This window comes from Nerophis ophidion, linkage group LG12 (assembly GCF_033978795.1).
Source record: "Nerophis ophidion isolate RoL-2023_Sa linkage group LG12, RoL_Noph_v1.0, whole genome shotgun sequence".
Lineage (NCBI taxonomy): Eukaryota > Metazoa > Chordata > Actinopteri > Syngnathiformes > Syngnathidae > Nerophis > Nerophis ophidion.
In genome coordinates this window covers 33,603,401-33,747,579 of record NC_084622.1, presented here as the reverse complement: position 1 = coordinate 33,747,579, position 144,179 = coordinate 33,603,401, and the positions used below count along the sequence as shown (strand labels likewise).

At 41.0% G+C, this 144,179-nt stretch overlaps 2 protein-coding genes across 9 annotated transcripts in view; both read left to right on the top strand.

Annotated features, from left to right (window-relative positions):
* Positions 1-34,891, top strand: part of LOC133563339 (guanine nucleotide-binding protein G(o) subunit alpha) — a 247,095-nt gene extending 212,204 nt beyond the window's left edge. The window contains exons 7-9 of the mRNA XM_061917421.1: positions 4,002-4,131; positions 27,792-27,945; positions 32,262-34,891. Of these exons, the coding sequence (XP_061773405.1) occupies positions 4,002-4,131; positions 27,792-27,945; positions 32,262-32,449 (472 nt within the window). The 3' untranslated portion in view covers positions 32,450-34,891. The remainder of the gene's footprint in view (positions 1-4,001; positions 4,132-27,791; positions 27,946-32,261) is intronic.
* Positions 34,892-95,702: 60,811 nt separating this feature from the next.
* Positions 95,703-143,607, top strand: cbfb (core-binding factor subunit beta). 8 transcript variants are annotated; one of them, XM_061917429.1, is made up of 7 exons: positions 95,709-96,097; positions 97,134-97,220; positions 101,830-101,946; positions 127,059-127,175; positions 132,280-132,375; positions 132,859-132,906; positions 134,879-134,928. In XM_061917429.1, the coding sequence occupies exons 1-6, from the start codon at positions 96,020-96,022 to the stop codon at positions 132,865-132,867; spliced, it is 504 nt and encodes a 167-aa protein (XP_061773413.1). In that variant the 5' UTR covers positions 95,709-96,019; the 3' UTR covers positions 132,868-132,906; positions 134,879-134,928. The 8 variants fall into 8 exon arrangements, with proteins under 8 accessions (XP_061773411.1, XP_061773416.1, XP_061773414.1 ...); XM_061917428.1 differs by lacking the exon at positions 132,859-132,906 and adding an exon at positions 141,325-143,607 and having other exon boundaries at positions 95,712-96,097; positions 134,879-134,936; XM_061917432.1 differs by lacking the exon at positions 127,059-127,175 and having other exon boundaries at positions 95,704-96,097; positions 134,879-134,936.
* Positions 143,608-144,179: the final 572 nt, after the last annotated feature.

Below are 144,179 nucleotides of genomic sequence, written 5' to 3'. Positions count from 1 at the left end.
AGCTACTTAGCTTGATTATAAATAAAGATTTACCTCTTCTCAATATTGGAATAAAAATGTTAATATAGCTTACAAATTTAAAGCGGTAACAAACCTGTTTTGTATTTGATGGTTGGTACCCCAGTGGCTGGATCCTTCACAATTTCCTCAAAAACATCATCATCTATCTCAGTCCCTGAACTGTCAACAACTTTGGCACCTTAATTTACAGCTGGGACACCGAATTTGGCAAATGCTAGGAAACAGAAAAAAAGCAGAAATTGACAGGTCATTTGATATATTTTTTAAATGAGTTTCAAATCAGTTATTTTGAAGCGAAACATACAACCAAAGTTGAAAGGCCCAGTCAAAACAAATACTGTATACACAAATATAAGAAAAATTATCATTAGAAAAACCTAATGACTTGATACTCCTATATATAATTTCAAATAGGGCTACCAAAAAAAAGGGCCAACAAATGTGAAATTGCACACTCAATTCAAAAAACACATAAAATTAATGATTTATGATACCTTTAATCATATCTGCATATCTTCACGCTGGTAAGATAACAGGGGATTGTTTAGTAACCTCGCCATTAACAATGTAGAAGCAAAAATATTTACACACACACCTCATGATTTTGTGCTCTGGCCACCCACGCTCAATAGTGCCTAGACCAGCGTTACTCACTATTTTTTTCGCCACATCTCCAGAGCATAACTATGTACAATTTACATATTAAATATTCTATTTCATATAATGTTTGAAATTGTCCCACATCCCTCACAGAAACGAAGTCTGAGGTGGCTAACATTTAAGCTAGCATTCACTGGGTGACATTAGCCCTCTTAGAATACCATATTTTTTAGATACCAAACCGTACACAAATAGCTTCATTGAGCAACAGTATAAAGTAAATTCTGACATGATGCTACAAATTATAAATAATTGATTTAGTAAGAGAGGAGAAGCAACTTACCACAGTCCTTAAACATTCAGAAAATGGCTTCCAGAACATTCTTCAGGGTGTGGACACGAGGGCGGGGCTAATCAGTGTACCTCTAACACTGTCTCGTTCAACGATGGAAATCAACACCAACACTGGGGGGCGTTTTACTCCAGCTGTTGTTGTAATAACTCTGATAGATGTAATGCATGTTATCACTGCATGTTCAACACTGGGGATTTTACTGTGTAATAGTTGAGTTATCAATATCTGTGTTTCGATCATTTTAATTTAAAAAGGTAATACTAACCATCGGGAGTTTTGCCGCTGTCATATTATACAATATAATATAAAAAGGTATACAATACTACCGTTTTATCGTTATGTCCCTACAATACAGTCATGTTTTCCCAGTAGAAAAAACTAACACCTTGCCTTACAAAGACCGTAGTTCCAGTTAGACCCCTCTGTGATTTACCCCACGCCCCTCTCCCACTTGCTAATGCGATTGGAAAGCTTCCTTACTTGTCCCACCTCCCTAAAGACTAAATCAAATATGATTGGATTTTGTCTCTGTCAACATTTTTGTCTTGATTCTATTTGTCGGCTAAGTTGTCAATTAATTTCATCATTGTTTTCGTTAAAGTTAAAGTTAAAGTACCACTGATAGTCACACTCACACTAGGTATGGTGAAATTACCCTCTGCATTTGACCCATCCCCTTGTTCCACCCCTTGGGAGGTGAGGGGGGAATAAGCGTCAGCGTTTGATAGGAGATTTAGTCCATAGGTAGGCGAGCGTTTATTTCTTCTTTGTCTTTTTATAACAAATCAGCTTTCCTTTTTAACTCCCCCAAACCCTAACCAACTTCTTACTTGGACTAAGGTTTTTTTAGATGACCAAATATCTTATTCTGAAATTCTGGGTGGATGTTAAGAAGGAGGCATTCCAGTCTGTGAAAAGGGGAATCCCGAGCGGCATGAGAATGCCTATATTTGGCTCCAGTTGGTAATCGATTGATTACTCAATTACTAAATAGCTGCAGCCTAACATTTAAGCAAAACATTAATCATTCACCATTAAAGCAATTGTAGACGCTGAATTGTAGACACCAGCAAAACATTTGGCTGACGATAGGTTTTTGCAGTTGCTATCCTAACTTTTATATTTTATATAATATATGCAAATTGCTTTACAAAAATTGATAAACAAAGATCGCTCAGCATCCATTACCATCTATCAAATACCTTACTTACTGCTCACTAGTGTTACCATATCTGAGTTACTGTGTAGAAATATGGGGAAATAATTACAAAAGTACACTTCATTCACTAAAAGTATTACAAAAAAGATCAGTTAGAATAATACATAATGTTGGATATAAAGAACATACAAACCCTTTATTTATTGAACCAAAGATACTGAAATTCCACGACATAGTGGATTTGCAAACAGCTAAAATTATACACAAAGCAAACTACAACCTGCTTCCCAAGAATATACAACAATTCTTCTCAACAAAAGAGGAGAAATATAATCTTAGAGAAAAATGTAACTTAAAACATTTGTATGCACGTACAACACTTAAGACATTCAGTACATCTGTATGTGGAATTAAACTATGGAATGGATTAAGCAAAGCAATCAAACATTGTACTAATATGATCCACTTTAAGAAACTCATCAAACTTAAAGTCTTTACAAAGTGCAAAAAAGAAGAATCATGATAAACTTTCTGAATTTATTCACCCATTCATTCTTTCATTCTCAAAATCATCTTACTTATTTCATTGTATGAAATAAAACTTTAACAATTATTTATTTATTAGTTTATTTTTATTTAATTACTTTTGGAGTACATTGTGAAAACATTGAGAACAGGAAGTGAACAAAAGTTTTATCAACTGTTATGTAAAAGAAAAGGGGTAGGATTAAATAAACTCTGCTTCTTCCTACTTCTTTTCGAACATGTTGAAAAGAGAAACTGGAAATTGTGATGTATTATGTTGTATGCTAGCATGTTCGAAATAAACTCATACTCATACTCATGCACTAACGAGTCCAATATTGTCTTTCATGGATTAACGCCAAATTGGTGGACACAGCCAGATCTAAATAAAAATAATGAGCCTCCTACTCATTGCCAGTGTAAAAAAAGTGTGGACTTTAAAAGTCCACTTTAGTGTTGTTGGATATTTTCAATCTTGTGAAAAGTCTCTGATCTGGTAAACAACTAAATCACATTCTGCTATTTTCTGATGGTACCTGGCTTGTATATCCACCTGTAAACCTTTATAAATAGACCCTGACATCTAAGCAGCTGTTGCTAAATGAACTTGGAGCTATTGAATGTTTGCCCCCCAAGCAAAAATTGGAAGTGCCTCAAGGTCACATGATTGCAACCCAGCTATTTGACCCCATAAAACAAGAACCATCATAAAATATTGTACTGACTAGCACATATCTGTCGGTTTATTTGCCGGGGCACATGCAGGGCTTAGCAAATAATTACCAATGAAATAGTGGTCATCTAATCAGACAAGCCTTGAGTTAAAACGAACAACCACAAATCCTCAGCAAAACAGAGTTGGGTGCAGCAGTGCAATACTTCAATGTGCATATCCCATTTATTTCACCTTAGAAAAGCACCTCAATCATACATCATTAAACGCCGCAGTACTTAAAACAGCTGATGGAAGTTGTTTACTTCTTGTCGTACTGTCTAGACAACATGCGTGTTCATGTAAAACTAACAGTAAGCGGAACAAATAGTTCTGCATCAAACCACAGTGCGTTATTGAGAAAAAACTTCAAATGAAATGACACACAAAAATAGAAACTGCTCATGTGAGACACTTCCACCATTCTTTTCCTATGTGTGATACAATCAATAAAAAAGTGCAAATGCTCTCAAATAAAGTTTGAAAAAGACACTGGGTAAATGGATTAATAAAACACCAACATCCTTTTTTGATTAAATAACAACTGGTAGTTATATTCAAGTTAAATAACCTGTATATATATCTGCAATGCATTATGTTAAAGCTGCATTTTACTCTCCGTCTATCAGGCTGTTTGATGTCGGAGGTCAGAGGTCAGAGAGGAAGAAGTGGATCCACTGTTTTGAGGACGTCACTGCCATCATTTTCTGTGTTGCACTCAGCGGATATGACCAGGTGTTGCATGAGGATGAGACCACGGTAAGGACACGTGTTGACTTGCATCAGTATAATACAGGAAATAGCTTGCCACCTGGCTTTGAGTACAGTATCTCAAAAGGGTCAAAAAATGTATTTGCTTCAACTCTTAGAATTTGCATTAAGTGTTCAACTCAGACATGATGCCTCTATCTCATGACAAATGACCACAAAATAGCAAAAAGATGAAGATTTTTCATGTAAATGTTGCCAGTCATATAAACAAAACCCAAATAGACCATTCTTTTCTTTTTCTCAAAGTACTAATAGAGACAAAAGTTGGAGACGCCTGGTACAATCTATTTGACGTTCACAATATGCAATAATACAATTTTACATCTGGTTCGCGCAATGCTGGCTTGAGAAGAAAAATAAAACTTAGCATTATTTACTTTCACGGAGGTAGTATTCTACAAATATGTTAGTTATTGAAAGCAACAATATTACATGGCAATGCAGCTGGACAGAAAAGTTATTTATAACATTTAGAATTATATATTTTTTTAAAGTTTATGTTTAAAAAAAGGAAAATGATTGTGGGTGTTGATTGCTGTGGAAATGAACTGCACTATCGCATCAGTGCGGGGTAGAATATTGCTTAGATACTTAATGTTGTTAGCTGTAAGTGTCAGTGCAGTGTTTCTCACAGAACGGCAATCAATCTGTCGTGGAATGGGCCGCCAGATGATATTATCTGATTTGCTTGGAATTTTAACAGATGCTTGTTCATATCAGTCAGCATTTGCATGTCAAAATAAAAGATCGGAAAGTAAGCGAAAATGCAGTTTAAAAAAATAGATGAATAAAAAAGCTAAAATGACACTTTTATATTAAATGTTTTTAAAATAGGAGTACATGCATGAACATGGAGGATTCTTAATATCACATCTATTTATGGTGGTCTAAATTTTATAGCCGCCACAGATATAATGTTAAGTTGAAAGTACCACTGATAGTCACACACACTAGGTGTGGTGAAATTACCCTCTGCATTTGACCCGTCCCCTTGTTCCACCCCCTGGGAGGTGAGGGGAGCAGTGAGCAGCAGTGGTGGCCACGCTTGGGAATCATTTTGGTTATTTGGAGATATGGAAAACAATGCAGTGCTGCGGTGTTCTGTACTAAAAAAAAATTTAATTAAAAACAGACATTCACATACTGGAAAGATAGATATTTGCATACTCACCTATTGTCAAAATATTTGCTCTGGTTGTACAGCGTATGCCATGTGACCCAAAAAAAACAAGCTCATTTGAATTGATTGAGACTTTTATTAGTAGATTGCACAGTACAGTACATATTCCGTACAATTGACCACTAAATGTTAACACCCGAATAAGTTTCTCAACTTGTTTTTTGTCGGGGTCCACGCTAATCAATTCATGGTATGCTGTCTGCTGGCTGATATGTATAAGCCTGACATGTGTCCTCAGAGAAATAATGCTTAGTAGTTGCTCTATTTACATAGATGTCTTCCTGCCTCTTTCGGACTCGGGCTCACCACATAGTATCCTCTGATGTGAGCCTGTCATGGGTTTGATAAAGACAGGAGATATCAGTACGAGGGACAAACTGTAGCAAATGGATGGATAAACAACTGCAACATTTTTGTTACACGCATGCCCGCAATTAGTAAACAGTAAACCCTGTGACTTCCCACCAAAGTGGATAATATTCCATCCATCCATCCCTCCATTTCCTACCGCTTATTCCCTTTTGGGTCGCGGGGGGCGCTGGTCATTCATTAAATTAAAAAAATTAATAATTAAAAACACGACAATGTAGTCAACTTGTTGGAGCAGTTTGAGTGTATCCCTGCCAGTCTACACCATACTGAAACAGAATTGACTCTGACACCACCCAAGGAAGTTAAAATAATAACTAATTTGCCAGTGGTGGGCCATCAGGGTCATCAAGACCTTCTCTGCTGGCCTAACAAAAATTGTGGTCGTGGGGGGTGCTGGAGCCTATCCCAGATGCACACGAGTTAAAAGCGGGGTACACCCTAGACAAGTCGCCACCTCATCGCAGGGCCAACACAGATAGACAGAAAACATTCACACTCACATTCACACACTAGGGCCAATTTAGTGTTGCCAATCAACCTATCCCCAGGTGCATGTCTTCGGAGGTGGGAGGAAGACGGAGTTCCTGGAGGGAACCCACGCAGTCACAGGGAGAAAATGGAAACTCCACACAGAAATATACCGAGCTCAGGATCAAACCCTGGAGCTTCGTATTGTGATGCGCATACTAATCCCTGTACCACCGTGCTGCCGTCTAACAAAAATCATGATCACAAAATAACAAAAGTTCATCTTATTTTTAATTTAATTTCCCAAAATTTATAAAAGTATTCATCATATTTTCTTCATGCCATACAAGGCTCCAATGTTGCTGTTTTTACGTTGGAGCTTTTATCCAACCAGAATTCCGCTAGCTGTTTGCTAGCGCTGTATGAAATCTGCCGAGGTCTTCTGAATCCGCAATGCGCCAGACTGTGCAGTATAGGCTAACGGGGCACATAAAGTTGATAGACAGTTGCAATACCAATCGGGGAGGGGCAAGCACCAACCCTAATTGATTCGATCCATTCATCCATCCGTCATCTTCCATTTATCAGAAGTCGGGTCGCGGGGGCAGCAGCCTAAACAGGGAAGCCCAGACTTCCCTCTCCCCAGCCACTTCGTCCAGCTCTTCCCAGGGGATCCCGAGGCGTTCCCAGGCCAGCCGGGAGACATAGTCTTCCCAACGTGTCCTGGGTCTTCCCCGTGACCTCCTACCAGTTGGATGTGCCCTGAATCTGAGGTTCGACTATCCGGTGTAGCCTCCTCTCCAGTACACCTGAATAAACCTTACCGGGAAGGCTGAGTAGTGTGATCCCACGATAGTTGGAACACACCCTCCGGTCCCCCTTCTTAAAGAGAGGGACCACCACCCTGGTCTGCCAATCCAGAGGTACTGCCCCTGATGTCCACGCGATGCTGCAGAGTCTTGTCAACCAAGACAGCTCCACAGCATCCAGAGACTTAAGGAACTCCGGGCGGGTCTCATTTACCCCCGGGGCCTTGCCGCCGAGGAGGTTTTTAACTACCTCAGCAACCTCAGCCCCAGAAATAGGAGAGCCCACCACAGATTCCCCAGGCACCGCTTCCTCAAAGGAAGACGTGTTGGTGGGATTGAGGAGGTCTTCAAAGTATTCCCTCCACCGATCCACAACATTCGCAGTCGAAGTCAGCAGAACACCATCCGCACCATACACGGTCTTGATAGTGCACTGTTTCCCCTTCCTGAGGCGGCGTCGGCCGGAAGTCGTTTTCCATGGCTTCCCCGAACTCTTCCCATGTCCGAGTTTTTGCCTCCCCGACCGTTTAAGCTGCACACCGCTCGGCCCGTCGGTACCCGTCCACTGCCTCCGGAGTCCTATGATTCAAAAGAACCCGATAGGACTCCTTCTTCAGCTTGACGGCATCCCTCACTGCCGGTGTCCACCAACGGGTTCTGGGATTCCCGCCAAGACAGGCACCAACAACCTTGCGGCCACAGCTCCAATCAGCCGCCTCGACAATAGAGGTTCGGAATATGGTCCACTCGGAGTCAATGTCCCGCACCTCACTCGTGACATGTTCAAAGTTCTTCCGGAGGTGGGAATTGAAACTCTCTCTGACAGGAGACTCTACCAGACGTTCCCAGCAGACCCTCACAATGTGTTTGGGCCTGCCAGGTCTGTCCGGCATCCTGCCCCACCATCGCAGCCAACTCACCACCAGGTGGTGATCGGTAGAAAGCTCCGCCCCTCTCTTCACCCGAGTGTCCAAAACATGAGGCCGCAAATCCGATAATACAACTACAAAGTCGATCATGGAACTGTGGCCTAGGGTGTCCTGGTGCCAAGTGCACATATGGACACCCTTATGTTTGAACATAGTGTGTGTTATGGACAATCCGTGACGAGCACAAAAGTCCAATAACAAAACACCACTCGGGTTTAGATCCGGGCGGCCATTCTTCCCAATCACGCCTCTCCAGGTTTCACTGTCGTTGCCAACATGACCGTTGAAGTCCCCCAGTAGGACAAGGGAATTACCCGAGGGAGCCCTTTCCAGTACTCCCTCGAGTGTACCCAAAAAGGGTGGGTACTCTGAACTGCTGTTTGGTGCGTAAGCACAAACAACAGTCAGGACCCATCCCTCCACCCGAAGGCGGAGGGAAGCTACCCTTTCGTCCACTTGGTTGAACCCCAACGTGCAGGCTTTGAGCCGGGGGGCAACGAGAATTGCCACCCCAGCCTGTCGCCTCTCACTGCCGGTAACGCCAGAGTGGAAGAGTCCAGTCCCTCTCGAGAGAACTGGTTCCAGAGCCCTTGCCGTGCGTCGAGGTGAGTTCGACTATATCCAGCCGGAACTTCTCTACCTCGCGCACTAGCTCAGGTTCCTTCCCCCCCAGTGAGGTGACGTTCCACGTCCCAAGAGCTAGCTTCTGTAGCCGAGGATCGGACCGCCAAGTGCCCTGCCTTCGGCTGCCGCCCAGCTCACATTGCACCCGACCTCTATGGCCCCTCCTATGAGTGGTGAGCCCATTGGAGGGATGACCCACATTGCCTCTTCGGGCAGTGCCCGGCCGGGCCCCATGGGGACAGGCCCGGCCACCAGGCGCTCACCGTCGTGCCCCAACTCCGGGCCTGGCTCCAGAGCGGGGCCCCGGTGACCCGTGTCCGGGCAAGGGAAATCTGAGTCCATTTTGTTGTCATTCCATAGAAGGCTTTTAAAATTGATTCCAATTTTGTTTAATGAAAGATGTTGATTGAAGAGTTTTCAATCAATCATTCAAAGTTCATTTATATAGTGTCATTGGAGCTGACGTGTACAAGGATGTCCGAGTAGCTAGTGGTACGATTAGCCTGTTGCAAGTCAGCTTTCTAAGATTTGCTTCGATTGCTGTTGCTCGGGTACCCGGAATACAACATATTGTGGTTGGTTTGCTGAGCTGTATGTTCCTGGTGATGGACTGCCCTATAACTAGAGTGTGGAGGCCGGTAGTGTAAGACTAGCTAATGGCCTGGATCTGTTAAGCCTCTTAACGGGCTCATCGTAGCTTGTAGGCCACTCAGAGCAGCTTCAAACTGGGCGAGTTAGCTCAATACGGCTATAATGCTAGGAAGCTTGTCCACGGCATCTAATCTTATGAATTTACTCTGCTCTAACTGGCGGACACGTCCCTGGAACAACCTCTCCAAGAGAACAGTGCAAGAAGAAGACAAAGCCATACTCAGGTTTTTACCTTTACCGAGTCGAGTATTTGCTGTCTTCGGAGTGTGGGGCTTCCGGTCGGGGCTAGCTGAACATGAAGCAGTGAAACAAAAAGAGCAAGTGCTTTGTAAATTTGAAAAATACTGGAGAAAGTGTTGGAAGCTATAAAACATTTAGAAGCAAAAAAATAAAAAGATAGCTATTAGCTTTGACGTTGAAGTGCACAGACAAACGAATGGCAGTGGACAAGTCGGCAGCAAGCCTTTCATTAGCTCCATTATAGAACCAGTTAAGCTCGTAGATTGAAGTGCTACTGTATTATTATTTTCATACCATCGTTCTTGTGGTACTCATTGGTCATCTGGGAACTTGGGTACTAAATTTTAGGGATGTTAATCATATAACAACTCACAATTCAATTCGATTCTGATTCAACACAATTCTCGATTCAAAACGATTTTTGCAATATATTATATTTGGTACATAAATAAGAATAAAAAACCCTTTTTAAAATAAATTAAATGTTAAAAATACTACTTTTAGCCACTGATAGTGAGTAATCGCGAAGATGGCCTAAAAATCTTATTTTTAAAATCTAATTCATGGAAATTTTGAATGGGATTTGAAGCGTAATGATAGGTTGATTGGCAACACTAAATTGGCCCTAGTGTGTGAATGTGAGTGTGAATGTTGTCTGTCTATCTGTGTTGGCCCTGCGATGAGGTGGTGACTTGTCCAGGGTGTACCCTGCCTTCCGCCCGATTGTAGCTGAGATAGGCGCCAGCGCCCCCCGCCACCCTAAAAGGGAATAAGCGGTAGAAAATGGATGGATGGATATTAAGGAATCGCGATTCAAAGAGTTTGACAATATATATTGATATGGTAAACTATTGTGATATATCCTATCGTGACATGCTCTTGCCAGGGTTTTTGGGGTTTTTGTCTGTTAACTAATGTTATCATTCCTTTTTAGTTAATCAAGTCACTGTGTTGGGAGACAAGATCCAAAATAATTATTTAGCTTACTGGTGTGCTTTCCTGAGGTAGTAAAACTTTAAAGGCTTACTGAAATTAGATGTTCTTATTGAAACGGGGATAGCAGGTCCATTCTATGTGTCATACTTGATCATTTCGCGATATTGCCATATTTTTGCTGAAAGGATTTAGTAGAGAACATCGACGATAAAGTTCGCAACTTTTGGTCGCTAATAAAAAAGCCTTGCCTGTACCAGAAGTAGCAGACGATATGCGCGTGACGTCACGGGTTGTGGAGCTCCTCACATCTGAACATTGTTTACAATCATGGCCACCAGCAGCGAGATCGATTCGGACCGAGAAAGCGACGATTTCCCCATTAATTTGAGCGAGGATGAAAGATTTGTGGATGAGGAAAGTGAGAGTGAAGGACTAGAGAAAAAAAGACTGGGGCAGTGGGAGCAATTCAGATGTTATTAGACAAATTTACTAGGATATTTCTGGAAAAACCCTTATCTGCTTATTGTGTTACTATTGTTTTAGTGAGATTATATGGTCGTACCTGTACAACCTGAAGGTCGGCCCCGCACCTTTCTTCAGCACCAGTCGACGGGGGGTGGCGATGCCCATCTCTGCCTTTCGCAAGGGACCCTCTTCGAAACACGATCTTTCGAAATGATCGCTGCATAATACACTGTACTTTGTGTGTGTGGTTCAATCCAACCGTGTTCGCTTGACATCTCTGTTCCATAGTAAAGCTTGACTGTCATCTTTCAGGAATGTAAACAATGAAACACCCGCTGTGTTTGTGTTGCTAAAGCCGCTTCCCACCTACATCTTTTTTCTTTGATGGCTCCAATGTTCATTGAACAAATTGCAAAAGATTCAGCAACAAAGACGTCCAGAATACTGAGGAATTTTGCAATGAAAACAGACGACTTAATAGCTGTCCTCTACCATCCGTGACGTCACACGCACGCGTCATCATACCGCGACGTTTTCAGCAGGATACTTTGGCGCAAAATTTAAAATTACAATTTAGTAAACTAAACCGGCCGTATTGGCATGTGTAGCAATGTTAATATTTCATCATTGATATATAAATTATCAGACTGCGTGGTCGGTAGTAGTGGGTTTCAGTAGCCCTTTGATAGGACTCTGATGTAAAGAGGAACATAAGTAGTTTTATTCAATATTTTCCTCATGGGAGTATTCTAATGTACATGTTTCAACTTGGTTAAGAAACCACGGTGGCTCAATTTTTCATTAGCTTTCATCTTTGTCAATGTGCCCAGGAGACACATTCTCTTAAAGAGATAATACCGTGCATGTGTCCGAACAGTCATTGCTTTTAGCAAATCCATTTACCACTTTAAATTTCTAGATGTTTATGAGGGACATAACATGTTGTCTTTTCTGAATAAATTTAAAATAGTGTCACTGTCAGATAATAAAGGAATAAAAATCATATTGATATTGTAATTATTCTACACTAAAACATTCTTTTGGGGCGGTATAGCTCGGTTATTAGAGCGGCCGTGCCAGCAACTTGAGGGTTGCAGGTTCAATCTCCGCTTCCGCCATCCTAGTCACTGCCGTTGTGTCCTTGGGCAAGACACTTTACCCACCTGCTCCCAGTGCCACCCACACTGGTTTAAATGTAAAAATTAGATATTGAGTTTCACTATGTAAAGCGCTTTGAGTCACTAGAGAAAAAGCGCTATATGAATATAATTCACTTCACTTTGGTCATTTGCTGTTTGTACTCTTGTTGAATTATAATGCAATATATAAGTCATAATTTTCTTATTTGTTTGGTTCACCGCTGTCACAGCATCCCCATATCTAAATAGTATTCTTGTATATTATATGTATTGTATCATTTCAGGAGGTAGTACTCTCAGATCCGCAGCCCAACTAATTGTTTGGGCTTTCCTTTCCTCCCTGGTTCTTTTTATTCTAAAAAAAAAACTGTCTGAATAAAACATGGAGACCATGATTGAAGGTTAACAATTTATACTGTAAATGGAGTAGGTACAAACATCACCAATACCAGCGTGGGAGAGAAGACCAAGCTCTACAAGGTCTGGCGCGTGCTCTCTCAATGGCCCCATTGTTCACATGCTTTTTTCATGCATTCTGCTACCCCTCCAAAGCAGAGTTTATATGGCTTCAGTTCAACAAAACCAAAAGTTAACTTTAGTGTGGGTCTTCAGTGTGTGTGTTTTTGACACATAGACATCTGCTTTCGTTTCATCTAGTCTCATCATCAAAACTTGTGTATGCAATGTATATGTTTGTGCAAAGATACAAACACAGGATGGAATCATTGTGTTTGGTTCCACGAGTAAAACGGAGTGCACAAAGACTGACTCCTTAAGCATTCCATTCTGCTAAAGTGGAGGATATTTATCTAACAGTTAAGTAATTAATTACCAGGAAAAGTAACTGTTGCCTATTTATTTTCTTTTTTTTTTTTCAAAATGTTCAATTAATTCATTAAATGGCTCCCCAAAAAATGTTTTATGTCAAATGAATGAAATGGACTCAAGAAATACTTACAGCATGGACATGGAGAGACATGATATACTTTGCGTTTTACACACAGTTTTCACTTTCACCACAATGATGTAATCTTTGTACAGTGACTTACTGTACAGTACTTTGTAAAGATGTTGTGCTTTTTTAAGTTAACTATTATTTTCTAAAGTAAGTTAATTATGTCAATATTAAATGTTGCTTAATTATGAAGCGATATATATACTTTACTTACAAATTCGGCATTTAATTATACCTTAAAACAGTGGTTCTCAAATGGGGGTAGGCGTACCCCTGTGGGTACTTGAAGGTATGCCAAGGGGTAAGTGAGATTTTTTTTTTTAAAATATTCTAAAAATAGCAACAATTCAAAAATCCTTTATAAATAAATTTAAATTTCAACAAAACATGAATGTAAGTTCATAAACTGTGAAAAAAAATGCAACAATGCAATATTCGGTGTTGACAGCTAGATTTTTTGTGTACATGTTCCATAAATATTGATGTTAAAGATTTCTTTTTTTTGTGAAGAAATGTTTAGAATGAAGTTCATGAATCCAGATGGAGCTCTATTACAATCCCCAAAGAGGGCACTTTAAGTTGATGATTACTTCTATGTGTAGAAATCTTTATTTATAATTGAATCACTTTATTTTTCAACAAGTTATTAGTTATTTTTATATCTTTTTTTCCAAATAGTTCATGAAAGACCAAAACAAGTGAGCAATATTTTTCACTGTTATACAATTTAATGAATCAGAAACTGATGACATAGTGCTGTATTTTACTTCTTTATCTCTTTTTTTTCAACCAAAAATGCTTTGCTCTGATTGCTCGGGACGGCGTGGCGCAGTGGGAGAGTGACCGTGCGCAACCCGAGGGGCCCTGGTTCAAATCCCACCTAGTACCAACCTCGTCACGTCCGTTGTGTCCTGAGCAAGACACTTCACCCTTGCTCCTGATGGGTGCTGGTTGGCGCCTTGCATGGCAGCTCCCTCCATCAGAGTGTGAATGTGTGTGTGAATGGGTAAATGTGGAAGTAGTGTCAAAGCGCTTTGAGTACCTTGAAGGTAGAAAAGCGCTATACAAGTACAACCCATTTATTTATTTATTTATTAGGGGGTACTTGAAATAAAAAAATGTTCACAGGGGGTACATCACTGAAAAAAGGTTGAGAACCACTGCCTTAAAACATGACAGACTGTAGATTATTGTGTCTCGTGGTGGGTTGATTTCATCAAGATACTTCACTTCGCCACATTGCTTCCATTTTCTTTCTACTTATATTTTTACCTGATGCTACTAAGAAAAATGTTTGCTTTTCAGGTAGAGTTTTTTTATTCCAAGTATAAACTTTTTTGAATGATCCACGATTACTGTTTTCAGACGGCATGTAAATGAAATGTAAATGTTTTGTAACAAAAGCACAAAAGGAACCACAAAACAGAACTCCATTGTAACTATTCACGCAACATGGAACAAAGTAGTGTGTGTGCATGCATGCCAGCGTGTGCGTGCGTGTGTGAGTGTGTGTGTGTGCATGCGTGCGTGTGCAGTTTACTGTATTTGGGTGATGTTTGAAAATATGAGGAATATGAACATGACCACAATCTAATTCAACCAATGCCAAGATGACCGTTAACTTTGATTCGCTTGTTGGTTTGCAATGGAAGGATAGGGGAATCCTCCTTTTTCTTTTGAAAATGATCCTGCTTTCACACCTTGACAATCATCAACTTCGACATGACAGACGCTTTGGGAGGAAAACTGTTGGCAGTGTGTGTATGTATTGTATATTTGTGTGTGTGTGTGTGCGTGTGCATATGTATGGTGGAAACAGGTGTTCCCATGACAAGGGGGAAGTGTGTGCATTTTCACTTCCTGCTCCAAACTCCGCTTTGCAGCTCCTTTTAGTACCTTCTTTTGTGCCTGTTATTCTCGCCATCTAATGCCCTCTCTAAGCAATCAGTAGTCAGATCTTCTACAGAGGCTCCACCCAGGTACAAACCCTTTTGACAAGCTTATGAACTCACCATGATTTAAAAGAAACATTGACTACTGTACAGTGCCATTGCAGTAGCATGTAGTTACTTCATTATTTAACAAACAACTGTGAGTTGTCTTTGATCTCATGTTGTCGTTAAAAATGGCCACAGGGTTCCTTCAAGAAGTGATCACCCTTTAATTACAGGCATGTAAAATGTCCGCAGAAAAGCAAAAATTCACATTTTTTTAACCTTCTTTTTTGCGTTAAAATATCACTTCCGCGATTTTTAATGAATTATTGTAGCGTGTAGAGGCGCGAGTCAAAGGAGGATTGTCAAAAGATGGAGCTAATTGTTTTAATGACATTCAGACTTTGTTTTCTTTTCAGCAATCGAGCAGTATGGCTTTTCAGCGCAACAACTTACAACACCAGAAATGTGTCCTGTGAAAACCCATCAGACAGGAACTTTCTAACAATAACAAAAGTTCCGTGGGTGAATTGTGTGGACCCACTACAATATGAAAAAAATAGGATCCAACGCTCGCCTCAGTCGTAGGGATTTGCTGTTCCTCTTGCCTAAACTCTGCACTGAATTTCAGGACAGGGAAACAATCAGGGGCGTTGAAACAATTTTGCTAGATTGCATAGTTAGCATCAACGAGCTAGCTAACTTTCGCATGAGAAATGCTGCCAAAAATGTATGCCGAAGTGAGGAAAATCATTGCTGCACAATTAAGTCAAGTCACTTACTTGGCGCTGACCAGAACCGTACATGTGTGACAGTCCATTACATCATCGACTCGGAATTAAAAAGTGCCTGCCTGCAAATTTATTTCTTATCTGGGTTTGATACATTTTGTATTATTTGCACAGCTATGTTGTTTATTTTATGGAGAAAGAATATATTTCCATTGTATTTATTTTAAATAATTCTTTACTACTTATACAGTTTATTTTCTGTTCTCATAATACCCATCTTGACTAACTGGCTTAATAAATGTGCCACTGACTGTTTACAGTACAGTTTTCATTCACTTCAATTTCAGTGAATTTTGCTCAAAAATTAGTATCTCTATAAGTATACTTTCACCGGAAAATGTATCGAGATGTATATCGAATATCAAATTTAAGTAAAAATATATACATACCTTTTTGTCAATATCGCACAGCCCTATTTCTGAACCAGTTGTAGTACTAGAGCATGTATTAGTAGCCAGAGAGAAGGTATAGTTTTGACGGATTTAAAGAGAGGCCACAACACCGGAAGTATATTACCTGAAGGGGTCTGGCTTCAAGATAGAGTTGCCAAATATGAAACGTTTTCTGAGTTCTTTGCATGAATGTTATATCATTTTACATTACATTTTCAATGATATTATTGTTAGTAAATCATCTATTAAAAACAGAAAAATTATGTGGTACATTAATGTGACATGAAAGTCTCCAAAAGACAACCAAAAGAGGTTGGTAAATAAAAATACATCCAAAGGTAAAATATAAATGCACCCAATTACAGGAAATGTAGTCTTGATTTTAAAACATTTATTTCAGGGCTTGCGTGGCAATGTTCCTCGTTTTTTTGTCAGTTTTTCTCAAAGGATGCTTACATGCCTGCAATTAGACTGCAGTTGCCCACAGCAAAACTACAACCCTTTATGGCTTTGGTTAACACATTAGTGTTAACCAAATGCTTCTCTTTATTATTTGATTGATTTGTATTTACTGTATTTTTGGACCATATTCAGGTCTATATTCATACAAAAGGCACACAGGATTATAAGGCGCATTAAAAGGGTTACATTATGATTTGTTTTCTACATTTAAAACACTTCCTTGTGGTCTACATAACATGTAATGGTGGTTCTTTGGCCAAAATTGACTATGATTATTGATTATGTTTTCCAGACCAGAGGTGAGTGTTTGTCGAGTGCACGGTTAACTTGATTCCCCCTTTTCCTTTCAGTGACTCATCCCAGTCACAATGTAACAATTTCCACGACGTTACACTTTTAGATTCCGTTTTTAGAGTAAATTGATTACATCCGCGATTCAGATGTCACCTAAATCTATAATTCTGTTTACTTCTGCGTACCGCGTAACCGGAAGTGGGGTGTTAAGAGTTCCACCGTCTCTTTGTTATGCTTTGCAGTGGCATCTGAATGAATATTACAGCATGCGAGTGTCATAATTACGACGGTCAGATGGATAAAAGTAGTATCATTAGTCCAAAATTGAATTGTACTGGACCGACCAAATTAGAAACCTAAAAATACTAGTGCTGGATATACATCCCTTCTCTTAAAATGTGCTATATTGGGGTCTTAATACACACACACCATGATAATACCTGTATGTTGAAACTCAGCACGTCTGACTACAGTATCCCTAATTTTTCCTCGTACCATCAAGTGGTGCAGCTTCGTAGCTTACCAAAGTTGTACTAAAACATTTTAACAGATTTTTGAGGTGCCATGTGTAATGTTCTACATTCTCAACGAAACATCAACGTTTTAGTGTTGCTTACTATCCTGTACTGTACTTGCTAGCATCATTCTGCAAACAGGCGTCAACCTGGAGTCCACACGTATCTCTTATGTTTGACTGCCATCTGCGGGTCACACGTATAATTACACCTTGTGCCAAATATCATTGCTTTAAGGTTGGAAGGCAAAACCAGAAATAACACGTACATTTGGCGCACCAGGTCAATTTTTGAGAAAATTAAAGGATTATAATTGTACGAAAACTACTGTTTACTGCTAAATCTGACTTTTACGCTGAATTAAGCTTAAAAGTCAGATTTTAAGTTGCAGAACCGCATACAAGAGTCTCTGCAGAACCGCACGCAAGAGTCTCTGAAGACAGTTGATTCCATCTGTAACAACAAGGGGTTTACGAAGACCTCCCTCATCCTCTTCCTAAACAAAAATGACTTTTTCAAACACGGGATCGGAAAGTCGCCCCTGTCCAGCTGCTCCCCTGAATGCATGAACCAACATGTCAGAAGAAATGCCCCCTGCAATGTTTTAGTGGATACAACATGAGATTGTAACACAAGCTCGTGTGAAGAGAGTGGGTAAGAAAACAGAACGTGAGAAAGCCAGAGAGCTTGTGTGCAAATATGACAACATCAGAAGCAAACAGATAAAGCAAGACTGTGGGAAAAGCAGATCAAAAACAGTATGGCTGTGAGAAAGCAATAATTAAAATTCCATTCCGTATACTCCTCCTTTCTTCATCCTTAGGACTTAGCAATGCACGATGTAATGGAGCTACAGCTGAAGCATAGTGCTGTTTTTGACTGACAGCCAAACATGCTAGTGAAAGATGACTTTTCTCACCGCCATCTGACAGCAAGTGAGAAGATCCACTGCTTGCCAAATGAAGTCACGTCCGAGTGCGGAGCATGGATGTGAATTATGGATGATACCCTGCAGCCCTCAAAGTCTACGGCAGCAAAAAACGACACTACATGCAACAAAACAGTCTTTGACCACTCCCCCATACAGTATATGTCAGCACTTGTAAGGCATTGCCTACATTACATCTTAGTACAAGAGGATGTTTACTCCCATGTGATCTGTGCAACAGACAGCAGCAACTTGTCTTTATCGCCGCCACTGATGTCATCATTACCGGAATGAGAAAAGCGCCTGAAGCTCGTCCCCCCCAAAATAGCAGACTTTAGATAGATAGATAGATAGATAGATAGATAGATAGATAGATAGATAGATAGATAGTACTTTATTGATTCATTCAGGAGAGTACCCTTAGAGAAATTAAAATTCCAGCAGCAGTGTACAGAATTGAGATCGTATTTAAAATGTAAACAACGGGGTTATATATTAAAATAAAATTTTAAAAATATTAAATAAATGATAAATGGGTTGTACTTGTATAGCGCTTTTCTACCTTCAAGGTACTCAAAGCGCTTTGACACTACTTCCACATTTACCCATTCACACACAGATTCACACACTGATGGAGGGAGCTGCCATGCAAGGCGCTAACCAGCACCCATCAGGAGCAAGGGTGAAGTGTCTTGCTCAGGACACAACGGACGTGACGATGTTGGTACTAGGTGGGGATTGAACCAGGGACCCTCGGGTTGCGCACGGCCACTCTTCCACTGCGCCACGCCGTCCCATTACAACAACAATAAAAATAAAAAGCAACAATAAGAATAAAAATTATAATATAACACAAGAAACTAGGTAGTAGTGATCATGTTATGAAAAAGTATTGCACTGTTATTGTTTTGCATCCCCTGTCATCCTAGTGCCCCTCTCCTCTCCAGAGAGGAGTTATACAGTCTGATGGTGTGTGGGACAAAGGAGCTTGATAGTCTATTAGTCCTGCACTTGGGATGAAGCAGTCTAGCACTGAACAGGTAACTGATAACGGTATGCAGAGGGTGACTGGCATCATCCATGATGCTCAGTAGTTTTTCCAAAGTCCTCTTCTCTGCCACCGTCACCAGTGAGTCCAGTTTTATTCCGATCGTAGAGCCGGCCCACCTATTCAGTTTCTCCAGTCTGGAGCTGTCCTTCTTAGATGTACTGCACCCCAGCACACTACAATGTAGTACAGAATATTGGCAACCACAGACTGGTAGTACAACCACAAGAGTTTCTTACAGATGTTGAAGGAACGCAGCCTCCTTAAGGAAGTACATTCTGCTCTGTCTTTTCCTGTACAAGTGGTCTGTGTTAACAGTCCAGTCCAACTTATTGTCCACCCACACCTCGAGTTCTATACAATACAACTATGGCATCACAGAAAACATTTAATATTTGTTTTTGTCCAGCCATGACACTTAAACTTGCTGTCTGCCACGAATAGGCTGCCGTCTATTTGTAAATGGTAAATGGGTTATACCTGTAAAGCGCTTTTCTACCTTCAAGGTACTCAAAGCGCTTTGACACTACTTCCACATTTACCCATTCACACACACATTCACACACTGATGGTGGGAGCTTCCATGCGAGACCCTAACCACGACCCATCAGGAGCAAGGGTGAAGTGTCTTGCTCCAGGACACAACGAATGTGACGAAGTTGGTAGAAGGTGGGGATTGAACCCGGAACCCTCAGGTTGTTGGCACAGCCACTCTCCCAAGTGTTCCACGTTGTCCCCATTTGTCCTTTTTTCTTCCTGGTCGAACCATGTAAGTTAGAACCCACGTAACACACACACACACACACACACACACACACCGACTGACACACAACAAAAAGACAATAATGTTATGTCGCGAAAGCAGTGTTTGGAGTTCGCTCACCTATTCAGTCAGCATCAATATGGTAACCAAAACAATTGCTTTTAAAACGTTTTGTTCTCGAAGATCTCTTTTGTGTATGTGCACAGGTTCGTCGTAACCGGGTAGGCAAACTAGGCAATTGATTTGGGTCCCCCTGTATTTACTTTTAATAGCAACAAGTTCTGATTCAATTACCAGAAAATACAATGACAATATCAGCATTATGTCAAAGACACCAGCCACACGTACATGGGCAAAATGTATTTAATCTGATCATCATTCGGGGTTAGCACAGTGGAAAAGGGGTTAGTGCGTCTGCCTCACAATACGAAGGTCCTGAGTAGTCCTGGGTTCAATCGGGACCTTTCTGTGTGGAGTTTGCACATCCACCTGTGACTGCGTGGCTTCCCTCCGGGTACTCCGGCTTCCTCCCACTTCCAAAGACATGCACCTGGGGATAGGTTGATTGGCAACACTAAATTGGCCCTAGTGTGTAAATGAGTGTGAATGTTGTCTGTCTATCTGTGTTGGCGACTTGTCCAGGGTGTACTCCGCCTTCCGCCTGATTTGTAGCTGAGATAGGCACCAGCGCCCCTCGCGATCCCAAAAGGGAATAAGCGGTAGAAAATGGATGGCTGGATCATTCGGGTTAGAATGTTCCTGTGTACATGGACCATGATCTGATTGTGACATGCCTTTTCATGCATCGCACCTTCAATCGGAATACTTTACTTTGACATGCGCAGCACCATACCATGAAGGGAAAGTTGTGTTATTGCTTGTGCTATGGTGCCATCTTTTGGACAAGTTTGCTCACTGCATCCGCTAATAAAGCAGTGACTTTTGTTGTAAACAAACTTGGATTTGTGCATTTCTGCTTGTCCCACGCTGTCAGGGTAATTATTCCTTCTGTTCACTACTTTTGTTTTTGCTAGTCTTGTTTTTAAAGCAACAAACTCAACAGCATATAACACTACTCCTAAACATGCTGAATGGGGGGATACAGTAGCAAGACAATCGCTTCATTCCAAGACTATTTAATTTAATCCTCGCTCCACGTCTAAAGTATATCTGACATAAAGAACATGCGCAGTAAGGATAATTCTAACCCAAATTTCGGAAGATGAGTTTTCATGTGCTGCAATCCAAATGTCTATGTGCATAAACCACCTGTTTTGATCCGAATTCAATTTTGGTCCAAGCGTGTGTGATTGGGTCAGAATATTCCGAATGGCGTGTTTACATGAAGCATTTTGAATCCAGTTAAGTTTTTAATCTGATTAAATGTGTCCACGTGCACATAGCTAGTATCGGAATCCCCCTTAAGGAGCCCCCTCCCTGCAGCCATAGGGCTCATATGCCAAATGCCACTGACAAAGAGGAATAAATTAATAGCAATGACACTATAGCACTACTGTTAATTACACTGTTGGAATCCCCTTCAAGGGGGCCCCATACAGCAGCCAAAATATCAACCAAATTTACCCTTTGGGAAGCCAGAAGTGGAAGAGGAACAAGAACAAGAAAGAGAAGAAACACCAAAAAGACTGCTACTTTGTGGCTCAATGGCCACTTTGACACTGAAACTACTGCAAGCACGCCAACCAGGCTTAATGTTAATTTTCATGTAAATATCCACCATGCAGGCCATTACAGATTAATTAGCTTTATTAGCCCCGTAGTCATTGTACAAAACATAGGAATAAGTTAATACTTATTTTAAAGCAGTTAAAATAAATGCTCAAATGTTAATGTCCCACCTGAAAAGCTTCAAAAATTGGTCTCCTCAGTTCCCAAATGTTACTGAGTGTTGTTAAAAGAAAAGGCTATGTAACACAGTGGTTAAAATACCCCTGTGCCAACTTTTTTGCAATGTTTTCCTGCCATTAAATTCTAAGTTAATGTATATGTCACGATCCGCTGCCCGGATCGTTTGTTATTTGGACTTTTGAGTTTGTGTGTGCACTTCCTTGTTTGTGTTTGTCACCATGGTTACTTGATTTTCACCTGTCTTGTACGCACACCTGTTTTTCATCAGAGACTCTATTTAAGCCTACCCTTTTTGTCACTCGTTCTGCCTTCATTGCGTTTGCTGCATGCAAGCTGTCGACGTGAGTTTTCTGCCTAGTCTCGAGTTTTTTGCTAAGTGTTTCGACTACGTAAGTCCTGTTTGTTTTTTGTGCTAAGTGTTTAGCCTTAGCTTCTACGTGCGACCGGCACGCATCCGCTTTTGTTTGTCGTATGAGTTTTATGATTTATTGTAAGCAAATAATTGCCTACCTCACGCCTTGGTCCGTAGCCGTCCGTTCTGCATTCTGGGAAAACAATCCCGCATAAAGATACGACCCCCTTGTGACAGATTATTTGCACAAAAAAAATTGGTTTCTCAATTTGAACATGACATAGCTTGTCTTTGCCGTCTATTCAGTTGAATATAAGTTGAAAAGGATTTGCAAATCATTGTATTCTGTTTTGATTTACGATGTACACAACGTGCCAACTTCACTGGGTTTGGTTTTGTAGGTGGCTGCTTCATGATCACTTCGGTATTTGGCTTTTGAAAATCGAGTAATCCTTTGCATGTAAAATACTTTCCAAATAAGTAATCAGCAGTACAGTGCAGTAACCAACAATGTTTTCTAACTTGGAGGAAAATGTGAAATAACATGCACTGCCTCATCTCACTCTGTGATTGTGAAATGTCATCTTCCTGCACAGGCCTACGTAAAAGCAGTTAAGACTAATCATCAGAGGTAGTGTGCTGACGCAAACATAAAGCTTCAGGGGAACAATTGGCTTTATACGGCCCGTGTGTGCTGCTTTCATTGTGTGCTGCTGCATACAGTAGTGCATTATTCTTATTGCCCACAGATGCACACTCATAAGACTGACTTCAGCTGTGAAAAATGTTTGTGTTGTGAATTTTCAATATTGTCCACTGAGATTCCAATGTTCATCATTAAGTAGCTTTGGCCTTTGGTTACAGTTTTCTTTTTTGTCCTTTAGAGTTCTGGTACTGCTTCTCAATTACAGTAATGAGACCAGTTTTGGATTTGCAAATGATGCACATTACACCTGGATGATATGTTGTCATCATCGTTAGCACAAAGAGTGTCACATTGCAACCAGATTTTCTTGTGGACCTCCAGGCCTTATTTTTAAAGAACCAGGCAGCTTTTCTCTTCAGCTACCATATATGGAGCGTCCTAATTGGAGACAGGGAGCTGCCTTAGGCAGTTAGCAGCCTGCCTGTGCGTTTTGTGTGGTTCTCTTTTGTGTCCCTTGTGTGTTGATAGTTGTGAAAATGTCTGCTGATTCTATAGGAAAGGTGTGTGTGTGTGTGTGTGCGTGTGTGTGTGTGTATGTGTGTGTGCGTGCTTGTTTTTAGTGCAGTGGTGGGGATAGTGTCATGAACGGACAATTAATTTGCTTTAATGAAATGTGTCTTAAACAATCTGCTTTTTCAAACAGTTCATCACAAAAAGGACATGAACACACTTTTAATGAGAATAATAATTAAAAAAAAGTTTGCCTGCTGTGTGTCGAGTGTCTTGCCAAATTTTGTTTATATACCTGCTTTAGGAGCACTTGCATTCAGAGGAGGAGCTTCACTGCCATGATACCCAAATATGAATTGTGATAATAATGCTTTAATTGTCAAAGATTTTTGGTTATATCCATAAATCCATTTTCTACCGTTTGTCCCTTTTGAGAACTTCCTCACAGTAACACAACATAAACGCAACACAACAAATACCCAGAATTCTTTGCATCCGTGACAATTCCTGAATATATTTTACACCCTCGCACCCCCAACCCCGCCCACCTTACCGACGCACGGGGGGGTGGCAGGGTTTGCTGCTAGCGGGGTGTATAAAATAGTCAGGTTTTGTCATGGATGCAAAGGATTCTGGGTAATTGTCGTATTAGATAGATAGATAGATAGATAGTACTTTATTGATTCCTTCAGGAGAGTTCCTTCAGGAAAATTAAAATTCCAGCAGCAGTGTACAGAGTTGAGATCAATTTAAAGAAAAAAGTAAAAAGTAAATAATGGGGGTTTAAATGGAAACAAAATAGAGAAATATTACAAAAAGAATAAAAACAATGGGAATAACAATATAACAGTATTGCGATTATGTTGTGTTACTGGGAGGATGTTCTCCCAAAATGTGTTTGTCATTCTAGTTTGGTGTGGCTTCACAGCGTGGCGCTTATTAGTAAGAGTGTTAAAATTGTTTATATCACAACCATTAGTGTACTCTGTGTCACCCAGTACTGCTTGCAGTCGTGTGCGTGTGTCTGCAGAGCCATCACACAACATGTTGCTGGACTGACAAGCAGATCGTAAATGCTGTAGAAGGCGACAAAGACAATGGCTTTATAGCACGCCCTAATACTTATTAATTGGGTGATCGCCGGCAGTCATTCTAGAGAATGTTAGCGTCTCCTATTGTCTTCTTCGCTCTGTGACACAGGGCCTAAATGGTTCTTTGAATGGTAAAGGATACCAATCCCTGAACCATGTATATCAAATATTACCGAATGGTTCAACTGCCACCCGCCCGAATCTAATTAAAATCTATTTTTTCGTCATGTCACCCGCCCAACCCGCGGTTTATCCGCCGACTCCGCAGATGAGACCGCAAACCGCGCATCTCTACTTCCGATATTCTGTACATGACATGTTTTGCAAGTTAATGATTTTCATATTCCTGCATGACAATGTTTACCTTCTGTAATAATTATTAACATGTATTATTCGGCCTGCTATCATTCTGTAAAAGAGGACTCGACCAGAACATTTTACAATATTTCAGTATGCCAAAAAAGCCTTGTGAATTTAGCTTATGTAATCACAACATCGGTTTTGGGAACACGCTTGCGGTGATCAAAGTACGTCTTTTTCTGGCCAATTTTTCAGTGCATCATTAGTCAATAGTCTGCAAATAATAGCCATATATAGCCATTGATAATATAACTACCTGCTGTTGTTAACGTGAATGTCTCCTTTCAACTTCCTGCCGACCGTCTTTCATTTCTGTTGAGCTTTTATGGCATCTTACTTACTGAAACAGTCACAGTAACAATCTAAATCAGTAGTTCTTTACCTTGTTGGAGGTACCGAACCCCACCAGTTTTAAATGCGCATTCACCGAACCATTCTTAAGTGAAAACTAAAAAAAATTTTTTTTTCAAATTCAAGAAAAACTTATGTTTTTTTTATTGGTGCACAAAATGAAGCGTGCATGAACATCACCTTGTTCACAGAACAAAACCAACACAGTGCATGATTTCACAACAAATTACACACCTTACACACATTACCATGAATTGATTAACGTGGACCCCGACTTAAACAAGCTGAAAAACCTATTTGGGTGTTACCATTTAGTGGTCAATTGTACAGAATATGTACTGTACTGTGTAAACTGTACTGTTTCATATAATGTATTCTCTTCCTTTGCAATCTGCTAGTAAAAGTTTCAATCAATCAATAAAAAACCTGCAAATCAGATGGAAAATTAGAGGGAACGTTGTTTGGGGGTATCCATAATACGCCGACACGGAGAAGTTTTTATTTACACGATCATTCGAATGTGTCTATACTTCCGTGGCGGAGGCTCCGCCGAACCCCTGAGGCCGACTCACCGAACCCCTAGGGTTCGATCGAACCCAGGTTAAGAACCACTGATCTAAATGTTATGTTATCACTGCACCTTAACTGCTATCTGAACACAGAAGTAAGTCATCACCGACTTCTGAACATATTGCTGTAAAAATTGGCTGTACAGTATGTGCGCTTGGGTCTCTTTTTCAGGAACACACAATAATGTCTGATTGAATGCTAAAAGTGTTATGACAGACCATCTCAAAATACGGAATGCAATTTTAAATGTTTTACTGAACGACACACCCAGAATGTACATAAAAACAAAGAATGTGGGATTTCCATTATTAACTATGAACAATAAAACACTGAATATGAAGAACATATGAACGCCGCTCCTCTTACTTCTCAGACTGCCTCCTCGATCAGTGTTTTTACAATCAAGCAAAACAAAACAAACACGGCAAAATATGAATGCAAAGGGTAAAAGAAAAAACCTACAATCTGAAAAAATATCAATTTTCTGCAGAACTTTGTTGTAAAATTGGCTTCTGTGTCTGTCCCTGACACCCACGTTTCAGGCCTGCCTGGAGCTGCTGTGACGTAGATTACCATAGTACCCTATACATCCCTCAAAAACGCAGATTCCAACCATTGAAATACTTTCTAATATTCAAGACTTATGATAATTTGAAAGCATCACTAAACATCATAATGGCAGCTACATTTTTGATGTCAAAGGTCTAAAAAAAAAATGTGGGGAAACATCCAGCAGGCCTGGTTAAATATCTTAACGGGGCGTATTTTCCTCAGGTCTGATCTAGGTGATGATACTAAACAATTACAATTGACTTAATGAGTCTTTTGATTGAGAAAACCTTTCTGTTACTTCACATGTACCAACAGCAAGCAAACATGGGAAATGTAATGTACCTACTGCTATTTACTGACACCTGCTATTGATCATTGCAGTGTATTAAAACTTAAACTGTATTAACATGACAAAAAGCACCACACAAATAACTATCTGTATGAATATTATTTCTGTCTGTAAGATGTTTTCTGTCTCTGTGTGATTGTGGTTGGATTTGCATTTGTATTCAGAAGGGGAAATGTACAATCCAGTTGTTCTATTTATTTTGTTATTTTGTCTACTGTTCGTTACAACTTTTTTTCTGTTATATTTAACATGCTTTATTGAAATTGTTACAATTTCCTCTGCTAAAGTAACATTGGCAGTAATGTTTTGGGAAGTGTTTGAAGATGTACAGCAGCACACAGACACTGTCCCCGAATGTGATTGTAGTCATATTATTATTATATATTGTACATATATACATATAAACATACACATACCGTATTTTTCAGAGTATTTGTCCTACCTGCCTAAAATCCATAATAAAGAAGGAAAAAAACATTAATAAGTCGCGCACTGGAGTATAAGTCGAATTTTTTGTGGAAATGTATTTGATGAAACCCAACACCAAGAATAGACATTTGTAAGGCAATTTAAAATAAATAAAGAATATTGAACAACAGGCTGAATAAGTGTACGTTATATGACGCATAAATAACCAACTGAGAAGGTGCCTGGTATGTTAACGTAACATATTATGGTAAGAGTCATACAAATAACTATAACATATAGCACATGCTATACGTTTACCAAACAATCTGTCACTCCTAATTGCTAAATCCCATGAAATCTTATACGTCTAGTCTCTTACGTGAATGAGCTAAATAATATTATTTGATATTTTACGGTAATGTGTTAATAATTTCACACATAAGTCGCTCCTGAGTATAAGTCACACCCACGGCCAAACTATGAAAAAAAAATGCGACTTATCGTACGAAAAGTACGGTATATCATTAATGTATTATATGTTTACAATATAATCACTTACTTAAAATTATGATCAATATTTTAATAACTGGCATTATTTATTGTGTTTCATAATTTAGTTGTTTTTATTGTAAATTGCTGTGTTTTTTATTTGTGTTTTTGATTGGAAAATGAGCATTCTTTTTCTTTCCCCACAGAATCGGATGCACGAGTCGCTGATGTTGTTCGATTCAATTTGCAACAACAAATTCTTTATCGACACCTCCATCATCCTCTTCCTCAACAAGAAGGATCTGTTCGCAGAGAAGATCAAGAAGTCAGCGCTTAGCATCTGTTTCCCCGAGTACACAGGTAAGTTAGCGTAACCGTGGAAGAACAACAAGGAGGATCTCAATGCACTGCCACCTTTATGTGGATGCCACGTTGTGTTGGGCAGAAAGTTATCGTTTTGTGTCTTTTATCATGTCTTCGAGGTAAGAACAATTATTCTACATAAAAAAATTTGGTATGGATCCCCCTGGGTCTGAAATAAGATGACTATTATTTGACGAGGGCTAAGTATTGAAAACTGAATGATGTGCTGTCAAATTAGCTTTCATTTTGTTTGGTATTACAGCCCTCAAAACTATACATATATATATATACATATATATATATATATATATATATATATATATATATATATATATATATATATATATATATATATATATATATATATATATATATATATATATATGTATTTGGCAATATAAACAAGCATCAAATGCCATCCATCCATCCATTTCCTACCGCTTGTCCCTTTTGGGGTTGTGGGGGGTGCTGGAGCCTTTCTGAGCTGCATTCGGGCGGAAGTCGGGGTTCACCCTGGACAAGTCGCCACCTCATCGCAGGGCCAACACAGATAGACAGACAACATTCACACTCACATTCACACACTAAGGCCAATTTAGTGTTGCCAATCAACCTATCCCTAGGTGCATGTCTTTGGAAGCGGGAGGAAGCCGGAGTACCCGGAGGGAACCCACGCAGTCACGGGGAGAACATGCAAACTCCACACAGAAAGATTGAACTCAGGACTTCTCAGGACCTTCGTATTGTGAGGCACATGCACTAACCCCTGTCCCACCGTGCAGCCCGTATCAAATAGTCGCATATTACTTACACATACAAGGTCTCCAAGGCACAAGCATATTGGAAAGGGTCGTAATAAACGTGTTCGCATCATTTAACTTACTGTGTCATGAGTGTGACTTAATGTATTATTGTGACCACTAGGTGTCGCCAAAACTAAATTATCACTCAACGCCAACTTAAAAGCAGCATAGATCTGTCATGAGGTTAGTGGTTTTCAGACCTACTACTTTTTCTGAGTAATTTCAACTGATCAAGCCTTTTCTAACATTCTGAACTACAAAAAAATAAAAGTATGTACTATGATTTGTGATGATATTGTGTCGGATTAGTACCATAATTTCCAGACTATAAAACACACCTGACTATTAGCCGCACCAGCTAAATTTAGGGGAAAATATAGATTGCTCCATATATAAGCCGCACCCGACTATAAGCCGCAGGCGTTTTGATGTGTAATTACCGTAGTATATAGGGGTTCCTGCTACCACGGAGGGGATTGTCGGGACAGAGATTACTGTTTGGGAACGCAAAGCGTCCCATTTATTAACAATAAATCTTTCAATCATTCAATCAAACTTTCACATCTTTGACATGGCGAACAGCATTCGTGCAGAGTACAAATAATACAACGGTGCAAAGTAATACAAAGTGCTCGCCTGTAACACGGCAGTAAAAGTGCAGTCTTCATGCTGCCGTCTCCAACGTCTCACCATTGATTCATTGATGTCAAGGGTACGTGCAGCAGCTCTATTTCCTTCTTTGACAGCCAGATCGATTGCCTTTAACTTAAAAGCAGCATCATATGCACTTCTCCGTTTGTTTTCCATATTGAGGGTGTTTGCATGAACACTTCCTTCGCGCAAACTGCCGCTGACGCTCTCCTACTCTTTGTTTTGCTCTCGTTACTGTTGCGATCCGTGACTCGGATCTTCACATGTTTATTTTTTTGCCATCTTTGTTCTCATTCTCCGTCTGACCCGTTTATTTCCTGTTTTGTCCATCACTATGGTTACTCATTAGTTCACCTGCTACACTCGGTCCGCACACCTGGTTCAGCTAATCACCCTCCTTTATAAGCCAGCCTCTTCTGTTTATTCTTTCTGGGACTCTAATTTGCTCACATGCAACAAGTAACGTCAGGTATGTTTTTCTCGCTAGCTCATTAGCTAAGCCACCTTATTTTCATCTTTAGCTCACATGCTAATCATCTTTGTTTTTACTTTTTGTGCCATCGTGCCAAGTCTTAGTTCTTTATATTTCCTAGCTTTCACGCTAGCGTCTTTTGTTTCCCTTTTTATTAGCTCCAGTGTTTTTGTTCAGAGCTCACTTTTTGTTAATAAATTTGTTAGATCCTACCTTTATTGTGTTCTTCGTTTGACGCATCCTCGAGGGAATCGAACCCGGTACCACGATGCCGAACCGGCGTTACAGTTACCTGGCGTCAGATGTCTGCCTCGGTCTCGCGCATACTCGGTAGTGCGCACCCTTGGTTACCGTAAGCCGCACCGTTGTGTAAGCCGCAGGGACCAGAACGAGGGAAAAAAGTAGCGGTTTATAGTCCGGAAATTACGGTAATGGAACCTGTCAATACTTAGGCTCCAATATCCGTGTCATATTAAAAGTGGAAAAGTTGTATTGGGACATCCATAATTTATTTGTAATCCCCTTTTCAGGCACAGGCTCATGTGAGTTTAGAATTTGCAACTCTCCATGCTGTAGTAGTGATATACACGTGTTATTAGCTAGCTATTGTTGGTTTGTTTCAAACTACTACCTTTTTAAGGTCTCAATTATGGACTGGACTCTCACTATTATGTTAGATCCACGATGGACTGGACTTTCACAATATTATGTTAGACCCACTCGATATCCATGTCATCCGGTCTCTCCTGGGGGGGGGGGGGGGGGGGGGGTCACTCGCATCTGCGGTCCTCTCCAAGGTTTCTCATAGTCATTCACATTGACATCCCACTGGGTTGTGAGTTTTTCATCGCCCTTATGAGGGCTCTGAACCGAAGATGTTGTTGCAGCTTTTTAGGGCTACATACTGTAAATAAACATTGATTGATGATGGAATTTGTACATATTACTATATTCTACGGGCTATATAGGGCACAGGTATTTAAGCTGCACCCACCAAATTTTAGAAGATAAAAATATTTTTATATTAATTTGCCGCATCGGACTAAGCTGCACATATATACCGCTGAAAAATATTTTGTCAAAGTTTATTTGCATATCTTGTTTCAAAATGCTGCATGTCACATGGCAGTGAAATGGCCGATCAAATAAAATCATCAGATTAAAGGGTCATTGTCGTGGACGGTGGGAGAGGGGTTAGTGCGTCTGCCTCACAATACGAAGGTCCTGCAGTCTTGGGTTCAAATCCAGGCTCGGGATCTTTCTGTGTGGAGTTTGCATGTCCTTCCCGTGAATGCGTGGGTTCCCTCCGGGTACTCCGGCTTCCTCCCACTTCCAAAGACATGCACCTGGGGATAGGTTGATTGGCAACACTAAATTGGCCCTAGTGTGTGAATGTGAGTGTGAATGTTGTTTGTCTATCTGTGTTGGCCCTGCGATGAGGTGGCGACTTGTCCAGGGTGTACCCCGCCTTCCACCCGATTGTAGCTGAGATAGGCGCCAGCGCCCCCCGCGACCCCAAAAGGGAATAAGCGGTAGAAAATGGATGGATGGATGTCATGGACCCACGAGCTGCAGAAGTTAGCTCTCCAATCAGCTAAACAGACTCATTAAGTCCACAGTGACATTTTGGTGAATTTACATAACTGAAACACTACAAAAAGAATGCCGTTGTTAGTTAATAATACTAATACGGACACTTGTAAACGTGTTAGCATAATATCTAAAGCTGTCAACGCTAGCTTGATTACAGCACGATAGTACGTACAAATATGCATAAGAACACTCCTACAGCCATCACACATGGGACGGTTTATTCATCCATCCATCCATTTTCTACTGCGAGTCCCTAGTGGGGTCGGTTTTCTGAGTTTGAATTGTTTTAGTTATACTGTAAAACTTACAAACCTTGTTTGGAGTAATGATTGAAGAATCCTTCCGCGCAGAAACACTTTAGACAAACGTACTTCCGGCACGAAACAGGAAGTACTTTGTCAACTTGCAGCTCCTGCAGTGAGCAAACTCGTCCAAAAGATGGCGCCATTGCACAAACAATAACACACCTTTTCAGTGTCTCTGTCAGTATAACATGAGAACTATTTGTTTTATGAGGTGGTGACTTGATAGCCTCCAACCCCCTGCGACCCCGAGAGAGACAAACAATAGAAAATAGATGAATGGACAAAATATTAGGGCTGTTAACAAAAAATCCATAAATTAGTCGCCTCGTTTTATAGGCCGCAGGGTTTAAAGCGTGGGGAAAAAGTAGCGGCTTATAGTATGGAAAATAAGGTATGTTTTACATTTTGAGAAAGGCTCTCATTTTTTTTTTTTTTTCAACAACTCCTGTGTCATCTGTGCGACTTCTTGTCTCTCTGGCCTCCCTGTAGGACCAAACACATACGAGGACGCGGCAGCTTACATCCAAGCACAGTTCGAGAGCAAAAACCGCTCCCCAAATAAGGAAATCTACTGTCACTTGACCTGCGCCACAGATACAGGGAACATCCAGGTGGTGTTTGACGCCGTGACCGACATCATCATCGCCAACAACCTCAGAGGATGTGGCTTGTACTGAGCTCGCCATGTAACAATTCGCCTCTCATCCCGTCCTTTCTCCTTTCTTTCCTGCTCCTTTCCTCCTCTCCTCCTCCTATTCTTCTTCTTCCTCCTCATTCCTCTTCCTCTGACACTGCTGTGGAAATAATGACGGTGACAATGCTGATTATTTAGAAAAGAAAGAATAATGCAACTCGGTACTTATTAATATTGAGGATAATTTAGAAAATACTAGGCCTATATATATATATATATGTATATATACATATATATATATATATATATACATATATATATATATATACATATATATATATATATATATATATATACACATATAAAATGTTTAAGTTTTTGTCTCTTCCTCGGTCTTCTTCCCGAAAGTTCTTTGGCCTGCTGCCAAACAAACAAATGTGTTTCCAACGCAACACAAAACTCTACCGCCCTAAAACCATGTCGAACAAACATGATCAAGTCTAATCTCCTTTTTTCCTTTCCAGTGTTGTCTTTTGTTGCTAATGAAACATCTTTCTTTGTTTTTTATTATTATATACCTTGAATATGGATTGTGTTTTATATGTCTATATTTATTACATCAGCCTGTACACATTTTTATTCATATTTTGTCTCACCTGACACCTTTGTTGTGTATTATTTGTTTTTTGCAATAGTAGTGTTTCATGTAGTAACAATTTTGAATAAATATGTGAAAATGTCTATAGTTTAAAAAAAAAAGATTAAAAAAAAAAAAAAACAGACAGGTCGGCCAATCAAAACCTTGAAAAAACACTTTGAGACCTGCTGAACCAGATTAAAATGAATCTTTTGTTTACATTAGCAGAGACACTTTGACAATTTTACCTTTTTTAGTTCGCTGTTCCACAAAGAGTCCCAACACGGACAGGAAGTGTTTTCCAAACCTGGCTTTAGGAAGTAGAGTATCAGTGCCAGGTGACACATGCAGGTACTATACTGTAGATAGCAACGCCTGTATGTGCAAGTCATATCTACCTTTTCTCACTATTATAACCTCTACTAATATTCTTGGTGTAAGGAAGCTCGGTCCTGGTTAATTAATATGTTCGTTTATTTATTGATGTTCACCTACATCCATTTCTCTTTAGTGAAATTTATTTGCTGCCATGCCTTTTAAGGCCCTCACCTCCGTCCATGCATGGCATATTGCTCAGAGAGGAAGTCCGAAGATATCGTGTAAGATTTTTTTCAAAAGCCTTTTCTCCCTCCTTCGTTTCCTCCTGTTTCTCTGAAAAGCCCTGACATGGATAGCATGAAGTCTTTCTAAAAAGTCACCAGTTACTTTAAAACTGGAGAGGGAAAAAAAGATTCACATGGATATAGTTCAGATAATAATGATTAAAATGATTTTTAAAAAATGGAAAAAAAATAAATAAAACTTTAAAAAAAATGTAACAGGGAGGTGTTTTGGAAAGTTATAGAAAGGCTGTTGAAAAGTGTAGATTTGCTGATTAGAAAAGAAAATGATGTTTGAATTAATAATATCACACCAGTGGAATCACTGGAATGAGCGTGGGTATTATGTAACAACGATCACAATGATCCGGTAATATTCTTACAACATCTCTTGTGCTTTGTAGCTACAGAGTTCTTTTTTTTGTTTTGTTTTCCTCTATATCTCCTTTTTTTAAATAAAAACAAATATAATCTAGGTTTTGCAATAGGTTCCAGATAGACAGCAAGTTGATTTGGAACCGCAGTGTTTCTCAGATGCTTTGTCATGCTTTGAACTGTGCACAACCTCCTCTTGTTACCATTCTGCCTGTTTCTCCCTGCATTGGAACTCGTGTCCTCTCTGCGCCTGACTCAGAACAATTAAACTATACTATTCTAACAATATCTATTTTTGATTATTTCAGGAAAAAAAGTGTTTTGTTTTTTTTCCCCAAGGGGGAGGACATTTCTTGCTGCATTGGCTCATTGCTGTATAAAAAATATGTTTTCCTTATCCTCAGTTCCTAATTAGTTTGACACACACCTTCCAGGTCTACAATGAAAAGCACAGTCTCTCTCTCTCTCTCTCTCTGTCTCTCTCTCTCTCTCTCAAACACACACACACACACACACACGTTATTACAGTTAACAGTAAGTAGAATTTGAAAATATCTTATTTAGTCATAACTGATCTAAATTAGCCCACAATGCTCTATCTGTCAAACTATCTATGTAGACCTCTTCTTTGTCTTCTTATAGTTTTTATGTACAACATCATGATACGCTTGTTTTGTTGTTTTGAGATCTTCATTCATGGTTTGTTAGCCAACATGTTCTTTTTATTTTCCCCCTGTGTAGCTTTTTCTCTCACGCTCTCTCTTTAGTGAATGGTTGTTATTTCATGTGGGATGTCCGTGCTGGAAAAAAAACAAACAATCGAATGTAGTGTTTACATTAAAAAGCCACTGTTTTCGTGACTACAAAAACAAAATCTTTGTCTTTTCTGTCCAAGTCCCCGAACACAACTGAGAAATAGATATGGCACAAAAGTCACGGGACACTGTTAGACAACCCGAAATTCAACTGGAAGTAAGGATGCTTTCAGTTTCCACTCTTTGAGTACATTTTTCCACAAAATGCTGTAGTGTGATTTTTTTTTTCAACCAGAAGATCCTTTGTGAGGTCAAAGGTAACTTACGTTGAACTGAAGAGAAAGCTGGCCTACAATCTCAGATGTGTTTGGCAAGGGTGAGTGAAAACTTTATATCACATTCAAACTGTTCCCACAAAAAGGAAAGCTTACAATGCAGTTATCTTATTCACTAAGCAATTGGGGGTTTAGTATTTTTCTCAAGGACACTTGGACATGGTCACACGGGAACCGAGGTTTGAACTCACAACCATCAGGTTGGGAAATGATCACCTGGGCCTTGTCAGCCCACTTGCACATTTCTTGGAAAAGTAAGGAATTAGGATTCAGGGAGAAAATTAAAAAATAATTGCTCAACTTCTTAAAGGGGAACATTATCACAATTTCAAAAGGGTTGAAAACAATACAAATCAGTTCCCAGTGGCTTGTTTTATTTTTCGAAGTTTTTTTCAAAATTTTACACCTCCCGGAATATCCCGAAAAACTGCTTCAAAGTGCCTGATTTTCACTATCACTATATCCACCCGTCCATTTCCCTGTGACGTCATACAGTGCTGCCAATACAAACAACATGGCGGTTACCACAGCAAGAAATAGCGACATTAGCTCGGATTCAGACTCGGATTTCAGCGGCTTAAGTGATTCAACAGATTACGCATGTATTGAAACAGATGGTCGGAGTATGGAGGCAGATAGCGAAAACGAAATTGAAAAAGAAATTGAAGCTATTGAGCGAATAGCTATTGACGCTATTCGGCCATAGCATGGGTGTACCAAAAAGTGGCCCATAGCATGGCTGCCTTATTAGCATCGCCGGTAAAATGTGCAGACCAAACGATCAGGACTTTCGCATCTTGAGACACTGGAGCAACTTAAATCAGTCGATTGGTAAGTGTTTGTTTCGCATTAAATGTGGGTATCTAGTTTCAAATGTACATACAGCTAGCGTAAATAGCATGTTAGCATCGATTAGCGTAGCATGTTAACATCGATTAGCTGGCAGTCATGCCGTGACCAAATATGTCTGATTGGCACATAAGTCAACAACATCAACAAAACTCACCTTTGTAATTTCGTTGACTTAATCGTTGCAAATGCATCTGCAGGTTATCCATACATCTCTGTGCCATGTCTGTCTTAGCATCGCCGGTAAAATGTGCAGACACTCTGGTACATTCAATTGGGGTCTGGCGGCAGATTTCTTGCCAGTGGTGCAACTTGAATCCCTCCCTATTAGTGTTGTTACACCCTCCGACAACACACCGACGAGGCATTATGTCTCCAAGGTTCCAAAAAATAGTCAAAAAAACGGATAATAACAGAGCTGAGACCCGCTGTTTGTAATGTGTTGAAAATGAAAATGGTGGGTGTATTACCTCGGTGACGTCTTGTTCTGACGTCATCGCTAAAAGACCGATAAACAGAAAGGCGTTTAATTTGCCAAAATTCACCCATTTAGAGTTCGGAAATCGGTTAAAAAAATACATGGTCTTTTTTCTGCAACATCAAGGTATATATTGACGCTTGCATAGGTTTGGTGATAATGTTCCCCTTTAAGTAATTTCATATTAGGGCTGCACGATTTTGAGAAAAAATTATAATTGTAATGCATCCCTCCAAAATTGCAATTCGATTTGCGATTCATATATTTTATACATAAAACTGCAAAAATAACGAATGAAGGGAAGACATCATGCTTTTAGACCAGGGGTCTCAAACTCAATTCACCTGGGGGCCACCGGATGCAGAGTCTGGGTGAGACTGGGCCGCAAGAAAAGATTTGTTAAAACATGCATACTCCTCAGCATGTGTAGTTGTATGATGACGTTTTAAATTGTATCCTTGTGCACCGCAACTTTCTCTGTGCAAATAAGACATGTCGGGGTGCTCTTGTGCTCAACAATGAAAATATTGCATCTCCCACTTTTCCTGGAATTCTCTTTGCTCATCACGAGCGTTTCTCTTCACTGCAGGCTTTGAAAAAGACATGTTTGGGGTTGTGGAATATACTGTATTTGTATTTAGCCGACGCACGTAGAATAATGTTATTTCCGCAATGTGTGTCGTTCCGCTTTTCCTCCCTACAGCAACACGGCTGGAATGGCCGGGAAAGTACCAGGATAGCGAGTGCGAAAAAGTGACTTCTCCCGGAGTGTTATCCAGCGTCATATAAAAATATATGTAGTGTTCATTGTGTGAGGCAATGCAAATTGAACAATGTTAAAAAACAAATAACGGTTTAATCGGTCCAGGTTATCGGGGACTGTTATTACTGACGGACAGGTATCGCGGTGTGACTGCAGCCAGACATGTAAGAAAACCCTCGTCTCCATGGCAACGTCTCTGTCGCTTTCACTCATTTGCCGCTTTTCCACTAATGCAGGGGTAGGCAACCCAGAACGTTGAAAGAGCCATTTTGGACCCAAATAACACAACGCTGTCAAGCGCCATTCATATAAAACTCGCGGGCTGCACTAACATTAAACTTTCATATTAAGGTTGGGGCCGCAAAATAACGTCTCGCGGGCCACAATTGGCCCACAGGCGTGTCTGAGACCCCTGCTTTAGGCTGTCAATCAACATGTTCTTGTCTCAAAGTGCCACAAATTAGAATGATACTATAACGATAGTAATTTACTTTTAAAATATTTGGCTTTGTGCAGACAGACTCAGAGCTTTTTGGCTAAAGCAGGGGTGTCTAAATTACGGCCCATGGGCCAAGTGCGTCCCATGAAACATCACAGGTTTTAACAAGAAGATTGCCTCTGCGGCTGTTTTTGCCTGAAATGTAATCATGGATTGAATTGGAGTGACATTTTGCTGCCCTGTTGTGGGTTAAGATAGAAGCGATGGTCAATTTTATTTGAAAGTGAATTGAGCACAGCTCTCAAGGTGTACATTAACTATAACCAACAAATAAAGTCAACATATGGTCGCACACACACCTTTCCTGCTCATTAAACTTATAAAACATGTATATGTAATTGAAAATCACATATATATGAATCCATTACAGTGCATGATGGGTGATATGTAAAACACTCTCGCCACACTTCCTCATATTTGGCTCATTTTAGCAGCGTAATATATCTGATTGATGAAAAAACTTTAAGGCGGTCAAAGAAAGTAACAAGGTAGGAGTCAAACTTTCACGTAACCTTTTATATTCAATGGTTTTAAATCGTTTATAGGGATTTATATACTTAGTGGCCTAGTGTTCGCCCTGAGATCGGTAGGTCGTGAGTTTCAACCCCCGGCCGAGTCACACCAAAGACTATAAAAACCGGACTCATTACCTCCCTGCTTGGCATTCAACATCAGGGGTTGAAATCAGGGTTAAATCACATTAAAATGATTCCCGAGCGCGGCCACTGCTGCTGCTCACTGCTCCTCTCACCTCCCAGGGGGTGAACAAGGGGATGGGTCAAATGCAAAGGACAAATTTCACCACACCTAGTGTGTGTGACAATCATTGGTACTTTAACTTTAACTTATATATATTGATAAAGTTGAAATATTTGAAGTTATGTTTTGTTGATCAGCCTGTTATAGCTTGCTTTAAAGGCCTACTAAAATGAGATTTTCTTATTTAAACGGAGATAGCAGGTCCATTCTATGTGTCATACTTAATCATTTCGCGCTGTTGCCATATTTTTGCTGAAAGGATTTAGTAGAGAACATCGACGATAAAGTTTGCAACTTTTGGTGCTGATAAAAAAGCCTTGCCTTTACCGGAAGTCGCAGACGATGACGTCACAAGGGTGAGGGCTTTTCATGTCCTCACATTGTTTTTAACGGGAGCCTCCAGCAGCAAGAGCTATTCGGACCGAGAAAACGACAATTTCCCCATTAATTTGAGCGAGGATGAAATATTTGTGGATGATGATATTGATAACGAAGGATTAGAAAAACTATTTTTTTAAATAAAGTTAAAAAAAGGCGATTGCATTGGGACGGATACAGATGTTTTTAGACACATTTACTTGGATAAATCTGGTAAATCCCTTATCTTTCTATTGTGTTGCTAGTGTTTTAGTGAGATTAAATAGTACCTGATAGTCGGAGGGGTGTGTCCACGGGTGTCTTGAGGCCAGTGTCTGAGGGAAGTCACAGTAGATACAAGGACGGCGCAAACTCCACAGATCTCAGGTAAGATGCGACTTTTTAACACAATTTTTTCACCGATACTTGCCGGTTGACATTTGGTCGGGAACCATGTTCGCTTGACCGCTCTGATCCATAGTAAAACTTCACCTCCGGGAATTTTAAACAAGGAATCACCGTGTGTTTGTGTGGCTAAAGGCTAAAGCTTCCCAACTCCATCTTTCTACTTCGACTTCTCCATTATTAATTGAACAAATTGCAAAAGATTCAGCAACACAGATGTCCAGAATACTGTTTAATTGCGCGATGAAAAGAGACGACTTTTAGCCGCAAATAGTGCTGCGCTAATATTTCCTGACAGTCCGTGACGTCACTCGCACGTGTCATCATTCCGCGACTTTTTCAACAACAAACTTTGCGAGAAATTTAAAATTGTAATTTAGTAAACTAAAAAGGCCGTATTGGCATGTGTTGCAATGTTAATATTTCATCATTGATATATAAACTATCAGACTGCGTGGTGGGTAGTAGTGGCTTTCAGTAGGCCTTTGATCTATGCAAACTGAAGTGTTATTTTTGTTGCATCACAATCAACACTACGTTGTTGGCAAAAAAAGGTGTCCTATAAAGTGTATCACAGCGCAATTTGAGACGGCACACATAGTTGTAATAGATAAGAATACAAAACACCTGAAGTTAGTGTAGTGATTTAGACATCAAATTTATTCAGATGCCTATTTAATTACATTACACATATATTTAATATCTATATAAGTACACGTACTTCAGGACTGTATAAATGTATATATTGTATATACAGTGTGTGCGTGTCTGTGCGTGCGTGAGTGTGTGTGTGTATCCATCCATCCATTTCCTACCGTTTGTCCATTTTTTGGGGTCGCGGGGGGTGCTGGAGCCTATCTCAGCTGCATATATAAGTATCATATTTACATATAATATATTAATATAACATATATATATATATATTTGTGTGTGTGTATGTATGTATAAATATATATACATGTATAATATATCATGCATAAAATGTATCATATATGCATATAATATATTAATATAACATATATATATATATATATACATATATATATATATATATGTGTGTGTGTGTGTGTGTGTATGTGCACATATATATGTATAGGCTTAATGTATGTGTGTGTTTATATATTTACTTTACATGCAGTCTGCTCTTGGCCAAATTTTTCTTTGCCAAATGTGGCCCCTGAGTTGAAAAGTTTGGACACCCCTGGTCAACAGCCTGCTCTTAAACTGAAGAGATAACCCTCCATCCATCCATTTACTACCGTTTATTCCCTTTGGAGTCGCGGGGGGCGCTGGTGCCTATCTCAGCTACAATTGGGCGGAAGGCGGCGTACACCCTGGACAAGTCATCACCTCATCGCAGCGAAGAGATAACCAATAATTATAATAAGCACAGATTACATTTATTTTTTAATGTAATCCATCCATCCATCCATCATCTTCCGCTTATCCGAGGTCGGGTCGCGGGGGCAGCAGCCTAAGCAGGGAAGCCCAGACTTCCCTATCTCCAGCCACTTCGTCTAGCTCTTCCCGGGGGATCCCGAGGCGTTCCCAGGCCAGCCGGGAGACATAGTCTTTCCAACGTGTCCTGGGTCTTCCCCGTGGCCTCCTACCAGCTGGACGTGCCCTAAACACATCCCTAGGGAGGCGTTCGGGTGGCATCCTGACCAGATGCCCGAACCACCTCATCTGGCTCCTCTCGATGTGGAGGAGCAGCGGCTTTACGTTGAGCTCCTCCCGGATGGCAGAGCTTCTCACCCTATCTCTAAGGGAGAGCCCCGCCACCCGGCGGAGGAAACTCATTTCGGCCGCTTGTACCCGTGATCTTATCCTTTCGGTCATGACCCAAAGCTCATGACCATAGGTGAGGATGGGAACGTAGATCGACCGGTAAATTGAGAGCTTTGCCTTCCGGCTCAGCTCCTTCTTCACCACAACGGATCGATACAACGTCCGCATTACTGAAGACGCCGCACCGATCCGCCTGTCGATCTCACGATCCACTCTTCCCCCACTCGTGAACAAGACTCCTAGGTACTTGAACTCCTCCACTTGGGGCAGGGTCTCCTCCCCAACCCGGAGATGGCACTCCACCCTTTTCCGGGCGAGAACCATGGACTCGGACTTATAACATATAATAATTAGGCAAGTAACCATTTAAAAATATAATCTTTTAATTCTCATTTATATAGAATTGTTAACCATTGTGCTGTAATTGGAAGGTATATCATTGTATCATAAAAAAATAAACAAACCAAAGAATAAAATTGACTCTCATTTCTGTAAGCAAAAATTAAACTTAAATAAATATTGAACATCTTAAAGTGCATTTTTGTTTTCCAATTGAAAAAGTTAGGTCGGACGTTAACTTTTTGTTTGTTGCGATCACATGACCTTGTTGGTGGGCTTTGAATAATTCAAATATTTTTAATATTAACTACATAAATTGTTTGCATACACATACACCTATTAAAATGAGTACTTGATATTCCAATCATATTCCTGCATGCTAACTTATCATATTTCATTGAGCATAAATTTAAACGGTTAGTTTTAAAGGACTACACATGTTAAAGGTTACACAATATAGCTCTGACAGGAAGGTGTGAGGTATTTGCAAGCAATACTCATCAAGATAAGCCAGCAGAGGAGTCGTTACCATTTAAGAATCCATAGTCAGATGGGACATCATATCAGATTTTGTGAAGACAGACATTTTGCGGGGAGCCAGAAGTAGCAAGATGTCTCCCTTTCCCTACTTGTGGCCATTAGAGAATTGTATTTATTTGCTTCAAACAATCACACTATTGAATAAATCTATGATGGGGAATTTGAAAATTGACAATAACTTTGTGAACTTTATTAGAGATTAAAGGAACACGCGTGAGAAAAAAAGCTCTCCTCCCTTCAATTTAGTGACCCTGTACGTGATCTATATAGGCCGCAGCTGGACAACTTCACACCGCTTATAGTTAAGGTAAAATGTATTATTTTGTTGCGTGTTTGTTTTTTTGTATAGATTCAAGGATGTTGATAACATTATTGCAACGTGATTGCTTGAAACGTTCTTTCTGTTTAAATCTTGTCTATTCTACTGTAGTTGTATTCTGTATTTGGCAATGCTGAAAGAACTGAGGGCCAGTGAATACATGTATAATATCTGTATATGAATACAAATATAAAGCATTTAAAAAGGCCTTAATATGGCCATGTTTCTGGGAAGCTGTTTAAATTTGGTTCTGGTTGACATTATTAAATCTTTTGCAAGTTAGTTTTTCTCTTAAGGGGGCTTGGAAGTTGTTGAGGACATACATTTTAAACTAATTTGATAGAAATACAAAACTTATTTTTACCAAAGTGAATAACTAAGCACCCGCCCCACTGCCTCTGGCCACGTTCTCAACCAGGCGCAAGACTGCGCCCATACACAGAGCACGCCTCACCCTCACACCCTCAGCGAGGTACCGGCACGGGATTGGCCGGCCACCGTGACTTATCATTAAAAAGTTCCACAAAGTAACAAAAATTAAGAGGAAAAAATGATTACAATGCAAAAAGTCCATCCATCCATTCATCTTCTTCCGCTTATCCGAGGTCGGGTCGTGGGGGCAGCAGCCTAAGCAGGGAAGCCAAGCCTTTCCTCTCCCCAGCCACTTCGTCCAGCTCTTCCCGGGGAATCCCGAGGCGTTCCCAGGCCAGCCGGGAGACATAGTCTTCCCAACGCGTCCTGGGTCTTCCCCGTGGCCTCCTACCGATCAGACGTGCTCGAAACACCTCCTTAGGGAGGCGTTCGGGTGGCATCCTGACCAGATGCCCGAACCACCTCATCTTGCTCCTTTCAATGTGGAGGAGCAGCGGCTTTACTTTGAGCTCCTCCCAGATGACAGAGCTTCTCACCCTATCTCTAAGGGAGAGCTCCGCCACCCGGCGGAGGAAACTCATTTCGGCCGCTTGTACCTGTGATCTTGACCTTTCGGTCATAACCCAAAGTTCATGACCATAGGTGAGGATGGGAACGTAGATCGACCGGTAAATAGAGAGCTTTGAATTCCGGCTCAGCTCCTTCTTCACCACAACGGATCGATACAGCGTCCGCATTACTGAAGACGCCGCACCGATCCGCCTGTCGATCTCACAATCCACTCTTCCCTCTCTCGTGAACAAGACTCCAAGGTACTTGAACTCCTCCACTTGGGGCAGTGTCTCCCCCCCAAACCGGAGATGGCGCTCCACCCTTTTCCGGGTGAGAACCATGGACCCGGACTTTGAGGTGCTGATTCTCATTCCAGTCGCTTCACACTCGGCTGCGAACCGATCCAGTGAGAGCTGAAGATCCTGACCAGATCAAGCCATCAGAACCACATCATCTGCAAAAAGCAGAGACTTAATTCTGCAGCCACCAAACCGGATCCCCTCAACGCCTTGACTGCGCCTACAAATTCTGTCCATAAAAGTTATGAACAGAATCGGTGACAAAGGACAGCCTGGGCGGAGTCCAACTCTCACTGGAAACGGGTCCGACTTACTGCCAGCAAAGCGGACCAAGCTCAGACACTGATCGTACAGGGAGTGGACCGCCACAATCGGACAGTCCGATACCCCATACTCTCTGAGCACTCCCCACAGGACTTCCCGAGGGACACGGTCGAATGCCTTCTCCAAGTCCACAAAGCACATGTAGACTGGTTGGGCAAACTCCAATGCACCCTCAAGGACCCTGCCGACAGTATAGAGCTGCTACACAGTTCCACGACCAGGACGAAAACCACACTGTTCCTCCTGAATCCGAGGTTCGACTATCCGGCGCAGCCTCCTCTCCAGTACACCTGAATAGACCTTACCGGCAAGGCTGAGGAGTGTGATCCCACAATTATTGGAACACACCCTCTGGTTCCCCTTCTTAAAGAGAGGAACCACCACCCCGGTCTGCCAATCCAGAGGCACCGCCCTCGATGTCCACGCGATGCTGCAGAGTCTTGTCAACCAAGACAGCCCCACAGCATCCAGAGCCTTAAGGAATTCCGGGCGGATCTCATCTACCCCCGGGCCTTGCCCCCGAGGAGCTTTTTAACTACCTCAGCAACCTCAGCCCCAGAAATATGAGAGCCCATCACAGATTCCCCAGGCACCGCTTCCTCATAGGAAGACGTGTTGGTGGGATTGAGGAGATCTTCGAAGTATTCCCTCCACAGATTCACAACGTCTGCAGTTGAAGTCAGCAGAACACCATCACGGTGTTGACAGTGCACTGCTTCTTCTTCCTGAGGCTGCGGATGGTGGCCCAGAATCGCTTCGAAAACAACCGGAAGTCGTTTTCCATGGATTCCCCGAACTCCTCCCATGTCCGAGTTTTTGCCTCTGCAACCGCTGAAGCCGCACACCGTTTGGCCTGTCGGTACCTGTCCGCTGCCTCCGGAGTCCTATGAGCCAAAAGAACCCGATAGGACTCTTTCTTCAGCTTGACGGCATCCCTCACCGCCGGTGTCAACCAACGGGTTCTCGGATTACCGCCACGACAGACAGCAACTACCTTGCGGCCACAGCTCCAATCAGCTGCCTCGACAATAATAGTGCGGAAAATGGTCCACTCGGACTCAATGTCCCGCACCTCCCTCGTGACATGTTCAAAGTTCTTCCGGAGGTGGGAATTGAAACTCTCTCTGACAGGAGACTCTGCCAGACGTTCCCAGCAGACCTGCACAATGCGCTTGGGCCTGCCAGGTCAGTCCGGCATCCTCCGCCACCATCGCAGCCAACTCACCACCAGGTGGTGATCGGTAGAAAGCTCCGCCCCTCTCTTCACTCGAGTGTCCAAAACATGAGGCCGCAAATCCGATGACACAACTACAAAGTCGATCATGGAACTGCGGCCCAGGGTGTCCTGGTGCCAAGTGCACATATGGACACTCTTATGTTTGAACATGGTGTTTGTTATGGACAATCTGTGACGGGCACAAAAGTCCAATAACAAAACACCACATGGGTTCAGATCCGGGCGGCCATTCTTTCCAATCACGCCTCTCCAGGTTTCACTGTCGCTGCCAACATGAGCGTTGAAGTCCCCCAGTAGAACAAGGGAATCACCCGGGGGAGCACTTTCCAGTACTCCCTCGAGTGAACCCAAAAAGGGTGGCTACTCTGAACGGCTGTTTGGTGCGTAAGCACCTGTTGTGGAATTATTTCAGCTTCAGATTGGATATTGAATAGTCGTTTCAAAAGGTTATGAATCGATAGTTAATCAATTAGGAAATCAGCCATAATACCAATCCATAGTTTGAACACTAATTAAACCGCACTTAAGTAAAACTAAAAAAATGCTATTTGGTAGCAGTAACAGTAGAAGGAAAAGTCAAACACATATACAAATAGATGGAGTAACATTAAAAGGGTAGAAGAAAACACATTTTGGGTGGAAAATAGATGATAAAATGAACTGGAAACTTCATATATAAAATATACAAGAAGCAGGAAACATCAATAGTGAATAAAGCAAATCATGTTTTCGACCAAATATTACTTCATATTCTCTACTGCTCACTAGTGTTACTATATCTGAGTTATTGTGTAGAAATATGGGGAAACAACTACAAATGTGCGCTTCATTCACTAACGGTCTCACAAAAAGATCAATTAGAGTAATTCATAATGTTGGATATAAAGAACATACAAACCCTTTATTTATGTATTGAATCACAATTATTGAAATTCAACGATTTGGTGCATTTGCAGACAGCTAAAATGATGCACAAAGCAAACTATAATGTCAATATCCGTTGCCCGGATCATGTTTTGTTTATTTAATGACTACTTTGGTTCTGTTTCAGCACCCCTGGGTTTGTGTGTCCTTGGTTACCATGGATGATAATTAGTTTCACCTGCCTCTGGTTAGTGTTCGGGACGCTCACCTGCTCCCGGGCACTAATCAGAGAGCTACTTAGTCCTGCTTTCCGCCACACTCAGTCTGGCTGTCTTTGCTTCACGCAACAGGCACGTAGGATTAAATAAGCTCAGCTTCTTTCTACTCCTTTTTCGAACGTGCTGTAATGAAACAACTGGAAAGAAATGATGCATTCCATTGTATTGTATGCATGTTCGAAAGAAATGTGCATCTTTTTTTTCATTTTTGTACAGACAGAAGTACCAGACTACAATATTAGATGTGGTTTCCCACAACACGGTAGGTTTACAACCATGCAACTTATCTTAACTAATTCAATTGATGAATTTGATCTAAGGCTGCAAACAGAAAGTGGACTTTGAATTGAAGGAATTAGAATTAAAATTCCATGAAAGTCAAATTGATAGTGTAGATGTATTTCAGAATCATGCCGTATTTAGTAACTTTACATTCTTTTCTATACATCACTGTTTTACATTTTGCATAGAAATATAACTATGAACCTCATTGGTATTTTATATTGTAATTACAGCAAATGTTTTCAATTGAAAATGATCAAACAGATAGAGGGGGCGGTTAACAATGTTAATATATGTTTAATGAGTGTATTTATGTATATGTGCATGTGTATGTACAGTATGAATGTGGGTATGAACCCATGTATGTAACAAAGTACGTAAGAATGTCTATATGATTAATCGCAGGGGTCTCAAACTCCATTTACCTGGGGGCCACTGGATGCAGAGTCTGGGTGAGGCTGGGCCGCAAGAAAAGATTTCTTAAAAAATATATATTTTTAAATGTCTTTATTTTTATTTTCAACACAAAATAAATTCAAAGGACGGACAGGTGTCGTGGTGTGACTGCAGCCAGACACGTAAGAAAACCCTCATCTCCATGGCAATGTTTCTGTCGCTTTCACTCATTTGCCGCTTTTCCACTTACGCAGGGGTAGGCACCCCAGAACGTTGAAAAAGCCATTTTGGTCTAGTGGAAAAGCGGCAAAACGTTTCTCTGCTTGAATCATGCAAGTGACAAATGTTCGGCCCTCGAGAGCCATGTACCACACCTTGATTGGTAGATTCATTCAGCTCTGCACACAACGCTGTCAAGCGCCATTCATATAAAACTTGCGGGCCGCACTAACATTAAACTTTCATAAAACTTTCATAAATAACGTCTTGCGGGCTGCAATTGGCCCGCAGGCTGCGTGTCTGAGGCCCCTGATTATACGTCTATGTGCGTACGTTCGTATGTATGTATATATGTGCCTAAGTATCCATGTATGAGCGTGTGTGTGTATGTTTGTATGTACAGTATATTTGGGATGTATGTGTGGGAGCCAAAGTACGGCCAGAGTCACCCAGAAAGCCCCACTCAAAGCAGTAGGTGTGGCGCCTGTGGACCAAGGGCCTACCTACAACAGGACCCCCAAGACCGGGCCCACCACGTTGCCGCGCAGGCCAGCGTCAAGCCGTTAACAGACGTACTCGGCCGAGGACAAGGCACAGGAGAAACAGGAGGGACCCAGAAACTCCCCGCAGCCGGATCGGAAGAATACCTGACCCCAGGCCGCCCCACCCAAGACGGCAGCAGCAGGACAGCACGGGGTCACGGGAACCACCAGCTTCACTGCCGGAGGGACCCTAAAGATTGAGGTGAGAAAGCCAGCAACCACCGCAGTGAAGCATCCCACTGAAAAAAACAAAGAGATGACAGACAAAGCTCTTTTGATGTTGGCAAATGTGCCATCCCATAATGTAAATCCAATCCATATGGATCGTATATTAAGATCGTAGCAATCATGCAGTCAATTAGCTGACAGGATACAACATGGTTGATATGACAGGATAACCTTCCCTAATCAACGATTGGGTATCATTACTCTCACGGCCTTGGTCATCTTTTTTGAAAGTTTTCCAGCAACGAGATTACATCTTGATCAATTTCTCATACTAAATAGCTTTTCTTTTCCAGATAAATGAGTCTGATATCCTTCATTTCTGTTCTGTTCATTTTATAATATGATTTCAGAGACACAATTTCAACATAATTGTATCAATACCGTCTAAGTTTGCTTTGGGAAGTATACCGAATTGGTTCTGTGTATTTGATGAACATTACCGATACACATCCATGCAGTATTGTTACATGTATTCAATCCACTACCCGTATCGGCATCAAAATGTCATGGTTTCTTGCACCAATGCACCGATTGCCAACGTTGTGCATGACTAACCAGGGAAGAAGAATAGGACATAAGTGGGAGGAAGTGAGAAGAGAATAAAGAGATGAGGAGAGGTCAGCTGTCAGTGCCTTGCTGAGAAGGAGTCTGACATCAAGGAACATGAGCAATTATCTACATCACATGGAGATGCTTATCCGGGCTGTCAAGGGAACAGACCCCCTACCAAATGCACTAATGAAGCAACAATTAAATTACCTTAAAGCAACAGCTGTGCTGCTACCCCGACTCATCATAATGACAAGTGTATTATTGGCCTGATAACTGATCTCAGTATTCTGTAGGGTGGAAAGCCATGTAGTGAGCCTTTTTTTTTTTTTTTTTTAAATGTTTCTGTTCCAATCCACAGGAATCCAACTCAAGGCCCGCGGGCCAGAAAGACTGTAAAAGTACTAAATATCTGCTTGTCACACAATTTATCTTGACTTCTCCTTTACCTTAACCATTAATAGTTTCCTACGTCGTTGCAGAGATGAGTGAGGAGACTCCGACTGATGTACTCACTGGTAAATTTCCCTTCAAAACACACTTAAGATGGAACTTTAAATCAAACAGTTAACATGTGTTGAGCAAATTAGTGACGTGCATTCAGGTAAAACAATTTTACAATTGATGACTGTGACGGGTTTCCTGCCGTCATCGTGTGGGGTGCAGTGCGGATCGTTACAGAATGCATCATAGCAGGTTTATTCTTTCAACAAACGCCGTTTCTTGCCAGTCTGTCGTGCCAATTTCTGACTCGCTGGCTCTTCCTGCTCATCGCGGCGCACCTTTCGGTGTCCGGGGGCTGCGTCTGCTGCGGGGGCTCATCTCGATCTGTGTCTCGCTCGTTGTGCTCGTGGTTGTAGTTTGCCGTCGTCTTCCCGCCAACTTCTGCATCTAGTGTTCCTCCTTCATCCCCTTTATGCTGCAGCAGAAGATGCAGAGATTGAGCACAGGTGTGTCGCTTACGCACCTGACTTGGCTGGCTGCAGCGTCGCTCTGAGTGCATCCCGCCTCTACTCTCCGCCGCAAGCCCCGCCTCCTGGCCGCCATCTTCCGCCGTCTGTCCTAACCTGCTGTCGGCTCGTCGGCTCCGCCTCTCCACAATGAGATTCTAACTAGGGCACCACAGTGCATCAGGGGTTAGTGCATGTGCCTCACAATACAAAGGTCCTGAGTAGTCCTGGGTTCAATCCCGGGCTCGGGATCTTTTTGTGTGGAGTTTGCATGTTCTCCCCGTGACTGTGTGGGTTCCCTCCAGGTACTCCGCCTTCCTCCCACCTCCAAATAAATGCACCTGGGGATAGGTTGATTGGCAACACTAAATTGGCCCTAGTGTGTGAATGTTGTCTGTTTATCTGTGTTGGCCCTGTGATGTGGTGGCGACCATTCCAGGGTGTACAACGCCTTCCGCCCGAATGCCGCTGAGATAGGCTCCAGCACCCTTCACGACACGAAAAGGGACAAGCGGTAGAAAATGGATGGATGGAAATTCTAACTATCAAATTGCAGTTGTATCCAAATTTGAGCTTTTTACTTAAGTTAATCTAAAATATGAGCAAAAAGAGAAGATTTTTCTTTGTGCAAACACTGATTTTGTGACGATCTGTCTGGTTGTGTTTCCTTGTTTGATGTGTATTTCCTCTTCTTTTTGTTGCATTTCCTGCATGTCTCCCTGAGCGCTCGTTTCCCTCACCTGTCCCTGATTGGCAGCCTGGCACACCTGGTTGTAGTTGCCAATCAGGCTGCTATTTATGCCTGCATCCTCCTTTTCCTCAGTGTTCGAGGATTGATTATGTTTGAGGACCTTCGTATGCATGACTGCTTCTCCTCTGTTTAAGTATATTAAAATCCTCTTGCCTGCGCATCGATCTCCTGTTTCCTGCATCCAGGGTTCACAACCGCCGCAGCCATGTGAGTTCCTGACTATTGTATTGTAAACTACCTACAAATCAACTAATTTGTCTGCTAATAGTGCCATTTTGCATTTGTTTGCATAGTTTTTACCACTGAAGTTAATATTCAAACCACTTTCAAGGCTTATTCTGTACATGCTCATATAAGTCTTGCTTTATGTATAATACAAGGGTTGGCAAACTTCAGCATACTAAGAGCCATTTGAGCCCATTTCCCCCCCAAATAAAACCCAACTAGAGCCGCAAACTATGTTCGATTCCTAAAATGACGATAACACCACTTATAGTTTCGTTACACGTATGCTATAGAATTTATGAAATCAAACACTTGACAACGATCCACATTTTCTGGGTGTAAGGAAATCACCAAATTATTTTGAACATTTGAAAACAAAATACACTTGTGCTTCCCTTAATTAATGAATTTGGAAAAAATAAAGTCGCACCAATATTCTGAAGGCATACAACTGCAGCATATTTCATTTGACTTAAAAAGGGAAAATAACTACTTGGTCATCAATGAAAGCAAATTAATCTGTCCATGAAGCATTAAATGTTCTATTTTCATCAGAAATGTTTCTCTTTTTTGAGATTGCAAGTCTCGAGATGTCTGTTGAAATATGTATATGTGCTTTGCTATGCAGGTTTTTTCCCAATCTAGACTGGGCCCTCTTTGAGCCCAGTTTAGATTGTATTTTTTTACTCATCCTCCCCCAGCATTTACATTTTTTTCCATCTTTTACGGGGCACCTTGCGGCGACCCATCAGCGTTCCCTGTACACTTTTTGTTTGTCTAATCTTGAACGGGTTTGTGCTGAAAACAAAGTTTCATTGTACTTGTGCAATGACAATAAAGACCTACCTGCCTACCTAACTTCAATCGACAATATATCAAAATGTTTTGTTATAATATGATAAGATACCAGAAATCTCCAAAATAACAACTGTTACATTAAAAATAACTACATTTAAGTAACCATTATTTGTTGACATTTTTGTTTCAAAGCCAAAGGGAGTCATGGCGGTGGCATGAAAGAGCCGCATGTGGCTCCAGAGACGCGGGTTGCAGACCCCTGGTATAATAGTATGGAATATAACAGGAAAAACACAAAGCAAAATTGAAACATTTCCCATGTACTGTAATTTGGACATTTTCACCTGAACAAACAAATGAGAGACACATTTAGGACGTTGGTGTTATGGACATGTAAGGCGGTGACCGAGCGAGCAGAGGTATGGAGTTGGATTGAAGTTGGCATGCAGCTGCTAGAGCCAGCAGGCATAAGGTGGCGTACAAATAGAAACTTTAAGTTGAACCAATGTAAAGTGTCAGTCACACCTGTCACACAGGCAGAGCTGGAGCTTAGTGGTCAGGCAAATGCTAGAGGCACTATCATGCACAGGGGGCGCCACAGAAGCAACATCAAGTACCATTATGATAAGAAATGTAATTGCATGTGATGTCAGTTATGTTGTGTAACTGTATGTGTAGCTTAGTACATGTATACGGAATGACAAAGTATGCCTTGTGGGACATCGAGGTTCTCTGTGTTTAATTGAGTGTTGCGTTTGGCCTCATGATGGCACTGTGTTTATATGTATGAGTGCATGTGTGTGTTACCGTGGACGTTGTTTGAGTGGTAATAATACAATTGTTATTGAAGACACTTCATTGTTATGATCTGCTGCCCGGATCACATTATGTTCAGGTTTTGAGTCTTTTTGTATTATATTCTGTTAGTGTTTGACTTCCTCAGTTCCTGGTTTGTTCTGTCACCATAGTTATTTATTAGTTTCACCTGCCACTTGTTTCTGGACGCACACCTGTTTTTGTAATTACTGTCCTGATTTAACCCTGCCTCCTTTGTTCATTCGACCTTGCTTCCCAGTTTGTGTTTCACAGCAGTGACGACTCGGATTCCGATCCTGTATTCCTGTTCGCAACCAGCTAGCTTCCACGCTAAGTCTTTTGTTTTTTTTTTCTAGCTCCCATTCTAGTTCTGTTCGTTTTGCCTTTTGTGCCTTGTGCAAGTTTTTCTGTTTCATACCCTGTTTTATTTGTTAAATAAATCAGTATTTTTTACCTTCACGCTTTGTCCGCAGCCCGACTGCATCTCTGAGAGAACGAACCCGCATCACGATGGCACGCAATCATCACATTCATGTTGCTTCTCATATGATCTGTGCTTCTGAATATTTTCTTTCAAAGGCACCTGTGCTCATGCTTGCCAACCTTGAGACCTCTGAATTCGGGAGATGGGGGGGGGCGTTTGGTGGTAACGGGGATGTATATTGTAGATTCCCGGAAGAGTTAGTGCCGCAAGGGGTTCTGGGTTATTTGTTCTGTTTATGTTGTGTTGCGGTGAGGATGTTCTCCCGAAATGTGTTTGTCATTCTTGTTTGGTGTGGGTTTACAGTGTGGCGCATATTTGTAACAGTGTTAAAGTTGTTTATACAGCCACCCTCAGTGTGACCTGTATGGCTGTTGACCAATTCTTGAATTCACGTGTGTGTGTCTGTTAAAGCCGCATACATTGTGTGACTGGGCCGAAACAATTTTTGTATGGAGTAAAAGCGGACGTGACGACAGCTTTTAGAGGCCTTTAAGGCACGTCCCCAATATTGTAGTCCGGGTGGAAATTGGGAGAATAGTTGCCCAGGGAGATTTTCGAGAGGGGCACTGAAATTCGGGAGTCTCTCAGAAAAATCGGGAGGGTTGGCAAGTATGCCTATGCTACTAGAAAAAAAAGCTAAGTGTACAGCCCGGCATTGTGTTGAATAAATGTTAATGAGTATTTAAAGACATTTGAATTTGTGAAAATTAGGGCTGTCAATGATAACAAGTTCATCACAAAATAATACCAAGTTAATCATGTATATGTAATTATTCAGCTAAATCATGCAATTGATTTTGACCGCACATGCTCCTTTTAATTTACCTGCGGACGGTTACCAAAAAAGGGTTTAGCTCAGACATCAAAGGCCTAATAATATAGATTTTTCTAGAAACCACTATTCTACCTTAGCTGTTACTACACTTGAAGTAAACACATTTCACTTAAAGCAGTCTTTCCCAAATAGTGAAGTGGGCACCCCTGGGGTGGCGCGGTGTGATGCCGGGGAACATGCTTTTTTTGCCCTACCAGAATACTCTGACGTGTAAATAGCACTTGGCTTCATTGTAAACTTAGTGGGAGGCGAGGAAAGGTGTGTGTTGTTTACTTTAATGTTAATTAGCTTACAATGTTATGCCATACTTGCCAACCTGGAGACCTCCGAAATTGGGGGTGGTTGGGCTCAGGGGGTGGGGTTTGGTGGTAGCGGGGGTGTATATTGTAGAGTCCCGGTAGAGTTAGTGCTGCAAGGGTTTCTAGTTATTTGTTTGAGGATTGTGGGGGGATTGTATTTTCAAGTATTTCTTATATATAAATATATATAATTCGTTCATGAATGAGTATATCCGTTCGGTCACTGTGTTCAATGGAGAAGTCTGATCTACAAAATTTGCAGGCAGCATACCCCTTCCCATTTGAGCTGTCCTTGATGAACTGAAATTCTTTTTTCCAATCATTTTGGAACTTGCAAGCGTACTTATTCTTCTCACTCGTCAACGCCATGTCTCTTATTCGATCTTCTGCTTCGTCTCCGTTACGTTTTTGGACATTACTACTTGCCGTAGTTTTGAAGCAATGCATGATGGGAATCCGGATGTTGTGTGTCAGTGTGTTAACGTGCCAATCCAATCCAATCTAATCCACTTTATTTACATAGCACATTTAAACAACAATAATGTTTCCAAAGTGCTGCACGGCCATGTTAAAAACAATATTATACTCCACCAATGACTGAATAAAAACAAAAATTAAATAAATATAAATCCAATATAAAAACAATATAAAAAATATATTTTTAAAAACATTTTAAAGGGTAAAAGCAAGTAAAACAGTAAAATAGAAATCAAAATGTATTAAAAAAAAAACACAGAGGACAACAAAGGACAGAGGACCACACAACTCACGTAGTGTTAAAAGCCAAAGAAAAGAAGTGAGTCTTAAGACGAGACTTAAAACATTCCACTGTGCCGGCTGAAATAAACACACGCTGATAAATAGCTCCGTGCCTGCCTACTTTATGGGTTATAGATAAACCTATGGATAACGGAGACATATATAATAGTCTCCTTTTCAGGTGAGAGAGGACGTTAAAGGCAGTGCCTTTAAGGAACACCCCCAATATTGTGGTCCGGGTGGAAATTGGGAGAATAGTTGCCTCGGGAGATTTTCAGGAGGGGCACTGAAATTCGGGAGTCTCCCGGGGAAAACGGGAGGGTTGGCAAGTATGTGTTTTGCAGAGGTATAGTTATAACACTTTTGTACACAAATTATATTATTTGTAGTGACGGTGGAAGGTGGGAAGCTCAATCAGTCAATCTTTGTTTATATAGCCCTAAATCACAAGTGTGTCAAAGGGCAGCACAATATTTTTATGTCCCTAGGAGGGCGTAACAGAAATAATTTGAGAAGCACTGACTTAAAGGCTGCACAATTAATCAAACTAAAATCATGATGTTGACAACTACAATGTTAACATTTAAAAGGCAGGCACTGCTGCATATCAAATCAAGCACTTTCACAACCCACAGTCAGCCAACCACCAGAGGGCGATCGAAAGACAGTGGAGTCATGTGAGAATGAATTGTCAGAGGGTGGTAGATAAGCTGGTCACCAGTGGCTCTCTAAAATATTAGGAAATATTAGTACATTAATAGTGGTCCAGAGGGTGCCAACAGGCACGCATTTTAATCCCAAAACACACACGCCTCGCCGTTGTCTAGGCAGCCACTTGCTCATTCCCCAAAACTTGGAAATGCTCCCGCGCCGATAAACCGACGTACACCACGTCGAGTTGCACAGCCATGCTCCGTTGGTGAGCTCATCCAAACAAATCATGAAATTGCGGCCACTCGTTAGGCATTAACATCACTTCCCTTCTTTCCTTAAAGCCCCACTGTTAAGTTTCACATAGTGGTGGTTTGTTTGTTCTGTGTTTTTTCTTCTATTGTTTGTACAGGTCACACTCAATCACTGCTTCTGCTCCCAATACACTGGTTCAAGTTCCCAGCTGCTCCTTATTTCACCTGTTGATCAGCCAGCCAATCCCGGTCCAAAATGTATCCTTCCGTCCTGCTTAAAACCACCTGCTCACCACTGGATGAGGTGGATTCTTTTTCTGACATGCTGTGTGGAGCTTTGAGACACTACTTTGTTTTGTAATCATTTTTAAGCTCTTTGTTAAACTTGTCCCACCTGTTTTTTTTTGTCCTATTTTTTTTTTTTACCTTTCAACTTTTGTATGTGCAGAATAGTCTTGGGAAAGGTTAGACAGAGGCCTCTATACACTACACACGTAGGATTTGTTTGTTTACAGAGACACCAGGCTTAGTGGTGGCTGTCACCCTTGTAGGTTTTGGACCCCCTCTTTGGCTAGAGTAGGTAGGTTTTGGTTTATGCTAAATAAATAGCTTTAGTTGGTCAGCTTACTTTTCTTTTCTAGATGTGTATTTTGGTATGTTTTGTTCATTTCTTTGACACTACCTGTTTTCCCAGTCTAGGCTAGTGTTGTCAATCAATCAATCAATCAATGTCCGTTTATATAGCCCTAAATCACAAGTGTTTCAAAGGGCTGCACAAACCACAAAGACATCCTTGGTACAGAGCCCACATAAGGGCAAGGAAAAACTCACACCCAGTGTCAATGATGACTATGAAAAACCTTGGAGAGGACTGCATATGAGAGGACCTATTCCCAGGTGCATGTCTTTGGAGGTGGGGGAAGCCGGGGTACCCAAAGGGAACCCACACATTCACGGGGAGAACATGCAAACTCCACACAGAAAGATTCCAAGCCCGGGATTGAACTCAGGACTACTCAGGACCTTCATATTGTGAGGCGGACGCTCTAACCCAGGGGTCGGGAAGCTTTTTGGCCGAAAGAGCCAAGAAGCCAAATATTTTAAAATGTATTTCCGTAGGAGCCATATAATATTTTTTTTTTTAACACTGAACACAACTGTGTGCATTTTTAAGTAAGACCAACATTTCTAGAGTACAATAGGTCTCTTATTCTTTGTAATAACATAGTTATTCTGAAGCTAACTGTGGAGGGGCGTGGCCTGTGGGCCTGCAGCGAAGCGGGGTGCTGCCAGGACCAGCCTCGAAATCAGCGACAGGTGCGTAGACGGCCCACCTGGGCCTTGTTATCTAATCACCTGTCGCTCTGTTATAAGCAGCAGCCAGGAGGAGGGACAGGGTTGGAGCTGGAGCCAGAGCGCGAGCGAGAACGAAATAGAAAAAGACAATGCTGGAAAGCAACTGACGGACTTATTGAAAAATAAAACAATATTGTAACCCTGAAACAGGCTCTCATGACAGTGCTTGGTGGTCTGAAGAACCCCCAGGAGAGCAAGCCCCACACTAACCAATAATAAATAAATACCTTTTTACCATTAACGCAACTTATTGAACATAAAAAAAGCATGAGAATGTTTTATATTTTGAATGTTATTTTTAACACTGTGATTACAAGTGGTATCATTCATTACTTGTCGTATTAAGCAATGATTTATCCGAGAGCCAGATGCAGTCATCAAAAGAGCCACATCTGGCTCGCGAGCCATAGTTTCCCTACCCCTGCACTAACCCCTCTGCCACCATGAACATATGTTACAATAATCTATTTTTTTTTGTGCTCAGATCTACTTTTTGCAGTAATATCTCGGCCTCTTTTGTACGCAATTTGCGTGCTGCTTGCTGTACAACAGCCAACTTAGCTTAGCTGACTACCACTTTTTTCCACTTCCGGGAAGAAGTCACGTGTCGGAATACAAGTAATACTATGCTAAACAATGCTTAGCTAACAGCTGCTGGACTCTCGTGGTTCAACACGCATTCCTCTCATTAAAATTAATCGTTCAAATATCACCTTATGAATGCATTTATGCCCTGATGTGGGATCTGAGCCGAGGATGTCATTGTGGCTTGTGCAGCCCTTTGAGACACTTGTGATTAAGGGCTTTATAAATAAACTTGGATTGATTTATTAATTGATATTGTATTTTTCAATTTACCCCACTTTCCACTAAACTAAAATGAATGCAATCTTGAACTGAAACTTTGTCTGAAAATAATATTAATTTCATATTAGAGAAGTGCCCCACCTGGTGGTGAAACATGCACACTGCAGCACCACGCCTAAAAGTTAAATGGCCAAATGCAGGAAAAACTGCCTGATATTGCATGATGCAAAGCCACCGATTTCCTGGTCTCCTTCTGCATCCATCTTGTCATCCAGCCTTCCAACAGCCTTGTTACATTTTTCCACTCCTATTACTCCCTCCTTGTTCAAAGGAACACTTTATTAACTGGACAGATGGTTCATTAGCTGAAGAACTAACCTGATACTGCAACCACTTACACACACATATTGTGCACCTACAAAGGGTATTTATAGCACTCCAGCACCAGCCCTTCTGTTGCTAGGTTACCAGCCAGCTCAGGATTCTCTGACGCTGCAATTTAGGTTTGTTTGCAACAAAAACGTCATGTATGTGTTGCAGGCATGTAACTTGCATGTATAGCAAATATTAGTGTGTTTAAGTACCTTGGTATCACTGCTGAGTGTAAACCCAAAAGTGTTGACATCATTTTACAGTGGTCTTTGGTTGCTACAGCAACGGCTGTCAGCTGCAGAGCAACTTCCCCTTCAAAAAGCAAGTGGGTAATTGTTTTGTTTGCAGGAATAACTTCATATAATAGTCTAGTCATTCATTAATGCATTGAGTCATAGGGCCTTGCTTTGATTAAATGATAGCAATGTGTGTTAGAATACTGCTTATCTTTGTTAAATAATTGCAACCGATGTTAATGTTCTAAAGACTGAAATTGGGGAGTAGAACATGCATACAAGACCTTTGCGTGTGCATTAATGATATGGTGACCACGGATCAACTCTTTATTTCCAGCTGGTAATTAGCAGCCTGTCATTAGGGAGCCACCCCACTCAAATACCCAAAACACTACAGTACTTGCACAACAGCATCGTATTCAAGGCCAATGTCAGGAGGTCTACATTTGCAAAAATTGGCATGAATAAATAGATAAATAGAAAATAAAATGTAACTAAGTTGTGGCGGTATTTGCAATCGGCAGTGTGCACTCTGACAACAATGAGGCAATGAGTGTCCTGTATTGGGAAGTCACAGCCAAACAATGTATGTGCTAACAGACCAATCTTATCAATAAAACACAACTTCAGTCAAACAACATACCTAAGCCAATATCAGAAAAAAACTAAAACAAAACAAGTATCTAAGAGAATCAGCTTGAAATCTCTGATATAAGCAGCGCTCCTGCAGTGTTTACTTGTACAAAAGTGGACAGCCAGTAAACATCTCAATGTTCTCCAACTATCACACGTTTGATACTTTCTTGTATTTTAGTTAAGTCATTGGAAAAAAATGTAAACAACTTGCTAGGCTATAGGCTAATAGGAGCTACACAACAGTTAAGCACACAATAGCACAGTAAAGCAAATAGAACTAGATGTTTCAATCCCTTTGGTAAGTAGGAACTGTCTTGACGGTAGCAGTCGGTGTGGAGTGGTGAAAGGGAGGGTAAGTATGTCATTGGGGTCTTTGGGTGGGCACCCTGCTTCATCGACGTTTCGTTGATTTGAAGCCCACGACGTCTCCAGAGGGCTCAACGGTGTACCTAGCGTCCCAGGTACACCTCCCTCCATGCCATACTCTCCATATCCTGTCGGACTATGCATGACAGGGTCGTCCTTTTCCCTGAGTCAGGCCTAAGACTGACCGCATACCATTGTCTCTTATTTCACCGCCCAGTTGGGGTCCTTGCGCTTAATCCAGAGCCAGTTGCTGGCTTTTTTGGCAGCATTTGACATGGACTTGATAGCCTGTTGGAGGGACCCTTCACCCCCATTTTTCTCAACAGACTGACGGTAGATGTGGCAATAAATCCCCTGCATCCCACCTCTACTGGGAAAATGTTGGTCTTCCAGCCGTTCTGGGATGCTTCAGCTGCCAGGTCAGAATATTTGTTTCTTTTCCTCTCGTAAGCCTCTTCAACCCCTTTTCCCCATGGTACTGTGAGCTCCACGACATAAGCCAGCTTTGCTGATGGAGACCACAGGACCATGGCTGGCCGGAGTGTTGTAGCCATTATTTCTGGGGGAAACACAAGCTTTTTATCAAGGTCTACTTCCAATTTCCAATTTCGAGCCGACTGCAGGATGCTTGCATTATTTGGTGTCGTTTGACACTCTTGATGTTGGCCAGCTGGTACAAAATGTGTGAAATGGACCTTTCCTGCTGGTGTTTATGGGAGATTGTTTGTGGTGGTTCGCCTCTGTTCCAGTGTTAATGCAAGCCCTCTGAGTACTTGGTTATGCCGCCAAGTATAGCGTCCTTGGGTGAGACTTATAGTACACCTTGATAGGATGTGTCTTAGAGATGCAGGTACTTGACACAGGGAACAGGCGGGATCTTCTCCGTACCAGGTTTTCAGATTTAGGGGGGACGGTAACAGGTTGTACGTGGCTCTGATGATAAAACTCAGCCGTGCTCTCTCCATCTGCCAGATGTCACACCAGTTGAGCTTTTTCTTCTCCACGCTTTCCCAGTTGGTCCATCTCCCCTGCTTGGCCATTGAGACGGCTTTAGCATGTCGCTCTCCCTCCTCCTGTCTCCTGACTTCCTCTACTACTAACCGTCTCTTCTGCTCTGATGTTGCTTTGTGCCATCGGGGAGTTTTTGGGATGAGTCCGAGTCCTGCTCTCCCATGCTGTACTTGCCCAACCACATCTCTGAATTGAAGAGCAGATTTTGCACTTTGAACAGCTTCTGATGGAATCCACTTTCTTCCCGCTGTTACTCTGGGGGCCGCTGTTTGAATGACTGTATCCTCAGTTTCGTTTAGCATCACGACCAGCCTTGCTTTGGTGCATTTGAATTCTTCCACCAGTCCTGAGATTGGTAATTCCAATTTGCCATGCCCATGTAGTCCGATGGAACTGAAGCATCTTGGAATTCCAAGCCATTGTTTCAGCTGCGTGCTTATCACATGTTCCAATTTTTCAACCTTAGTGATGGGGATTTCGTACACAGTTAAAGGCCACAAAAGTCTTGGGAATATGCCAAATTGAAAACACCACAACTTGAGTTTTCCTGGCAACAAGGTTTTATTGATGCGATCCATGTAAGTAATGGTATGTTATTGACATACATAAAGTGTGTCCTTAATTGAACACTATTTCGGTTAAAAAAAAAAAAAACAGCACATTTTACGAAATAAACAAGTTGCATATTATATTATAATATTATAAAATTATAATGTTTTAAATATTATATATTTTTTACAACATTATTATATTTTTATTATTATAGTATTTGGAATATAGTAAAACTAGTTCATCATTACTGACTTTGGTGCTTTCATGTGCACTATAGTATACAAAGACACTGTACATGTCCAATTGAACTAAAGCCCTCAGAATATTGTATTAATAATTATAAAAACAAAAAATATACATATTGACTTATGTGTGTTTTATTATTGTAGTATTTATGTTTAATAATTAGTAGTAATTGTATATTACTATAATAGTTATAGTTAAAATATATTGTTAGAGTTGCATATTACTTACTATAGGCCTACTGAAATGAGATTTTCTTATTTAAACGGGAATAGCAGGTCCATTCTATGTGTCATACTTGATCATTTCGCGATATTGCCATATTTTTGCTGAAAGGATTTAGTAGAGAACATCCACGATAAAGTTCGCAACTTTTGGTCGCTAATAGAAAAGCCCTGCCTTTACCGGAAGTATGTGCGCGTGACGTCACGAAATGCAGGGCTCCACACATATTCCCGTTGTTTTTAATGGGAGCCACCAGCAGTAAGAGCAATTCGGACCGATAAAGCGACAATTTCCCCGATAATTTGAGCGAGGATGAAAGATTCGTGAATTAGGATATTGATATTGAAGTAATAGAAAAAAAAAAAAGCGACGGCTTCGGGTGACGGCAGTATGAGCGTTTCAGATGTAATTAGACACATTTACTAGGATAATTCCGGAAGATCCCTTATCTGCTTATTGTGTTAATAGTGTTTTAGTGAGATTTTAAAGATTGTAAAGTAAAGCTTGTAAAGACATACCTCGAGGTCGGATGGCTGCGGTGAACACGAAGTGTCTCAGAGAGAAGCCGAGGAGCCAAGCTCACAGCTGCTGCGGGACGACGAATAATCCACTGATGTCTTCGGTAAGATATATATCACAATTTCCCCATCCAAAAACATGCTGGTTGACGTAGAGAAACATGTTCACTGCTTCACAACAAACAGAGAAACACCGGCTGTATCTCGGTGCTAAAGACAGCTGCAATCCACCGCTTTCCACCAACAGCATTCTTCTTTATAGTCTCCATTATTAATTGAAAAAATTGCAAAAGATTCAGCAACACAGATGTTCAAATTACTGTGTAATTATGCCATGAACAGAGACGTCTTTTAGCTGTGTGTCGTGCAGTGCTAATATTTCCTAACAGTTCGTGACGTCACGCGTATGCATCATCCTTCCGCGACGTTTTCAACAAGAAACTCGCAGGAAATTAAAAATTGCAATTTAGTAAACTAAAAAGGCTGTATTGGCATGTGTTGCAATGTTAATATTTCATCATTGATATCTAAACCATCAGACTGCGTGGTCGGTAGTGGTGGGTTTCAGTAGGCCTTTACTATGCCGTTAGGTGTGCATGTCAGATGTAAGGGCCTTTCTTACGTCTCTGGAGACCGATGAGCATTGTCAGCAGGTTTATTTACATTCAAAATGTTGAAACGGCGATGCAGCCTTAAACAAAAGATACATGCAGTATTTTTCCGAACATAACCACCATAAAGTACGTGCTGGCACGGTAGATTTCTCTGCTTGGATTATGCAACTTCCAGTTAATAAATTTTGATTCAAAGTACACACTTCTTAAAGCTGTAGTAACTGCTCTGACCACATGATGGCGACAAATACACATGTAATAATATTACTTAAAAAACAAGCAATACCGGTAAGCACAACACACTTCAACATGAGTTTACAAGTTTTAGTTGTAACAGAACACTTACAGAGATGAAGTCTCCGAGGCAAAAGCATTTTGGAAAGTATCCAGTAAAAAACGTGTCGGCATCATTCAATTTACTGCGTCATGCCTTTAATTTATCTTTGTTATTTATTTCTTTTATGTACAGGCAGACATAGTTTTGTATGTCATTATTGTTTCTTTTGTTAATATCCCAGTCCGTTCTGCAAAAATGTCATCCATAGAAGCACACAGCTTATGGACAGGGACCCACAGTTAAAATATACAACATCATATAATATACAATACAATACATTTCAGAATTTACCCACCAAATACACATTTACAATTTCATTCGTATACATCAGGGGTCGGCAACCCGCAGCTCTGGAGCCGCATGCGGCTCTCTAGCGCCGCCATAGTGGCTCTCTGGAGCTTTTTCAAAAATATATGAAAAATGGAAATGATGAGGGGAAAAGACATATTTTTTGTTTTAATATGGTTCTGTAGGAGGACAAACGCGACACAAACCTCCCTAATTGTTATAAAGCACATTGTTTGTATTTAACATGCTTCACTGATTTGAGTATTTGGCGAGCGCTGTTTTGTCCTACTAATGTTGGCGGTCCTTGAACTCACCGTAGTAGTTTGTTTACATGTATAACTTCCTCCGACTTTCTCAGACGTGATTTATGCCACTTCTTTTTCTGTCTCTTTTTGTCCACCAAACTTTTAACGTTGTGCATGAATGCACAAAGGTGAGTTTTGTTGATGTTATTGAGTTGTGTGGAGTGCTAATCAGACATATTTGGTCACTGCATGACTGCAAGCTAATCGATGCTAACATGCTATTTAGGCTAGTTATATGTACATATTGCATCATTATGCCTCATTTGTAGCTATATTTGAGCTCATTTAGTTTCTTTTAAGTCCTCTTAATTCAATGTATATCTCATGACACACTATCTGTCTGTAATATGGCTTTTAATATTTTGCGGCTCCAGACAGATTTGTTTTTGTATTTTTGGTCCAATATGGCTCTTTCAACATTTTGGGTTGCCGACCCCTGGTATAAATAAATGATTGTTACCACAAGGTGTCCCCAAAACACAAATTACCACTGAACTTAAGAAGCATAAATCTGTTATAAGGTGAGTATTTTTTCATTTTAATTCTACCACTGTTCTCTGAATAATTTCACTTGATCAAACCTTTTCTTACATGCCACACTGCAGAATGATAAAAGCATGTACTGTGATTCCTGCTGATATTGTATCGGATTGATATCGGTATCAGCAAACACTCAAATATGTGTATCGTAACGGAAATGGAAAAAATTGCAGCTAAATTCCTCTCTCACTTTGGGGGGGTGTAGTGATATGTGCTTGGAACGGAAGTGACGTCGGGGTGGTGACGACGGACTGTTTTGCGTGTAACACCATTGTTCGGATGTTGGCTCTCATAACAAGCGCAGCTGGAAATAAAGTGTGCTTCCCAGTCATCACTATCCTGCGTATTATTTATCTAATAATACTTCATGGTGGCAGCGGTGAAAAAGGAGACCACCCACGGAGCAGAACAACAGAGGGAATTGTCCGAGGATAATCTACCATTGCCTGCATTACACGGGAAGAGCCGAACTAACCAACAGCGGCGGTCTGCATGGTGGGAGAAACTCTAGCGGGAGCGCGCCATGGCTACACACCTACCGACCATGAACTGGAATGACTCGGACCTTAGTGAGGCCATATCAATGTTTAAACAGAAAATGATTCTTTACCTAGAGGATGAAGAAATAACAGACGCTGCTAAACAAGCAAGGAAAATATGTCGTGGCATTGGAGATGAAGGACTAAAACGGCTGAACGCCAGTGGTCTCAGTGAGGATGACAAGAAGAAGCCTGCTAAACTGTGGGACTTCTATGAAGGTCAGTTGAAACTGAATGTGAATTTTAGAATCCATAGACTCCACCTGATGCAGTACAGGCAAAAGCCAAATGAGAACATTGATGATTTTGTAACCAGAGCCAGAACGTTAGCGCAAAAATGCCAGTTTACTGATGAAGAGCTAAACGAACGTCTAATTGAACTCATCATTGCTAGTACAACTCATGATGCTATGAGAAATGACCTGTATAGCAAACCCAAAGGCAACTCTCTGGCAGATGTACTAGCAGAAGGGCGGAAATACGAAGCCCTATCAGCAGGTAACGAACAGTTACAGCAACTAGGTATGTCACACAGTGAGAAAATCCACACCGTGGACAGAGGGCGGACGTGTCCAAATTGTGGTAGGAGCCATAAACCCCGTCAGTGTCCCGCGTATAATGACGAATGCTCTGCCTGTGGTACAAGAGGCCATTGGGCGAAGTGCTGTAGGAAAAGCAAGCAGCAGAGACAGCAACGCTCCGGACGGGGTGGGGGCCAAAGGAGTAAGTCCCCCCCACCACCAAGGAGACGTGACAGACAACAAACCTACAGGGGCCACTACAGGCAACGTGGTGAGTCTCATATCAACACCATAGACGGCTCAGAGGCCGACGAAGAATGTGAGTACCAATCACAATTCCATTCAATCACCATCAGCGAGAAATGTATGCACACCATAGAGAGCAAGCAACCCAGAGAGGAGGCATACACAACATTGAAAGTGAGACCACCTGACTTACGGGGTTACGGATACACACTCCGCCTAAAAATAGACACAGGAGCATCTGGCAACACACTCCCACTACACACCTTCAAGCAGATGTATGGTAAGGACGCATGTGCACAGAAAAAGCTGAATAAAAACTACAGGAGGCTATCAGCATACAGTGGTCATCAGATCCCCTGCCTTGGTACCATTGAAATTCCGTGTCAATACAAAGAGTCCAAATGGGTCAACACCAAGTTCTATGTAGTGGATGTACCAGGTCCGGCTGTAGTTGGACTGCCGACGAGCGAAATATTGAACCTGGTAACTGTCAATGTCGACACAGTGAGGGAGAGGGACAGTGCCAGAGACAGAGGGACAAGACCACTGAAGAGGATAACGACCATCACAGACTTAAAGTCAGCTTATCCAGACCAGTTTGACAAAATAGGCAGTTTCAAGGGAACAGTCAGAGTTTATTTAAAAAAGGATGCTGAACCATTCATCGACCCCCCACGGAAATGCAGTATCCATATAAAGGACAAGTTGCTAGCAGAGCTGAATAAAATGGTAGAGCAAGATGTGATACGGAAGGTGGAAGAGCATACAGACTGGTGCTCCAGTCTGACATACAGCACCAAAAAAGACGGGTCACTTAGGATATGCCTGGACCCTAAAAAACTGAATGCCGGCCTTCGGCGGTGCCCACACAAAATCCCAACTGTGGAGGAACTGAACCCAGAGTTTGCGAGGGCGAAGATATTCAGCAAACTTGATGCAAAAGCAGGGTATTGGTCTATACGCCTTGATGAAGAATCACAACCCCTGACAACATTCCGAACCCCATTCGGCAGGTACTGCTGGAAGCGCTTGCCATTCGGTCTGAGTGTCTCTCAAGACCTCTTCCAGGCCAAGATGGACCAGATCCTGGAGGGGCTGCAGGGTGTTGTCAGCATAGCCGACGACATAGCGGTCTGTGGTGAAAACGAGGAAGAGCATGACAGGAACCTAATCAACCTGATGGAACGAGCCGTTGAGGCAGGTGTTGTGTTCAACAGTGAAAAATGCACAATGAAACAAGACAGCATTACATTCTTTGGCAACATGTACACAGCAAAAGGCATCAGGCCAGACCCAGCCAAGATTAAGGACATACAGAAAATGCCAACACCCCAAAACAAGGAGGATCTGCACAGATTTGTAGGGATGCTGACTTACCTGTCCCCATATATACCAAAGTTTGCGGACAAAGCTCACACCTTGAGGGGGCTGCTGAAAAACGAAGCACCATGGACATGGGACACTGACCACCAGGAGTGCTTCGAAGACCTAAAGTCAACAGGGGGCAGTATAGCTCGGTTGGTAGAGCGGCCGTGTCAGCAACTTGAGGGTTGCGGGTTCGATCCCCGCTTCTGCCATCCTAGTCACTGCCCTTGTGTCCTTGGGCAAGACACTTTACCCACCTGCTCCCAGTGCCACCCACACTGGTTTAAATGTAAAAATTAGATATTGGGTTTCACTATGTAAAGCGCTTTGAGTCAATAGAGAAAAAGCGCTATATAAATATATTTCACTTCACTTCAGTCACTGAGCATGCCTGTCTGAAATACTATGACCCAAACACTCCTTTAATCCTCGAGGTTGACGCGTCACAGAAGGGATTGGGCATAGCCCTGGTGCAGAACGACAGACCCATCGCTTTTGGCTCCTAGACACTGACTGACTGCCAGTCGAGGTACAGCAACATAGAACGAGAGATGCTAGCTATAGTGTATGGGATGCAGCGATACCACACATACCTTTATGGAAAATCGTTTATCGTGGTAACGGACCACAAACCACTAGTCACCATATGTGCGAAGCCACTGTATGCTGCACCACCACGACTCCAGCGCATGCTGATAAAGACACAGGGGTACAACTATGATGTCATATAACGACCAGGACCCCAAATGATCCTGGCGGACACCATGAGCCGTCTGCCAAACCCTGAGAACTACGGTGACATAGAGCTGGATGAACGCATTGATGGTGTCGATGCAGAGATAGAGGACCCACAGCAGTACACCATTGCAATAATAAACTTTTCCCCCGAAAAGCAGGATGCTCTTCGCACTGAGACTGCCAAGGATCACCGACTCAACGCACTCAAAGACGTGATCCACCAAGGCTGGCCGGAGAACATCAAGGACATGCCAAAAGATCTGCGTGCCTATTGGTCCTTCAGAGATGAGCTTGCAATAGAATCAGGAGTCATATTCAAAGGCAGACAGATACTCATTCCAAACTCTATGACTGATGACATACTGACACAACTACATCGAGGGCATCGAGAAAACACGTCGCCTTGCAAGAGAGAGTGTATTCTGGATTAAAATGAATGATGACATTGAGAGTGTGTGCAGGTCATGCAGGGTGTGTGTGGAACACCAGGATGCAAACCCAAAACAACCCCTTCACCCACACCACTTACCGTCAAAACCATGGCAGTCCCTGGCCTCTGACCTATTTGAGGTCAAAGGTCGCCAGTTCCTTTTAACTGTAGACAGGTACTCCAAATACCCATTAGTGGATGAGATACCTGTGCCGGTGTCTAGCCATGCGGTCGCACAAAAGCTGCGATTGTACATGTCATTGTTCGGACGGGTGGACGAAATCCTAACGGACAACGGGACTCAATACACGGGACAGGCCTTCAAGACATGTATAACAGACTGGGGGATCAAGCACGTTACAAGCTCGCCACACTACCCAAAGAGCAATGGGTTCATTGAAAGGCATGTGAGACACATCAAATTGATTGTAACAAAAACCCTGGAACATGGAGGTGACCTTCAGATGGCATTACTGCAAGTCAGGGCAACACCCATCGATAGCAAACTACCATCACCTGCGGAGCTGATGTTTGGAAGACCTATTGCTACCCTACTGCCAAGCAGAGCAGATCCAGGGAAGGAGGAACATAGGCTACACCTGGAACAAAGAGCAGAGGACATGAAGGAGCACCACGATCGTGGATGCCGCAGAGAACTGCCCCCACTCTGCCCTGGACAGCATGTGACGGTGGTAAACAAGGACAGAGGAACATGGCATCCAGCTATTGTTTTGCAAAAGTGCAATGAGCCGAGAAGCTATGTTGTACAAACACCAAATGGCAACCGGATCAGACGGTGCAGGAGCCACCTGCGTGAGCTATACAACCCACAAATGCAGAGAAGCGTACACCAGACCCACAGTACTGAGCAACAGCACCAAGAGGAGGACACTCACGAGGGTCACCATGAGCCACCGGACACGGCCACAACGCCACCCTGTGACACACTGTGTCCCAACAGCCCAGTACCCAGACACACCAGACCACAGGCCACCAATAGCCCAGGACAGAGGCACACAAGAGGTGGTAGGGCTATACGAAGGCCCTCCCACTTCAAGGACTATGTATAGTCCAAGTTATGTTGGTTCTTATTGAAACATTGACGTTATTGTTTTTGCAAACTAGACCAGTCAAAAAAAAAAAAAAAAAATGTGTAATTATAATTGTGACGGACATTGTACAATTTACTGATGTTTGCACAAATACTTAAAAGTGATATCGCTCATTTTGGGTTCTCTTTGGAATGTTAAGTTTTTTGTGTTTATTGCAGAGAATTTATTATAACTAAGTTTACAGGGGAGGTGTTAAAACTAAACAGGGGGGATGTAGTGATATGTGCTTGGAACGGAAGTGACGTCGGGGTGGGGGGGGGTGACGACTGACTGTTTTGAGTGTAACACCATTGTTCGGATGTTGGCTGTCATAACAAGCGGAGCTGGAAATAAAGCATGCTTCCCAGTCATCACTATCCTGCGTATTATTTATCTAATAATACTTCAGGGGGTAAAAACATTGTGTGTACTTTTCTGTTGGTCAGCCTGCAACTCTATTGAGGACAATGGGATAGGAAATGGTTGAACGGTGAAGGTTAATTACTTTCTCAGGTGCAAATTTAGTGACCCCAGACCTTTAAAAAAATGTTCAGACACACACAAATGTTGTGGAAAGTTTCCACAGCAGTACAGTATTAAAGTTACGCTGGGGTCAAATACTTATACTGCATCAGAAAGAGGGTGACCACTTTAAGTTAAAATAATAGGTGGTGGTGGAATAGTCCCCCCTTTAGCATTTGGAAAACATTTTATGTTCCTTGGTACATATAAATATGTTTATTGCAGACACGTGGATCCATATCTATTTTTGTTCATTTAACCGAACATCGTTTTCATAATATTAGTACAGTGCTTTACGTCAGTTTACCATGAGCAGAGTGTATTTTTGTTTGCCACCACACGAGGGCGCCAAAGCTAGACATTTACACATGGAACAGCAGGGTCTGACTGCCTGAATGAGACATTCCAGTACAGCTGTGGTTTTCAAACTTTTTTCAGTGATGTACCTCCTGTGAACATTTTTTTTTTAAATTCAAGTACCCCCTAATCAGAGCAAAGCATTTTTGGTTGAAAAAAGGAGATAAAGAAGTAAAATACAGCACTATGTCATCAGTTTCTGATTTATTAAATTGTATAACAGGTGCAAAATATTGCTCATTTGTAGTGGTCTTTCTCTAACTAGTTGGAAAAATAGATATAAAAATAACTAAAAAAATGTTGAAAAATACAAATAATTCAATTATAAATAAATATTTCTACACATCAACTTAAAAGTGCCCTCTTTGGGGATTGTAATAGAGATCCATCTGGATTCATGAACTTAATTCTAAATCTTTCTTCACAAAAAAAGAAATCTTTAACATCAATATTTATGGAACCTGTCCACAAAAAATCTAGCTGTCAACACTGAATATTGCATTGTTGCATTTCTTTTCACAGTTTATGAAATTACATTCATATTTTGTTGAATTATTATTCAATAAATATATTCATAAAGGATTTTTGAATTATTGCTATTTTTAGAATATTTTAAAAAAAAATCTCACATACCCCTTGGCATACCTTCAAGTACCCCCAGGGGTACGCGTACCCCCATTTGAGTACCACTGCAGTACAGCACCGTACAACAATCATTTTTAAAAGCACACTGCAGTGATTATAGGATGTATTGGACTTGTCTTACCAATTTAAAGCGTAATGTCTAGTTTCAGAGTGTTCAATTCCAAGTTATCTCCCCTCTGCAAATTGAATGTAATGGTATTGGATCAGGAAAAAGTACATTTATGCTCGTATTGGTTTATTTATATTAGACTTACGATGACAAATGTGTATCTTTTTTTGTCTTTGTTTTGCAATTAATGTGCATGGTGCACATGTACAAAACAAATTATCTTTATTTTCAGGCAGGAATAATACAAAAAAAAAAATAGAAAGGCAGACAGACTGACTGGACAAACATTGTAACTGATACATGAAATGACTCGACCATGTGCTGTTCCAAATGTGTCTGCCAGCCACACAATCCTAACACCAAGAATAAACACACACACAAGTGTCTCCCATGTTAACACAACAATTTGTGCTGGTTGGAAACGGTCACTCTATTAATGATCTCTGTTTATGTATTTGTTCTTTTGAAGAGAACTTTATCTAGAGTTACATCAAGAATACAAGGAACTTAATATGTGCTGGTATGTCGATAAAGTTCCTTGAAATAATCTTTTGTTGAGTTGTCATGCAGACGAAGGAGAACATGGTTGATTGCCACACTTTTGACTCTAATGTGAACAGCTTTCAATAATATTAATTATTCCTACATCAAAGGTGTTGGCTTGAAATATGAATCCCTCCCATTTACAAACCACGACTCTTATGGTAACAAACTGGTTAGAGTGTCTGCCCTCAGCATCAAGGGTTGGAATTGGGGGTTAAATCACCAAAATGATTCCCGAGCGCGGCCACCACTGCTGCTCACTGCTCCTCTCACCTCCTAGGGGATGGAACAAGGAGATGGGTCGAATGCAGAGGATAATTTCACCACACCTAGTGTGTGTGTGTGTGTGTGTGTGTGTGTGTGTGTGTGTGAGAGACAATCAGTAGTACTTTAACTTAACCTACCCAAACACAGGGATGATTGTCACAATGTTTAGAAAAATCTATAAACGCAAAAAGGCATAACTAAAATTTTAGGTGTTATTGCATTGACAGGTTGACAAATACATAACGTGATTATTAATTGAACATTAACACGACATGAACAAGAAAAACATCTGTGGAGTGGCGTGGTTCGGTTGGTAAATCGACGGTACCGGGAACTTGCAATTTCCAGTTTCGATCCCCGCTTCCGCCATCCTCGTCACTGCTATAGGCACTGACAATGCTCAGCACCCACGTGGGATTGATGGTAAATTCTTTCTCACCACCAAGCAAAAACCGCGCATGCTCAGAAAAGTAGCGTTAGATTTACCGCCCATCCTAACACCCACTGGCAGAAATTTAGATTGGCGCCTATGGTCACTGCCGTTGTGTCCTTGGGCAAGCTACTTCACCCACCTGCTCCCAGTGCCACCCACACTGGTTTAAATGTAACTTTGTTAATGGGTTTACCTCTGTAAAGCGCTTTGAGTCACTAGAGAAAAGCACTATATAAATATAATATACTTCACTTTCGGTCAGGTAAGAGAATGTGACGAGCAACCCTAACTGAAATGTCCTTGCTACAGCAGCATCAAGGCCAACCACTGTGTCACACGAGCTAGATAACAACAACAAACTACAGCGTTCCTGTCACACTTTTGAAGGGTAACAATTGTTTTGGCAAAAAAAGCATTGCGTCAAAGCTGACAAGACAAAGAAGGAGCTGAATAGTTACAATTGACTGAAAAACCTAAAAAGTCATTAAGTAAAGTTCAACTATATTATTTTATTTTTTGTTTTAAATGGGTTTTTTTCTTGTCCAGCGGTTTTATTTTTATTTTCATTTTCTGTTTGCCTTCTTTTGCCTCTACTTAAATGGTAAATGGGTTATACCTAGCTTGGGATGGTTTCCTGTGGACGGGACTCTCGCTCCTGTCTTGGATCCGCTTTGAACTGAACTCTTGCGGCTGTGTTGGAGCCACTATGGATTGAACTTTCACAGTATCATGTTAGACCCGCTCGACATCCATTGCTTTCGGTCCCCTAGAGGGGGGGGGGGGGGTTGCCCACATCTGAGGTCCTCTCCAAAGTTTCTCATAGTCATCATTGTCACTGGCGTCCCACTGGGTGTGAATTCTGCGCACTGGGTGTGAGTTTTCCTTGCCCTTATGTGGGTTCTTCCGAGGATGTTGTAGTCGTAATGGTTTGTACAATCCTTTGAGACATTTGTGATTTAGGGCTATATAGATAAACATTGATTGATTGATTAATTGATTGATACCTGTATAGCACTTTTCTACATTCAAGGCAGTGACGTCCAGTCAGGGGCAGCAGGCGAGGCATGGAAAGAAAAAAATTTAAAAAGAAAAAATAATTATTATATTGTTATATGTATCCAGTGATTATACTATAAAGTTATTTTCCATTTAACTTCACCAGTTCTAAATTATTTTTTTATTCAAAATCGCTTAATTTTCACATTTGCCGTTCAAATACTGAGAATTACTTGCGGTGAGTCAGCAGCCAGTTGAGCCTCCCCGTGGATTGCGCAATGACTCGGCTAACTGCTGGCTGCTGTGCAGTGAGACTGTATTGCTATATGAATCATATTATACATTTCCATAGTTTAGTTTGCTGAGGTATATAATGTACAGTGTATTTTGTCAACAACTGTATGTGTGTAACATATTTCTTGCGCTTGGCAATCATAAACTGCTGCGAAGACTCACTGTGTGAGGCACCTGTTCTCCGGCCTGCTGGTAAAGGGCGCTAGTGATCCTAGAGATCATTCTTGCTCTACTCGGCTAGGCCTGTGGACATCTGAACCGGTATGTTTTAAAGTTGCCGTTTGCCTGCATATCATAAAAACAACCGTCCAACATTTTACAACTAATTGTAAACTTATAGGTGCCGACGAAAAGAGTGTGTTGATGTTGAGATATTAAGCCGAGTTGGTAAGTGAATTTGTTTGCTGATAGTAGCTACTAGCCGTACCCATGTATTTTCTATCTGAGGTTAGCATCAGGTTTTAATCCTGTTTCCTCCAATGTTTCTAATCCGATTGAATTAATTTTTATGTCGAGTCTTTATTTTGGGTACTTAAATATGGTGACTAAGTATTGTGGCGTTTTAAGGCCATCTGCATTTTTTTATGCTACAGTAAAGACAATGAATGAACACTGCCGCTGGAGCGCGGTTACACCTGTCATAGTGACAACACTGTGTACTGCCGTGTTTGTTATTTTCTGCATACATGTGAATATTTAATATTGTTAATGTTAGCAGTATTATCGCTAATAATGATAATAATAAGTGTAATTTATTTCTACGATACTATACTAGTTAAAGTACCTGCTACTTTAAGTTAAAGTACCAATGATTGTCACACACACACTAGGTGTGGTGAAATTTGTCCTCTGCATTTGACCCATCCCCTTGTTCACCCCCTGGGAGGTGAGGGGAGCAGTGACTAGCAGCTGCCGGGAATCATTTTTGGTGATTCAACCCCCAATTCCAACCCTTGATGCTGAGTGCCAAGCAGGGAAAGAATGCTGGTATGAGCTTTTAAACATAACCCGTTAACTGCTTCCAATCAAATGGTGAATAAGATACTCTATAGGGTTCATATGTTTATAAATCTGACTGTGATGAAGTGAGTGCCTCACCAGCCATGAAACTCACCGCACGTCACTGCTTCAAGGTACTCAAAGCGCTTTGACACTACTTCCACATTCACCCATTCACACACACATTCACACACTGATGGAGGGAGCTGCCATGCAAGGCGCTAACCAGCACCCATCAGGAGCGAGGGTGAAGTGACAACGGACGTGACGAGGTTGGTAGAAGGGGAGGATCGAACCGGGAACCCTCAGGTTGTTGGAACGGCCACTCTCCCAACTGCGCTATTACTCCTTTCTGAGTGGCAGCTCTCTTAAGTATCTCAGATTGTCAATCAGGAAGAAAACTCTTCCTGGTTGGGAATCAAGGTGCTTTTTGTGCCTACCCTGTCCTCTTCCCTACGCTTCCTGTGACTGCTTTTCCTCTTGGTGCACTTCCCTGAGACACTATTTTTGTTACTGGCACTTTGCCTGCCGTTTCTGCATCCTGTGGTCCAGACCAAAGCTATCGCGACCCGAAAGTAACAAATGTAGGTCAATACATGAGGTTAATGTTCACATTACGCCTGTACTGGCTCACCTGCACTGGCTTCCTGTGCACTTAAGATGTGACTTTAAGGTTTTACTACTACTTACGTATAAAATACTACACGGTCTAGCTCCATCCTATCTTGCCGATTGTATTGTACCATATGTCCCGGCAAGAAATCTGCGTTCAAAGGACTCCGGCTTATTAGTGATTCCCAAAGCCCAAAAAAAGTCTGCGGGCTATAGAGCTTTTTCATTTCGGGCTCCAGTACTCTGGAATGCCCTCCCGGTAACAGTTCGAGATGCCAACTCAGTAGAAGCATTTAAGTCTCACCTTAAAACTCATTTGTATACTCTAGCCTTTAAATAGACTCCCTTTTTAGACCAGTTGATCTGCCGTTTCTTTTCTTTTTCTTCTATGGCCCACTCTCCTTTGTGGAGGGGGTCTGGTCCGGTCCGGTGGCCATGTACTGCTTGCCTGTGTATCGGCTGGGGACATCTCTGCGCTGCTGATCCGCCTCCGCTTGGGATGGTTTCCTGCTGGCTCCGCTGTGAACGGGACTCTCGCTGCTGTGTTGGATCCGCTTTGGACTGGACTCTCGCGACTGTGTTGGATCCATTATGGATTGAACTTTCACAATATCATGTTAGACATCCATTGCTTTCCTCCTCTCCAAGGTTCTCATAGTCATCATTGTCACCGACGTCCCACTGGGTCATTATTGTCACCGATGTCCCACCGGGTGTGAGTTTTCCTTGCCCTTATGTGGGCCTACCGAGGATGTCGTAGTGGTTTGTGCAGCCCTTTGAGACACTAGTGATTTAGGGCTATATAAGTAAACATTGATTAATTGATTGATCTTAGCTTTGTGTTGTAAGTGACAATATTTATATCCTATTAATAATCAATACCTGTTTTTATACGAATGAAAGTTTGGATCGACATAGAAAGAAAACAAAAACGTTGTCCTCGCAGGCCTTCCACGGTGGAAAGCAAGCAGACTCAGTAGGAGGCACTGGGAGCCCAATATTCTAAATATTCAAAATACTTCGGGCTCATTAATGATTTATCGACTGCTTTTGTGCAGCAGGAGCAAAACTGATCATACAGACAAGTCAGGCTGCAGTTCCCAGAGTTTCAGACGTGTGCAAAGAACTGCAGCTGTGTGTGTGTTTGTGTGTGTGTGTACATGACTGAGCAGGAGCAGGTGACACCTCAAACAAGTGACTGAAGAATGGGGTCTCCTCCAGTCAGCTGCATGTCATGTAGCATCATTAGCTTTGCAGTGTTGTGGATACAGCTGAAATATTTATCAGGGCTGCATCTCCTTCACCAGAAAGCGAGGCAAAACATTGTCGCTGGTGTCCATGAATAACAACGAGGGGAACAAACACAGAAGAACAAAACATATGGGACAGTTTTTGTGTTTGTCTCGTCAAAGGAGCGATGTGTTGTGTTGTCGCTTCAAAAACTGAAGGTGGCCATGTGCTGCAAGCGAGGCAAAACTTAAAGGGGTCACAGTCTCTCTCTCTATGCAGATTACCTTATTTCAGATGTCTTGGACATGTGTGTCTCGGTTCCAACTTTTGGACATTTGTCTGGTTACAAATTGAACTTGGAGAAAAGTGACATATTTCTTATGAATTCTGTTGCTAAGAAATATCATGTGCACAATTTTTCCTTTGAAATTCCCTCCTAAAGTTTGACATGATTGGGTGTCCAGGTCACACATACAGTTGCAGAGCTTTGTAAAGCCTACTTTGTTCCACTGTGGTCTAGACGTAAGGGATATTTTGAGTGCATAATTTATCAATAGTGGCTCCTGTCAACTTCAGTGAAGATAAATGTACTCCCGCGATTTACCTATATGGTCTAGTTCAGTTGTTCTCAACCTTTTTTCAGTGATGTACCCTCTGTGAACATTTTTTTTAATTCAAGTACACCCTAATCAGAGCAAAGCATTTTTTGGTTGGAAAAAAGAGATAAAGAAGTAAATTACAGCACTATGTCATCAGTTTCTGATTTATTAAATTGTATAACAGTGCAAAATATTGCTCAATTGGAGAGGTATTTCTTGAACTATTTGGGGAAAAAAGATGTAAAAGTAACTAAAAACGTGTTGAAAAATAAAAAAGTGATTCAATTATAAATAAAGATTTCTGGACAGAAGTAATCATAAACTTAAAGTGCCATCTTTGGGGATTGTAATAAAGATTCCATCTGGATTCATGAACTTAATTCTAAACATTTCGTCACAAAAAAAGAATATTTTAAACATGAACAATATTCATGGATCATATCCACAAAAAATCTAGCTGTCAACACTGAATACTGCATTGTTGCATTTCTTTTCACAGTTTATGAACTTACATTCAAATTTTGTTGAAGTATTATTCAATAAATATATGTATAAAGGATTTTTGAATTGTTGCTATTCTTTGAATATTTAAAAAAAATCTCATGTACCCCTTGGTATACTTTCAAGTACCCCCAGGGGTACGCGTACCCCCCATTTGAGAACCACTGGTCTAGTTTATACCAATTTTCTCCCTCAGTCCTTCTTTTGTAAATTAGATAGTCAGATTTTATTCGGAATAAAAAAACTCACAGGTTCTGTAAACAATATTTGCAGAGACCCAAATTGTTGGGAGGATAATCACTACCAAACTTTCGATTTTACTACTGGGCCACCAACAATAGAATTCTTAAATATTGGCTGCAATATGAATAGTTTGAGCTTCCTCTTTTATGGTTGGTTATGGGGGGCAACCTAACCAGTATCTCTTAGTGCTCTGGTTCACTCTCCAATCCACTCTTTTACTTCCTCCGCTTTCACGAAAAATCAATTTGTAAAAACCTCATTCAGAATTTGGCTTCAGTTTAAGCACTACTGTGGCTCCGAAATGACAAAACAGGCATGGCTTCTTAAAGACGGGCGCTTTACTTGGGTTTATGCCGTGAAAACTACATAACAAGACATGAAATACAATGCTTTAGACATAGTTTCGTCGCAGGCAAATAAAGTGCTAAACAAAACAGCTACCTCGTGGCCGCCTGCCACTTCGGAGGTTCTTGGGCCGCAAATATTTCAGTCTTGTGCATACTAAATAAGCGTACAATAATTAGACCAAGAGGCTTTACAAACATACGGAATAATTCGACACGATATGACAAAAGACCTTGTGCAGCTGGCTAAATGTTCTTGCTGCTGTGGATGGCTCGCTCAAAGTCTTTTGCATATCTGGGCTAATGCAGGTCTCGCAGCCTCTTATACTAAACCAAAACCTTGCGAGAATGGCGGTGTAACAAAAGGGAATAAATTGCCCTTTTATAGCAAACATTTGTCTTATTTATAAAAAAAAATGTAACAAATTCCCAACCATAATTTAGAAAAAAAATATTAACCCTTAAAACAAAAATATTAAGTGTAGGTTTCAAGAAGATCCAGGGGCGAAGGCCATTAGTCAAGTGGCCAAAATCCTGCGACAGGACACTGTGGAAGGAGGTCAACACTGATCTCTGCAACATCATAGAAGGGATCAGAGGCACCACCATGAAGTAGTTAGCGAGATTGGTGGATCTAATCTATGCCTATGGAGTTGAACGGTTTGGAGTGGTCGAAGGAAAACAATCTGCTCCATCAATCCCCACTAAGTCCAGAAGACAGACAGAAATAGACCGCCTAGTCAAGGAGAGGACGCAGCTGAAGAAGCAATGGAAGAAGGCCACAGAGGAGGAGAAGGAGGCCATAAACCTGCTGCAGGAAGAGATCCAGAGTAGGCTTGCAACATTGAGGAGAGCTGAAAACCTTCTGAGGAAACACAGAAGGAAGGAACAAACAAGAACACGCTTCTACAAAGACCCCTTCAAATTTGTGAAGAGTCCTTTCACAAAGGAGAAGTGTGGAAGTCTTTCAGTCTCAAAGGCCAACCTGGAAGAACATTTGCAAAAATCCAGCACAGACGACCGGCACCACAAAGAGGTTACACTCCCACCTCACATGCCACCAGTCAATCCACCAGAGCACGATCTAGACATCAGCCTACCCAGATGGAGTGAAGTAGACAAAACTGTACGTAGCGCAAGGGCCACATCAGCTCCAGGTCCCAACGGAGTTCCATACAGGCTTTACAAAAACGCACCAGATGTCCTGCGCTTCCTCTGGAAGCTGATGAGAGTCGTGTGGCAAAAGAAAGAGGTACCAACTTCCTGGCGAAGGAAAAGGACTCATCAGAAATCGGCCAATTTTGCCAGATCAGCATTCTAAATGTCGAGGGAAAAATCTTCTTCAGCGTGGTTGCTCACAGGCTGGCAGGATACCTGCGAAGAAACAACTTCATTAATACATCAATCCAGAAAGGTGTCATCTGGCATCAGATCCAAGTCGCCAAGAAGGAGAGAACAGACCTTTACGTGGTTTTCCTGGATCTCGCCAATGCCTTTGGCTCAGTCCCTCACAACCTCCTGTGGAAAGCCTTCGACTACTTCAGGGTACCAGCAGCTCTCACAACCCTTGTCAAGGCCTAATTCCAGGACATCCAGCTCTGCGTGACAACTGCCGAGTGCACTACAGCATGGCAACACCTGGAAGTGGGAATCATGGCCGGCTGTACCACCTCCACGCTGTACTTCGCCATGGAGGTGATCATCCGGGCATTGCGATGGGTGGCTGGAGGACAGCTAATAAGACCGGGCCTGAGGCTGCCACCTGGATGACCTCACAACACTCACCACAACCAAGGCTTGCACTGTACGGCTTCCAAGAAAGCTCCAAGAAAACATAGAGCTGGCTCGCATGAAGATCAAGCCAAGCAAGTCCAGAAGCATCTCTATTGACAAGGGGAAACTGTCACACCACCGCTTTCACATTGGTGAGGAACCTATTTCAACAGTCTCTGAGAAGCCTGTGAAGTCCCGAGGTCGTTGGTATGATGCCTCCCTCAAAGACAAAGAGCAGGTAGATCAGCTCAGGAAGGAAGTAGCCAGCGGCCTGGAAAACATCGACAGAACCCTGCTTCCTGGCAAGCTGAAGCTCTGGTGCATGCAGTATGGACTACTTCCACGCCTATTGTGGCCACTAACCCTCTATGAAGTCTCGCTCTCTAAGGTGGAAAAGCTGGAGAGACTGGTTAGCTCATATGCAAGGAAGTGGCTTGGCCTTCCCAGGTGCCTTAGCAGTATTGGGCTCTACGACAAAGTAATGCTAGAACTGCCCATTTCCAGTCTTTCAGAGGAGTTCAAGTGCGCCAAAGTCAGACTGGATATGATGCTACTGGATTCGAGTGATCCATTTGTAGCCAAAGCTTCCCCCATCCTGGCCACTGGGAGGAAGTGGACCCCATTGGCTGCAAATGAGCAAGCTAAAGCAGCACTCAGGCACAGAGATATTGTGGACCGAGTACAACAGGGGAGGAGTGGTCTTGGCCTTGGGGCCAGTACACCAGTACTCCATCTCAGAGACGCAAGCTGGTGGTCCAGGAAATACGTCGGGAAGAGGAAGCAAGAAAGTCCGCACAAGCTGTGGCGCAGGCAAAACAAGGGCAGTTGATGGTAAATGGTAAATGGGTTGTACTTGTATAGTGCTATTTACCCTTGTTTAAGGAGCCCAAAGTGCTTTGACAGTATTCCCACATTCGCCCATTCACACACTGACGGCGGGAGCTGCCATGCAAGGCGCTCACCAGGATCCATCAGGAGCAAGGGTGAAGTGTCTTGCCTAAGGACACAACGGACGTGACTGGGATGGTACAAAGTGCGGTTTGTACCAATAACCCTCAAATTGCTGGCACAGCCACTTTACCAACTTCGCCACGGCGTCCCCAGGGCATGGGAAGGAGTGGAGGAGAGGAAGATCTCCTGGAAAGAGCTGTGGCAGATGGAGGCATTCAGGGTGAGCTTTACCATCAGGGCTGCCTACAATGTCCTGCCTTCTCCAAAAAAACTCAGCCAGTGGTATGGTGAATACCCCACATGCCCTGTATGTCCGAGTCCAGCAACACTGAAGCACATCCTGGTGGGATGCAAGACCAGGCTCATCCAAGGCCGTTACACCTGGCGGCACAACCAGGTGCTAAGGTGTCTTGCAGCAGTGCTGGATAGTCGACGGAGAAGTGTCAATGCCCTTCCTCCCCCGTCATCCCGTTGGCAAGCAACAACATTTGTCTGGGAGGGCGAGGGTCAAGCCAACCTCACCCCCACAAGACCAGACCTTGGACAGCTAGGCGGGGCACGGGACCGAAAACTGCTGGCAGACCTGGGCCAGAGGCTCTGCTTCCCAGTTGACATCGCGTCCACCAACCTGCGGCCAGATCTTGTTCTGTGGTCAGCTTCGTTCAGGCTCGTCTACATCATGGAGCTCACGGTGCCTTGGGAGAGTGCAATGGAGGAGGTCTATGAGCGCAAGAAGCTGAGGTACACTGAGCTTGCAGCCGATGTGCAACAACAAGGCTGGAAAGCGAGCGTACGCCCAGTGGAAGTAGGCAGCAGAGGGTTTGTGGCCACCTCAACATCCAGGCTCCTCAGGGAAATGGGAGTGCGAGGTAAGGCCTACCGGCAGGCAGTGGTTATACCTCTCCAAAGCCGCTGAAAAGGAGAGTCAGTGGCTGTGGGTCAAGCGAAGGAACTCCACCTGGGCTTTCAAGTGAGTTGATGGCATCTAGGGAGTGATCCTGAACGCTGGGACTCACTGCTGAACCCTCTGGAGGTGTCCTCGGGCTATCAGCGAAACACTGAGGAAGGGGGGGGGGGGGGGGGGGGGGGGCGCCAGGCGCCCACTTGATAACCCAGAGGATTTCTTCACTCACTTGACCATTCCAGAGTCGTAGAGGTGTCTCAAGTATGCAGTAGGGGATTGTAAAATCTAGTCCTATACAACAGATCTGACACGTACAACTTTTTTTAGACTACAGAGTATTTCTAGTTTTGCACCCATCACTGCTAACCAAGCTTTAACGCCCTCTCTTGTCGATAGTTCCTTTTTAAGATGGTCAAGTCTGGGGATCAACAGAATTAAAGATGTATTTATTGACAACACTTTTGCCTCTTTTCAGCAACTTGAGATACATGTTCACTGCCTAACTAACAGTTTTTTAGATATCCGCAGTTTTGTTCATATTACTTACCCTAGGGTTCCAGGTTTACCGACTGACAAAGTTTTAGACAGCGCTTCCAACAATAAAAGGATCAGTTACATGTTTTTATAAGCATTTTTTTAGTTTATGCCCCGAGTCTTAAATTCAATTACATCACCTTGGTTGGAGGATTTAGGATTCACCCTATCTGTGGAGAGCTGCACAGATTTTAAGTAGAGTTCATAAGTCATCTATTTGTACCAGACAGCCTTATTCAATGCAAGCTAATACATTGTACCTATTGTACCGAGGTCCGACTGGCTAAAATGTAGGCTGGAATATTGGTATCATGGGATTAGTGTCCACAGTCTTGAGCTAACTTAATGCATATGTTTTGACTTTGCCCATCCCTGTACAGTTATTGGACTGAAATTTTGAATACTTAGTATTTGGTAATTGGTAAAAAGATCGACTCAAATCCTATTTGGGGTAGCCCCTGAGTAAATCCATAATCTTGTAGTATTCGCTACTTTATTGGCTAGAAGACTCATTGCACTAAATTGAAAGACAGCAGCGGTTCCTTTCCGCAGGATTAGAGATGTTCTTTATTTTCTAAAACTGGAGATAATTAGCCTGACATCAAATGGCTGTTCTGTGAAGTTTCAGCAAGCATGGGGTGGTTTCCTAAAATACGTAAAAGAGACTGATCCCAAATTTAATCCTGATTGAAAAGTAATTGAAAGGTAGATAATGGATGAGCCTTTTGTCTGCTTTTGTTTATTGTTGTCCCGTGTTAGGGACATTCAGGAGTGTAGTTGTCTGCGGCTTCATGTCACTACTTGCCTATGCAGGTGGGATAGGCTCCATGAATCGATCGATGTGGATCCCGACTTAAACGAGTTGAAAAACTTATTCTGGTGTTATTCTGGTGGTCAATTGTACGGAATATGTACTGTACTGTACAATCTACTAATAACAGTTTCAATCAATCAATCCAACCAGTTCTCCCTGTGATTCCACCAAATACTGCCCGAGCTGATTTAGTTCTTTAGGAACCTTTTGAAGTGCCTCCAAGTGAGGTGGGACTTCTCCAAGCTATCCGGAACCTTTTCAAGGTGGGCTGTAATGTTGAACGCTGATTCGTTGAACAGAGGTCGGGCGTTCTCAAAACATATTTGTCAGAAACACGACCGCCTTTGGAATATATGCGGCTACTTGTTATTTCTTATTTCTTCTGCATTATTATTAGTACAACAAACTTGACAACGGAGAGAAATACAAACGAAAGGAGTTGTCGAAATGCAGGGACTTTAGTTGGGCATCTTTGTGCTAAAGAACACTAATAAGTGGAACTGAATCCGGCAGTGTTTTTATTCAGCTGTAGTCTTCAAACTATTTGTAGTTTATTGTTGTTTATTAGTTTTCACAAACTTCATTTCGTTACGCGAAGCTGCGACAAATGGACAGACTCTTTTTAAACATTTTTACTGAAGAGTATGACGCTTACTACTCTGACTTGGTTGGATAAATGTGAAAACAATGAGGCAATGCACGAGTGGAACGATGGTAAATAACTATTTAATTTATATGTAAACATAAACTGAATACAATGATTTTCAACCCATATTGAGTTGAATGTGCTACAAAGACAACATAATTGATGTTCAAACTAATAAACTTTTTTTTTTTTTGCAAATAATCATTAACTTTAGAATTTGATGCAAGCAACATGTGACAAAGAAGTTGGGAAAGGTGGCAATAAATACTGATAAATTTGAGGAATGCTCATCAAACACTTATTTTGAAATTCCCACAGGTGCGCAGGCTAATTGGGAACAGGTGGGTGCCATGATTGGGTGTAAAAACAGCTTCCCAAAAAATGGTCAGTCTTTCACAAGAAAGGATGGGGCGAGGTACACCTCTTTGTCCACAAATGCGTGAACAAATAGTCAAACAGTTTAAGAACAACGTTTCTCAAAGTGCAATTGCAAGAAATTTAGGGATTTCAACATCTACGGTCCATAATATCATCAAAAGGTTCAGAGAATCTGGAGAAATAACTCCACGTAAGCGGCATGGCCGGAAACCAATATTGAATGACCTTGACCTTCGATCCCTCAGACGGCACTGTATCAAAAACCGACACCAATCTCTAAAGAATATCACCACATGAGCTCAAGAACACTTCAGAAAACCACGGTCACTAAATACAGTTTGTCGCTACATCTGTAAGTGCAGGTTAAAGCTCTACTATGCAAAGCAAAAGTGATTTATCAACAACATCCAGAAACGGCGCCGGCTTTTCTGGGCCCGAGATCATCTAAGATGGACTGATGCAAAGTGGAAAAGTGTTCTGTTCTCCGACGAGTCCACATTTAAATTTTTGGGGGGAAATATTCGACATCGTGTCATCCGGACCTTAGGGGAAGCGAACCATCCAGGCTGTCATCGACGCTACCATCTAAGCGCCGTCTTTTTCATGGACGACCTTGCTTATTTCAGCAAGACAAAGCCAAACCAAATTCAGCACGTGTTACAACAGCGTGGCTTCGTAAAAAAATAGTGCGGGTATTTTCCGGGCCCGCCTGCAGTCCAGACCTGTCTCCCATCGAAAATTATTGGCGCATTATGAAGTGTAAAATACGACAGCGGAGACCCCGGACTGTTGAACGAGTCAAGCTCTACATAAAACAAGAATGGGAAAGAATTGCACTTTCAAAGCTTCAACAATTAGTTTCTTTAGTTCCCAAACGTTTATTGAGTGTTGTTAAAAGAAAAGGGGATGTAACACAGTGGTGAACATGCCCTTTCCCAACTACTTTGGCACATGTTGCAGCCATAAAATTCTAAGTTATTTATTGTTTGCAAAAACAAAATAAAGTTTATGAGTTTGAACTTCAAATATCTGGTCTTTGTAGTGAATTCAATAGAATATGGGTTGAAAAGGATTTGCAAATCATTGTATTCCGTTTATATTTACATCTAACACAATTTCCCAACTCATATGGAAACGGGATTTGTACATGTTGTAAAAGTAGTCAGTGACACTGCATTTGTGTAGGTCCTAGCCTCAAGCCGAGTGTAAAAAATGCTAATGCAAACAGGCTAACACTAATGCCGATGTATTTGTGTTGTCTCCATGAGATAAACCCTGAAATTTATTATTTATATGTTTTTATTTACAGTTGAAAAGGACCAAAAGGAATCACCTGACCCTCATGAATTCATAATTTACCCAGAAGACGACTTTCTGACTGTTGGATTTATGAACAATTCGGTAAACTTTATCCTTAAATCATATTGTTTTATATATGATTGTATTTCATGTTCTTAATTTTTAGTAAAATAACTGTGACCTAATATTGTCTGTTTATTTACATGGAATTAGTATAGAAATATAGTTAACCCTTACATGCTTCATCAGCTTGATTTTTATAAACTACCCTGAACTGTGAAATGCCGTGGAAACACTTCTACAGGAACCTCCAGATCCAGGAACCTGAGGTTCAAGGAACCAAAAGTTCAACTTTTGGTAGAAAAGGGCTTATTGTTGTCTGTCACAAAGTCGCTTTCATCATTAGTGTTGTTGTTGAAGGGATAAATGAAAATGTTTTATACGTCTGTGGAAGTAATTACTAGTAATTAGTAATATTTACCATGAATTGATTAACGTGGACCCCGACTTAAACAAGTTGAAAAACTTATTCGGGTGTTACCATTTAGTGGTCAATTGTACGGAATATGTACTGTACTGTGCAATCTACTAATAAAAGTTTCAATCGATCAATATGCTTAAAATGACCAAAAAAAAGTAAATATTACTTGTTATTTTGAATGTCCCTGTTTCAATATTAAATATATACTAACAGCGTAAGCATTGATGTTTTTGGATGTTTTTAAGTGCGCTTTATAGGCGGAATAGAGCGACTCCCATTGGCTCCGTTGTTAGCTAACTTTTGATTGATTGATTGATACTTTTATTAGTAGATTGCACAGTTCAGTACATATTCCGTACAATTGACCACTAAATGGTAACACCCGAATAAGTTTTTCAACTTGTTTAAGTCGGGGTCCACATTAATCAACTCATCAATTTGCTGGCGTTTATTTACATGTTAGAATGCATAACTAAGATTGAAAAAACATGTGTACTCTTGTATAAGGATTTTGAATGATAGGCAATATTCCAAATAAGTGCATTCCCCTTTAATGTGTCAATTCTGAGAAGCGGTCTTCAAGGAAGCTTAAACCATAAAAGTTGGCCCATTTCTTGCACATCTGTCCAGAGATGAGCAGTTCATCAACGCTTTTCAGAGTATTCAGGCCTCAGGCTGTAGTAGCATATGTTCTTTTTTTTACAAAAGAAACTGTGCTTCTTTTTACGCCTGTGTCATTGATTGCCGGTCTCAATCGCTTGATCACGATGACGAACAAAGCCGACCACTTTACTGCCTCAAAGTGGCCATTTGTGCACTTGTTTGCTGCAGGCCAAACCGTGCGTGAGAGATTTAACAGCTCCAGCTAGTGATGCAGGAAAAGGATCATCAATTAGTCAGATAATCTGCGGTTGCCATGGTGAACAGTTATGATGTGCAAGCAGTCAAGTCTTATTCTCAAACTTCTGTTAAAACATTTTTATGTTGGCACTTGTTTACTGGATCAAGCCTTTTTTAGTTTACGTTTCTAAACTTGAGTTTGAAAAAAATATATTTTCTGTGCTTTAACAGATCGAGGCTACCTTTCATTTAATTCTCAACTGCACTGATTCTAAAACTTTTTGCTCTAGACCTGGGTTCGATCGAACCCTAGGGGTTCGGTGAGTCGGCCTCAAGACACACCCAACTCATCGAGTAAATAAGAACTTCTCCCTATCGGCGTATTATGGATACCCCCAAACAATGTTCCCTCTAATTTTCCATCTGATTTGCAGATGTGTAATTTGTTGAGAGTTCATATGTTGGTTTTGTTCTTTGAACAAGGGGATGTTCATGCACTGGGTTGCACTTGTATAGCGCTTTTCTACCTTCAAGGTACTCAAAGCGCTTTGACACTACTTCCACATTTACCCATTCACACACACATTCCCACACTGATGGAGGGAGCTGCCATGCAAGGCGCTAACCAGCACCCATCAAGAGCAAGGGTGAAGTGTCTTGCTCAAGGACACAATGTACGTGACGAGGTTGGTACTAGGTGGGGATTGAACCACAGACCCTTGGGTTGCGCACGGCCACTCTTCCACTGCACCAAGCCGTCCCCAAAGTTCATTTTGCGCACCTGTAAAAAAAACATACAACTTCGTCTTGAATTAGAATTTTTTATTGATTTATTTTTTCGTTAAAGGGTTCGGTGAATGCGCATATGAAATTGGTGAGGTTTGGTACCTCAAATAAGGTTAAGAACCACTGTTCTAAACTTAACATAGTGTGTAAACCCAAATGTGACACAATCTTGTTGTTTTAGTTTTAGTTTCACATGATTTTGGACAATCCACAAAGTCAGGGAAAACGCAGTTGCCGCGGTTTGGGTTCACACTTGCTTCACTCAGAACTGGACTCCACTAGCAGAGGGGCCGAGTCCGCCTGAGAGATACAGGTTTCAGTCCTTTTGGTACTAGCCTGCGTTCATGTTTGACAAAACAAAAACATAATAACAGAGCAAACAGACTAGTGTAAACAAACCCTAAATCATTTTTAGAATTACATTTACCATGTTATATTTTGTTTTATCAATTTCTACATAATTGTTAAAGATTAAACTACATTAAAAGATGTAACTGTTCATGGTAGACATAACATTCTGAGCGGTTAAAGAGGTTGTTGTAACATTTACATGAATGCCGAATGGGCACTAACTTTCCATACCTTTTTTAAGCACTGTAACCCACCCCCTATGGCTTTCAGCCCATAATGACTTAACTACGCACATATATATTACCGCATTAGCTTTCGGTGTTTTTAGGTATCGCTGTGTTCCAATTGTGGTAGGAAGTCAAAATTCCAGATTTCTTCATCACCACCCCCTAGTTGACTTTCAAAGATGGCTGCTTTGTGTGTAAACAACTCCTGTTTACACACTTCTGACTATTTCTGTCACACTAAGTCAGCCGTACCCTTTGTATTGTTGGACATGTGTTACTGCAGTGTAAATTCCCTTTTTTCATGTGGTATGTGTTCTACAAGGCTAACAATGGCGTCTATGTTTACTCCTCAGCCACCGTGTTTGAAGGTTATTTGTCCAAAAGTTGTTTGTATTCAGACAAGGCAAACCCAATAATAGCTTTCGTGGATGTGGCCATCTAGATTTCCAACCTGGTAACTGGAACGCTCACAATGTGACTGTGATATCATTCTAAGTGTAACTAGTGTTAATTTCCTCCGTTTTGTGTGATTAGTTTATTATAACTCTGACCAGGTTTGCTGCTCAACTGCACTTCACTTGCACGATTCTTCTGACGATTTCACAAGAAATTCAAAAATAGTTGTCAATATTGTTGCCAATTGTCGTGCCCCTCTCACGTGGAAAACATGCATGGACAAAAAAGGGTGTTACATACAATAACACTGTAAAATTAAAGAAGCATACCTGACAATCAATAAAGAGGAAATACAAATTGCTGTCATATGTTCGCCAAATTTTGTGCTTCTACATAAAATATATTGATGCAGAACAAGAAATAATTTGAAAATAATGGTTTTAACTAAACAATAAACACACTTTTCCGTCAGAACACTTTTCGACTTTGCATCAGACCATCTTAGATGAGCTCGGGCCCAGGGAAGCCTGCAGCGTTTCTGGGTGTTGTTGATAAATGGCTTTCGCTTTGCATAGTAGTTTTAACTTGCACTTACAGATGTAGTGACAAACTCTAGTTACTGATAGTGGTTTTTTTTAGTGTTCCGGAGCCCATGTGGTGATATCCTTTACACACTGTCTGATTTTGATACAGTACCGCCTGAGGGGTCGAAGGTCACGGGCATTCAATGTTGGTTTTAGGCCTTGCAGTGATTTTGCCAGATTTTCTGAACCTCTTGACGATATTACGGACCGTAGATGGTAAAATCCTTAAATTTCTTGCAATAGCTTGTTGACAAAATGTTGTTCCTAAACTGTTGGACAATTTGCTCACAGATTTGTTCACAAAGTGGTGACCCTCGCCCCATCCTTCTTTGTGAATGACTGAGCATTTCATGGAAGCTGCTTTTATACCCAATTATGGCACCCACCGGTTCCCAATTAGCTTGTTCACCTGTGGGATGTTCCAAATAGGTGTTTGATGAGCATTCCTCAACTTTCTTAGTCTTTTTGTGTCAGCCTTTTTGAAACATGTTGCTGGCATCAAATTCCAAATCAGCTAATATTTGCAAAAAATAAAGTTTTCCAGCCCGAACGTTAAGTATTTTTCAGTCTACTCAATTGAATACAAGTTAAAAAGGATTTGCAAATCGCCCTGTGATGATGTGGCGACCTGTCCAGGGTGTAACCCCGCCTTCCGCTCGAATGCAGCTGAGATAGGCTTCAGCGACCCCAAAAGGGAAAATCTGTAGAAAATTGATGGATGGAGGGATTTGCAAATCTTTCTATTTTGTTTTTATTTACAATTTAAACAATTTACCAACTTCACTGGTTTTGTATATAGGAGACATAATTGACCCTGTTACAGAAGCTCCAACCTCAAGCTTACGGAGTAAACGGAACACAGTGTTATAATAGCAATTTTGCTAGCTAACGTTAGCTATCATTGATTGTACAGCCTATTGTAACAACATGACTGCAAAACACTTATAAAAACAAAACAGAAAAGGATCTCAGATGTAGTGACCCCTCCTCCCAATTTGACGGGCTAAAATGGATGTCGAATGGATACAGTTATTGAATCAATCAATGTTTATTTATATAGCCCTAAATCACAAATGTCCCAAAGGACTGTACAAACCACTACGACTACGACATCCTCGGAAGAACCCACATAAGGGCAAGGAAAACTCACACCCAGTGGGCAAGGAGAATTCACACCCAGTGGGACGCCATTGACAATGATGACTATGAGAAACCTTGGAGAGGACCCCCCCCTCTAGGGGACCGAAAGCAATGGATGTCGAGCGGGTCTAACATGATACTGTGAAAGTTCGATCCATAGTGGCTCCAACACAGCCGCGAGAGTTCAGTTCAAAGCGGATCCAAGACAGCAGCGAGAGTCCTGTCCACAGGAAACCATCCCAAGCGGAGTTGGATCAGCATCGTAGAGATGTCCCCAACCGATACACAGGCGAGCGGTCCATTCTGGGTCCCGACGAGCAGGCCATCCTGGGTCTCGACTCTGGACAGTCAGTACTTCATCCATGGTCATCGGACCGGACTCCCTCCACACGGGAAGGGGGGACAGAGGAGAAAAAGAAAAGAAGCAGCAGATCAACTGGTCTAAAAAGGAGGTCTATTTAAAGGCTAGAGTATTCAAATGAGTTTTAAGGTGAGACTTAAATGCTTCTACTGAGGTAGCATCTCGAACTGTTACCGGGAGGGCATTCCAGAGTACTGGAGCCCGAACAGAAAACGCTTTATAGCCCGCAGACTTTTTTTTTTTAATGAATTGTTAAATTAATTAATTGTCGAATAACTATATAAAGTGGGAGTCCAATCTATCGGGAAACAGCCGGTCATGGGGAGGTTATCTACTTCCAGGCTCATCGAGTCAGCTATGCAGTGATGTCTCATTTCATGTCAGCTAACACATCCTCCAGACTGGTACCCCTCCAGAAATTTACCATGGCCCCATGGTATCCTCTCTAGGCAGGAGAGAGGGGACAAACCAGAAAAGCGCCAGAACAACTGGTCTAAAAAGGGGTCTCCAAAGTACTAGAGCCAGAGTGGAGAACACTTTTGGAATGCAGAATTTTAGCCGGATCACATGGTACAATACAGTCAGCAAGATAAGATGGTGCTAAACTGTATAGTCATTTTATACGTAAGTAATAAAACCTTAAAATTGCACCTTAAGTGCACCCAGGGCCAGTGCAGGTGGGCCAGTAAAGGCGTAACATAATCAAATTTTCTCGTCCTATAGTCAAGAGTCTGGTTGCCCATATATGCGGTCCTCTCCAAGGTTTCTCATAGTCGTCATTGTCACTGTCACCGACGTCCCACTGGGGTGAGTTTTCCTTGCCCTTATGTGGGCTCTATCAAGGATGTCGTTGTGGTTTGTGCAGCACTTTGAGACACTAGTGATTTAGGGCTATATAAATAAACATTGATTAATTGATTGATTGATCTATTGATTGATTGATTGATTGATTGATTGATTTTGTACCAACTTCATTCTTTTAATGCTGGACCTGGGTAGACACAAAAATAAAACTTTACAGGAAACAAGACGAGATGTAACGAACGCTTGAATAATGATCTTAGCATCAGTCAGCAGGTCAGCAATAAACTCAGAGAATTCATTGATAAAGCCCGAATAAGGCAAAGGAGGACAATAGATGACTGCCAGATAGTGATAGTGGAACTACAGACCTAATGGGTTAAGGTTTAGGTTAGTACTAGAGATTAGGGCAGGGGTAGGGAACCTATGGCTCTAGAGCCAGATGTGGCTCTTTTGATGACTGCATCTGGCTCTCAGATAAATCTTAGCTGACATTGCTTAACACGATACTTATTAATAATTTTGCTGGTAATCACAGCGCTAAAAATAACGTGCAAAATATAAAACATTCTCATGCATTTAAATCCATCCATCCGTTTTCTATCGCACCTGTTCAAGAAGTCGCATTAATGGTAAGAAGTATTTTATGTCACGATGGGGGAGGTCGCAGCTTGCTGCAGGGTCGTTCCCCCAGGAAGGCAGACGGACTACTCAGGACATGGCATTTAGGTAAAAACATGATTTAATTTAAACTAAAAAAAGATACAAACAAAAATCGCTCACAGTGGAGGCACAACTTGGGCTAAGGAACAAAGCTAACGCATAAACAGACTATGAACATAAATCAAAAACAAAACTTACTTGGCATGCCATGAAGCACGAAACTATGGCAAGGCATGAAACAAGTCAGCACAGAGCAAGAAAAGATCACATTGACGCCAGGGCGACTGACTGGCAAAGACGAGCTTAAATACTGCCTCTGATTAGAGTTTGGGAAGCAGGTGAGCGGGTATTTTGTCCACCAGAGACAGGTGGACAAAATGAGTAACCAAGGAAACCAGACAAGGGAGTGGAAAAAAACAGGAACTTAAAGAGTCCAAAGGACAAACAGCACATGGCCAAACAAAAACATGATCAACAGACACGACATTTTATTTATTATTGGTTAGCTTCAGAATAACAAAATTATTAAAAAGAATAAAAGACTTACTATACTCTAAAAATGTTGGTCTTACTTAAAAATGCACACATTTAGTTGTATTCAGTGTTAAAAAATATTATATGGCTCTCACTGAAATACATTTTGAAATATTTGGCTCTAATGGCTCTCTCAGCGGGCTTCACGGTGGCAGAGGGGTTAGTGCGTCTGCCTCACAATACGGAGGTCCTGCAGTCCTGGGTTCAAATCCAGGCTCGGGATCTTTCTGTGTGGAGTTTGCATGTTCTCCCCGTGAATGCGTGGGTTCCCTCCGGGTACTCCGGCTTCCTCCCACTTCCAAAGACATGCACCTGGGGATAGGTTGATTGGCAACACTAAAATTGGCCCTAGTGTGTGAATGTGAGTGTGAATGTTGTCTGTCTATCTGTGTTGGCCCTGCGATGAGGTGGCGACTTGTCCAGGGTGTACCCTGCCTTCCGCCCGATTGTAGCTGAGATAGGCGCCAGCGCCCCCCGCGACCCCGAAAGGGAATAAGCGGTAGAAAATGGATGGATGGATGGATGGGCTCTCTCAGCCAAAAAGGTTCCCGAGCCCTGGATTAGGGCAACCCCACCACTCCATTAAAAGGGACGGGCTACAATTGAACTCTAATACTTAGGAGGAGATGACTTGTTAAGCGGAATAAATTAATTTTGTTTTAACCAAATCTAACTGAGACCATTCTCACTAAGAGTGTTGTCTCTAAAACCTCATTAAATGGGTCAAATAATTGTTTTTGTTTTTTTTTTACACTTAAAACACTTCTTTGTAGTCTACATCCATCCATCCATTTTCGCGGGGGGCGCTGGTGCCTATCTCAGCTACAGTCGGGCGGACAAGTTGCCACCTCATCACATGACATCTCTTTTCTGCTGCTACGTGGAGAGATTTTTATGTGGCCACTGATTAGTTTCCACGGATGAGGCGCGAGCTGTTCCAAGTCTGAACCCGAGGTCAAAAAAAGTGCCAACAAATTGAATATTAAGTGGCCAGAATATGAGTTTAAGTATTCGAATAACAAGTCATTTTTCTCTAAAATGTGATTTTTTTGTTTTTTAAATAATAATGTTATTGCCCTTTCTGTAAAGGGAGACTCTTGGAATTATGCTTATCGTTCACACTCATTATGAAAGACATGACAGATGTATTTTTTTTAAAATTGATTCTAACTCTTAAATAAAAGTCTGCTTACAGCGGAGCCAATGGGAGGTCCTCTATTGAGCCCAGGAAGCCCGATAAACATCCCAAAGGCGCCAACAATACTCTGTTTGTATTTTGTGACTTGAATATTAACCAAGTAATAAATTATTGTTATTATAAGCGCTAACAAACAGACAAACTATTTAGAGCAGATCCGTGATCACGAGCTTGCATGTAAACGTTGACATTATCAAAAGATCAGATGCTTCCTCGTTTCCCTGCTCGTCAAACATTATTCTAGATCACAACTCATGCCTCTCCCCTGGGGAGTAGAAGGATGAAAACGTATTCCAACAAGTTGGTACACTTTGACAGCCAAACTATACTCGGTAATGGCGAGAACGACACAAAAAGACGATTGGTTCCACCACCCTGCTTTTCTGCGATGATTAGGAGTCATTAACACACACTTGGTGTGGTGAGAATATCCTCTGCATTTGACCCATCACTAATGTGAAAAGACTATAATGTCTTGTTAGCATTTAAGCTATTGAGCTGGCGCCAGTCAGTCCGTGAGCTTATCAAAGTGCGAATATCAATTTCGGTTTTAGGTTGTATTTTGGGGGTGGGGGGGTTAAATTCCTTCTTTGTGGAGACTTTATTAAATATTTACTGTGTAAGCGTAGCGCAGTTGGGAAAGTGGCCGTGCCAGCAACTAGGGGGTCCCTGGTTCAATTCCCACCTGGTACCAACCTCGTCACGTCCTTTGTGTCCTGAGCAAGACACTTCACCCTTGCTCCTGACAGGTGCTGGTTAGCGCCTTGCATGGAAGCTCCCTCCATCAGTGTGTGAATGTGTATGTGAATGGGTGAATGTGGAAGTAGTGTCAAAGCGCTTTGAGTACCTTGAAGGTAGAAAAGCGCTATACAAGTACAACCCATTTACCATTCTTCTTCGACAAACCCTGTTTCCATATGAGTTGGAAACAGAATTCATCCATCCATGCATCCATTTTCTACCGCTTATTCCCTTTTGGGGTCGCTGGCGCCTATCTCAGCTACAATCGGGCGGAAGGCGGCGTACACCCTGGACAATTCGCCACCTCATCGCAGGGCCAACACGGATAGACAGACAACATTCACACTTACATTCACACACTAGGGCCAATTTAGTGTTGCCAATCAACCTATCCCCAGGTGCATGTCTTTGGAAGTGGGAGGAAGCCGGAGTACCCGGAGGGAACCAACGCATTCATGGGGAGAACATGCAAACTCCACACAGAAAGATCCCGAGCCTGGGATTAAACCCAGGACTGCAGGACCTTCGTATTGTGAGCGGTGGCAGAGGGGATAGTGCGTCTGCCTCACAATACGAAACAGAATTCAATGATTTGCAAATCATTTTCAACCCATACAGAAAGATCCCGAGTCAACTCATTGGTGTTCATTTTCAATCTATCAAAATAAGAAAATTCAATCAAAATTAAATTACAGGATGTTATTTATGTAATTTGATAATTTTCCTCAACTTATGTACTAACATTATGTGACTTATTTTGGACATACCGAATTTCCTTGAATTGCCGCAGGGCATATAGTATGGGCCTGCCTTGAATTCGCTTCGCAAAATAATTAGCGCACGCTTAGTATTACCGCCTGGTCAAAATCGTGACGTCACGAGTGACACTTCCCCTGTCATCATTTTCAAAATGGAGGAGGCTGATTTCAATACCGGTAATTTGAAATCGTATAAAGGGAAGAAGATTAAGAGATATTCAGTAGGATTTAAGGTCCAAGCTTACATCACACTCAAATTTTTACTGCATGCCTTTGGTGAGTGCCGGAATGAGAAGAGGTTTTAAAATAATTAGCGCATGCTTACTTTTACCGCATGCCTTTGGTAAAAGTAAGAGGTTTTAAATTAATTAGCGCCCCAGCGGCAATTCAAGGAAATACGGTATGTTGCATACAGGGGCGCCGCTAGGGATTTTGGGCCCCATGAAAATCATCTTTAAAGGGCCCCCAACACATAATTTCATATAATTTCATCATCATTAGGGGCCTCTCTGGGCCCCTCTCCATCATGGGCCCCTAGAATCTGTCTCCTTCACCCCCCCTTTTCGGCGCCCCTGGTTGCATAATCTACAAAAAATTGCTATTGCGACATCCAGTGGACACAATTGGACTTCTGTTTCTTTCATTCAAATTTTTTTTTGAATGAAGGTTAATTTTTATACTTAGCAAACTCATCCCGCAGGCTGGATAAAACCTGTTCGCTGTACATTTGACACCCCTGCCCGAGAGATAATTATTAGCGATTGTTCTTGTTGTATGTTTTGGTCTGAAAAATGTAACAGTGAGCAACTTGCAAACAGACTCTTTAACCAGTTTAAATATTTACTTTTCAATGTTATTCTTTCTTTTCATCAAAGGTGCAAGGTAGCTTTTTTTTTTTAAATAGGAGTTTGAAAAACGTTACCAGTGTTTTTTTTGGGACGGCTTCGAATGACGTCCCATCCTCGTTCACCTCTCACATAAGGATCCTATAAAGTCTGTGGTTTGGGGCCCTCAGACATGCGCAGTGACAACCTCCCCCGAGTAGCGTGTGTAGTATTATTATTGTTGTGAATGGGGGGGATGGGGGGGATGGGGGCGTTCCGTCACAAGAGCGACGCTCCGGAGCCAGGAAGTAGACCGTGTGGGTGCCTTCAAGAGCACGCGGAATTTTCAATTGCCACAGTGATAAAACAACAATTATACCATCTTATTTTTTCAATTCATATTTTATTTTTATTTGCATCTATTTTGTATCGTAGAAACAAGCTAAATATGTAAAATAAACACGATATTTGGTGCGTGTCAGCAGTATTTGTTGACACAGGGGGAGGAACACTTGAAAGTTGCAGGTAGAGAGAGAGAGGGAGGGAGGGAGAGAGAGAGAGAGAAACTGAGAATTGAGTTTTTCCTATCTCTCCGTGGGTCATTTATATTAAAACACACTTGGAAGCAAAGGAAGAAGTCGAAGGAGCAACGGCCATCATAACGCGGACCAGCAGTGTACACATTTCTCCACAGGGGGAAGAAAAGAACCCAGGAAGTGGGAGAAAGATAAACTGAGAGACTCGAAGGAACGCAGCCCAAGTTCGACCGGCGGGGCGATTTTGAGTTGAGGGTGGGAAAAAAGGCCGAATCAAAGTGACGAATCCACTGTGGGAAAAGATGCCGAGGGTAGTTCCGGACCAGAGGAGCAAGTTTGAGAATGAGGAGTTTTTCCGCAAGTTGAGCAGGGAGTGTGAGGTGAGCGTGCACGGCGGAAATAAACACACACACACACACACACACACAGCTGACAGCATAAAACGTTAATTATTCTCAACACGTAACTTACATCAAATTATTTTAAAGTTGACTCCAGTTTGTAAAAAAAAAATACTGTATGCTTAAATTAATCTAATCTGACACTACCTTTGTCATATCAAAAGTATTCTTAATGTGTGAATTCATAAAACAAAAGCAATTTAAATAGGAAAATGTCTGTGACGGACTTTGAAATGAAAGCTTAGTGTTGCGTTGACGAGCGAAAAAGCTTCCTGCAGACTTGGTGTGGGCAATACTGCGATTTTCGTAGCGATTCGATACCACATAAATGCATGTATAGTATTGTCGATATCAACACCTTTTAGTTGAAAAATCCATCCATCCATTTTCTACCGCTTATTCCCTTTTGGGGTCGCGGGGGGCGCTGGCGCCTATCTCAGCTACAATCGGGCGAAAGGCGGGATACACCCTGGACAAGTCGCTCCCACCTCATCGCAGGGCCACCACAGATAGACAGACAACATTCACACTCACATTCACACACTGATGAATATATTGGAATAAAACAAAGATTCTAAGCAAACAAAATACAACTTTTTTGTGAACAATTTAACAAAAAGAAAAAATATGTCATAAGGTCTGACTATTGCCTTATTTCCTCTTGTTATGTATAATTGCTTGACCAAAATAAAGTCAGTAGTGCAAAATAGGTTAATAAATGCAAAAACTACTGTTGGTTCTATTTAAAATCCTTTGGCCTTTAGCCCCAAAGCAATCATCTGTTCATTGACTTAGTCCCTAAGTTTGTAAAGACTGTAACTATACGGACAACCCAACGGAAAACACAGATAGGTATGGAAATAAGCCGAAATCTAAATGTTGTCAGGCCTCGATTGATCGCTTATTGATGCTACCCGTAGTATCAGTACAATCACCATTTGGTTCGATCCAAATGCTTACAGTATATCAGTGTTGTTTTAGCTGAGCTCCTCAAGGCTCCTGTGTTTTGTTGCAGATTAAATACACCGGCTTCAGGGACCGACCGCACGAGGAAAGGCAAGCCCGCTTCCAGAACGCCTGTAGGGATGGACGGTCAGAAATAGTAAGTACTAAAGTAAATATACTGTATAATATTCTTTAGATTAATGGAATGCACTTGTATATGTGGTTTGAAAAAAGATAATATTTGCGATGTACAGTTGATGGATAGACACTGTCTGTTCTGAGTGTTTTGTCACCAGGAAGTAGACGTGCTGCCAGTCATGCAAGGTCATCAGGTTTGAACACATCAGCGTTTTTTCCTGCTGCCCAGTACGGTTACAAGATGGTTACAACACACTTGAATGTTGGGCATGATTGATAAAGTCATTATTGCCACATCCATGTTGGATATATAGCAAACGTGGGAAAGAAAAAAAAAGTCTTCAAGTTTTTGCAAAGCTTAAAATATATTTGACTCATTCTCCAAACCAAGGTCATCTCAAATGTAATTGTGTGTTTTAATTTTTTTTAGTAGCTGATAAACGGCAGCTTTCCAGTTTTTTCTTTGGGAGTTCACCATATACTCTTGCTGTGTCTGTCAACAAAGCATACTCTCAAAGCTCAGCCTCTTTTCCCTGGCTGCTTTTTTTATGTTTAGAACTTTATGACACATTATGTCACATTCATGCTCTATCATTATTATGTTGTGTCTTCAGACGTATGGTGCTGAGTCTGTTCAAACCATCCCAAGCTAAAAAGAAAAAACGTGGCAGATCTTCATCTTATATTCACAAAAAAATGTAAACTATGCATTGGGATACAAGGTGTCATCACTATTAAACGATGAGCAGATGGTATGACAGTTTTTGCGGTGTTTACACGTGAATACTGCTTTATAGAAATGTATTTTGACACAACGTAAGAAACATTTTATTGTGGTTGTTTTCAAACAACAAAACATACATGTTTAAACATTTTTAAAAATATAATTCAAACCACTGCTTTAAAGGGGGAATATTGTGACTTCTTTGTGGTCTACAAAACATTTAATGGTGGTTCTTTGGTCAAGCTTTTGCACAGTTTGTTTTACGGACCATGCCTTTTCAAGCCACTTTCTGGTCGTCTCTTCAGGATGCACCGTTTTGTGGGCTGTCTTGTTTATGTGCCTGCACATCGACAGCATCTTCTCTCCGTCAGCCATGTTGTAGTTTTTAGCACTTCCATATGGAGTCTAATGACAGATTTCGCTTAATCTATTTGCTACTTTGTATTGAAAATGGCAAGAGCGGAGGATGCATGTGCATGTACGAGCGATTCTGCCCCGCATCAAAAATAAGGAAACTTATTGACTAAAGCGCCGGACTATAATGCAGTCTCGGGCAAAGCTGTTTGAGGAAATCTGTACCGTATATGAAGATATTCACTGACGTCACACTTGGGGAAACGTCACAAATGGGACTAATTCAGGATGGCTAGTTTGGAGGAAGTACGAAGGAAGGCAAGATTGTTTTATAAATATATTTGCCATGCTTCTATGGTTTGATTTAAAATGTTTTGGATTTATGCAAATTTTCTGGGCTAAGTTTTGCATAATTGGTCCCCTTTAAAACTTAAAACATGTACAGAAACTGTCAACACTACAAAATATTGAGGATGGGACCTAACTGGATTTTTCAAGGCCTGACTTGTGTGTCATGATTAAAAGTGTGAACAATAATCTTTACTACTCTGACAGAAATTTGATTACATTTTTATGAAATATCAGAAAGGGGATAAGGAACTATTGATTCGAATTTGGGGGTGATCTAAATTACGGTCTGGATTAAAGATTCTTTACTCAATAGAACCTGGCATAAATCTGCGCTCTCCAAATGCTTTTCTAGTGGATTTTGTTTTATTTGCTCCAAGACATTATTTTATGAATATGTTGGTAATATTATTGCAGTTTCAGTTAAAATTTATTGTAATAGGGCTGTCAAATTTAACTAGTTAACATAAATTATCGCATTAATCATGTATCAACGCTGATTAGTCACGCAATTTATTTTGGCCTGACATGTGCCTCTTAACTGCTGATAGTCACCTGAAACGCGGCGTGGGTTATTATACGGACAGTGATCAGGTCAATACATCGGGGCAAAGATGAGTGGGGAGACTCTGCAAGTGTGCTCACTGGCAAATTTCACTTCAAATTACCCCTCCACCCCCCATCTGAGTTTTGAGTCAAATTACAAGCATTCAAGTAAATGGTAAAAAATTCAAAATTATTTACAACATTTGGTTGTTTTTTTTAAATCAATTTAAATTATGTTACTCCATTAATCATGGTTAATCTAAATTCAAAAATGTGAATAATCTGATTAAAAATAATCGTTGGAAGATTTATTTAATTTATATTTTGTTATTATTGTCTTTATATTTGCATTTTTTTAAGTTTTAGTTCAATGCAATATGTTGCATGTTTTTCCAATACATACAATATCATGAATTTACGTTCCATGTACTGCCTATGGCGGATGTCGAAACCACAATATTCAAAAGAAAAAAAGTGGTCATTAATATTAGATGTCCATGTGAACAATCAAATTAGTAGAATTACATGTCCTAATGTATTTCAAATTAATAAAATAGCTTTATTGTATATAAAATGTATATTTCATGTGCGGATGAGGGTCGGGTTGATGAATCTGACCATAAGTTTAAAATGTTTAGGTTTAATGTGATAAATGGGTCAATAATTCAAACTAAATTACCCTAGGCTAAGCTCATTAGTGATGAGTCGCTGTTTAAACAACTATTGATTTTCTTGCAGTGCTGCTCTTTGGTCTTTCCATTTCTTAAAAAAAAAAATCTTTCTCTCTTTTCGTTGAACTTCTATTTATTCCCTCTTCCTGCTATCGCCCTTGTTCTTTCAATTTCTACTTCTCATCTTTCCATGAGTGTTCCTTCTTCTAACCGCTCTTTCTCTCCTTCTCTCCTCCTCCTTTGTCTCGATCTGTTTCCCTCCCTTTCTTTGATCGCACATAGCTTTGCCTCCTTTTCTCTCTGACCGTAGTAGACACCAAATTACTGTCAGATGGTCGTAATCCAATACTTCAAGTAGGGCAGAAATTATGACTTGGGTGTTCTTAGAGTGTGTGTGTGTGTGTGTGTGTGTGTGTGTGTGTGTGTGTGTGTGTGTGTGTGTGTGTGTGTGTGTGTGTGTGTGTGTGTGTGTGTGTGTGTGTGTGTGTGTGTGTGTGTGTGTGTGTGTGTGTGCGTGCGTGCGTGCGTGCGTGCGTGCGTGCGTGCGTGCGTGCGTGCGTGCGTGCGTGCGTGCGTGCGTGCGTGCGTGCGTGCGTGCGTGTGCCTGTGTGCGTGCGTTCGTTCAAGGCACTTATATTTTCTCTGTTTACATGAGTTGCAGTCACTTTGTCTCTTCTCTTTCCTGCAGACTTTCTCTTCCCTCCTGCTCTCAAATACGACAGTACATAATTCATACACATCCAGCTAAAATGAAGCCTAAATGCCCTTAGTATTGATCTGTCCCAGACACTGACTGAGACGACAGACATGCGTACGAACCAACTTGCATAAAAATGGACATTTTGCACTTTATGTTCTGTCAGTATACAATTAATTTCTTGTCGAGATACGAGCAATTTTATGTTTCATTTATGTTCAGTTTGTTTACAATAAAGAATGATAAGTGTGTTCCCCATCCATACTGCGACGCCTTTTTGATGGAGATTAGGCCCTTAGAAAAAGCGTTTATGTCACTGTATTAAAAAAGTAAAAGGAAAGTAGATGCCTAAGTGAACGAAAACTTTAGACAGAACAATAACTCTTTGTAGAAATCTGTAATATATACTTTACAATAAGGCTTGTCAATATGCGACCCAAGAGCCAAATCCAGCCCGGGAATGTTGCCAGAAAGTTTGTCAGGTTCAGTTCAAAGCTTGGGGGACAAACATTTTTACAGAAATTTGCTATAAACTCAAGAGTGTTCCTGTTGTACGGAGTAACGTGGACCACTGTAAACACATTGGCAGATCCTTGCATTTGTATTTTAACCTTGCCTGCAAACATACATCGCTGGGGTCCAAACTGGTGATTTTACAAAACCGGGGCACCCCTTTAATTCTTCTCTTTTTTTTCCTCATTTGGGCTATTCAACTGGTGGCCAGATAGTTCAGTTCAACAACTTGTGAGACTCACATTTTGGCAGAAAATCCTTAAAACAGCAAAATGCTTCTGCAACTCAAACAAAAAAAATATATAAAAATCAAATGTCTTCTGTAGAGGATGCAGGTTCTTTGGAATATACATAATAAATATAATAGTGAAGGGGGAAGTCCGGACCCCGTGTTCTTAGCTTTCTGGAAATGTGGTCACCTAAACAATTCAATTGAATATCTCCGCTTTACAGCATTTTTGCAGTCTAAAATGATTTGTTCCATTCCATACATATTTTAAATTGAACCATTTCCAATACTTCATAGTATTTATATTGCTTCCAAGAGATTCTAATTTGCCTTTAGCTCCACTCTCCCTAAATAGCTAAACTTGTGCACAGTCAAACACACTGTCATTATAATTAACTGCCCCCATAGTGCTTATATTGATTGCATTATTAAAGTTATCGTTCATATGGAAGCAGTTTCTGTATCACCTGTTTATACCGTGTATTTAGATAATAATAAAGTACAATTTCTCTGTACTAAATAAAATGGTTTGTTTGCCCTCCACAGGCCTTTGTAGCCACAGGCACCAACCTCTCCCTCCAGTTCTTTCCAGCCAACCTGCATGGAGATCAGAGGCAGGTTCCTACCAGGGAGTATGTTGACTTTGAGAGAGAGACAGGAAAGGTAGGGTTTACACACACACACACACACACACACACACACACACACACACACACACACACACACACACACGCCCTCACTAGTTTGTCACATGCATGGAAGGTCTAAGCTGACTGTCAGCAGAGAAGGCAAAAACTAATTTTTGCATACAATTATTTTGTTTAATATTTAATGCACATTAGATTGGACATAACATAAGTAAACACAATTGATTACAGTGTAGCGGTGGACTAACTTCTTTCCAGAGCAGTAAGAGACTTTGGCAACTTTCCCAATTACTACTTTAGTTATACAGCATTGTTGGAGACTTATGAAGCAAACACACATACCGAGCTGTGCAGGGTGACCACTGTTACATTTGTGTCCTGATCCAGATGAGAGTGAGGTATAGAAGGGTTAATGTAAGTGATGCCAGATAGCGTACATGTGTACACCTTGCTTCCAGAAGCCGCGCTGCACACCGCCATTACCAGTTGAATCCGTATACCTGGCTTTTAGCTCATTGCTTAGCGCTGCTGCACTTAACACTCAATCAGTTGAGATCAGGGATGGTTACAGAAAAAAAGTAGTATTAATGCAGTCTCAACCACCTGTGACAAGTGCTTAAAGGTGTGCAAGTAACATCTGGAAAGCACACCAACAGCAGTCCTCATGTCCAACAACACACACAGATACTCCCTTTTCGAACATGCTCTAATGAGAAACTGGAAGCATGTGATAGATCGCATTCTTATTGTGTGCATGTTCGAAATAAAGTAACATCCTAACCATAACCACATTTTGCTGCAAACAAACACATCCTCATTTGGCACCAAACAGTCACAGCGAGCGAAATATTCACAACAGTGACAATTCTGTATTACAGCTGGTTTTGCTGCGATAATTTGTTGAGGATTTTATTTCGTATTGTTGAATTTGTTAACATTTTATTTATATTATTCAATTATCTAATGACCATTATATTCAACGTGTATGTGACACAATTATGTTAAAAATGTTGTCAAATGATTATAATTTGGTAATCACATTAATCACACTATTAAATTTGCTCAGTTAGTGTATTTCGAGCACGCATACAATACAATTACAATGTAAAGCATCAGATATATAATATATACAAAAAGGAGTAGGAAGAAGCAGAGCTTGTTTAATCTTACCCCCTTTCATAAAAAAGAAAAAAATTAAAGTACCACTGATAGTCACACACACACTAGCTTTAGTGAAATTACTCTCTGCGTTTGACCCATCCCCTCGTTCTACCCCCTGGGAGGTGAGGGGAGCAGTGAGCAGCAGCGGTGGCCGCGCTCGGGAATCATTTTGGTGATTTAACCCCCAATTCCAACCATTGATTCTGAGGGCCAAGCAGGGAGGTAATGGGTCCCATTTTTATAGTCTTTGGAATGACTCGGCCGGGGTTTGAACTCACAATCTACCGATTTCAGGGCGGACACTCTAACCACAAGGCCACTGAGCAGTCTTATCCTATTTCTTTGTTCTCTGTTAGTAACAGAACATCCATCCATCCATTTTCTACCGCTTATTCCCTTTCGGGGTCGCGGGGGGCGCTGGCGCCTATGTGTAAACAGTGAATGAATAAATAATAAAAAAATAAATGTACCATAAGTAAACAAATGTTAAATATATAAATTATTGTATGTATTTTTTTAAAATGGTTCTAGATATTTATGACAATTCTTCTTCTTTTTACATTTTTCAAACACTTGTAATTTAATGTCTCTTAAACTGAATCACATTGGTGCATTGTTTGATTTCTTTGCTTAATCCATTCCATAATTTAATTCCACATATTGAAATGCTAAAGGTCTTAAGTGTTGTACATGTATACAAACGTTTTAAATAAGATTCTCCTCTAAGATTATATTTATCCTCTTTTATTGAGAAGAACTGTTGTATATTCTTGGGTAGCAGGTTATAGTTTGCTTTGTACTTAATTCTTAATTCAAGTCGTTGAATTTCAATATTTCTGATTCAATAAATAAAGTATTTGTATATTCTTTTTCCAACATTATGTATTATTCTAATTGATCTTTTTTGTGACACCGTTAATGAATGAAGTGCACATTTGTAGTTGTTTCCCCATATTTCTGGACAAACCCTCAGATATGGTAACACTAGCGAGCAGTAGAGAATATGGAGTGGTTTTGATCCAGAACATATTTTGTTTCATCCATTATTGATGTGTGGATTAATCATGATTAATCACAGGTTATTACTCACATGTATGAATTAACTTTACTTAAAAAAACACCCTAATATTTCTATACAAATTCAGATTTTATAAAGGCATTGTTTGCAAACAAAATGTTTGTTTTCTATGTTTTAAGTACCTGTTTGGGCACTGTTTTAAAAATAGTAATTTAATAAATATCATTATATATGTGATTATATTTATAAATAACGTATGCTTCATCCTGCAAAGGCATGTCCACACACACACACATCCATCCATCCATCACTGAGTACAAATTGATTTTTGTGTCAAAATGAAAGTTGGACCAGCGTAGAAATTTTTTTTTTTTTACTTTGTTTGACTCAGTCTCAGTGTGTGCTGGTTACTAATCACCTGCTATGGCTTTGAAAGGAAAATCCACTCTGAAATGTTGTGACTTCAATTATTTTGAGTCAAAGTTGTGGAATCACTGCTGAGTGCGTGTACATGAGAGAGATAGTATTCAGTAGAGACCAGAGTCAAATTTAAAAAACTTTAAGAGCCCAGATGATGTTGCAGAACTTCCACACTGTACAACCGCTGTGATTGTTAATTGTCTCCCTTGGCACCCCGCCTAAACTCAGTGTATGTGTGTGCGTGTGTGTGTGTGTCAGGGGGTCCTCCACGGGCACTGGCCAGCTGAAATGCATGCTGGCTGGCAGCTCATTAAAAATGCATTCTGTGGAATCGATGGACCTGCATGCCCCAGAGCTGACGGACTAATCTCAATTATTTAACAGGAGTGCACTGATGGTTTGGAACTAAGTGTTGCGTTGATGCTGGCTGCGGTGTGTAATGGTGAGTGCGTGTGAGAGAGCGAACAAGAGAGGGAAGGTGACTGCAAGCATTGTATTTTAGGAATAGGTATGTATTTGTGTGTGAGTTTGTGTGTGTGTTTTTGTGAGTAACATGATACCCTCTTCTTTGTTACCTCAACGGTGCTCACAGATGTATGAAGTTTTAATGAGGTCAGGATTCACCAACGTGAAGCAGTTTCACAGCTGTTCAGCATAAGCAAAGTTCTGAAGTGAAGTGAATTATATGTATATAGCGCTTTTCTCTAGAGACTGAAAGCGCTTTACATAGTGAAACCCAATATCTACATCTTTAGGTTACATTTAAACCAGTGTGGGTGGCACTGGGAGCAGGTGGGTAAAGTGTTTTGCCCAAGGACACAAGACAGTGACTCGGATGGAGGAAGCAGTGATCGAACCTTCAAGTTGATAGCATGGCCGCTCTACCAACCGAGCCCTTCCGCCCATCACCCAAATGATGAAAAAGATAGAACCTAAAATTGAACCTTGAGGAACAACACTAGTATAACTAAAAACGTTGAACAAAAGCCCACTGACGCTTCTGAAGTAAACAAGCTACAGCAACAACATTAGTTATATAAATCACATTATGAAAAAAAGTAACTACCAAAAAAGAAAGGACTTAAAGGGGTGCTTTGAGGAACGCCTCAGTTATGTGAATCACAATTTGGGACCACAGTGTTCTATGTTTGTTACCAAAGTTAAATGTCAAATCAAGGATCTGCCAATTTGTTTTCAGTGGTCTAAGTTCCTCTGTACAACAGGAGCACTCAAGCGTTTTTAGGAATTGGCTGCAAAAATGTGTGTCTCAACTTTTGAACTGAACTTCAGAGCTCGTATTGTGTCATTCCCGACCCGGATTTGTTCCCCGAGCCGCCAGTTGAATAGCGCCGCCATAGGATATGCCAACAGCAAACCAGAGCTCTTGAATATACAGTAAGCGAAGGAAGAGGGATGACGGGGGGTGTATGGACGGTGTAGCCAGGAGTCGTGGATGCATTGCATTGTGGGTGGGTGTTGTGTTGTGTTTGTGGTGTTTTGCAGGGCGTATGTTCTCCAGAAGTGTGTTTGTCATCGTTTAATGTGGGTTCGCGGAGTGTGGCGCATGTTGGTGGGAGTGTTGAAGTTGTTTTGTATCGCAAACATTGGTGTGATCTGTGTGGCTGTGGAACAAGACCTCTGGTTTACACACAGTAGGAGGAAAAAAAACTCTTCCGCCGTTTTGAAATTACGGCAGGGGAAGGGTCACACGTGACGTTATAGATTTGACTCAGCCGTAAAGGTAAGCATGCGCTTATTAATTTGGGGAGCGAGTTTTACCTGGCTGTTATTCAAGGCAGGCGCATATCACATGCCCGGCGGCTATCCAAGGACAAACAGGTCCTAGGTGAGGGATCAGACAAAGAGCAGCTCGAAGACTTCTATGGATACACAACAAAATGGACTTAGATTTCCCTTGCCCGGACGCGGGTCACCGGGGCCCCCCTCTGGAACCAGGCCCGGAGTTTGGGCACGATGGCGAGCGCCTGGTGGCCGGGCCTGTTCCCATTGGGCCCGGCCGGGCACAGCCCGAAGAGGCAACGTGGGTCATCCCTCCAATGGGCTCAACACTCATAGGAGGGGCCATAGAAGTCGGGTGCATTGTGAGCTGCTCGGAAGCCCAAGGCAGGGAACTTGGCGGTCCAATCCACGGCTACATAAGCTAGCTCTTGGGACGTGGAATGTCACCTCACTGGGGGGAAGGAGCCTGAGATAGGTCGCAAAGTAGAGAAGTTCTGGCTGGATATAGTCGGACTCACCTTGACGCACAGCAAGGGTTCTGGAACCAGTTGTCTCGAAAAGGACTAGACTCTCTTCCACTCTGGCGTTGCCGGCAGTGAGAGGCGACTGGCTGGGGTGGCAATTTTTGTGTCCCCCTGGCTCAAAGCCTGCACGTTGGAGTTCAACCCAGTGGACGAGAGGGTAGCTTCCCTCCGCCTTCGGGTGTGGGGACGGGTCCTGACTGTTGTTTGTGCTTACGCACCAAACAGAAGTTCAGAGTACCCACTCTTTTTGGATACACTCGAGGGAGTACTGGAAAGTGCTCCCCCGAGTGATTCCCTTGTCCTACTGGGGGACTTCAACGCTCATGTTGGCAACGACAGTGAAACCTGGAGAGGCGTGATTGGGAAGAATGGCCACAAGGATCTAAACCCAAGTAGTGTTTTGTTATTGGACTTTGGTGCTCGTCACATATTGTCCATAACAAACACCATGTTCAAACATAAGGGTGTCCATATGTGCACTTGGCACCAGGACACCCTAGGCCGCAGTTCCATAATCGACTTTGTAGTTGTCTCATTGGATTTGCGGCCTCATGTTTTGAAGAGAGGGGCGGCGGTTTCTACCAATCACCACCTGGTGGTGAGTTGGCTGCGATGGTGGGGGAGGATGCCGGACAGACCTGGCAGGCCCAAGCGCATTGTGAGGGTCTGCTGGGAACGTCTGGCAGAGTCTCCTGTCAGATAGAGTTTCAATTTCCACCTCCGGAAGAACTTTGAACATGTCACGAGGGAGGTGCAGGACATTGAGTCCGAGTGGACCATGTTCCGCACCTCTATTGTCGAGGCGGCTTATTGGAGCTGTGGCCGCAAGGTTGTTGGTGCCTATTGTGGCGGTAATCCCAGAACCCGTTGGTGGACACCAGCAGTGAGGAATGCCGTCAAGCTGAAGAAGTAGTCCTATCGAGTTCTTTTGGCACATAGGACTCCGGAGGCAGTGGACGGGTAACGACGGGCCAAGCGGTGTGCAGCTTTAGCGGTCGCAGAGGCAAAAACTCAGACATGGGAGAAGTTTGGGGAAGCCATGGAAAACGACTTCCGGACAGCTTCGAAGCGATTCTGGACAACCTCAGGAAGGGGAAGCAGTGCACTATCAACACCGTGTATGGTGCGGATGGTGTTCTGCTGACCTCAACTGCGGATGTTGTGGATAGGTGGAAGGAATACTTCGAAGACCTCCTCAATCCCACCAACACGTCTTCCTACGAGGAAGTAGTGCCTGGGGACTCTATGGTGGATTCTCCTATTTCTGGGGCTGAGGTTGCTGAGGTAGTTAAAAAGCTCCTCAGTGGCAAGGCCCCAGGGGTGGATGAGATCCGCCCGGAGTTCCTTAAGGTACTGGATGGTGTGGGGCTGTCTTGGTTGACAAGACTCTGCAGCATCGCGTGGACATCGAGGGCGGTACCTCTGGATTGGCAGACCGGGGTGGTGGTTCCTCTCTTTAAGAAGGGGGACCGGAGGGTGTGTTCCAACTATCGTGGGATCACACTCCTCAGCCTTCCCGGTAAGGTTTATTCAGGTGTACTGGAGAGGAGGCTACGTCGGATAGTCGAACCTCGGATTCAAGAGGAACAGTGTGGTTTTCATCCTGGTCGTGGAACTGTGGACCAGCTCTATTCTCTCGGCAGGGTTCTTTAGCGTGCATGGGAGTTTGCCCAACCAGTCTACTTGTGCTTTGTGGACTTGGAGAAGGCATTCGACCGTGTCCCTCGGGAAGTCCTGTGGAGAGTGCTCAGAGAGTATGTGGTATCGGACTGTCTTATTGTGGCGGTCCGCTCCCTGTACGATCAGTGTCAGAGCTTGGTCCGCATTGCCGGCAGTAAGTCGGACACATTTCCAGTGAGGGTTGGACTCCGCCAAGGCTGTCTTTTGTCACCGATTCTGTTCATAACTTTAATGGACAGAATTCCTAGGCGCAGTCAAGACGTTGAGGGGGGTTGGTGGCCGCGGGATTAGGTCTCTGCTTTTTGCAGAAGATGTGGTCCTGATGGCTTCATCTGGCTGGGATCTTCAGCTCTCACTGGATCGGTTCACAGCCGAGTGTGAAGCGACCGGAATGAGAATCAGCACCTCCAAGTCCGAGTCCATGGTTCTCGCCCAGAAAAGGGTGGAATACCATCTCTGGATGGGGAGGAGACCTTGCCCAAGTGGAGGAGTTCAAGTACCTAGGAGTCTTGTTCACGAGTGAGGGAAGAGTGGATCGTGAGATCGACAGGCGGATCTGTGCGGCGTCTTCAGTAATGCGTACGGTGTACCGATCCGTTGTGGTACACCGTCTATTTAGCTCTCTATTTACCGGTCGATCTACGTTCCCATCCTCACTTATGGTCATGAGCTTTGGGTCATGACCGAAATGATAAGATCACGGGTACAAGCGGCCGGGAGAAACTCAAAGTAAAGCCGCTGCTCCTCCACATCGAGAGGAGCCAGATGAGGTGGTTCGGGCCTCTGGTCAGGATGCCACCCGAACGCCTCCTTAGGGAGGTGTTTAGGGCACGTCCAACCGGTAGGAGGCCATGGGAAAGACTCAGGACACGTTGGGAAGACTATGTCTCCCGGCTGGCCTGGGAACGCCTCGGGATCCTCTGGGAAGAGCTAGACGAATTGGCTGGGGAGAGGGAAGTATGGGCTTCCTTGCTTAGGTTGCTGACTCCGTGACCCAACCACGGCTAAGCGGAAGAAGATGGATGGATGGATGGATGGATGGATGGATGATTGATTGATAGATAGTCCTGATAATCTTTTGTTGTTTAAATAAAAAAATAAAAATAATTAAAAATTTAATTTCCAAAAGTTTATTAAACAAATGAAACACATTGCTTTTGTTTTGCTGTACATACTCAGGATGTGACGATATTGATATTTCATACCACATTGATTGTCACCAAAATGATCACCGTTATCTTAATTACGGTTTTGTTTAAAAAGCTCTCATACATACTCAAAACCATTTTTTATAAAAAAAAAAGAAAAAAAAAAGTTAAATACAATAAATAAATACCCACACAATATACTTTCTTAACAGAGTAAATATGTTATATAATAATATTGTTTTGGCTACTGAAGAACCATATTACTTGTATTTTAATGTTTAGAGTTGTTTATCTTTTTCTTTTTTAATTTGTAAAAGTTTTTCTGTTTTTAATGATAAAGAAAGAAACGTGTGTTGGGTGCGTCATGTCTAGTTGTTGTGCCGTCATGCAAATTTCTAAAAGAGCACTGCCTGTAGTTTTTTTTGTGCACAAAAAAAAATCATATTATCCTAGTTGCTCAGACAGTAATGTGTTCATACACATTTAGAGTGGGGAATGTCGTTTTTTAATGGAGAAAGACGTTAATGTGTCTTGTTTTCATGTTAGCACTTAAGTTAATTAGCGCTAGCTTGCTTCTCCGGTAAATGAGCAGTGTCGTGGGTCTGTGAGTTTATCAGTGTTATCAATCACGGTTTTACAATCATTTGGATTTAAAATGTTAATACAGTACAAACTGTGGGAAATTTAACCTCGACTTATCATTATACTGTTTATCGTTACATCCTGAGTACTTTCTTAATTTACCTATTTAACGCGGAAGTTGAAGTGTCCCCAAAGAGAAGACTTTAACGACAAAGTACCTTAATTTTGTACAATTTTTACTTGTATTAATATTGTTTTTAACAAATTTCAGATATGTTTTGAAGTAATATATGAGACAAAAATGATTGTGCTTTAGATATTCTTTTCCAGCAGGCCCATCCTATTAGAGTTTACCTGTTAATTTTAGATAATGCATTCTCAATTCCTGGTCACATATCTTTTAACTGGTCTCATTCATTCAGGTTTTGTTTGGACTGTTGGGTTTGTCGTAGAAGACATTTGGCCTCTCATCCGAGTTGGTTTCATCAGTTCTTGCTCATAGACTCAGATCGGCCAGATCTAGTCTAGCCGCTGGTTCCAAAATCCCAAATATTTATACTCCAACACCAGGAGGGCCTGCCTGGGCAAGGAGTGTTCCGCCCTATCGTAGTGAGAAAAACAACTGTTGAGATGCAAAGGAGCAACCCTGCTGTCAATGCCAATGACAGTCGTTGAATTTCATCTTGTTAGCATTGAGGTACTGTGTGTCAGAATGATCGATGTGGATCTTTTAATTAGGTACAGACGTTAATGATAATGTTTAATGTTGTATGTATGTTGCATTATTGATCACTAAATGATGCATACATATATATATATATATACTGTATATATCCGTTATAATAATTGACTATAGTGTCATATAAGAAATGTGTGTATTTTAGTCAATCAGTGATATCATCAAAGTCTCCCCACTAATTGCTTCCCTATGCTACTGCTGCAGTCAGTGCCTCTCTTTGAGCAAACACAAGGGTACCGCTAAACACATCCGCTTCAGATCAATGACCACACCCATTCCCACAATGCACTGCAGCACACAAAATGTCCACATCCTCCTTGTTTGACTGTGTTGGACTGTATTGCGCTACTAGCAGAGGCAGTGATGTGGTGTGTTATTTTGACAGTGATATTCACAAACAACTGACAGTGACACAATGTGCAGTGAGAGGTCCATCTGGTGTGAGATCTAGCATGAGTGTGTCAGCTGCATTCCTTTAGACGAGTCCTTCTCTTCTCGTAAGTGACTGAGGCGTGCTGACACACATACACACATGCACACGCACGGACACACACACAAGAGTCTATGGTCCTTTTTGACCTCAAAATTGATGCAGAATAAATTAATTTGGACATGAGACAATATACACAGTGTCTCACAAATGTGAATACCCCTCAAATCAACCGTGTTTTTTTATAAAATATTTTAAAGGTAAAACGTGAATATAACTTATTGTAATCATTGTATAGTTTCTACAACAGTATATATTTACTATCCTGTAGAGCACTGTTAATATTCGATACATAATATTGTTATCTGGACCCTGTATCGATACACCAACATTAGGTGTTAATAAAGCTTTGGAGGGTGGGAAACTGTTGGGTCATTTTTGACAAACATAGACATGTGTACACCTGCATGTTCGCAGTGTAGCCAAGTCATGAAATGATTGTCATGTGATTGCTCTTTAACAACTATATAGCGACAAGGGTTGTCAAAATGAACGTAATAATAACAAATTAACAGAAGTTTCCATTAACAACACAATTTGTTTTGATAATTTCTGAAGTGTTAAAGTTCGTCACTGGCGGGTTGCGATTTTTGGGCTTGCTTTTGAACATATGTTTGCTTATTTGGGTTTGATTTTCTGTCCCCGCAATAAATCAAAACATGACTGACTTTTGTACATGATGTTTATTGCGTCCCCAGTCGGCACGCTTCCAAACACAAGCACGCAAGTGACGCATGTGCAGCTACATCCCTGCCCAGACTGGCAAACAAGTGATGAGACAGTGTGAGATATAAGGGAGACAATTTTATAAAATATATCATTTAAAATATACGTGTTTCATTGTGAGAGTAAGAGAGAGCACTAAAGGACTGGATTAGACTTCATGTGGAAAAGTTGTTGCGTCATGGTTTTCATGTTTTTGTTTGCATTTTGTGTTCATATGTTAAAAAACAATCATATTTAATAAATAAACATACATAAATCAAACCAATTGTCCTGTCCCATGTTGGGTGTACATGTTTTATTAAAGATGAAATATGTCTGTTTGATATTAATCACAATACATTCTAAGGAATGTATTGTGATAAGGACGGCGTGGCGCCGTGGGAGAGTAGCCGTGCGCAACCCGAGGGTCCCTGGTTCAATCCCCACCTAGTACCAACATCGTCACGTCCGTTGTTGTGTCCTTGAGCAAGACACTTCACCCTTGCTCCTGATGGGTGCTGGTTAGCGCCTTGCATGGCAGCTCCCTCCATCAGTGTGTGAATTTGTGTGTGAATGGGTAAATGTGGAAGTAGTGTCAAAGAGGGGGGCGCTGGCGCCTATCTCAGCTACAATCGGGCGGAAGCCCGAAAGGGAATAAGCGGTAGAAAATGGATGGATGGGATGGGTGTCAAAGCGCTTTGAGTACCTTGAAGGTAGAAAAGCGCTATACAAGTACAACACATTTATCATTTATTTATTTAAGTTAATGATGGACAAAATGTGATTAAGTGCAATTAAGTGTTTCTATACCTTGACATATCTACAAACCCCATTTCCATATGAGTTGGGAAATTGTGCCAGATGTAAATAGAAACAGAATACAATGAATTGCAAATCCTTTTCAACCCATATTCAATTGAATGCACGACAAAGACAAGATATTTGATGTTCAAACTCATAAACTTTATTTTTTTTGCAAATAATAATTAACTTAGAATTTCATGACTGCAACACGTGCCAAAGTAGTTGGGAAAGGGCATGTTCACCACTGTGTTACATCACCTTTTCTTTTAACAGCACTCAATAAACGTTTGGGAACTGAGGAAACTAATTGTTGAAGCTTTGAAAGTGGAATTCTTTGTCATTTTTGTTTTATGTAGAGCTTCAGTCGTCCAACAGTCCGGGGTCTCCGCTGTCGTATTTTACGCTTCATAATGCGCCACACATTTTCGATGGGAGACAGGTCTGGACTGCAGGCGGGCCAGGAAAGTACCCGCACTCTTTTTTTACGAAGCGACGATGTTGTAACACTTGTCTTGCTGAAATAAGCAGGGGCGTCCATGATAACGTTGCTTTGGATGACAACATATGTTGTTCCAAAACCTGTATGGACCAATCAGCATTAATGGTGCCTTCACAGATGTGTAAATTACCCATGCCTCGGGCACTAATGCACGCCCATACCATCACAGATCCTGGCTTTTGAACTTTGTGCCTATAACAATCCGAATGGTTGTTGTCCTCTTTGTTCCGGAGGACACCACTTCCACAGTTTCCAATATAATTTGAAATCTGGACTCGTCAGACCACAGAACACCTTTCCACTTTGCATCAGTTCATCTTAGGTGAGCTCAGGCACAGCCAAGCCGCCGGCGTTTCAGGCTATTTTTGATAAATGGGTTTGGCTTTACATAGTAGAGTTTTAACTTTCACTTACAGATGTAGCGACCAATTGTAGTTACTGACAGTGGTTTTATGAAGTGTTCCTGAGCCCACGTGGTGATATCCTTTACACACTGACGTCGGTTTTCGATGCAGTACCGCCTGAGAGATCAAAAGTCCGTAATATCATCGCTTACGTGCAGTGATTTCTCCAGATTCTCTGAACTTTTTGATGATTTTACGGACCGTAGATGGTAAAATCCCTAAATTCCTTGTAATAGCTTGTTGAGAAATGTTGTTTTAAAACTGTTCGACAATTTGCTTACAAAGTGGTGACCCTCACCCCATCCTTGTTTGTGAATTACTTAGCATTTCATGGAAGCTGCTTTTATACCCAATCATGGCATCCAACTGTTCCCAATTAGCCTGCACACCTGTGGGATGTTCCATATAAGTGTTTGATGGGCATTCCTAAACTTTATCAGTATTTTTTGCCACCTTTCCCAACTTCTTTGTCACGTATTGTTGGCATCAAATTCTAAAGTTAATGATTATTTGCAACAACAAACAAATGTTTATCAGTTTGAACATCAAATATGTTGTCTTTGTAGCATATTCAACTGAATATGGGTTGAAAATGATTTGCAAATCATTGTATTCCGTGTATATTTACATCAAACACAATTTCCCAACTCATATGGAAACAGGGTTTGTAACTCTGACAAAAGAAATAGACCAAAAAGACACTGGTTCTAAGGAGCATATACTGCATTTACATACCAGCTTTTACTTCACGTCCTAACTTTAATGAGTTCTCCTGCACATTTGCATGGGATTTGCATGTCTGTGAAAGCCGAACAATTGTGCACACAGAGTGTGGACAGACTCACAGTGGTAATAAAAACTACTAGTGAAAGCATTGTACAATTATTTTTCAATGGAAAACATATGAAAATTGTTTTTAGAAAGACAAAATAGGGGAGAAAATGTTATGTAAAACAAAATCATCCACTGCATAGGACACTAGCTGTTAGGAGGAAAGAATATAATAGACCAGATTGAAAAGTGGGCTTCTTTAGTCTTTGGCTATTATTGCTCTTTTGACTTTGGTAAAAAGAGAATGCGGACCTTTGAAACTAAATGGGTGATTTTGTTTTGTAAAATACAATACTTTCCATGCACAGTATTTTATAATGTTTGCTTATTGAACACTCTGATTTATCATGCAAACATTTGAAATGACATGGTGCCATCAGTACTATGTCGGTATCAAGTTCATGTCGCTGGCTGTGAGAGCGTTGCAGTGCGTGTTCGAATAGGGGATGATTAATGTTACAAATACTTGAATCTGTCATTGGAAAGAAAGAAAGAAAAAAAGAAAGACCATGTGTTGTGTGTCATTCTGACTGCTGATCAGTTGCCGCAAGACTTCCTCATAGCATTGCTGCAGCACAACTTTAGCTATAAGTCAGACTCTCACAACACAAAGTAGAAAACCTACGCAAAACATGGAATTTTTAGAGGAAAACAAAGATGCTCATTGATTTTTCAGAGCTCATGGGCGTTGCTGACTGAATGGTTGGCATGAGATTGAATCAAAAACTGTGGAAACACATTCCTCCACATATGTGTTACACAATAATGCTCCCAAAACCATTGTTCACGCTGCAGGCCAATTCCGATTTGTTTGCCCATATGCGACCTGTATTGAAATGTTTCATGTCTGTGTGAGCAGTACCATTCCGAATTTTTCATATCTGTCCCAGATCTCTTTCGTATGTTTATATAAATCGGATATACATGCAATGTGTCCTCGATGTGCTCTTCAAGCAAACATCGAAGCAAAATATCCCCTAAAACTGCAAGGGCCAAAATAATTGTCCTCTTCCTTCTTAATCTTTTACGCATTATAATTCGGTTCAGAAAATGTTAAGTTTGATGGCACAAAATCCTTGAAATTGCCACAATTTTGTCAATAACGAGCCGACTCAAGTGAAAGCCATGTTTACTTCTATAAACACTGCAGTGCGTGCAAAGTCATGACATCATGTCCACATGCGGGTCAGATTGCATTCGTGTAGAAATAGTTTTTTTGTAATGTGAACGGCCACTGAAAAGATCGGATTTGACAAAAAAAATTTAATTGGACATCTGACCCTGCAGTGTGAACGTCGCCGAAAAGACTGCTGCTGTGACTGGACAGTAGCTAATAAAGTATTTAATGTTGTCTAATAATATAAACAATTAAGAGAAATAACCTCAATAACTGATCTCCTGTCAGTTAGACAGACATCACAATTTTATAGGAAGATTTTCAAAATGTTTCACCATTTATGATGAATATAATTTTTTAAACATTTGTTTGTTGAGTTGTTTCCATATGCACTCTTTTACTGCAAAGCCACGCTGTTGTAATACGTGCAGAATGTGGCTCGGAATTGTCTTACTGAGATAAGCAGGGGCGTCCATGAAAAAGACGTTGCTTGGATGGCAATATATGTTGCTCCAAAACCTGTATGTACCTTTCGACATAATGGTGACTTCACAGATGTATAAGTTAGCCATGCCTTGAGCACTAATACACCCCCATACAATCACAGATGATGGCTTTTGAACTGTGCGCCTATAACAGTCTCGATGGTTCTTTTCCTCTTTGTTCCGAAGGCCACAACATCCACAGTTTTCTAAAAACAATTTGAAATGTGGACTCGTCAGACCACAGAACACTTTTCCACTTTGCATCAGTCCATCTTCGATGAGCTCGGGCCCAGCAAACCCAGCAGAGTTTCTGGGTATTGCTGATAGATGGTTTTCGCTTTGCATAATAGTTTTAACTTGCACTTACAGATGTAACAATGAACTGTAGTTACTGGCAGTGGTTTTCTGATGTGTTCCTGAGCCCATGTGGTGATATCCTTTTCACACTGATGTCGGTTTTTGAGGGATCGAAGGTCACAGGCTTGACCCTTATGTACAGTGATTTCTCCAGATTATCTGAACCTTTTGATGATATTACGGACCTTAGAGGGTCAAATCCCTAGACTCCTTGCAATAGCTTGTTGAGAAATGTTGTTCTTAAACTGTTTGACAATTTGCTCACACATTTGTTCACAAAGGGGTGACCCTCACCCCATCCTTGTTTGTGAATGAATGAGCATTTCATGAAAGCTGCTTTTATACCCAATCATAGCACCCACCTGTTCCCAATTAGCCTGTTCACCTGTGGGATGTTCCAAATAAGTGTTTGATGAGTATTCCTCAACTTTCTCAGTCTTTTTTGCCAGGTGTGCCAGCTTTTTAGAAAAGTGTTGCAGCATCAAATTCTGAATTAGCTAATATTTGCAAAAAAAATTAATTTCTCAGTTTGAACATTAAGTTACACAACGTGCCAACTTTACTGGTTTTGGGTTTTGTAAGTGCTACCAAGTATTTTTTTGGACTTTCTAAGAGAAGATGACAGAGGGGCTAGCCCAAGTAGTCAGCTTAGAGGATTCAGTTTAATCTTCAATTACCAAAGAAAAAGTATTAACATTTTTACCGATCACATAATACCAATATTCCGTCATACAGCATAGCGAGCCGGACCTTGGTATTGAAGAAGACAGTTTCTAAGGTCAGAAGTGACTTTTTTAATGTTGGACAAGAAGTCCTGTTTCACAATCTGTGTTCTAGTTCACTCCAAAGATGTTTGATAGGGTTGAGTACTTGTGTTCAGGACTTTCAGATTCACAGACAATAAACCCACCCAAGCATGAGTTATCCCTTCATGGATTTTACTTTGTACACTGGAGGCACAGTTATGCTGGAACAGAAAAGAGACTGTTCCTTCCAAGTTGCATTAAATCGGATGCACAGAATCGTCCAAAAAGTCTTAGTAAGATGAATAATTCTAGTTTATTTGGAGGTTTTTTTTTGTGTGGTAGGGCTGGAAAACAACATTTGTAACTTTGGACCTGTTCGCCTAACACTTACCAGGAATAGAAGATTATCTGTACAGTTAATATTATTTTCATTATTCTGTGTGTGAAAAGAAAGTGCAAACTTGATAGCGCACACAGAGCTGATGTAAGGTTTTACGCAGAGGATTGGGTCTCTCAAATGAGCAAAATGGAATCCATTTAGCGCAGTGTTTCTTAACCATAGGACTCATTCTTGGGGAGCAAAAGTATCTGTTTCTCAGCTGTATACTCAGTTGTAATACACTTTATCACCAGTAATAACATCTATCCATCCATATGTTTATACCGCTTTTCCCTTTCGAGGTTGCTGGGGGCTGCTCTTGGGCGGAAGGCAGGTACACCCTGAACAAGTTGCCAACACAGATAGACCTACCACATTCACAGTCACATTCACACACTAAGGACAATTTTGTGTTGCCAATCACCGGTGCATGTGCATGTTTTTGGAGATGGGAGGAAGCCTGAGTACCTACAGAGAACCCACAAAGTCACGGGGAGAACATGCAAACTCCATACAGAAAGATTCCAATCCTGGGAATCGAACCCAGGACCATGACAATCTCAAACAAACAGAAGAAGTCTTGAGATAAAGTCATAGAGAAGGTTCTTGGGCGCAAAAATTATGACTAAAGTGGTGACGCTGTATTTTCATTTGCACTTAAAATTTATTGACAGTCTAGTTAAGAAATTTGTTAAATTTGAATTTTTTTTAGCACAACATAAATGTTATTTATGAGCCTCTATTTATGCAGTTTATTTGGTTGGTATTTATTTTTAGAATTAGCCTGACTTAAACCTAAGGTTTATGGATTACATGGATAATAATCTTTGTGATTAACATATGGTTTCGTATATATCTATTGAATACGATTAAATTAAGAGTAAGATTACTAATTCAGTGCTACTATTTGATTGCGCCCAGTCCCCTCTGTATTGGAAAAGTTGGGCCCCAAGGACAAAGAGGTTAAGAACACCTGTTTTAGCGGCTCTTTCTCCTTGTAAATGCACAATATAGGCTGATTATTAGAATGCCCACAATACTGAGAGGAGGAGATGCAAATATAATCATTTAGAATACACTGTGTTTTTTGCGTATTTTTTTTATTATCGGAGATTGAATATGTATGATACTGTTTACTTGGATGTTGTTGGTCTGGACGGCAGAAAGCAGAAACAGCAGGCGAAGTGCAGGTAAAAAACTTTTTATGAGGGAAAACACAACAAAAAATCTTAAGTAGGGAAGTGCATAAAAAGCAGGCCGTCACAGAAATCATAGGGAAAGCTATGCAGCACGTTGAAATACGAAACAAAAATGATTTAACCCTGAATGGCAATCAGCCAAGCTCAAACTTGGTAAAATGTATTTCGAGATTATAATTCATGCATCTCCCACTTGGTAGTAGACAAATGTGGTCATGGACTGGGAGGCTGGTGGACTTTGATATCCCCGGAGATGGTGAAAAAGACGCTAGTTGCGGCAACTATTTTTTAAGCCTTCGTGAGGACGGCTATTGATTCTCTAAACGCCATTATGTGATCGTCCCTTCAGTCAGCGTCCCAGCAAGAGTGTAAATACTACAGTAAGGGTTTGTTTTATTATGGTTAGTTTGTATCTTTAGCACCTAGCAATGCTGCTGGTGCTATAGTGTTTCAATATAGCTACATCCATTTAGCACTCGGCTTCTAAAACTTACTGCTCATCCCCCTTGCGTTCAGGCTCAAAAATATAAGGTTTTTGATCGTGATTTTCCCCACACTTATCGTTGTTGGCTCACAAAGAGTGCTTGATTAGCACTGTTGATGGAGAAAGGACTGGTAGTTCCTAACTCTACGTCACTGATCACGTGACTGGCTTGCTCAGTAACTCAAAATGGCTCACGAATCTCTGAGATTGATTCTATTTTGATCGTATCTATTTACTAGCATCCATCCATCCATCCATTTCCTACCGCTTATTCCCTTTTGGGGTCGCGGGGGGCACTGGCGCCTATCTGCAAACTTTGTAAATCCTTTGGTGTCATAAATCAGATATATGATAATAGCTTTATTGGAGGGGTAAATTGTGTTTCCATTATACAGGTATTTCAACGTTGATTAAGACTTGTTGGCAAAGATGACGAGCAGAAAAGGAGAAGGGGAGCCGAACTCATACTTTGTTACTAGTTATTTTTTTAATTGTTACATTTTTTACCTTCTTTATCCAAGTTCTGAAACTTGCATTTTTCTTTGGCCCTATGGTTGCTTTTTTGCAGTCATTCTCTAAAAGTGTGTCAACTCTACTTCCTCACGGTTTTTCCACTTCCTCTGTACTTCCCTGCCTCGTCTCAGCCAATGTGGGTCGCTATTTGACACACCTGCCTCCGTTTGGTGATATGGGCACACACTTGTTGTCTGTCACCATTGGATGCTTTATATACCAGTGCCACGTCTCAGACTGGGCAAGTTCACCGTTTAGTGTGTTGCTGTGTTGCATTTGGGTGCTTTATATACCAGTGCCACGTCTCAGACTGGGCAAGTTCACCGTTTAGTGTGTTGCTGTGTTGCATTTGCTGTTGCTATTTGCATTTTTCATTTTGCTGTTGCTGCTAAGATAATTAAAGTAGCATTTTCAACTGCACATCATGTCCTGTCTATGCATCCTGGGGTCATGCCTACTGCCGACATGCTTGTCTGTGACACAAACGGACTAGTGTGTTACGTCCAATGTTTGGTTGTATGATTATTGAGACAGTGTTTGAAAACCGGAGTGACATTTTGTCGAAAACCAAATCATACGAAAACTGGAGCACACGAAAACCAAGGTACCGCTGTCTTTTGGACCTTTAAATACCGAATTTAGTACAATCTGGCCTGTATCCTCTACCTAGGTGTTTTTTAACGCTGATGGACAAGCCAAGATGAACAAGATAAGCTATGTACATTTCAGGGATTAGGTTCTTCTTTTGACAATTTAAAGGAGTCCAAATATAATTTTTTTCCTACATTTAAAATACTTCCTTGTGGTCTACACATAACATGTAATGGTGGTGTTTTGGTCTAAATTATGCATAGATTTTGTTTTACAGACAATCTTCAAGTTGCTTTCTAATTGTCTCTTCAGAATGTGTGGGCGGTCTTATTTACTTGCTGAAGCCCTCCTACAGGCCAAACCTCCTTAGACTGCATCTTCTCCCCAGCAGCCATGTTGTAGTTTTTAACTCTTTCATTTTGAGTCTACTGACAGATATAAATTCAAACTATCCACTACTTTGTATGAGAAATGGTAACAGCGGAGGATACATGTGCATGTACGAGCCAGTGTGTCCCACAGGAGGGTAGAAAAAATAAGGAACTTATTGACTACAACTGAATTGAAATGGCGCACTCACGCAAATCTCTTTTTGTAGACCTCAACCATATATCAAGATATCCGCTGATGTAACTATGGCAAAATACGTCAGTAAAGTCTCAAATTCCAAGCGGCTTGTTTGGAGCAAGTTTGAAAAAAGGCAGGATTGTTTTATAACTATCTCCGCCTTGCCTCAAATTCTCGGGAATTATGGGGATCCCAAATACATATACCGACAGGTCAGAAAAGAAAGTACCACTGATAGTCACACACACGCTTGGTGTGGGGAAATTACTCCCTGCGTAAGACCCATCCCCTTGTTCCATCCTCTGGGAGGTGAGGGGAGCAGTGAGCAGCAGTAGTGGCTGCGCTCAGGAATCATTTTGGTGATTTAACCCCGATTCCAACCCTTAATTATTCCAACTCTTTTGGTATGACTCGGCCTGGGTTTGAACTCATGACCTACCGATCTCAGGGCAGACACCCTAACCACAAGGCCACTGAGCAGGTTTTACGTAATTGGACCCATTTAACAATTTGTTGTGGTGCAGTAAATGTTAATGCATTTATATTCCTATGTTTCTGTTTAACAAATGGAGGATAGCTACTTTTTGAAGAAAGGAAGAAGTAGTGGCAAGGAGATAGTCACATTTCACTTAAATTGTTTTTTATTTCAAAGGTTTTGGTAACAAAAGATTTTGCTTGTGTTCCATCAATGTACAAAAAGTGAGGATTATGTTCACAGTCTCATGTAGGATCAGCTTTCTGTCTTGACGTTGCACTGCTGTGGTTTGTTCTGTGGAGCAAACTTTGTCACGTTGGACAGAACTTTACCCATGCTTTGCCCTCTTAGCATTCCCGCTCTCCCTCGTTCCCGTCTATCTCCCTCCAAATATGCATTATTTCCAGGCTTGATGGGTTAGATCCGCACCGAAAGTATTAAGGTTGACACCCCTGAGATACACTAACATTGTAGCAACGCAACCTGGCCTCACCATGTAGAACAATTCAGTTTTTGAGGACGAAGCGAAGTGTGTGTGCGTGCGTGCATGTGGGTGCGTGTGTGTGTTTTAGCAAATGGATGTGGGGGTTGACATGGTTCTCAGAGGAAGTCTGTGGTTGGACCGTTTCTGCATATTTTCCCCTCATACATACACACACTCTACACACACATGCATGTATTTTCCCTGTCAAGCAAAATTAAGTTTTCTATTTAAAGTATCATGCTGCCCCAAAGATGTGGACGCCATGTCTCTCTCTCTCACGCTAATTGCCTTCCTCCCTCCCTGTCTTATGTGCACACACGCACACAAACACACATATGCACTGGAATAAACACAAAACCCCACAGCCTCTCGGGGTGCGGTCCCTCTACATCTTCTGTGCAGTGTGAGTAGCTGTGGTAAAAAGAGGTCCCTGTTTAGGGTCCTCCAAAAATAACCTGGAGCTGCCTTAAGTTTTCAAGAGAAACAGCATGTACAGTATGAGTTTGGTTTTGTTTATTCATTCCTAAACTCTGGTTTACCTTGATAAAGACCAAAAAAAAAAGGTTAGTGTTTATTTTCTTTCTTACATCTCCTGTTTAGAGATGTAAGAAATGACAATGATTCAAAACATGCAAATACACACAATTTGTGTCTATAGATACTTAGACACTTTTATCATTAGTAGATTGCACAGTTCAGTACATATTCCGTACAATTGACCTCTAAATGGTAACACCCGAATAAGTTTTTCAACTTGTTTAAGTCGGGGTCCACGTTAATCAATTCATGGTACAAATATATACTATCAACATAATACAGTCATCACATAAGTTAATCATCATAGTATGTACATTGAATTATTTACATTATTTACAATCCGTGGGGTGGGATGAGGAGCTTTGTTTGATATCAGTACTTCAGTCATCAGCAATTGCATCAACAGAGAAATGTGGACATTGAAACAGTGTAGGTCTTATTTAGTAGGATATGTACAGCCAGCAGAGAACATAGTGAGTTCAGATAGCATAAGAACAAATATATACATTAGAAGTACATTTGAGTTGTTTATAATCTGGGGAGATGGGATGTGAATGGAGGAGGGTATTAGTAAAGTGTTGAAGTTGCCTGGAGGTGTTGTTTTAGAGCGGTTTTGAAGGAGGTTAGAGATGCACTTACTTTTACACCTGTTGGGAGTGCATTCCACATTGATGTGGCATAGAAAGCAAATGAGTTAAGACCTTTGTTAGATCGGAATCTGGGTTTAACGTGGTTTGTGGAGCTCCCCCTGGTGTTGTGGTTATGGCGGTCATTTACGTTAAGGAAGTAGTTTGACATGTACTTCAGTATCAAGGAGGTGTAGCGGATTTTATAGACTAGGCTCAGTGCAAGTTGTTTTACTCTGTCCTCCACCCTGAGCCAGCCCACTTTGGAGAAGTGGGTTGGATTGAGGTGTGATCTGGGGTGGGGGTCTAAAAGTAACCGGATTAGCTTATTCTGGGATGTTTGGAGTCTAGATTTCAGGGTTTTAGAGGTGCTGGGGTACCAGGAGGTGCAAGCGTAATCGAAGAAGGGTTGAATGAGAGTTCCCGCTAGAATCTTCAAGGTGCTTTTGTTGACCAGAGAGGAGATTCTGTAGAGGAATCTCGTTCTTTGGTTGACCTTTTTGATCACCTTGGTTGCCATTTTATCACAGGAAAGATTAGCCTCTAGAATGGAACCTAGTTAGGTGATCTCATCCTTCCTGGTGATAACAATGTCACCCACTTTTATAGTGAAGTCACTGACCTTTTTAAGTTTGATATGGGACCAAAATAGGATGGATTCCGTTTTACCTAAGTGTATGGATAGCTGGTTGTCAGCGAGCCAGGTGCAAATATTGAGGAGTTCAGCACTGATGATTTGTTCCACCTGTGACTTGTCCTTGCCGGATACCAGCAAGGCCGAGTCATCCGCAAACAGGAACAATTCACAGTGGCATGCTGATGGCATGTCATTTACGTATATTAGGAACAGTAAAGGTCCTAGTATACTCCCTTGGGGGACTCCACAGCTTACTGAGAGGGGAGGGGACATGGTGCCGTTCACCTCTACCACCTGTTTCCTCCCCTCCAAGTAAGATCGCATCCAGCTCGATGAGGTTCGTCGAATCCGATTGCTCGGAGCTTATCCAACAGTATAGCGTGGTTAACGGTGTCAAAGGCCTTCTGAATGTCCAGCATGACCATGCCGCAGTATTTGCCCGCGTCCACCTCATGTTTGATGTGGTCGGTCAGGTAGAGAAGGCATGTGTCAGTGGAGTGGTTAGTTCTGAAGCCGGATTGGAATTTGTACATTAGTTTATTAGTAGCAAGGTATCTATCAACCTGTTCATAAACTATTTTCTCCATTACGTTCGAAATGGAACTGAGAATAGAAACAGGTCGGTAGTTACCAGGTCCTAATTTGCTTCCTTTTTTAGAAAGGGGGGTTACTTTTGATATCTTGAAATCCTTGGGTACTTGGCCTTGTTTGATTGAGAGGTTTATTATATGAGTGATTATTGGGGCAAAGGTGGTGGCAGAGTCCATGAGGAATCTGGAGGGGATATTGTCAAGGCCGGTGGCCTTGTTTGGGTGGAGCGCTCTCAATTTATTAAGCACCTCGTTAGCTGAGACCATTTCTAATTTGAAATTGTTGTTGACTACTCCTAGCTTTCTGTAGAAGGCTTTAATGTGTTCTACACCAAAGTGACCTGTCTACTTCAGTTCATAGATAATATTACGTGTATTTAGCTACTGAACATCCATCCATCCATTTTCTGCCGTTTATTCCCTTTGGGGTCGCGGGGGGCGCGGGTGCCTGTCTCAGCTACAATCGGGCAAAAGGTGGGGTACACCCTGGACAAGTCGCCACCTCATCGCAGATCTACTGAACATTCCACTCATAATTTTGTGTCAAGATGTTGAGAAAAAAGTCAGACAAATATCTCTCTCTCAATGTGTGGAAATATAGGGGCAATGTTTGAGTGTTATGTTTTGAATTTTTGGCACTTTCCTCAACTGTATAACAATGGAAGTAAATGTACTGCCATACAGCCAAAATACATTCCCAATTTCAAGGTGTTTGATTGAAAACTAACAACTTCTACACAGTTCTTCTTTTGCATTGAAACTTTGCCAAGAATCTGATGAGTCTTTTTGTCCTGCTTAAAGCAAGAATTTTGGCAGCGCATGCGTGTCTGGGCTGGCGGACTTGCCAGTTTGTTGTTGTGTTGGTTATTTATCAGATGTCGGCCAGGGCCGGCCCTGGTGCTCTGCCGCGCCGTTCTTTACGCCCAATGTAGTGCCGCTGTCTGGAAGCGGGCTTGTCCCTGGGTCTCTGGTGGAAAAAAGGTTGGGGAACCCTGCATTAAACCATGTCCAATTGTGTTTACAATGGGTTGTGCTTGTGGAGCGGAGGCGGTCTTCCCGTCCGGTTGCTGGGAGTCTCTGGGCCCCACAGGGCGGGGCGTCCCGTTTTTTTGCTTGTTTGGGTTATGGTTTCTCGCTGGCTTGGGGGCGGGCTGTCCCCTGCTTCTCCCGTGCCTTGTCCTCAGCTGTGCGCGTCTGTCTATATTTGCTTTAGTTATCAATACATATATGTATCAATACATTCGAAACAATTGTATTGTTGATTATAGAGGTATTTATTGTTAATATTCCTTATCAATAGTGCTAGTTCTGGTATTTTGAATGCTCTATTTGTAGTGTAATAATGTTCATTGTCATGTCTGTCATTAATATTTACTTCACTAACTGCTTCTTTGTTATGACTTTTCGTATCTTATTTTTACATATTGTATTTGCTGATGTTCTGTTGTTGTTGTCTCTTTGTTTAATCCCACTGTTTTCCCTGCAATTTCCCCCGTCTTCCTTTTTTCTCTCTCTCTATCCCCTCCTGATGTGGTCAAGCTGCACTAAACAATGTAAACCCATTTATTAAAGTCTAATACAATTAAGGCAACAAGAGAGGTACCTCACACTTCTCTTTTGTAAAGTACCGTATTTTTCAGATTATAAATCCCAGTTTTTTTCATAGTTTGGCCGGGGGTGCGACATATACTCCGGAGCGATTTATGTGTGAAATTATTAACACATTACCGTAAAATATTAAATAATATTATTTATCTCATTCGCGGAAGAGACAAAGTAAATGTCAGCAATCGTCACACACACGTCAGCAATCGTCACACACACGTCAACCAACAAGAATTCGGTGGGAGAGTCATGGCAGAAGTGCATTGTGGGTCATGGGATGCTAACTGCTATATTCTATATGCTACTGCCGTAGCTATTAAAATGGATAATTTCAACGTTGGCGGTAACTTATAAAAACTGACAAGGGATTTATCGATTAGGAGTGACAGATTGTTTGGTAAACGTATAGCATGTTCTATATGTTATAGTTATTTGAATGACTCTTACCATAATGTTACGTTAACATACCAGGCACGTTCTCCATAGGTTATTTATGCGTCATATAACGTACACTTATTCAGCCTGTTGTTCACTATCCTTTATTTATTTCAAATTGCCTTTCAAATGTCTATTCTTGGCGTTGGATTTTATCAAATAAATTTCTCCCAAAAATGCGACGTATATATGTTTTTTTCCTTCTTCATTATGCATTTTCGGCCGGTGCGACGTATACTCCGGAGCGATTTATAATCCGAAAAATACGGTAAATCTGTACAGCAAATATGGGCATCTACATCAAATATTTGATTTGCCTAAGTGGCTGGACAGGACACAAAAAAAGCAAGAATTAGAACACAGTGAATTAATGTTGCTTGTTCAGTTTAGTACTAATCCATGACAAAATGACAGCAGGCACTCAGTTGCATTGAAAACACTTTTTAAAACTTTATCTCCGCAGTCAACTTTAACATTTTGTTTTCTACGAACTGATCAAACCCCTTTGCTATGCTTGATGCTGAATGAAGAACACAAACTTTCTGTGTTTTTGCAGGTCCATTTAAAGGCTCCAATGATCTTGAATGGGGTGTGTGTGATTTGGAGAGGATGGATTGACCTACAGAGGCTGGATGGGATGGGATTACTGGAATATGACGATGAGAGGGCACAGGTAACACAACACATGAAAATGTACATATGAACATAAAGTATCTTGCGGGAATGTAACAGTGCATGTGCTGTATTTATAATCTGATTTTTTTAGTATGGAACATTTATCTGAGGAACAGGAAGCGTAACTGCCCGTAGTCACTCATCTGTCGTTAAAAGTCCCCTGTTTGGCAACGCTTGGCCCTCGGTAAATTATGTAAATGGACAAAGGCAATTGGATTAGATAAAATCAGATCTAAAACGGGTGATATAAAGAAGTATTAATGCTGCATTGATTGATTGATTGATTGATACTTTTATTAGTAGATTGCACAGTACAGTACATATTCCGTACAATTGACCACTAAATGGTAACACCCGAATACGTTTTTCAACTTGTTTAAGTCGGGGTCCACGTTAATCAATTCATGGTACAAATATATACTATCAACATAATACAGTCATCACACAAGTTAATCATCATAGTATGTACATTGAATTATTTACATTATTTACAATCCGGGGTGTGGGATGAGGAGCTTTGGTTGATATCAGAACTTCAGTCATCAACAATTGCATCAACAGAGAAATGTGGTCATTGAAACAGTGTAGGTCTTACTTAGGATATGTACAGCCAGCAGAGAACATAGCGAGTTCAGATAGCATAAGAACAAGTATATACATTAGAAGTACATTTGAGTTGTTTATAATCCGGGGAGATGGGATGTGAATGGAGGAGGGTATTAGTAAAGTGTTGAAGTTGCCTGGAGATGTTGTTTTAGAGCGGTTTTGAAGGAATATAGAGATGCACTTACTTTTATACCTGTTGGGAGTGCATTCCACATTGATGTGGCATAGAAAGAGAATGAGTTAAGACCTTTGTTAGATCGGAATCTGGGTTTAACGTGGTTTGTGGAGCTCTCCCTGGTGTTGTGGTTATGGCGGTCATTTACGTTAAGGAAGTAGTTTGACATGTACTTCGGTATCAAGGAGGTGTAGCGGATTTTATAGACTAGGCTCAGTGCAAGTTGTTTTACTCTGTCCTCCACCCTGAGCCAGCCTACTTTGGAGAAGTGGGTTGGATTGAGGTGTGATCTGGGGTGGAGGTCTAAAAGTAACCGGACTAGCTCATTCTGGGATGTTTGGAGTCTAGATTTCAGGGTTTTGAATCCTCAAGGTGCTTTTGTTGACCAGAGAGGAGATTCTGTAGAGGAATCGCGTTCTTTGGTTGACCTTTTTGATCACCTTGGTTGCCATTTTATCACAAGAAAGATTAGCCTCTAGAATGGAACCTAGGTAGGTGATCTCATCCTTCCTGGTGATAACAATGTCACTCACTTTTATAGTGAAGTCACTGACCTTCTTAAGTTTGATATGGGACCTAAATAGGATGGATTCCGTTTTATCTAAGTGTATGGATAGCTTGTTGTCAGCGAGCTAGGTGCAAATATTGAGGAGTTCAGCACTGAGGATTTGTTCCACCTGTGACTTGTCCTTGCCGTATACCAGCAGGGCCGAGTCATCCGCAAACATGTCAGGCAATAAGGAAATCAATTGACAAAAAAATGTAATTGTAGTTCACGTTCTTGGACTGTTATTGTTACACTATCAATGCACGTTTATAATACAACGTTTTAAACTAATACTGTATATATTATTTAATTGTTCAAAAAAAGTCTTATTATTTTTACATCGATATATGTTTAAATAAAAAAAAAAAATAATAGCTGCTTTCCCCAATCAATCAATCAATCAATCCATCAAAGTTTACTTCTATAGTCCAACATCACAAATGAACGTTTCAAAGGGCTGCACAAGCGACAACGAAGAAAAAACGTAACCCAATGAGAACAACGACAAACCTTGAAAGGGACCGCAGATGTGCCCGCAAAGTTGGGTCGAAGATAGTACCGAGATTTCTTACAGAGGCGCTTTGTGAAATTTTTTTCTTCTCAAATGTTAAGGTGGTATTACTAAATAAGTGCCCGTGTCTGGCCGAACCAATAATCTGTGTATCTGTTTTCTTAGCGTTAAGATGCAAAAAGTTGCTGGACATCCATTGTTTGATTTCTTTAAGACATGCCTCCAGATGACTACAATCTGACGTGTTGGTCAGTTTTAGGGGCATGTAGACTTGGGTGTCATCAGCATAACAGTGAAAACTAACATTGTATTTCCGTATGATGTCACCTAGCAGAAGCATGTAGATGCTAAAGAGTGCAGGGCCAAGAACCGAACCCTGTGGAACTCCGCACGTTACCCTAACATAGTCTGAGGTCACATTGTTATGGGAGACGCACTGCGCCCTATCAGTAAGATAGGCATTAAACCAAGAAAAGGCAAAGTGTAACATACCAATACCAATAATTCGATACGTTCTAATAAGATGTCATGATCGGTGGTATCGAAAGCAGCGTTCAGATCAAGTGGCAGCAGCACGGATGATGCTTTAGCATCCATGTTTAGCAATAGCGAGGGTTGTTTCCGTAAAGCGATTTGCTCTGAAACCAGACTAAAAGGCTTCATAGAGATTGTTAGACGCTAAGTGTTAATGTAGCTGCTGTGCAACAATTTTTTTTGAAGATTTTTGAGATAAAGGGAAACTGGTACACCGGCAGGTAGTTTACCATGAGGTCAGGATGGATGTTAGGTCTTTTGAGCAGAGGATGAATAACCACTATTTTGAATGCTAGGGCAACAGTGCCAGAGGAAAGTGATATGTTAATGATATTTAGCACTGATGGTCCTCATTTTACAAACAGCTCCTTGATGAGTTTCCCGGGAAGTGGTTCAAGTAAACATGTTGTTCCTTTTTGTCCCATTTACAAGTCGCAAGACTTCCTCTAATGTTATTTCTTTAAAAAAAAGAGAGAAATTACTGGTATTTTGGAGGGCAATATCTGTCTTACATACATTTGTATCTGTGTTAATAGAACCCAGTTGGAGCGTTATCTTAAATCTCCTTTTTAATTAGTTAAATTTTCTTATTAAAAAAATTCATAAAGTGATCTGCTGAGTGGGTGGAGCTACTGGGGGAAGTCCTTTGTTGGGTTAGCGATGCTACTGTACTGAACAAATATTTAGGATTGTTTTCATTGAGGCGGATGAGCTTGGAGTAGTAATTACTTTTAGCTAAGGTAAGTGCCTGTTTATAAAATATTGAGTTATTATTGTTTATAAGTTGAGTTATTATCCAAGCTTGATGGAAAACCTCCAGTTTAGTCACACGCCATTTGCGTTCCAGCTTTCTACATGAGCTCTGGTTTCTTCTGTAAACCAAGGGTTACGCCTTTTAGGGTTTTTTTTTTTAGCTTTAGCTGTGTTATACTATCAATGGCGTTGTGCAGGGCGTCATTAAAGTTGTTAGTGAGGTTATCAATAGAGGCCACATAATTTGTGAATGGTGCTGTTACCGAAGGCAGTAGGTTAGCCAGAGTCCTAGTTGTAGCAGCATTATTGTTGCGGCAGCTAAAGCATTGGTTATTAGTAGCTTGTTAACAATGCGTCAGAACCTGAAATTTTTTTAGGTAATGATTAGACATTACTTTAGTGTACAGGAGTAGCATCATTTTGGACAGGGACTAGGTCTTTTGTATTACCGTTGCGATGTGTGGGTTCATTTATTATTATAAGACCACAGCTATCAATAATAGTATCGAGCGCCACGCACAGGTGGTCTGACGGGGTATTCATATGGATATTAAAATCCCCCATTATAATTCTATTATCTGTGTGCGTCACTGGATCCGCGACAAACTCTGAAAATGTACTGATAAAGCCTGAATATGACCCATGTGGGCGATACATAACAGCCAGATGGAGAGGTAGCGGTGTGACAGACATCATCGTAACCACCTAAAATTATTTATTTTTACTAGGTTAGGGCTAAGGTTAAGGTTTTCATTGGATTGCAAGGTTTTGCATTGTATTCCCTTACTATACAGAGGAACCGAAGTGGTATAATGCCATTCCTTACACCAGTTCATCTGTGGGGTGCCCAAACCCCAAACTCCCTCCCCCCATTACTCCTCCATCCGTGTCATTCTTTTAAAAGCTATGCGCTACAAGATGTGGTCGTTATAGCCTTTAAATATGACATGCACACTTAAATAAAATTAATTAATTGAATTAATTAAAACATAGCGACTTGTCCAGGGTGTACCCCGCCTTCCGCCCGATTGTAGCTGAGATAGGCGCCAGCGCCCCCCGCGACCCCGAAAAGGAATAAACAGTAGAAAATGAATGGATGGATGGATAATTAAAACATTTTTATATAATTGTACATATTGTTTTATTTATTTTTGTTTTGGAGATTAAAGTTTTTATATGCTCTTCAGATAATGTTGCTCTTCAATTTGAATGTATTATTATTATTTAAGTTTGTTTCATTCAGTTTTAAAAGGTTTATAGTTTAGATAAGGATTTATTTTTTATTTTATTTTTATTTTTATTTTCAGGAAATTTGATGCATTTTAAATAGTATTCTTTATTGTAGGTTATGTGTATTTGGTATATTTCTTTCTTTATTATTTTTCCTTTTCTTTAATGTTAATAAGGACACAATGTTAGGCACAGGTGTACTTATAACAATTTTATAGTCAAATAATACTATTGATTAGGGCAGTGAATTTTTTGGCACTGAATGTTTTCTTTTTCTTAGGAGGAGGCGTAACAGCAAATAATTAAGAAGCACTGCTGTTGTGACGATCGGTCACTTCATTTAATGTCCTTGTGTTTGTATTTGCTTCCCGTCAGTGCTCTTATTTTGTTAAATTTCCTATTTGTTCCACTGAACACTGTTTTTTCCTCACCTGCCGTTTATTGGCAGCCGGTCCACACCGGCTGCCAATCAGCATAATGTATGTCTATTTATCTTTTCACTCGAGCACGCCTCAGTGCTCGAAGATCACACTCTTAGTTTGGAACGTTTCATGCAAGACTGCTTTCCCCTCTCTGTTTGAGTAATAAAACTCATCATACCTTCTCTTCGCTCTCCTGGTTTCTGCATCTGGGGGTCACAAAAACGGCAGCCATGCAAGTTCCTAACAGCTGTACACCCATTATATATTTGCCCCACTATCCTAATCAAGTTTAAATAACCTAATTTCCTTCATATGTGTGTGCAGCATGAAGATGCTCTGGCCCAAGCAGCTTTTGAAGAGGCTCGACGCAGAACCAGAGATTTTGAGGAGCGTGAGCGATCACACAGAGAGGACCTAGAGGTAAGAAGTTGATATTAAAGTACCACTTAAAATGGTACTTGTAGTACTAGTTTTAGTAATAAGGATGAGGAATTGTCATTCAAACCCAATAGTTTTGCACAAGTCAATGACCGAAGGAATATTGAAAACTTTGCTGCATTTTACTGTGCATAATCTTGCTACTGTGTATAAGAATGAAAATACAGTGCACTGTGGAGTTACCCATGCTTTTACTGGTATGACATTTTACAAAGTATTTTTAGAATCTGACTGTATGACTTAACCTGTGTTACAGAATGAAGGCTATTGTTTTAGGGATGCACCACACAATTGGTTGCAGGAAAAGGAAAGCATCCTTATGCTGGAACAGCAACACCAGCAACTATTTCCGTGTTTAAGCCACACTCTGTATAAACACATTCAGAGATTGGCCAGGAAAAAACTAAGAGTTTGTAAACATGATTAAAAGACTGCAACTTTCAATGCACTTTTCTGTTAATCCAGAGCTTCTGAACCAGATGGCAAGATGAGGTTTCAGGAGGGGCCTGAGAGGCAAGGGACTTCCAATATTAACGTCTTTTTTAATTCTTGGACGATACACACGCCTCCAGCTTGGTGGCAGCACTGCCCGATTTAATTAACAGGCTCAACCAGGAACTATGACCAAGAATACACAAGTATACAATAAGAATTCGAAGTGACGTAAGAAAGCAAGTATCTCTCTTCTAAGCACAATCGCTAGTCAAAGGCGAGACTTCACGCTTGTGTAGTTGCTCTGCATGCTTCCACATCGCGCTTTTCACAGCGGCGGTAATGCACGCTCTTTGTGGAGGTGCCCTGCATGTCTGGATCTCTACACCCATGGCAAATACTTTACCTTTCACATGCGCTTTTATTATATTATAGACAAAATTGATGCAAGAAACACTTCCTGTCTTTCACTTTTACTGCGCACTGTGTGACAATTCGGAGCGGCGTTACCATGCATTGCGCCACCAAACAGGTAGCGCCAAATCTATTTGTTGCAGTCCAAATTTGTTGACAGGCCACAAATAAATGATTATGTGGGATATATATAGAACAATATATATATAGATGTTAAATATATACACATGCAAATCATTATCTACATGGTAACTGATTGAGAAAGTGGTTTATAATGACAAATATTTTATTTCGTGTGAATCACGCATTTTCTTGGCTTACTACTTGGAGCATCTTAAGGATGTGTGGGCTGTGTTTGTTTGCTTTAGTTTGTTTTATGTCTCATAGTATTTTTGTTACAGACTGAATTGAGACTTTAGATTTAGTGCATGATCAGTATGACCACAAACTGGATTGCCTATGATTTACAGTGTTTTTGTCAGGTGTCCATAAGGTTTACCTCTTTTAACATTCATCAGAACTAATTAATTTCCTATCATTGATAACATACTGAATATTTGTAATCTGCCCTAAAGGGGATCTGTATTCTTTTGGAGTTTTGCCTATAATCCATAATCGTTATGTGAAACAAGAACACACGTCTTTCCCTTTTCTGGGCATTCTGAATGGTGAAAAACTGGCGACTAATATTGCAGGTATTGGGGATACGTTCTCTGAAGACATCGAAAAACTTCTAACATTGTTTTATATGCTTCAAGTATGTATGTAATATGTATGTAACAGACACAATAATGAGAACATGTAATATTTACACTATTTTGCTCATTTTATCATAAGATTTTTTTTCCTAGGCGAATTGATTTTCCAAAAGCACATAACATTGCGTTTGTTGCTATTTGCTTTGTGAAATCCATCAACAATAACAACATAGAGGGCACATTCTGGTGTGCTACCACTAACGGCAGACTTTGTGAGAGCCTTTATCATGTAAGACTGTTGCTAGACATTTTAAATAAGAACATACAACAGTGACTTTCAATGTCTTCTCTCACTGGGATGCGGACTGATGAGATGGTTGGATTATTCTTTCTTTCTTCCTTGAGCTGCTAGATTAGGAATACTCCTCACTTCTCAGATTAAAAAAAAAAGCCTCCTGGATATTAAGTTGGTATTATGCTGCGTTGCATTTGTTGAGAGCCCAGATGAAAAAACATATGGTAGTAAGTTGGTTGCGTTTGGATTTTCAAAGGTGACCGACTTCCCGACTTGGTGCCAAAACCTTATCCTAAACATGTGAGATGCATGAATTATAATCTAATCTAACATTAACCTTTCCTAACACTCTTTCTTTATTTTATGTTGTATAGAATATAATAGTTTAGATTAATTATTAGATTGTACTGGAAGTTATTCACTATTTGGAATACACATAAATAGGAAAGACGTGTGTTTTATCTCATGTAAGGATTGTGCAAAAAAGTGCAGCTCCCCTTTTAGTTATATAATTATGTTCATGCAGTAGTTTTAACCATCCCAAACATAATTCATTGTTCAATGCAAACTTACTTTCCCATCAAGGCTTTGGTGAAATGAATGGTGAGTTGACTTACAATTGAACCCCAAATTGTTTATTTTTTAGGACCCTGTGGTTTCTAAAATCTGGGACTGATGACAGAGAGGCAGCAGAAAACAACAGGGTCTGTGTGTTTCATTTCTCACATCTATCACACTATCATGCACTAAACCACCGTGTTCTGGTAGGAAATACATTTGTGTGCATGTGCTTCTTTTCCCAATATTGATGCTGTGAGTTTATGAATTAATTGAGGGTTATTTAGCCTGTCCAGTCTGCATGCATTCTAATGCATGTCAGTACGTTGGCAGTGTTGAGAAGTTTACTATTACTCTTCCAGTATGACTTATCTACTTAGTGAGCTACATGGTTGTTTAAAATTCATCTAACTTTATGCTCATGTTCCCACACTAAATATAGAGAATAAAAAGGTAGGAACTATGAGCAGAAATAGAGATCAGATAAGCAAACGACAAAGAAAGACATTTTTTGAAGATCACGTTTCATCCAACTGATGTCAAATTTCTTCCCTGAGGCACTAAGAAGAAGAAAACTTGTGTCTCCCTCTAAATCAATAGAATTGCCATTGCCTACCCCTGATAAACACTGACGAGGACATTTAAAGGCCTTATATTACGCAAAGAAGATCGCTTTAAGTGGAAGCCGTCCCTTGTGTAAGGCTGCATGTTCCAATGACTTGCTGTAATATTTTGTTTGTTACCTCAAGTCATGTTTTATTTGAAAACTTATCAATTTCCAGAAATATTTTGTTGTTTTGTATAACAGACACACAAAGACCTTTGTCAAGAGATGCAAATGTGTAGTTGCGCAAGGATCCAATTATTTTTTGCTGGAGAACAATATGGCAGTTTTGTGAACTGCATGTTAAATATAAAGCCAGGATAGTGAGGTGATAATTCTATTTTAGAATAAAAGTGCATAGACAGCATATACATTTTAAAAGGCACAAAGCTTGCTGTCAAAATGTCCTGCAAATAATATTTCGTAAAACATTTAAAAATGTATTATTTATACTACCAAAGATTTTGCAATAATTCAAGGTAAATGTCAAAATGTACTGTTGGTGCGTCTGTCTAATTTAATTGCATATTTTAATTAGATTAATCACTGGGTTGTTATGGTATGGATTTAAATCAATTACGATTGATATACATGCATTTATTCATTTATTTATTTATTTTTAAAATTATATATACATATATATATATATATGTATATATATATATATATATATATATATATATATATATATATACATTGGGGGTTCTCAAAAAATATACATATTCACTTCTGAATATCAATTCTTGTTTTTCCGATTCCAAATCCATCCATCCATCCATTTTCTATCTACCGCTTGTGCTGTTCGGGATCCCAGAGGTGCTGGAGCCTATCTCAGCTGCATTCGGGCGGAAGGGGGGCTACACCCTGGACAAGTCACCCAATAGATTCATAATTTTCCAAATTACATTGTTTTATATTTTTTAGAATAATTTCTTTTTTTAAATGTTTCTTAAGCATCTCTATGCTTACTTGCTGCACATATAGCCAGCCAGCAAAAGGAGTTTTTTTTTTATAGGGTGTATATAGTGTACATAGTGTTTTTATCATATAACTAGAATTGAGGTTCAATAGGCTATACTTAAAGTGTTTAATTAACACGTTAACATTATCTTCATGTTAACCAAAATCTGTTTTTCTTAACAAACATTTATATACATTCATATGGACATGTTCCTCCTTTCGTGTTATTATTGTGCTATTTTAAGATAGAAGTGCTGCCGTGCACAAGAAACTCTTTCCTGCAGTGGTTTTTTTTGTATGTAACTTTAACATAGAGAGGGCCAACGTGCTGTTTAGCGTCTTCCATATGGATTTGTTTGCTTTCCATAGCCTGTCACTTCCAGATCAACCGCACATTTGCACATGCACGATAGTAATACTACATGGACAAAGGTTGCTAGAAACATTTACAGTGATTTTTAGTCATTCCACACTGCAGATGGGTTAATGCTGTTACACTTTTAAATCAGATTAATGATGATGATAGATTAAGCCGCATTAACGCTTTAATTTTGGCTGCCCTTCTTTAGAGTAAAAAGTATACTTTAACATTTGTAACAAACCTACATGCATAAAGGTATCTGCATTTTTAAAGTAATATTTTTGAATTATTTTCTTTCTCTATACAGTGTATGCTACAAGACATAAAAGCTAAAATACAGCTCTTTTTCAACTCAGTCAAGGTCTAAAAGTACCTGTGTAAATGATGGATGGATGCAATAGATTGAAAAATACACACACACACACACCTACTTCTTTCCAGAAAGCTCAGCATAAAGAGAATCTGCTGGTGAATGATAATCTAGGCCAGAAAGCATTAATATATGATTAGTATTGATCGACATTAACCCTCACTGCTTGGGCTCACATTCATATCGTTCAAGCGTATGCATGCACAACCTTGCAGACGCAGCAAAGCTGCGACACAACTCCACCTTCACTACCCCAGTATTGAGTTGTGGTTAAGCAGCCTACTCTGACCCATCAGGCCTCAATTTGTGTGTGGATCAATATAAAAAAATGTCTATTTCCTCTATGATAAAACATATGTCCATCTTGCAAGGACCTGCGAACAGTACACAGTGAAATACTGTGGAGGGAATATTTGGGCTCAAAGAATCACTCCTAAATTCTAACTATACCAAGTTTTTGTTCACTTTTAGAGCAGATGCAAAAAGATAAGACAGGCAGAACTATATTGTCTCTGTGCCTTCACTTCTGACAGTGTAAAAAGCTACTTTACTGTCAATACCACATGAGAGTGGAGTCAGTCAGACCAGAGGTAAAATTTCACCATGACATTTTGTAATGTACAGGCATATAAATACTCTGCTATTACTGAAGTTAATGGATGGATGAACAAACAGCATTTCATTTATTTTCTCCGTTTCCTGGTTATCACAGCTAACAATTACCTGAAAACATAATAACACATATCTGAATATAAGACACTCTCTTTTTAAAGCTTTTTTTTGGAATATAAAATCATGTTTTTAATGTCAGTGGAAAAATAACTGGTCGAGTGAAATAAAATTTAAAAAATAGTATAGTAATCCCTCGTTAATTGCTGTAACTTGGTTCCGAACATGACCGCGATAAATGAATTCCTGCAAAGTGATTAGTTATAAATCAATTATTTCCATAGCGACAGCATTAAAAAAAACTTTTTACAACCTTCTAAAAAAAATGTTCAGCATTATAAGAGCCCTCTAGATGTGAACTAACACCCTAAAGTGGGGGTCAGCAACCCGTGGCTGTAGAGTCGCATGAGCGCTGCCCGAGTGGCTCCCTAAACCTATACATTACACCAGAGGTCAGCAACCCGCAGCTCTAGAGCCGCATGCGGCTGTTTGGCTCCTTGGACCTCTTTCAGAGATGTGTGAAAATGGAAAAAGATGAAGAAAAAAAATTGTTTTTGTTTTGATATATTTTCTGTAGGAGAAAAAACATGACACAAACTAATTGATAGAAATCCCACTGTTTATGTTATACATGCTTCACTGATGAGGATATTTGGCAAGCACAGTTTTGTCCTAATTTCAGCAATCCTTGAAGTCATCGTAATTTGTTTACATGTACAACTTCTCCGATGCTGCCACAAAAAGACGTGTTTTATGCCACTCCTTCTTTGTCTCATTTTGTCCACCAAAATGTTTTATGCTGTGCGTGAATGCACAAAGGTGAGCTTTGTTGATTTTATTGATTTCTTGGAGGGCTTACGAGGCACATTTGGTCAATCCATGACTGCAAGCTAATCGACGCTAACATGCTATTTAGGCTAGCTGTATGTACATAATTGTAGGTATATTTGAGCTTGTTTAATTTTCTTTCTTTATGTCCTCTGTGTATGTAATTTATATTTGCATGTCTCATGACACATTATCTGTATGTAATATTGGCTGCATTTCTGATAGTTGTTTGTATGCCATGTTGTTCCAGACCACAGCAAACGTTACCCAGTTTGCAAAGATTGTAATAAATCCATTAGAAGAAGACAGCCTACCGTTTCCTTAAACTTGGACAGACACATCTTTACCTTTGGCCAATCTGAGCCAGTAATTTCCAGAAGTTATCTTGTCCTGTGAGAAGCCTCCATTGTACTAATGATTTGCAATGTTGCAAAAATGTGTAGAATAAAAATTAAAATACAACATTTCTGTCAATGAAGATTTACATCAGCCTTTGATAGTAAGCTAATATTGCTAATCTAGACACATCATGTGTTGCCTTCGTTATAACACTTACAGTATATATATATATATATATATATATATATATATATATATATATGGGGTCGCTGGAGTCTATCTCAGCTGCATTCGAGCGGAAGGCGGGGTACACACTGGACAAGTCGCCACCTCATCGCAGATATACAGTATATATATATATATATATATATATTATATATTAATATGTATAAGCTTTTAATTTTTTGCGGCTTCAGACAGGTTTTTTTTTTTTTGTATTTTTGGTCCAATATGGCTTTTTCAACATATTGGGTTGCCGACTCCTGCCCTAAAGTAACTTTTACACTCTTTTAATCCAATACAGGAATACTTCCTGAGCCTAAAGCCAATCAGTGGCCATGATACTGAACAGCCGGCTCTGATTGGTTTGGTCTCCTCTAGTGGCCAATACTAGTGTAATATTGATATTTTTAGTTTATTTAGCCATGTTTATGATTTAAAATGCTTAATTTAGCACCAACAAATTGTAGAATATGCTTTAAAAAATGTTGTTTGTTTTTCATGTGTAATCTGAGCCGAGGATGTCCTTTTCCGCTTGTGCAGCCCTTTGAGAAATTTGTGATTAATGGCTATATAAGTAAACTTTGACTGATTAACTGATGATTGATTACACTTTAAACATATCACAAAAAGATATGCGATGTGGTGAAGCTGCAATATTTAAGGCGCAATTCGGCGAGGAGAAACTGTATCGTATTTCTTAGCTGCTTGACAGTTCTTTGATGATTGCTTTATCGATCACCTTTATTTTACTACTGGCATCATGACTCAAATCCACACAGGTGGTCTAGATCAAAAGTAAATAAAATATTACTGTAGCTTCCCGTTCATGTTAGTATTCTTGTCATCAGACCAAAAACATGATATGTACGCCTATATGTTGACTTTATTTGGTTGTTTTTCTCACTAGTTGTCACATAACCTAATATTGCTGCTCAAATTTCACAAAAAGCTTCTAAACCAGGGGTCTCAGACACGCGGCCCGCGGGCCATTTGCGGTCCGCGAGACTTTATTTTGCGGCCCCCACCTTAATATGAAAGTCTAATGTTAGTGCGGCCCGCAAGTTTTATATGAATGGCGCTTGACAGTGTTGTGTTATTTGGCTCCAAAATGGCTCTTTCAACGTTCTGGGTTGCCTACCCCTGCGTTAGCGGAAAAGCGGCAAATGAGTATTAGCGACAGAGAAGTTGCTATGGATACGAGGGTTTTCTTACCTGCAGTCACACCGCGACACCTGTCCGTCAGTAATAACAGTCCCCGATAACCTCTCCCAATTCAAACCGTTATTTGTAGAGATGTCTGATAATATTGGACTGCCGACATTATCGGCCAATAAATGCTTTAGAAGGTAATATCGAAAATTATCGGTATCAGTTTCAAAAAGTATAATTTATGACTTTTTAAAACGCCGCTGTAGGGAGTGGTACACGGACGTAGGGAGAAGTACAGAGCGCCAATAAACCTTAAAGGCACTGCCTGTGCGTGCCGGCTCAGTCACATATCTATGGCTTTTCACATACACACAAGTGAATGCAAGGCATACTTGGTCAACAGCCATACAGGTCACACTGAGGGTGGCCGTATAAACAACTTTAACACTGTTACAAATATGCACCACACTGTGAACCCACACCAAACAACAATGACAAACACATCTCGGGAGAACATCCGCACAGTAACACAACATAAACACGACAGAACAAATACCCAGCCCCCCTTGCAGCACTAACTCTTCCGGGACGCTATAATATTTTCTTTTCTTGCGGCCCAGCCTCACCCAGACTCTGCATCCACTGGCCCCCATGTGAATTGAGTTTGAGACCCCTGTTCTAAACTATATTTTTAAAGAGAACAGGTGGAAAAAGAGGGAGCGGGGACACATATTTTACCTAAATATCCCAAAAATACAAGACAACACCATCAACTTGATATTTTTACAGCAGGAATAGGCCATGCTCCATGCTCCATGCTGGTTGACATAAAAATGCTCTGACTTGGTGTGTCTGCATGTGTGAGTGAGCCATCCACTTCCATTATAGAGCTCTCTTGCACCTACTGCTGCTGTTTTGTGGAACTGCTCCCTTTTCAGCCTATTAATGTTTCGTCCCGATATTTGAAAACCTGCACTTAATGTATTTTTTTTCTCTCCTCCTTGTGTCATCCCTCCATCGCTCTCTCTCCAGTCCAGACGACAGTACGACTCCCGCCCTGGCTCCAACATGGCCTGCACTGATGTGGCCCACAAGATGTGCTGAGGAAAATGAAGAGTAAAGGAAAGAGAGGAGGAGGGCGAGGGATGTTATCCTTTCACTTTCCATACAATCAGCTGAAAAGTCACCATTATTTACAAATACAGTGGTACCTCGGTTTTCAGGTCTTCGAAGACTGAATTGGATTTTTCCCATAAGAAATTTAAAAAATCTTTTATCAACACAAGTACATTTTATACAGCATAATCATAGTTTTATATGCACAAAACATTGCAAAATACACACAATGAGTGAAACAGATAAATTAACTATTTAACATCACTTTTTACCTTTTACACTTTTGCCATGAGTTCTTTTTTCATACCTTGCTATTTACCGTGTTTCTCACCTTCTTTATCAAAGCGCTGGCACTTCAGTCATACCCAAGAATCCATGGATAAACTGACAGTGCTTTACAGCACAATACGTCACACTGTCGTCGTGACTCTGCGACTACACAGCAGTATGCTACAACTCCCAACTTTCTTTGGCCCCGTGGTGGATTATTTCACCAAAGAAAAGCCAGATTTACTAGTTTATGTGCATTGTTCGGCCAATACCTGAGACAGTATATAAGAATAGGGACACATTTTTGTCAATATCTTTTGTTGAAGTGAGGCTTATAAAAATTGAGGTACCACTGTAGTTTATCAAAATGATATACTTTATCAAAGTATTGGAGTATGGGTCATTGATTTAATTGAAAGTGAACTGTATCAGATTTCCTTTTTAATTATTGACTGGTTTGACGAAACCCTTTTAAACATGACAAATTGATTGAATTTTATTTAACATAAATTTTGTATTGAGTCATTTAAAAGGTTGCCGCTGGTTTAGTATATGTGGATTAATAAGTATTTTGATTACTGTTTTTTTAGAAAATGGAAAGAGCTGGTTTTATCGCTTATTATGCGATGATAACAAACATATTGAAAAGTCGGGGCTTCCTATAACTGCTGTGTTGTCTGATCACTCCAAACCTGCTGTTTTCTGAGACCGATGTTGACTTTGCTGGAAAGAAAAGGAGGTGGAAGTTAGTCATGCCAAATAAGAGATAGTGTTTGCTAATTTTATTGGTGAGACATCTTTATATTAAAACATATACTCGGTCATGGATAATGTATTGCGAGAATCAATCAACACATAGAAACCAGAAGGAGGGCGTTTAAAACATGTCCATCAATATTTTTTTTCAAAGTTGTGTGTGATACAATCAGTCACATTTATTATATGAATATTTACATTGAACAAAATAGAGGGCTATATATTTAAGTATTAATGATACCTGTAAACCCTCCCATTTTCCCCAGGAAACTACTTTGATTTGCCCTTATTTCTTGTCATGCACCCATTTAAAAAGTTTAGCAAAATTTCCCATGTTATTTTCCCCTTTGAAACATAGCGGGATCTGAACAGTATTGCTCGTTTGCATCAAAACTGTTTTTTTCTCACTATGATAGAGCGAAACCATCCTTGCCCAGGCACAACCTCCTGGTTTTGGACTATAAATATTTGGCGTTTTGGCACCAACCGCTAGACTAGATCTCACCAATTTAAGTCTATGAGCACAAAAGGATGAAGCCTACTCGGCCTTCGAAGACAAACCAAACAGTCCAGTTGTGATCGATTGAATGCCCTGAGATTACAATGACTTGGATGAATTAGAACTTTCATAGATATTGACCAGAACTGCCCAAATTTTCTGGAAAATGTCCCTTATTTTCAGATGCAAATGTTAAAGTTATGGTCTATTTATCTTTGGAATACTGCATCCTTCCAGAACTCAGATTATTAGGTGTGCCGAAGTCACATTACATAATTGCATTTATATTCCCCTATTTTTGGTCAGTCATGCAGGTATTCATCATCATTTAAAGATTGTAAGAGCGTGAAAAATTATTTCGTTTTACGGCACTAGTGTTATGACATGTGTTACATAATTATCTTGGTTTGTGTGTGTGCGTGCGTGCGTGCGTGAAAGTCATGATGTTTACTTTTTATATTCTCACTGCTTAATATTTTCATTTGTGTTCATTTTCCTGCTTTGTCCACAATTAATAGTAGTGTTTCCTATTAAATCAGGTCAAGTTGAAATTCATAAAACACCAAAAAAGTTTTAGATTTCTTAGTTTCTTGTGTTTTATTGTAAGTGTGTCTTGCATGTGGATTATCCAAAGCTCTGTCATGAGGTGTCATAAATGTTTTGTACATTTTAAACGTGTTCTTTTCTGTTTATTTCTATTTAACTAAGTCGGGGAAAACAATCAGTGCGCCTCATTCATCAAACTGTATTTTTTTCAGTCGGCTGTGTTAGCTGAGGTCAGTGTTCTTGGTTTAACTGTAACAGTGCAAGTTGTCTGGGGGTCTGTAAGAGGCAGGGGTACACAGTAAAATACTGTATTAGCGCCTATGTCAGGGGTGTCCGCGAACAGGTTTTATCCAGCACGCGGGATGAGTTTGCTAAGTATAAAAATGAACCCAAATTTTTGAATGAAAGACACTGCTGTTCTAAATCTGTCCACTAGATGTCGCAATAGCAATTATTTGTATCATTATAGATCAGGGGTCTCAGACACGCGGGCCAATTGCGGCCCGCGATACGTTATTTTGCGTCTGCCACCTTAATATGAACGTTTAATGTTGGTGCCACCTGCAAGTTTTATATGAATGGCGCTTGACAGCATTGTGGTATTTGTGTCCAAAATGGCTCTTTCAACGTTCTGGGTTGCCTACCCCTGGGTTGGTGGAAAAGCGGCAAATGATTAAAAGCAACGGAGACGTTGCCATGG

What these genes read in the sequence shown, in the direction of transcription:
- cbfb (XM_061917425.1), top strand. Translation starts at nt 96,020, where the DNA reads ATGCCGAGGGTAGTTCCGGACCAGAGGAGCAAGTTTGAGAATGAGGAG. An exon ending in AGTTGAGCAGGGAGTGTGAG is followed by an intron (nt 96,098 to 97,133) that starts GTGAGCGTGCAC and finishes GTTTTGTTGCAG; the next exon opens with ATTAAATACACCGGCTTCAG. An exon ending in GGGATGGACGGTCAGAAATA is followed by an intron (nt 97,221 to 101,829) that starts GTAAGTACTAAA and finishes TGCCCTCCACAG; the next exon opens with GCCTTTGTAGCCACAGGCAC.